Raw genomic sequence first — 144179 nt, 5'->3', positions numbered from 1 at the left:
CTCCCTCTCAGATAGCCAACAGACTGACCCGCATGATGACCATAGGGGAACAGTGAGGGTAAAGTAATCTACTCATGTCCAGAAGAGAATAAAACACTATCTGTCAAAATCTAGTCATGTGAGGGGTTATCACACTACCATTTAAAGTGTAACAAAAGCACTTAAAAGTGATGCATCAAAGGATGCGTGCTTCAAAGAGTGAGGATGGAGTGAATCAACATGAGGCTTTCTGATGACTGGACTTTCCCATCAGCCCTCTGGTCAATAATACATCAGGCTGAATCCTGGCAGTTTGATTAGCCAGCCTTAGAACAAGATCCCTGGGGATTAGAGGTACAGGCTCAACCAAGCGATCACTCAAAGCTGTCACAATAGATTGGGGAGAAAACACTTAGTCAGAGGGCTGTTGCCATGGGAATGGGATTATCACATAGGAGAATAAGGACATTTCATGCAGACAACTTTGGTTTGAGGTTGAAATAGAATTTGACTATACAGTAGTTCATGCTCTTCGTTGACAGCAGATGACTGAGGATAATCATATTGTTACTTTAACATAAGTAAAGGTGTTATAAGCAATAGTATTGATATTGTTCTCTCTTAACTAAACACAAGTTATGTGAGTCTGAGACCCTAGGTACCGCTCCTACAACTGACAGGACAATGAGAGAGAGAGAGAGAGAGAGAGAGAGAGAGAGAGAGAGAGAGAGAGAGAGAGAGAGAGAGAGAGAGAGAGAGAGAGAGAGAGAGAGAGGGAGATTAAAAAAGGTCGCCGTAGGCAGACCTGGCCCTCAAGAGAAGACAGGCTACTCTATGTGCACACTTCCCACAAAATGAGGTGGAAACTGAGCTGCACTTCCTAACCTCCTGCCAAATGTATGACCATATTAGAGACACATAGTTCCCTAAGATTACACAGATCCACAAAGAATTTGAAAAAAAAACCATTTTGATAAACTCCCATATCTATTGGGTGAAATACCACAGTGTGCAATAACAGCATCAAGATTTGAGACCTGTTGACCCAAGAAAATGGCAACCAGTGAAGAACAAACACCATTGTAAGTACAACCCATATAAAGGTTGATTTATTTTACTTTTTTTAACTTTATTTGCACATCGTTAAAACACTGTATATAGACATTATATAACATTTGAAATGTCTATATTCTTTTGGAACTTGTGTGAGTGTAATATTTGCTGTTCACTTTTTATTGTTTATTTCACATTTGTTTATCCATTTCAATTGCTTTGGCAATGTAAACATATGTTTCCCATGCCAATAAAGCCCTTTGAATTGAATTTAGAGAGAGAGAGAGATATGGAGAGGGAGTGGTGGAAGGTTAGGAACAGGGGCGGCCATGCAGTGCTTCTTCCTTCCAGAGAACACAGACAGACAGGGTTTTCTGCCGAGGTCAAAGGTTAGTAAAGATGTGATTTGTGGTTTTGGTAGCTATAAATCCATCAGGGTGTTCTTGTACAGATGTTAATGATACAGTTTTGGGCACCACATATCCCTACTTGAGCAATTCCAATGGACCGTACCAATGATAAGAAGGATGTGGGGTTCTAGAGAACCATATAAAAGAAAACACATAGCTCATCAATGTGGGGACATTTGTATCTTCGTGGGGAACAATGGACATCATGCATTTGCTTTTGATTGTTATGTGGATGTGTGTTTTGACTTGAATTCAAATAAAAAAAATAGGCTACTTTTTAAGAGCATCAAAAGTCCTCCTCTCCCAACATCATTATGAACTTGTGGTGGTAATTCAGTAAAGGCCTTTAAAAAAGTGATTTCGCTCATAAAGAATATAATCACATTGTTTCCGCTTCACTTCTTCACTACAGTGTGCCTCGTCGTAGAGATCTCGAGACATCAGTGACTACAGAGAGGACCATGAGGTAAATTATACAGCGACCCACAGAGACATCTTACTCCACATGCACAGATTCACTGTGCTGTGACATCACATTGCTTCCACCTGAATTCCTGACTTCCTAATGTCTTTGTGAGGTGTGTAGGGCTCTGCCGCCTGCCACTGCCACCCAACATCATTAACACTGCTCGAGCCAATTACCAGGAGTCATGTGGTGCTGGCCGGTTGGTGGGGGCCAGAAGAACGCCTCGTTGGCGACTCCTGCCTAGCCCAACCTGGCCCCTGGCCTGACTAGCAGACACAGCAACCCCTGCTGGCTAAGACCAGGACCGTGTGAGAGAGGGCAACAGGAGAGGAGAGGAGGGGCCAGGGCCGTGTGACAGAGGGCAACAGGAGAGGAGGGGCTAGGGCCGTGTGACAGAGGGCAACAGGAGAGGAGAGGAGGGGCCAGGGCCGTCTGACAGAGGGCAACAGGAGAGGAGAGGAGGGGCCAGGGCCGTGTGACCAGAGGGCAACAGGAGAGGAGAGGAGGGGCCAGGGCTGTGTGACAGAGGGCAACAGGAGAGGAGAGGAGGGGCCAGGGCCGTGTGACAGAGGGCAACAGGAGAGGAGGGGCTAGGGCCGTGTGAAAGAGGGCAACAGGAGAGGAGGGGCCAGGACCGTGTGACAGAGGGCAACAGGAGAGGAGGGGCCAGGGCCGTGTGACAGAGGGCAACAGGAGAGGAGAGGAGGGGCCAGGGCCGTCTGACAGAGGGCAACAGGAGAGGAGAGGAGAGGAGAGGAGAGGAGAGGAGAGGAGAGGAGAGGAGAGGAGAGGAGAGGAGAGGAGAGGAGAGGCCAGGGCCGTGTGACAGAGGGCAACAGGAGAGGAGAGGAGGGACCAGGGCAGTGTGACAGAGGGCAACAGGAGAGGAGAGGAGGGGCCAGGACCGTGTGACAGAGGGCAACAGGAGAGGAGGGGCCAGGGCCGTGTGACAGAGGGCAACAGGAGAGGAGAGGAGGGACCAGGACCGTGTGACAGAGGGCAACAGGAGAGGAGAGGAGGGACCAGGGCAGTGTGATAGAGGGCAACAGAGGAGAGGAGAGGAGAGGAGAGGAGAGGAGAGGAGAGGAGAGGAGAGGAGAGGAGAGGAGAGGAGAGGAGAGGAGAGGAGAGGAGAGGAGAGGAGAGGAGAGGAGAGGGCTAGGCCTATGTGAGAGAGGGCAACAGGAGAGTAGAGGAGTGAGGGAATCAAAGCCATCCCAAGCATGTGAATCATCAACGTCAGCTGTTAAACAATATATTTTTCTGTTGGTAAGAGCGAAAGGGACTTGGCTCTATGTGAACTTTGGAGGATCAGATCAGGTGAATCACTCACTGATTAAAGTGATACATCTGTCCTGTCTTATCCAGGTGTCAGTCTGTTCTCCAACCCACTAGCCAGAGCCTCAATTAGGTCTGATCTCCTTTGGGCACCAGCTGCACAGCCACTCCAGTTACAGGCCAATCGAACTAATCTTATCGAAGGGGTCTAAAAGCACTTAAACCTGTAGGAAATTGAGGGGTAACATGAAACCCCCACCAATGCTTCTTCCTCCCCTGTTTCTGTGGTAAGGATGAATCTCTTAGCATTCTGGAGCGGGGATGTATAAGGTTTTCTTTCCAAATCTTCCAAACTCTCATCCAACCCACAAGGCCAGGGTAATTGCTGAGAAATAATAGGTGGCGCTCAGAGACTAGAAACCTTTTCAGCACCATTACATGCCTTACCCACTCAAAATAGTTTATCGCTAATTACATGCTTTACATTTGTTAGTCGTTGAATGCGTGCAAAAAAAGTTACATCTGTTTCATTGAACGTGTTATTGCACTGTCTCTATGGGAGGTCAAACGATTCAAATGATTCAATGATGATTCATCCACTTGTTATTTACATCTGTGTGGGGACTAACTACGGCATATTACCAGTGACACCATGTGTAATGCAGAAGGACAAGGATTCATTTTATACATCTAAATCCATGAAAACCTGCAGAGACCTGGGAGGGAGAGAGAGAAAACAGGAAAAGCAGGGTCAGTTGGATGATTTCTCTGCCTGCTGGCCAACAGGTCATCTGTGAAGAACACTGAAGTAGAACCGTGGCAGGGATATTTATAGGATGATACACACATAACAAGTCATCCTCACATGAACACACACACACAAACAAACAATTGAATACAGAACTATGTGTGTGTGTGAGTATGTGCAAGGGTGCGTGTATGCAAGGGTGTGTACATCTCTGTGTACGTGAGTTGGTGCGTGTTTGTGTTTGTCTGTGTGTGTGTGTATGCGTGTGTTTGCCTGCACATAAAACAAGTGCATGGATGATAAGACAGAGGGAAATATATCAAAGGGATTGATGGAAGCTTGGCCTGAAGAGGCAGCAGGCATACAACCGCAGATACTCCAGTTACACACCTGCATGCAAGGGAAGAGCTCATCCACAGCATAGCAAATGATCCACACACAAATAAATAGGCCATGCTAAATGACTTGGGAAATAACCCTGCCTCAGACTGTACACTTGTTTTGAGTTAGGAAAGAGAGAGAGAGAGAGAGACACTTTGCTACTTTCAGTTCTTTAAGGGCATGAGAAACATACATGAGTGGTTGTTGACTTTTAATGCCCACAGCAGGTATACGATGTTGATAAGTAAAGTTGTAGGTTAAGTGCTGATAAATAGTTTATCTACTGTTCATGTTAGCGTGCTAGAAAGAATACACTGATTTAATTCACCACCAACCCATAATCACTCTATCCTATACCAATTAAGCATTTTGTAAACTGACAATAATACAGAGAGACAATGATTTACAGAGAAGAGAGAGAGACATCTGTCAACACATAACCTGTCTATGACAGATCAGAGTAGTTATTCTCATTCATGGTCAACACATAACCTGTCTATGACAGATCAGAGTAGTTATTCTCATTCATTGTCAACACATAACCTGTCTATGACAGATCAGAGTAGTTATTCTCATTCATGGTCAACACATAACCTGTCTATGACAGATCAGAGTAGTTATTCTCATTCATTGTCAACACATAACCTGTCTATGACAGATCAGAGTAGTTATTCTCATTCATGGTCAACACATAACCTGTCTATGACAGATCAGAGTAGTTATTCTCATTCATGGTCAACACATAACCTGTCTATGACAGATCAGAGTAGTTATTCTCATTCATGGTCAACACATAACCTGTTTATGACAGATCAGAGTAGTTATTCTCATTCATGGTCAACACATAACCTGTCTATGACAGATCAGAGTAGTTATTCTCATTCATGGTCAACACATAACCTGTCTATGACAGATCAGAGTAGTTATTCTCATTCATGGTCAACACATAACCTGTCTATGACAGATCAGAGTAGTTATTCTCATTCATGGTCAACACATAACCTGTCTATGACAGATCAGAGTAGTTATTATCATTCATGGTCAACACATAACCTGTCTATGACAGATCAGAGTAGTTATTCTCATTCATGGTCAACACATAACCTCGCTCCTTCTTCTCCCACCGCCGGCCACATGGCTTCCTCTCATCACCATATTTGGTAGTGACTGGAAACGTCAACCGGATGCTTCACATTTATGCATCCGGTGAAATATCTGTCTCATTGTTCTATCTGTGGTAGTAGTCTAAAAGTCACACATTAGCCCTGACAAATAAATCATCCCAGACCCAAAGCCCTTTTTGAGGTATGATAGACATCCAGTCTGGAAGATACAGTACATTCATGCAACAACATGAATTATGTCAAGTTCAATATTTAAGACTTGCACATGTGCCGTTGAAAGGAAACCAGGCATTTCCTACTCAGGGACCTTATGTGTGTGAAAATATAAACGCAATATGCAACAGTTTCAAAGATTTTACTGAGTTACAGTTCAGAGAAGGAAAACAGTCATTTGAAATAAATAAATTAGGCCCTAATCTATGGATTTCACATGACTGGGCAGGGGCGCAGCCAGGGTTGGGCCCCATTCCTTAGACGATCCCGCAGATGTAGAAGCCAGATGTGGAAGTCCTGGGCTGGCGTGGTTACACGTGGTCTGCAGGTTGTGAGGCCGGTTGGACATAATGCCAAATTCTCTAAAACGAGGTTGGAGGTGGCTTATGGTAGAGAAATGAACATTCAATATTCTGGCAACAGCTCTGGTGGACATTCCTGCAGTCAGCATGCCAATTGCATGCTCCCTCAAAACTTGAGACATCTGTAGCATTGTGGTGTGTGACAAAACTGTACATTTTAGAGTGGCCTTTTATTGTCCTCAGCACAAGATGCACCTGGGTAATGATGATGCTGTTTAATCAGCTTGTTGATATGCCACATCTGTCAGTTGGATGGATTATCTTGGCAAAGGACAAATGCTCACTAACAGGGATGTAAACAAATTTGTGCACAAAATCTGAGAGAAATAAGCTTTTTGTGCGTATGGAACATTTCTGGGATCTTTTATTTCAGCTCATGATACATGGGACCAATATTTACATGTTGCGTTTATATTTTTGTTCAGTATAGTTCTCTCCTTGAGCTATCCATCAAAATGACTGTAAGGACACAAGGTCATACATCTGTTCATCAGCAAACACACACCAGGACGCACTCACACACACTCACCAAGGCAGTTGTGTCCGTCGTGTGCCAGCCGGAAGCCGTCATAGCATGTGCACCTGTAGTTCCCCGGGATGTTGATGCAGTCATGGACACAGCCACCGTTGTACTCACTCGCACACTCGTCTAAATCTGCAGGGAGGAAGAGACAGAGGGACGGGTTATGAAATGGGTAAAGGGTATGGGTCAGGACTATGGGATGTTAATGATTGACCTGCACCCCACCACCCTTGGTTTCACTCAGCATATAGCCTGAGAGGGTGTTGTTGGTCAAATAAAACAGAGATTGGTATGACAAACTTTGCTACTTGTAAGACATATTTAAGGAGTATTTTATTTCAACAATTGTTTGCATTCAGGTCAGAAATGTTGCATGTATCCCTCATGAAATCTGCATAAGCACAACAAATCCAAGAGCAGAAGACAAAAAAGATGCACATGAGAATAGACTGAATCAGTGAGTGGGTGTGATGGGAGTAAATGGGTATGAAACAAGACCTGATGTGATATACAGTGGGAAGAACAAGTATTTGATAACCTGCAGAATCGGCAGTGTTTCCTACTTACAAAGCATGTAGAGGTCTGTAATTTTTATCATAGGTACACTTCAACTGTGAGAGAATCTAAAACAAAAATCCAGAAAATCACATTATATGATTTTTAAGTAATTAATTTGCATTTTATTGCATGACATAAGTATTTGATACATCAGAAAAGCAGAACTTAATATTTGGTACAGAAACCTTTGTTTGCAATTACAGAGATCATACGTTTCCTGTAGTTCTTGACCAGGTTTGCACACACTGCAGCAGGGATTTTGGCCCACACCTCCATACAGACCTTCTCCAGATCCTTCAGGTTTCGGGGCTGTCGATGGGCAATACGGACTTTCAGCTCACTCCAAAGATTTTCTATTGGGTTCAGGCCTGGAGACTGGCTAGGCCACTCCAGGACCTTGAGATGCTTCTTACGGAGCCACTCCTTAGTTGCCCTGGCTGTGTGTTTCGGGTCGTTGTCATGCTGGAAGACCCAGCCACGACCCATCTTCAATGCTCTTACTGAGGGAAGGAGGTTGTTGGCCAAGATCTCGCGATACATGGCCCCATCCATCCTCCCCTCAATACGGTGCAGTTGTCCTGTCCCCTTTGCAGAAAAGCATCCCCAAAGAATGATGTTTCTACCTCCATGCTTCACGGTTGGGATGGTGTTCTTGGGGTTGTACTCATCCTTCTTCTTCCTCCTCCAAACACGGCGAGTGGAGTTTAGACCAAAAAGCTCTATTTTTGTCTCATCAGACCACATTACCTTCTCCCATTCCTCCTCTGGATCATCCAGATGGTCATTGGCAAACTTCAGACGGGCCTGGACATGCGCTGGCTTGAGCAGGGGGACCTTGCGTGCGCTGCAGGATTTTAATCCATGACGGCGTAGTGTGTTACTAATGGTTTTCTTTGAGACTGTGGTCCCAGGTCCTGCCGTGTAGTTCTGGGCTGATCCCTCACCTTCGTCATGATCATTGATGCCCCAAGAGGTGAGATCTTGCATGGAGCCCCAGACCGAGGTTGATTGACCGTCATCTTGAACTTCTTCCATTTTCTAATAATTGCGCCAACAGTTGTTGCCTTCTCACCAAGCTGCTTGCCTATTGTCCTGTAGCCCATCCCAGCCTTGTGCAGGTCTACAATTTTATCCCTGATGTCCTTACACAGCTCTCTGGTCTTGGCCATTGTGGAGAGGTTGGAGTCTGTTTGATTGAGTGTGTGGACAGGTGTCTTTTATACAGGTAACGAGTTCAAACAGGTGCAGTTAATACAGGTAATGAGTGGAGAATAGGAGGGCTTCTTAAAGAAAAACTAACAGGTCTGTGAGAGCCGGAATTCTTACTGGTTAGTAGGTGATCAAATACTTATGTCATGCAATAAAATGCAGATTAATTACTTAAAAATCATACAATGTGATTTTCTGGATTTTTGTTTTAGATTCCGTCTCTCATAGTTGAAGTGTACCTATGATAAAAATTACAGACCTCTACATGCTTTGTAAGTAGGAAAACCTGCAAAATCGGCAGTGTATCAAATACTTGTTCTCCCCACTGTATGTAACGTACTATAAATATTAGTAAGTCAAATGACTCAACCTTTAGAGGCAGGCAGAGAGGGTACAGTAATTGTGGATGGGGAAAGTGAATTTGTCCATGAAGACAGGGAGATAACAGCTGAGATATGATTTGGTGGTAGGAGAGAGAGGCAAAGAGAGAGAGAGAGAGAGAGAGAGAGACAGAGAGAGTGACAGAGGGAGAGAGAGAGGGAGAGAGAGGGAAAGAGAGAGAGAGAGACAGAGAGAGAGAGAGAGAGAGGGAGAGAGAGAGAGGGAGAGAGAGAGGGAGAGAGAGAGGGAGAGAGAGAGAGAGAGAGAGAGAGAGAGAGAGAGAGAGAGAGAGAGAGAGAGACAGAGAGAGAGAGAGAGAGAGAGAGAGAGAGATTGTTGGCCCTAGACGGGCCAAAAAATCTTGGTGGTTCAGCTCCTCTTTGCAGCTGACTGGTACAGATGCCTCAGTGCTTGATTTGACTTGACAGCAATGGGCTGAGCCTGGACCAGTGCACTCTCCCTCTAACTCCCAGAGCTGCCTGCCACCACAACGCTCTGCTGCTCCATCCCATGATGTCACACAGGAGACACTCACTCTCATCTACCCCGGGCTAAGAGCATCTCATCCCCTCGATGAGTGGAGGCTTCCTCCCTCTTGTTCACAACACTGTCATTTCTTAAGATCTAAATGATTCTATCCACCCAACTCTTCAGTCTGTTACAGACCAATTTGACTCATGAATGCAGCACCATCAAATTCCTATCAAACAGGTGGATTTACTCAACGGGCAATACCAGTGAGATAAAAACGAAATCATGTTCTAGGAGTTAAAAGAAAGAGAGATCAAGAGAGAGAAAGAGAGAGAGAAAGAGAAAGAGAGAGAGAACGAGAAAGAGAAAGAGAGAGGTCTCTGTGATGACTTGAACAGGGGACTTTGCTAAGAGGCACTGAGGCATGATGCAGCTGCTGCTGATGGACTAGACTAGATTGAGTGGATAGAATGGTTCTGAACCAGCCTGTCATGTTTCCTGTTCCCTGCTCTCCCTGACAACCTCCCTGGCATCTTGAGACAGAGGGTGTGCCCTGCCAAGGTGTGTTTGCCAGCCTCATGTCTGCCAGCCTGCCAACAGGAGTCTCAGTGCAGCACGTCACATGAGACCACTCTAAGGACCAAAGTTCCCTCCACACACCATGAGTCAGGCCCCATCAGCAAGTACCATATCTAGAACTAGCACATGAATATGTATTATTCTCCCCTCTCCCTGTTTTGCTTTAATTCTCTCCTCTCTCAGCAGAACTCTAAGAACCTATAGTAGCAGGGTAAAAATACTGTTCCTGTGCTTAACAGTCGGTGAATGCTTACATTTGTTAATGGTATTCTAATGTTGAATACAGAATGCTCAACCTTGGTGTTATTGTATGAGTAAACATGCAGAGTGTGTGTGTGTGTGTGTGTGTGTGTGTGTGTGTGTGTGTGTGTGTGTGTGTGTGTGTGTGTGTGTGTGTGTGTGTGTGTGTGTGTGTGTGTGTGTGTGTGTGTGTGTGTGTGTGTGTGTGTGTGTGTGTGTGTGTGTGTGTGTGTGTGTGTGTGAGAGGGATAAAAGGAGCGTCTGGTGTGTGTAACGTCTGCTTCCAACTCACACCCGCAGACACGTAGATCCCCTGAACGCAGCTCACTTTCCAGCCCACTTTCCAGCTCACACTCTCAAACACCTAGATCCCCTGAACGCAGCTCACTCTCCAGATCCCAATCACCAGAATTCTAATGACCTGTTCACACACCTGTATGTCATTATCACACACTATTTAGTTCAGTTCTTTGCACCCCATCACTGTGAGGTATTGTTTGTTTTGTGACACATCGGAGTGCTGGGTTTCCTTGTGATTTACTCCTCCAATGTATGATAATTTTTGCCTGCCTCACGACGCCTTTTGCCTATTCCCTGCCTGTACTTTAGCCTATTGGATTTCCTGTTATCAACCTATTGCCTGATCTCTCGGACTACATTACTAGCCTTTTCCCTGCCTGTACTGTTGCCTTTTTGGACCCCCTGTGCATGACCTTCTGCCTGACCCTGGACCCAGCTACCTGCCTCCTCCTGTGGTCCTTTGCAATAAACACCTGCTGCGCTCTGCGCTTGAAACCAGCTCTCTGTCTCCCCTTGTGTTCTTTAGTGTGTGAGTGAGTCCGTCATTAAAATCAAATTGTTTCCGCAATCATAACGAGATCTCTGCAGATGTTAACTCCGTTACCGTATGATAAAATATCGCCTTTAGCCTCCAAGACAAAGACTCCTCATCTAGTACCTGATGTGGGATAGAGAGTAGATGATAGACAGACGCATCAGCTAATTGGACTGGATGGACATGGACAGGGTTGGCGGCTTAATCATACAGTACATGCTCTATTCTGAGTTTAAACCTGTCCTCTCCTAGCATTTTAACTACTCTAGTCTTTCAAATTGTTACATACATAAAACAATTCTACAATCTTTCTTTACTCATGACTCGTAAATAACAAAGACATGCGATAGCTTATAAAACATACACTACATTGCCAAAAGTATGTGGACACCCCTTCAAATGAGTGGATTTGGCTATTTCAGCAACACCCGTTGCTGACAGAGCTCAGTAACTTTCAACATGGTACAATCATAGGATGCCACCTTTCGAACAAGTCAGTTCATCAAATGTCTGCCCTGCTAGAGCTCTGTTATTGTGGAGTGGAAAGGGGTCTAGGAGTGGTCTAGGAGCAACAACGGCTCAGCTGCGAAGTGGTAGACCACACAAGCTCACAGAACGGGACCGGCGAGTGCTGAAGCGCGTAGCATGTAAAAATTGTCTGTCCTCGGTTGCAACACTCTACTGAGTTCCAATCTGCGTCTTGAAGCAACGTCAGCACAATAACTGTTCTTCGGGAGCTTCAGGAAATGGGTTTCCATGGCCGAGCAGCTGCACACAAGGCTAAGATCACCATGCGCAATGCCAAGCGTCAGCTGGAGTGGTGTAAAGCTCGCCGCAGTGGAAACATGCTCTCTGGAGTGATGAATCACGCTTCACCATCTGGCATCCGATGTACGAATCTGGGTTTGGCGTATGTCAGGAGAATGCTACCTGCCTGAATGCATAGTGCCAACTGTAAGGTTTGGTGGAGGAGGAATAATGGTCTGGGGCTGTTTTTCATGGTTCAGGCTGGGCCCCTTAGTTCCAGTGAAGGGAAATCTTAACGCTACAGCATACAATGACATTCTAGATGATTCTGTGCTTACAACTTTCTGGCAACAGTTTGGGGAAGGCCCTTTCCTGTTTCAGCATGACAATGCCCCCGTGCACAAGATCCACACAGAAATGGTTTGTTGAGATCGGTGTGGAAGAACTTGACTGGCCTGCACAGAGCCTTGACCTCAACCCCATCGAACACCTTTGGGATGAATTGGAACACCGACTGTCAGGCCTAATCGCTTGGCATGTAGTGTATACTACCAGTAATCCTCTAGTGTGTACAGTTTCAGAATGAACTGAAAAGCAACACAGGGACAGTATATTTAAACAGCTATCCTAATATCTCAATTTCCACACTTCTTCACCCACAAGCACGAGGCCTACACGTCAAATGTTATGATAGCAAAGGCTGTAATTCTAGCTCAGCATATTCAACCCATTGGCCCATGCTTTGCCAGGGTTTAAGGTGTTTGTTTCAGGAACACCATATCAACACCACTACAGTATCGCATCTACTGCCCCACTTGCGCAGCTTTTGAATGCAGTTGAGACCTACACTGGTTAAATTTGTACTTTTTTTTTTTTACCCTTTTGCGGAAACCATCAGGTTTTTCTTTGATTAAAGTGTACTTTGAATTAGGTAATAAAAATGAAGGAGAAATAAAATGACGAGTCAATGCATTCGTTAACAGTAGACCAATAATCACAGTCATCAATACAGAAATGAAAACTAATGATTGGCGAAGAGATTCAATTCAAATGAAAAAATAAAACCAAATCACGATCATACATTTTATTTCAGGCCATACTCCTCCTGTCCTTAGTATAAACCAGGTAAAGTCAATAACAACTCAGTGTGTAGAAACCAGGGCAGGACCAACAGCCTTGTACTTTACTGCACTGCCTTCTACCTTCCATGATTATTAATAGAATTATTAACCCCAGTCAATACAAGAGAGGAAGGCAGCTCATGGCCAACTACACTGATACTGATGGTTTTAATGGGCCTGGAGGAGTCTATACAGATGTGCTGCTATTGAAGAGAGAGAGGCACAGACTGTCAGAAATCAGCTCTCTACTCTGTCCTCACCTTAGATTAGCCTTTCAAATGGGCAGTTTTTTATTTTCCTTTTTACGTTAAATTCAAAAGCAAACCTTATAACCTGAAGGAAAAGAGCAATGACAAACACAGTCAAATAAATTAAAGAATTATAATAGCAATGGGGAAAAAATGACATTGTGATTTGGTTCTGTAGTAATGGTTCTGCAGTAATACTAATAAAAATGGAGGGAAATAACGGTCCAGAGGCTTTGAACGCTCCCTGCTAAAAAACCAGGGGTTGTGTCTGACAGACTAGAGTCACAAGAAGCCCTGGGCTGTGGAAATATCTCTGACCGTTTGGCAGGCAGAGGCCTCTGGCTGCTGTTTCATCCGCTATCTTAATATTCTCTAAAATGTGTAGGAAATGTACTGCTTCATTTAATATTTGACACAAAGGAGCAGTCGGCTGCACCTGTCTTTTTCTCTCTCTCCTTTCCACGTAGCATCTCGATCCTCTCTCTCAGGTCTGAGATTTAAAGCCTATGAGAAATGTAAAGCATTATGTGTGTGTGTGTGTGTGTGTGTGTGTGTGTGTGTGTGTGTGTGTGTGTGTGTGTGTGTGTGTGTGTGTGTGTGTGTGTGTGTGTGTGTGTGTGTGTGTGTGTGTGTGTGTGTGTGTGTGTGTGTGTGTGTGTGCGCATGGGTGCGTCTCTGACACCTTACCTTCACAGTGCTTGCCATCCCCCTTGTAGCCCGACTTGCAGATGCATTTGTATGACTTGAGTGTATTCTGGCAGATGGCATCGGTGCTGCAGTTGTCAATTTGCTCTGCACACTCATCCACATCTGACAGACAGGGAGAGATGGAGGGAACAGTGAGGTCTAAGGACAATAACAACTAACAATGTTTATTACCCCCAGGTGGCTAATGTACAGTAGGGGAGGAGGGTCAATCATCCATCTGACAAGGTATTCACCATATAGGATGTTCACTGTGGATACACAACCTCTGTAAAGTACCTGGTCAGACAGACAGACCACCACGAGAATACAAGCAGTCACACTTGATAAAGACAAAACAACTCAGCTCAATAAACCCTGCTACACTGTGGTATGTTTGACAGCTTAATAGTTCTCGGAAACCATGGTACAAATAAACAGTTAATTCAGGCGTTTTTGAAGAACCGATTGCTTCATAACAACAAATAAGTAGTTGAGTAATTATTATAATGCGTAAATAAACAGTCTATCATTGATTGACCTGTGATGAACCTCTGTTTGACTGGCTGCTGACTTGGACAATCTGTACCTCTGATACATGGGTCAGGAAATGGAGTAAGAAGCCAATGCTTTCATTGGGAGGATAGGATAGATAGCCCTCTGTCATGGTAATGGACCAGAGTTAGAGGGAACAATTAAGTCTATAAATATATAATCAGGCATGTGATCAGGAAATAATATAAACTCAGGACAAATAGGATATTAGTTTGAGATCAATTTAAATACTTTATGAACAGAGGAGGATGTAAAAATCCCAACACTTGATCATATATTCTCATAAAAGATCACGCACATAGATATGGGAAATTATGGGTTTTATTAAAAGAGTTAACTGGGGAGTAAAGTGGGGCGGAGTGGGCTCTATGGTGCCCTCCTCCCTAATCCCACCTGATCCCGGTTAGAGAGCCCAGGTGTTTGGGATTACCCCCCCGTTCGCAGGGTGGAAAAGCTTAACAAAGTTTACACAGCTTCCAATATCGACCCTTATCACAAATCTTCTCTATGCTGGGGCCCCGAGGACTGATCCCAGGGGAACACTGGCTGAAATCTGAGCCCCGTTAGCTTAGCATCTACCCTGGGAGCCATAGACCATCACTTCCATGGGCCTGACCACAGAGGACAATGACATTAGAAAACACATGCTGTTCTCCTCAGGGATAGAAACAGGCTGTCTCTTTTCTCCTCACTGATTATCCTTAAGGATGAATAGGATAACCACCATTTGGAAAGGTTCTGTGATAGTCAAGCAAGCAACATTCCACATAAAAACAGATTCATCTTTTAGTCAGGTTTAAGGATTCTAAGGCTCTATGGTGATTAATATTAATTAACAACAAAAACTAAAGAATCTCACATTTCCACTTTACATTAATGCTCCTATCCGGGTCATCAATTCAACTCTAGATCATTAACTGTCTGGAGAAGGTGCACTTGGTTTTACTGCTAAATAATGCTTTGTTTTTATTAACACATTGTTCTAAAAATATATATTTTTACATCTCAGACAAGATGCAATAGAACACTTTTCACAACAAGATAAACTGTGGTATAATTTATGCGTTCAAAAATCAATCATTTAGGATTTGAGGCAACACACCTTGGAATGAATGAATATGCTGTTTGAAAAGAGTGTCAGTCTATCTGTCAGAATAAATCCTAATTGTGCATGCAGTCAGGCTTTAAAGTGATTCAGATGTAAGACTATTAGTGTAGCACCAAGATGTGAAACTTTTTTTGAAGTATCATGCTTGATTTGCAACTCTGAGCTGTTGACAATATAATATTCTGTATTACATAAACCACGAGTGAACTGTACGTATTTTCTAACAGACATACTAAATCAATAAAAAACTTCAAACAGACTTCATAAACCCATTATAAGGCTAATGTAGATGCTTCAGAAATCATGTATAAGCTAATGCAGTGCAGTTCCATTATGATCTATATGACCTGACTGTTCTCAACTTTCTATTTCTTCTGGTATCACCAATCTTGCAGAGATCAACCTTCTCAATCCGCAAACCTCCTGTATCAGCAGACCCAACCATCACGAGCAACCACTTCACTCAAAACGCACAAGAGTGTGTGGGAAACTAATTTCTAAGCAAAGCCTACACAGACGAATCTGTTGTCTAGATTGGCTGAAGCTAAACTCAACATTTCAACAAGCACTGCCATACTTTATACAGATATTATATTTCCACAAATCTGGACAACATTCAATTACACTGAACCTCCCTCTCCTTAACACTTAAGAACAGAGCAGAGCCAAGCTCAGTGTTTGCTGTGCAAGGCCAAGGCTCTCCAACCTCAACATTTGTTCAATGCTCATAATATTATTCTAAAATTAGATAGCATTGTATAGGAATGAGCTTCCAGTTTGATACACCTCTATAACTGATACATTTCTGACTACCATGGAACAAGCACAACTCTGCTAGTGCTGTGTTCTTGAAGGCGACAGCAATTTGTGTCCCCCTAATTAGCTAAATGAGAGTGAGGGAAGTGGGTAATTATGCCAACACTTTGTGAGCTCATGAGCTGTCAGTTTAGATCAGGGAACAGAGTAATATATATGTTTTTATTCTACATGAGTTCATATCTTGTTTACAGAAACGGTCATTTTTTAAATGGCTCACAAATAACGGCAGTTAGTTAGTCACTCAAACTCCAGGAGTAATTCAATAAAGTGGCACTTTGAGCAAAAATAGAATCTTAGCCATGAAAAAAGAAAAGAACACGTCAGATACATTTACATTTGACATTTTAGTAATTTAGCAGACGTTGTTATCCAAAGTGACTTACAATTAGTACATTCATCTTAAGATAGCCAGATGAGACAACAACACATCACAATCGTATCAAGTACATTTTCCCTCACCAAAGTATTTATCAGCAAAGTCAGTGTTAGTGGGAAAAGAGAAGTGCCTTTTTTTCTTTTTTCAGGGGGGGGGGGGGGGGGGGGTTCAGGTAGGTTTTCAGACTTTTTTGAAAGATGGGCAAGGACTCGGGCAGGTGCAGGTGCTTGGGTTGGGAAGTAGGGTTTGAGCATAGCCTGAAGGTAAAGAGGGGTAGTTCTCCTTGCTGCTCCGTAGGAAAGCACAAGGGTCTTGAAAATGATGCAAACCTCGACTGAAAGTCAGTGGAGTGTGCGGAGGAGCGGGGTGACATGGGAGAACTTTGAAGGTTGAACACCAGGCGGGCTGCGGCCAACAGAGAGTTGCAGTAGCCTAGACGGGAGATTTCAAGTGCCTGGATTAGGACCTGTGCCATTTCCTGTCTGAGTAAAGGTTGTACTCTACGGATGTTTTAGAGCATGAACTTGCAGGATCGAGTCACTGCTTTGATGTTTGCAGAGAACGACAGAGTGTTGTCCAGGGTCCCGCCAAGGTTCTTTGCACTCAGGTAGGGGCACACCGTGGAGTTGTCAACTGTGATGGAGAGGTCTTGGAGCAGGCGGGCCATTCCCAGGAGGAAGAGCAGCTCCGTTTTGTCGAGGTTGAGCTTGAGGTGGTGTGCACACATCCAAGCTGAGATGTCTGCCAGGCACACAGAGATGCGTGTCGCCACCTAGGTGTCAGAAGGGCGGAAGGAGAAAAGTAGTTGAGCGTCATCCGCATAGCAATGATAGGAGAGACCATGTGAGGATATGACAGAGCCGAGTGACTTGGTGTAAAGAGAAAACAGGAGAGGGCCTAGATCCGAGCCCTGGGGGACACCAGTAGTGAGAGCACGCGGTGCAGACACAGATCCTCTCCACGCCACCTGGTAGGAGCAACCTGCCAGGTAGGATGCAATCCAGAAGTGTGCAGAGACGCCCAATCCTGAGAGGGTGCGGAGTAGGGTTGGGTGTTATACCGTATATACCGTATAACAGGATATTTGCAAAAAGCTACAGGATGGTTTTTCAATACCGTTGAAAAATACCATTAAGTAAATACCTGCAGTCAACTTGACCAATACGTTAGGAGATAAAGAACATTGCATTCTTCATTTTACCTGTCACATTATTATGAAGCTTATGGTAGTTCCCAGTCACCTTTCACATGGTGTTTGTTTAAAAACACATAGCGACGAGAGACTGCAGCCTCACTGTTGTGCAGCATGCACCAGATTACCTAATTACAGTATGGAATTCACAACTAAATGTTTGCCAGCTAGATATCTTATAACTATTAAGTTAACAGCCTAAAATGTGCTAAATGCTCTGCAGTTGTGCAATTGGTTTGTTAATTTAGTAGCTAGTTAGCTATCTTCCAAAATCAAGCATTCGCTTGGTAACAGCAGAGAATCCACTCCTGAATCAAGAGCCTAGCTGGCTAATATTTGTTTTGTGTGAGTAGCATTTTTGAGTTACTTGTATACATGTATAGTTTAAGTCAGAAACTGTACAAAATGTTTGCAATAAGCTTGTTAGCATTTAGTTAACATTCTTTATGGGATTTTACATGTACTTGTTAGCATTGCTAACCTTCGGATTAGAGAGTATCGGTGGGGTTTGAAAACAGTGCCCCTTGTGTTCAGTATTACGGAATATCCCGCTATGGCACAAGGTCGGTATGAAGGTATGATAATCTGGATACTGCCCAAACCTAGTAGGGAGGAGGATCTGACGGTTCACAGTGTTGAAGGCAGGGTATAGATCTAGAAGGATGAGAACAGAGGAGAGAGAGTCAGCTTTGGCAGAGCAGAGAGCCTCTGTGACAGAGAAGAGCAGTCTCACTTGAGGAGGGGAGTGACTCTGGTCATCTTGAAGTCAGATGAGAAGCAGCCAGTGGTCAGGGCTGAGTTGATTAGGGATGTGAGGAATGGGAGAAGGTCTCCAGAGATGGTATGGAGAAGTGAGGCGGGGATGGGGTCAAGAGGGTAGGTTGTTGCGAGGCCAGACATGACTAGTTGCAGGATTTCATCTGGAGAGGGGAGAAAGAGGTCAAGGCGTAGGGTAGTTCTGTGTGAGTGGGACCAGTGGACCCTGTAGGCTGAGTGAATGAGGAGTTGGTTGTTAAAATAAAATGCACCCATCTAGGGAATTGGGTGCATTCCCTCCAACATATGCACAACAAAAGCTGAAAGAAGTTATTAGAAATCCAAAAGGCCTTTTTCCCTGTGAAAATAAACATGTCAGAATCAATAGGTCCTACGGTTCAGTCCCGAGGACAACCCTCTGAACACTTCAAAAACAAATTTGCCGAATGCATTCAGTAACGCTGCCCTCCAAATTGACTCATGCTACAGATGAAAAGCTTTGCTTTTTCAGGCCGTCTGTGTATGTAGATTTTTTTCTTTGGTGCTGATGTATCAAAGTTGTGGGGAACAAGTTAAGGCAGCAGATGTTGAAGTCAGTGATTTGAGACAAGGATGAATAAACAAAGTCAAAACAACCAAAGGAAAGAACAAAAAAAATGTAAATTGGGAAATGGTCAGCTGTTTACCCAATTCCCTCATGGAAATGAATGTGTGAATTGTTGTATTGTTGCTGTAGTTTTGTTTTCATGTAGAAATTCAGTTTCAGGTTTAGGAGCCCAGAAATACATACTTTATGTAAGTAAGTTGACCTTTCTGCTCAAAGCTTGAACCTACGGTTGGATCCCTAGGAAGACAAGTAGGCCAATGCACTTTCTCTGAGTAGCATCCCTGTAATGAGGCACATCATTCAAAGTCTAGTCTCTTCCCTTCATAGCTGGGCCGGGGTAGCTGGGTGCTCTTAATACCGCATGAAGTGAAAAAGAGAGCATGTCATGAACTAAGCCCTGGTTTAACAACCAAAATCCAGGAAAGCTGCTGTGTCTCAGGCTTTTCCTATCATCAGCCTGTAAATCAGTCACTGTGACTATGCATGCTCTAGTCTTGAATGAACAACATTTTTCCTAGACTAGAGAGCAGAAGGGGAGATAGCTAATTGATTGAATCAAATTGATTATTGCCTTGGTTTAACAAAGATCTTCAGACAAATGTGGTTCCATCCTCAGCATCATAGTACTCAGACATACAGCAAGTCAAGGAGTTTTTTCTGATATTTCGAGAAGAACAACCATACAACTCTCTGAGTCCGCTGCTGTGCAGCCACGTCCAATACACTCCCCACATGTGAGCCAGAGAGAGCTTCTAGGCCAGGGCTGTGGAGGTGAGACGTTGTCAGAGGTGCTTTCCCCCTCTGATTAATGGGCAGGTCCAGGGATAAGCGGTGTATTTAGCTGGGCCGGTCAGCTAAAAGGAAAGGGGTGTGTGAGTGGGAACAGGGCTGAGGGAAGAGGGGAGAGAGTGTGTGGGAGATTTGCCAAACTCAAGGTGTACAGTTCAAACACAGGGTAATGTTTACTTTGTGTGTTGAGACCCTGACTGTTTGCTCGATCAACCCGGACCGCCCCTGCCCTGTCCTGGGCCAACCCCCTTTCTCCTCCTACCACTGAAATAGACTGAATAATGCTGGGACACCCTATAGGGTAGACCCTTGGCAGAACAGAACGGCATGCTAGGACTAAGGCAAACAGAACAGTGATCCAGCCAGGCCAGTGTTGTTGTGGCTGACCAATGCATAATGCCCAACAGGAATGTCAAGAGTCTGAGACTAAAATGAGTAATCCCAAATCCAGACAGGAATGCAGATCATTTTTTAGTCATAGAGTAATAATAGAAACAATAAACAGGATGGCCAGTCCATCATCACTCTTAAATTGTTTTTTAAGAATACCAATGGCAGTACTGATGGGGCTTGCGACTCAACACCATCTGTACATCAACACACCTTCTGATCTGCACACCTTCTGATCAGCACCGACTAGGGCAGGAGACCGGTGGTCTAAAAAAGGGTTTGATGAAATGCAGACGTCAACATTAGTGCACTTTTTTAATCCTCCCCCGCCCCCACCCAAATCCCCTCCGGCTCATGAAGGGATGCACTGTTTGATGTCCGGCAAAGCTTTTAAAAGCTGTGAATAAAAATATTAACTGCTTCCATTTGGGGCTGTTTCACCCATCCTTCACACACTCTAAATGTTTAGGAATCATGACCACTGACTTGATCATGATCTTCTAAAAACAATGACACCAACTTCAAACCTCTTCCCAGCTGGGTCCACCAACCATGCAGCGAAAGAGTCTACTGTAGATGGATCTTACTGTACGGTAATAAGAAAAAGAGTCTACTGTAGATGGATCTTACTGTACGGTAATAAGAAAAAGAGTCTACTGTAGATGGATCTTACTGTACGGTAATAAGAAAAAGGAACAAAACGGAACACGATGGAATAAAACAAACTGTTAAGAGTGTACTGTAAATAAGAGCTGTAGCAGCACTGTAAATTGATTATCCTGGTCTAATTTGAAACAGCACGGCAGGTGTTCATATCTAGCCAGGAGTAGCTACCATTCTACTGACACTAAATGAGACTGGGTAGGAAGCTCACAGGGTAGAATGTTGACACGTCATTGGGGTCTTACGTTGTGAGATGTTGGGCAGCTCAAGCTCATGTTATACTAGAACAGTATAGCTCTTTGGCTCATAAGGCCTGGGAGTGCATTCATGTGTGGCTTTCTCTACCAGAAAACAAAGAGAAGAACAAAGTTCTCTCTACCGGAGAACAAAGATCACTGGGCACAGACGTCTATTCCATGTTGATTCAACGTAATTTCATTGAAATTAAACAATGTTGATTCAACCAGTGTGTGCCCAGTGGGAATGTCCTTGCTCACCATCTGTTGCTTGGAGACCATCGTGCCCGGAGATGCTTTGAGTGAACATTCTATTTTTACAGCCTTGAATGAACAGCTACCCTACAGCTACCCTACAACTTCAACTCAACCTTTCTGAATGGCGGTCAATGCTCTGTGGCTTTCATGGGCTGCATCCGGTGTTTGGGGTGCCATGCTGTGCTGTGTCCATATAATGAGGATGAATGGCTGTGACGTGTGGCCACACTTGACTCATAGACCCTCCTATACCGTGGAAAAACGTATTACAGTAATGAAGTACGCCACTATATATACCTCACAGTGCTGTTATATACCTTAAACGAAATATCTTATATTGCTGCTATATACAGAGCTTCCGGAAAGTATTCTGACCCCTTCCCTTTTTCCACATTGTGTTACGTTACAGCCTTATTATAAAATCGATTCAATAAATAAAAAATCCCCATCAATCTACACACAATACCCCATAATGAAAAGGCAAAAACAGGTCTTTAGAAATGTTTGCAAATTTATTAAAATTAAACAACAGAAATACCTTATTCACATAAGTAATCAGACCCTTTGCTATGAGACTCAAAATGTATTTCAGGTGCATCCTGTTTCCATTGATCATCCTTGAGATGTTTCTACAACTTGATTGGAGTCCACCTGTGGTAAATTCAATTGATTGGACATGATTTGGAAAGGCACACACCTGTCTATATAAGGTCTCATATTTGACAGTGCATGTCAGAGCAAAAACCAAGCCATGAGATCGAAGGAATGTCCGTAGAACACAGTGGCCTCCATCATTCTTAGATGGAAGAAGTTTGGAACCATCAAGACTGTTCCTAGAGCTGGCCACCCGGCCAAAGTGAGCAATCGTGAGGAGAAGAGCCTTTGTCAGGGAGGTGACCAAGGACCCGATGGTCACTTTGACAGAGCTCTAGAGTTCCTCTGTGGAGATGGGAGAACCTTCCAGAAGGACAACCATCTCTGCGACACTCCACCAATCAGGCCTTTATGGTAGAGTGGCCAGACGGAAGCCACTTCTCAGTAAAAGGCACATGACAGCCCGCTTGGAATCTCAGACCATGAGAAACAAGATTCTCTAGTCTAATGAATCCACTAATTAACTTTTTGGCCTGAATGCCAAGTGTCACGTCTGGAGGAAACCTGGCAACATCCCTACGGTGAAGCATGGTGATGACAGCGTCATGCTGTGAGGATGTTTTTCAGCGGCACGGACTGGGAGACTAGTCAGGATTGAGGGAAAGATGAATGGAGCAAAGTACAGAAAGATGCTTGATGAAAACCTACTCTGGAGCGCTCAGGATCTCAGACTGGGGTTCACCTTCCAACAGGACAACAACCCTAAGCACACAGCCAAGACAATGCAGGAGTGGCTTCGGGACATGTCTCTGAATATCCTTGAGTAGACCAGCCAGAGCCCAGACTTGAACCCGATCTAACATCTCCGGAGAGACCTGAAAATAGCTGTGCACCGATGCTCCCCATCCAACCTGACAGAGCTTGAGAGGATGTACAGAGCAGAATGGGAGAAACTCTCAAAATACAGGTGTGCCAAGCTTGTAACGTCATACCCAAGAAGACTCAAGGCTGCCAAAGGTGCTTCAACAAAGTACTTAGTAAAGGGCCGGAATACTTACGTAAATGCAATATTTCATTATCTTTTTTTACATTTGCAAAAATTTCAACAAAACTGTTTTTGCTTTGTCATTATGGGGGATTGTGTGTAAATTGTGTAGAGTATGGGCCTGAGTTATGCCTGTCAATGCATCAGAAAACCAGTCAGTATCTGGTGTGACCACCATTTGCCTCAGGCAAACATCTTCTTCGCATAGAGTTGATCAGACTGTTGATTGTGGACTGTGGAATGTTGTCCCACTCCTCTTCAATGGCTGTGCAAAGTTACTGGATATTGGCAGGAACTGGAACACGATGTCGTACACATCAATCCAGAGCATTCCAAACATGCTCAATGGGTGACATGTCTGGTGAGTATGCAGGCTATGGAAGAACTGGGATATTTTCAGCTTCCAGGAATTGTGTACAGATCCTTGCGACATGGGGCCGTGCATTATCATGCTGAAACATGAGGTGATGGCGGCGGATGAATGGCATGACAATGGGTCTCAGGATCTCATCATGGTATCTCTGTGCATTCAAATTGCCATTGATAAAATGCAATTGTGTTCATTGTCCGTAGCTTATCTCTGCCCATACCATAAACCCAGCGCCACCATGGGGCACTCTGTTCACAACGTTGACATCAGTAAACCGCTCGCCGCACGACGCCATACAAGTTGTCTGCCATCTGCCCGGTACAGTTGAAATCGTGATTCTTCCGTGAAGAGCATTTTCCCATTGAAGTCGGTTATGACGCTGAACTGCTGTCAGGTCAAGACCCTGGTAAGGACGACAAGCACGCAGAAACGGTTTTTGACAGTTTGTGCAGAAATTCTTCGGTTGTGCAAACCCACAGTTTCATCAGCTGTCCGGGTGGCTGGTCTCAGATGATCGCACAGGTGAAGACGCCAGATGTAGAGGTTCTGGGCTGGCATGGTTACATGTGGTCTGCGGTTGTAAGGCCAGTTGGATGTACTGCCAAATTCTCTAAAACGATGTTGGAGGCGGCTTATGGTAGAGAAATGAACATTCAGTTCTCTGTCAACAGCTCTGGTGGACATTCTTGCAGTCAGCATGCCAATTGCACGCTCCTTCAACTTGAGACATCTGTGGCATTGTGTTGTGTGACAAAACTGCACATTTTAGAGTGGCCTTTCATTGTCCCCAGCACAAGTTGCACCTGTGTAATGATCAAGGTGTTTAATCAGTTTCTTGATATGACACACCTGTCAGGTGGATGGATTATCTTGGCAAAGGATAAATGCTCAACAGGGATATAAACAAATATGTGCACAAGATTTGAGAGAAATAACCTTTTTGTGCGTTTGGAAGATTTCTGGGATCTTTAATTTCAGCTCATAAAACATGGGATCAACATTAGAGAAAGGAAAGGGAAAGGGGGATACCTAGTCAGTTGTACAACTGAATGCCTTCAGCTGAACTGTGTCTGCCACATTTAACCCAATCCCTCTGAATCAGAGAGGTGCGGGGGGCTGCCTTAATCGACATCCATGTCTTTGGCGCCCGGGGAACAGTACATGTTGCATTTATATTTTTGTTCAATATATATACCTTATAGTGCAGTTATATGCCTTACAGTGTTGTTATATACCTTATAGTGCAGTTATATGCCTTACAGTGTTGTTATATACCTTATAGTGCTGTTATATACCTTATAGTGCAGTTATATACCTTATAGTGCTGTTATATACCTTATAGTGCAGTTATGTGCCTTACAGTGTTGTTATATACCTTATAGTGCTGTTATATACCTTATAGTGCTGTTATATACCTTATAGTGCAGTTATATGCCTTACAGTGTTGTTATATACCTTATAGTGCTGTTATATGCCTTATTATAGTCCTTATAGTCCTGTTATATAGCTTATGCTACATCCACTAAAAGTATGTGGACATCCCTTCAAATTAGTGGACATGGCTATTTCAGCCACACCTGTTGCTGACACGTGTATACAATCGAGCCATGCAATCTCCATAGACAAACATTGCCAGTAGAATGGCCCGTACTGAAGAGCTAAGTGACTTTCAACCTTTCCAACCTTAGTTTGTCAAATTTCGGTCAACTGTAAGTGGTTATTGTGAAGTGGAAACTATTAGGAGCAACAACTGCTCAGCCGCACCCATGCACAAAGCGAGGTCCATAGAGAAATAGTTTGATATAGTGTTGTTATATACCTGATCGTGTTGTTATATACCTTATATTGCTGTTATATACCTTACAGTGTTGTTATATACCTTATAGTGCTGTTATATACCTTATACTATATACCTTATATTGCTGTTATATACCTTATGCTATACCTTATTGTGTTGTTATATACCCTATAGTGTTGTTAAACTCCTTAGTGTTGTTATATAAGGCCCGAGGGGGTGAGGTACAGTATATGGCCAAATAGCCCTTACACAGCCTGGAGATTTGTTGGGTCATATATTTCCAATATACCACAGCTAAGGGCTGTTCTTAGGCACGACGCAGCGCGGAGTGCTAGGACACAGCCCTTAGCCATGGTACATTGGCCATATATCCCAAACCCCAGAGGTGCCTTATTGCCATTATCAACTGGTTATCACAAAATTAGAGCAGAAAAAATGTATGTTTTGTCATACCCATGGTATTTATTTATTTATTTCACCTTTATTTAACCAGGTAGGCAAATTGAGAACACGTTCTCATTTACAATTGCGACCTGGCCAAGATAAAGCAAAGCAGTTCGACACATACAACAACACATAGTTACACATGGAGTAGAACAAACATACAGTCAATAATACAGTGAAAAATAAGTCTATATACAATGTGAGCAAGTGAGGTGAGATAGGGGAGGTGAAGGCAAACAAAATATATATAAAAATAAATAAAAATATAAAAAGGCCATGGTGGCGAAGTAAATACAATATAGCAAGTAAAAAAAACACTGGAATGGTTGGTTTGCAGTGGAAGAAAGTGCAAAGTAGAGATAGAAATAATGGGGTGCAAAGGAGCAAAAATAAATAAATGAATACAGTAGGTAAAGAGGTAGTTGTTTGGGCTAAATTATAGATGGGCTGTGTACAGGTGCAGTAATCTATGAGCTGCTCTGACAGCTGGTGCTTAAAGCTAGTGAGGGAGATAAGTGTTTCCAGTTTCAGAGATTTTTGTAGTTCGTTCCAGTCATTGGCAGCAGAGAACTGGAAGGAGAGGCGGCCAAAGGAAGAATTGGTTTTGGGGGTGACCAGAGAGATATACCTGCTGGAGCGCGTGCTACAGGTAGGTGCTGCTATGGTGACCAGCGAGCTGAGATAAGGGGGGACTTTACCTAGCAGGGTCTTGTAGATGACCTGGAGCCAGTGGGTTTGGCGACGAGTATGAAGCGAGGGCCAGCCAACGAGAGTGTACAGGTCGCAGTGGTGGGTAGTGTATGGGGCTTTGGTGACAAAACGGATGGCACTGTGATAGACTGCATCCAATTTATTGAGTAGGGTATTGGAGGCTATTTTGTAAATGACATCACCGAAGTCGAGGATTGGTAGGATGGTCAGTTTTACAAGGGTATGTTTGGCAGCATGAGTGAAGGATGCTTTGTTGCGGAATAGGAAGCCAATTCTAGATTTAACTTTGGATTGGAGATGTTTGATGTGAGTCTGGAAGGAGAGTTTACAGTCTAACCAGACACCTAGGTATTTGTAGTTGTCCACATATTCTAAGTCAAAGCCGTCTAGAGTAGTGATGTTGGACAGGCGGGCAGGTGCAGGCAGCGATCGGTTGAAGAGCATGCATTTAGTTTTACTTGTATTTAAGAGCAATTGGAGGCCACGGAAGGAGAGTTGTATGGCATTGAAGCTCGCCTGGAGGGTTGTTAACACAGTGTCAAAAGAAGGGCCAGAAGTATACAGAATAGTGTCGTCTGCGTAGAGGTGGATCAGAGACTCACCAGCAGCAAGAGCGACATCATTGATGTATACAGAGAAGAGAGTCGGTCCAAGAATTGAACCCTGTGGCACCCCCATAGAGACTGCCAGAGGCCCGGACAACAGACCCTCCGATTTGACACACTGAACTCGATCAGAGAAGTAGTTGGTGAACCAGGCGAGGCAATCATTAGAGAAACCAAGGCTGTCGAGTCTGCCGATGAGGATGTGGTGATTGACAGAGTCAAAAGCCTTGGCCAGGTCAATGAATACGGCTGCACAGTATTGTTTCCTATCGATGGCGGTTAAGATATCGTTTATGACCTTGAGCATGGCTGAGGTGCACCCATGACCAGCTCTGAAACCAGATTGCATAGCGGAGAAGGTATGGTGGGATTCGAAATGGTCGGTAATCTGTTTGTTGACTTGGCTTTCGAAGACCTTAGAAAGGCAGGGTAGGATAGATATGGGTCTGTAGCTGTTTGGGTCAAGAGTGTCCCCCCCTTTGAAGAGGGGGATAACCGCAGCTGCTTTCCAATCTTTGGGAATCTCAGACGACACGAAAGAGAGGTTGAAAAGGCTAGTAATAGGGGTGGCAACAATTTCAGCAGATAGTTTTAGAAAGAAAGGGTCCAGATTATCTAGCCCGGCTGATTTGTAAGGGTCCAGATTTTGCAGCTCTTTCAGAACATCAGCTGACTGTATTTGGGAGAAAGGGAAATGGGGAAGGCTTGGGCGAGTTGCTGTGGGGGGTGCAGTGCTGTTGACCGGGGTAGGGGTAGCCAGGTGGAAAGCATGACCAGCCGTAGAAAAATGCTTATTGAAATTCTCAATTATAGTGGATTTGTCGGTGGTGACAGTGTTTCCTATCTTCAGTGCAGTTGGAAGCTGGGAGGAGGTGTTCTTATTCTCCATAGACTTTACAGTGTCCCAGAACTTTTTTGAGTTTGTGTTGCAGGAAGCAAATTTCTGCTTGAAAAAGCTAGCCTTGGCTTTTCTAACTGCCTGTGTATATTGGTTCCTAGCTTCCCTGAAAAGTTGCATATCACGGGGGCTGTTCGATGCTAATGCAGAACGCCATAGGATGTTTTTCTGTTGGTTAAGGGCAGTCAGGTCAGGAGAGAACCAAGGGCTATATCTGTTCCTGGTTCTAAATTTCTTGAATGGGGCATGCTTATTCAAGATGGTGAGGAAGGCATTTAAAAAAAATATCCAGGGATCCTCTACTGACGGGATAAGATCAATATCCTTCCAAGATACCTCGGCCAGGTCGATTAGAAAGGCCTGCTCGCTGAAGTGTTTCAGGGAGCGTTTGACAGTGATGAGTGGAGGTCGTTTGACCGCTGACCCATTACGGATGCAGGCAATGAGGCAGTGATCGCTGAGATCTTGGTTGAAAACAGCAGAGGTGTATTTGGAGGGCAAGTTGGTTAGGATGATATCTATGAGGGTACCCGTGTTTACGGAATTGGGGTGGTACCTGGTAGGTTCATTGATAATTTGTGTGAGATTGAGGGCATCAAGCTTAGATTGTAGGATGGCTGGGGTGTTAAGCATGTTCCAATTTAGGTCACCTAGCAGCACGAGCTCTGAAGATAGATGGGGGGCAATCAGTTCACATATGGTGTCCAGAGCACAGCTGGGGGCAGAGGGTGGTCTATAGCAGGCGGCAACGGTGAGAGACTTGTTTTTAGAGAGGTGGATTTTTAAAAGTAGAAGTTCAAATTGTTTGGGAACAGACCTGGATAGTAAAACAGAACTCTGCAGGCAATCTTTGCAGTAGATTGCAACACCGCCCCCTTTGGCCGTTCTATCTTGTCTGAAAATGTTGTAATTAGGGATGAAAATGTCAGAATTTTTGGTGGTCTTCCTAAGCCAGGATTCAGACACGGCTAAAACATCGGGGTTGGCAGAGTGTGCTAAAGCAGTGAACAAAACAAACTTAGGGAGGAGGCTTCTAATGTTAACATGCATGAAACCAAGGCTATTACGGTTACAGAAGTCATCAAAAGAGAGCGCCTGGGGAATAGGAGTGGAGCTAGGTACTGCAGGGCCTGGGTTCACCTCCACATCACCAGAGGAACAGAGGAGGAGTAGGATAAGGGTACGGCTAAAAGCTATGAGAATTGGTCGTCTAGAACGTCTAGAACAGAGAGTAAAAGGAAGTTTCTGGGGGCGATAAAATAGCTTCGAGGAATAATGTACAGACAAAGGTATGGCAGGATGTGAATACAGTGGAGGTAAACCTAGGTATTGAGTGATGATGAGAGAGATATTGTCTCTAGAAACATCATTGAAACCAGGTGATGTCATCGCATATGTGGGTGGTGGAACTGAAAGGTTGGATATGGTATAGTGAACAGGGCTAGAGGCTCTACAGTGAAATAAGCCAATAAACACTAACCAGAACAGCAATGGACAAGGCATATTTACATTAAGGAGAGGCATGCTTAATCGAGTGATCATAAGGGTCCAGTGACTAGAGGTTGGTTGGGGTCACGACGATCCAGACAGCTGGCCGGGTAGATGGCTATCGGTAGCAAGATAGCATAGGATGGAAGTCTATTTTTAGACACCTCGTGCGTTTCCGTCGGTAGATTAGTGGGGTTCCGTGTGGTAGAGGGGATCAATCCAATTGGCAAAATAGATATAGTGACCCAAGAAAAATTGTCCGATATACTTATTCAGATAGCAGCCGATAAGACAGCTAACGATTAGCGGGCCCCAGATGAGCATTCAGGTAACGTTGCGACGGAGGTGCCAGTTGGATAACTCCCTCGGGCAGATAATGTCGGCAGTCAGTCGTGAAGGCCCGATGGGGCTCCGCATCTGCAGCAACAACAAAACAAAAAAAACGGGTCCGGATAGGTGACTGTAGCCCAGGAATGGCTGATGGAACTCCTCAGCTGGCTAGCTCCGGAATAATTTAAGTTTGCTCCGGGATCGACGTAAGCCAATAGTCACACGGTTTGCAGCTAGCTAGCTGCGAAATCAAGGTGCAAACGTCCAGAGCCTGCGGCTGAAATCCGGGGACACTGAGAAAAATAGGCCCGGTATGCTCCGGTCCGAGTCGCGTTGCACAAAAGTGCCGATAGATTATCGAGCTAAAGGAATAGCTGAAGACCACAAAACGTGGGCAGCTGAAACACCAACGCTAGCCAGCAAACCGGCTAACTTCTGGGCAGCTTCAGATCAGCTACTGGCTAGCTTCTAGTTAGCTTCTGGGTAGCTTCCGGCTAGCTTCTGGCTAGTTTCGGCCGGCTTCTGGTTAGCCTCTGGCTAGCTTCCACTGTGGATTTTCAGATTTGAGGTAAATAATACTTTTTTTTTGTAATTGGTGAGGCGGGTTGCAGGAAAGCTTTTGTAGTTGAGTTCTTGGATAATAAAATATATAAAGATATGCGAAGAAAGGTGTAAATATATATGTATACAGGACACGACAATACGAGGACAAAAAAGACGTCTGAACTGCTATGCCATCTTGGACCTGCCTGACCTATACGGTCTGATATACCATGGTTTTCAGCCAATCCGCATTCAGGGCTTGAATCACCCAGTTTATAATGTGCCTTAGAGTGCTGTTATATACCCTATAAATACCCTACATTAAACATCTCCAATCCAAAATGATATCTAGAATCGGCTTCCTATTTCACAACAAAGCATCCTTCACTCATGCTGCCAAACATACCCTCGTAAAACTGACCATCCTACCGATCCTTGACTTCGGCGATGCCATTTACAAAATAGCCCCCAACACTCCACTCAGCAAGTTGGATGTAGTCTATCACAGTGACATCCGTGTTGTCACCAAAGCTCCATATACTACCCACCACTGCGACCTGTATGCTCTCGTTGGCTGGCCCTCGCTTCATATTCGTCGCCAAACCCACTGGCTCCAGGTCATCTATCAGTCTTTACTAGGTAAAGCCCCGCCTTTTCTCAGCTCACTGGTCACCATAGCAACCCCCACCCGTAGCAGACGCTCCAGCGGGTATATTTCACTGGTCATCCCCAAAGCCAACACCTCCTTAGGCTGCCTTTCCTTCCAGTTCTCTGCTGCCAATGACTGGAACGAATTACAAAAATCAGTGAAGCTGGAGACTTATATCTCCCTCACTAACTTTAAGCATCAGCTGTCAGAACAGCTTACTGATCATTGCACCTGTACACAGCCCATCTGTAAATAACCCACCCAACCACCTCATCGCCATATTGTTATTTATTTTTTTGCTCCTTTGCACCCCAGTATCTCTACTTGCACATGAATCTTCTTTACATCTATCACTCCAGTGTCTAATTGCTAAATTGTTATTATTTTGCCACTTTGGCCTATTTATTTCCTTACCTCCCTAATCTTACATCATTTGCACACACTGTACATAGATTGTTATATTGTGTTATTGACTGTACATTTGTTTATCCCAGGTGTAACTCTGTGTTGTTTCAGTCGCACTGCTTTGCTTTATCTTGGCCAGGTCGCAGTTGTAAATGACAACTTGTTCTCAACTGGCCTACCTGGTTAAATAAAGATGGAAAAAAAAATATACCTTGCACTATATACCTTAATGTGATGTTATATACCTTATAGTATTGTTATACACCTTATAGTGCTGTTATATACAGTACCAGTCAAATGTTTGGACACACCTACTCATTCAAGGGTTTTTCTTTATTTTTACTATTTTCTACATTGTAGAATAATAGTGAAGACATTAAAACTATGAAAAAACACATATGGAATCATGTACTAACCAAAAATATACTTTAGATTTTAGATTCTTCAAAGTAGCCTCCCTTTGCCTTGATGACAGCTTCGCACACTCTTGGCATTCTCTCAACGAGCTTCACCTAGAACACTTTCCAACAATCTTGAAGGAGTTCCCACATATGCTGAGCACTTGTTGGCTGCTATTCCTTCACTCTGTGGTCCAACTCATCCCAAACCATCTCAATTGGATTGAGGTTGGGTGATTGTGGAGGACAGGTCATCTGATGCAGCACTCCATCACTCTCCTTCTTGGTTAAATAGCCCTAACACAACCTGGAGGTGTGTTGGGTCATTGTCCTGTTGAAAAACAAATGATAGTCCCACTAAGCGCAAACCAGATGGGATGGCATATCGCTGCAGAATGCTGTAATAGACATGCTGGTTAAGTTTGCCTTGAATTCTAAATAAATCACTGAGTGTCTCCAGCAAAGCACCCCACACCATCACACCTCCTCCTCCATGCTTCATGGTGTGAACCACACATGCAAAGATCATCCGCTCACCTACTCTGCGTCTCACAAAGACACGGCGGTTGGAACTAAAAATCTCAAATGTTGACTAATCAGACCTAAGTTCAGATTTCCACCGGTGTAATGTCCATTGCTTGTGTTTCTTGGCCCAAGCAAGTCTCTTCTTATTATTGGTGTTCTTTAGTAGTTGTTTCTTTGCAGCAATTGGACCATGAAGGCCTGATTCACGCAGTCTCTTCTGAACAGTTGATGTTGAGATGTGTCTGTTACTTGAACTCCGTGAAGGATTTATTTGGCCTGCAATTTCTAATGCTGGTAACTCTAATGAACATATCCTCTGCAGCAGAGGTAACCCTGGGTTACCTGTGGCGTTCCTGTGGCGTTGCTCATGAGAGCCAGTTTCATCATATTGTTTGATGCTTTTTGATGCGACTTCATTTGAAGAAACTTACAAAATTCTTGACATTTTTCGTATTGACTGACCTTCATGTCTTAAAGCAATGATGGACTGTTGTTTCTCTTTGCTTATTTGAGCTATTCTTGCCCTAATATGGATTCGTTTTTTTAACCAAATAGGGCTATCTTCTGTATACCACCCCTACCTTGTCACAACACAACTGATTGGCTCAAACGTATTAAGAAGGAAAGACATTCCACAAATTAACTTTTAACAAGGTACACCTGTTAATTGAAATGCATTCTAGGTGACTACCCCATGAAGATAATGTCAAGAGTGTGCAAAGCTGTCATCAAGGCAAAGGGTGGCTACTTTAAAGAATCTCAAATATAAAATATATTTGGATTTGTTTAACCCTTTTTTGGTTACTACATGATTCCAAATGTGTTATTTCAGAGCTTTGATGTCTTCCCTATTATTCTACAATGTAGGAAAAAGTAAAAATTAAGAAAAACCCTTGAATGAGTAGGTGTGTCCAAACTTTTGACTGGTACTGTATGTGTCACGCCCTGATCAGTTTCACTTATATCTTTGTGCTTGTCTCCAACCCCCTCCAGGTGTCGCCCATCTTCCCCATTATCCACTGTGTATTTATACCTGTGTTCTCTGTTTGTTTGTTGCCAGTTTGTTTTGTTCGTACCTGCGTTTTTCCCCTTCCTCCTGTCTTGTCTAAGTTCCTGTCTTCTAGTTTTCTCGGCGTTGACCCTTCTGCCTGTCCTGACCCTGCCTGCCGTCCTGTACCTTTGCCCCTGTAAACATTGTTACTTCGACAGTCTGCATCTGGGTCTTACCTTAAATGTGATAGTATGCCGTGACTGTACTCAATAATCTGATGACTGTTATTTATCTAATCAACTAACCATGTTAAATTGTTACCCTTTTTAAAATTAATCATGTAACAATTAAATTATTAGAATTTGGGGTACTACGAGAACGGTTGTTTAAAGAGTTACCATCTCCCGAATTAAACTCTAAAGGTCTTTACCTATCACATCCATAAACAGTCAATTTATTAATCCTAACCTTGTATCATATCATCATTCTGAACAGTCGTAACCTTGCATCAGCAAAATCCAGAGCCTTACTTATGATTCAATACTACACAAATTGGTTTAATTAATTATTTACTAGCTAACTAAATGGTAACCCAGAATAAACATGTTTCTCTCCTAACCGGGCCTTCTTGGAAAGGGGGTTTGTTGGGCCTTTTCACATCACGCTTGTAAGGCTCTGATTGTCCAAAGGGGTCCCCACCCGTCTTCTACTGTTCTCCTCTACAGTCATCTGGGATCCGGTGACTTGTTGTGTTGTCCTGAACAGAGCTACAGTGTATTCTACTTCCATTTGCTCTGGAAGATGCTTCTTTGAAGATAGTCTAGCCAGCCGTGTCGATGGTTCTCAGTGGGAGAGTAGCATACTACGGTGATTTGAGAAGAGTAGTAGAATGATCCCACTTAAATTTGCTTTTCTTGATACTTTACTTAGGATAGCTAATCAGCTGTACCAGTGATTGTCCGGGAGGTGACTTTATCGTCTCTACCTCGTGTTGAGATTTCAGAGTTCAAACCACTTTAAACGTGAGCTGCAGCTCAACGTCTCTCTGGTCTGATATGATAATTCTTAACCCATCATTTTATACAGTTTGTTAGAAAGGGAGGTTCCGTCAGGCTGACACGCTCTCTGACCTCACTCAGGGGCGTGGTTTGTCACTGTGCAAAGTTATGTAAAACTATTATCTCTTATGGCACAACGCATCGGATGGACACTTCACACTTTTCAAGTTACAGTATTTCCTTCATAACATTTTTTTTTACATCACAAAATAACACATAATATGACATTAGTGTTCAAATGAAGACACATTCCTCTGGTGAACATTGGAGAGGGAGAGAGCTGAATGTTCTGTCCTTGATTACAACAGGGAGTGAACTGTCAACCCCCACCAGTTCCCTTCTCCCCCCTCTGTGGGTGAGAGCAGGTTTGGTTGAAACTATTTACTGCAAAGCTGATCTGACCTACTTGGATCCTCACAGGACAGTCATGACATATACCTTATACTATATAGCTTATATTGCTGTTATATACCTCATAGTGCTGTTATATGCCTGATAAAGCTGTTATATATTTTATAGTGCTGTAATTAAGCATTGAGGCCCGAGGGGGTGTGGTATATGGCCAATATACTTTAATGTTTTATTTTACCTTTATTTAACCAGGTAGGCAAGTTGAGAACAAGTTCTTATTTACAATTGCGATCTGGCCAAGATAAAGCAAAGCAGTTCGACACATACAACAACACAGAGTTACACATGTAGTAAAACAAACATACAGTCAATAATACAGTTGTCACGATCGTCTATGGGTGAGAGAGAGGACCAAGGCGCAGCGTGTGCAAAGTACATTCTCTTTTATTTAGAGAAGGGAAAAAACACGAAAACGAACACTGAATACAAACTAAACAAAACAACAAACGACCGTGAAGCTAACGACGTAAGTGCATAGACAAGCAACAAACGTTCAACATAGACAATTACCCACAAAACCCCAATGCCTATGACTGCCTTAAATATGGCTCTCAATTAGAGACAATGAACCACAGCTGCCTCTAATTGAGAACCAATCTAGGCAGCCATAGACATACAAACACCTAGACAAGACACTGACCCATATACCATACAAAACCCCTAGACAATACAAAAACACATACATTCCCCATGTCACACCCTGACCTAACTAAAATAATAAAGAAAACAAAGAATACTAAGGCCAGGGCGTGACAGTACCCCCCCCCCCCCAAAGGTGCGGACTCCGGCCGCACAACCTGACATTGAAGGGGAGGGTCCGGGGTGGGCCTTATTATGGCGACGGCTCGGGTGCGGGACGTGGCCCCCACTCCACCATTGTCAATACCCGCTTTGGTGGCGCCTCTGGAGCGGCGACCCTTGTAGCAAGTCCCGGACTGAAGACCATCCCAGAGGGCGCCACCGGACGGATGGGTAGCTCCGGACTGAGGGGTAGCTCCGGACTGAGGGGTAGCTCCGGACTGAGGGGTAGCTCCGGACTGAGGGGTAGCTCCGGACTGAGGGACGGCAGCTCCGGACTGAGGGACTGCAGCTCATGGCTGGCTGACGGATCTGGCTGCTCATGGCTGGCTGACGGATCTGGCTGCTCATGGCTGGCTGACGGATCTGGCTGCTCATGGCTGGCTGACGGATCTGGCTGCTCATGGCTGGCTGACGGATCTGGCTGCTCATGGCTGGCTGACGGCTCTGGCTGCTCATGGCTGGCTGACGGATCTGGCTGCTCATGGCTGGCTGACGGCTCTGGCTGATCCTGTCTGGCGGACGGCTCTGGCTGATCCTGTCTGGCGGACGGCTCGGGCTGATCCTGTCTGGCGGACGGCTCGGGCTGATCCTGTCTGGCGGACGGCTCTGGCTGATCCTGTCTGGCGGACGGCTCTGGCTGATCCTGTCTGGCGGACGGCTCTGGCTGATCCTGTCTGGCGGACGGCTCTGGCTGATCTTGTCTGGCGGACGGCTCTGGCTGATCCTGTCTGGCGGACGGCTCTAGCGGCTCGGGACAGACGGGCAGCTCTGACGGCTCGGGACAGACGGGCAGCTCTGACGGTGCTTGGCAGACGGGCAGCTCAGACGGTGCTTGGCAGACGGGCAGCTCAGACGGTGCTTGGCAGACGGGCAGCTCAGACGGTGCTTGGCAGACGGGCAGCTCAGACGGTGCTTGGCAGACGGGCAGCTCAGACGGTGCTTGGCAGACGGGCAGCTCAGACGGTACTTGGCAGACGGGCAGCTCAGACGGTGCTTGGCAGACGGGCAGCTCAGACGGTGCTTGGCAGACGGGCAGCTCAGACGGTGCTTGGCAGACGGGCAGCTCTGACGGTGCTTGGCAGACGGGCAGCTCTGACGGTGCTTGGCAGACGGGCAGCTCTGACGGTGCTTGGCAGACGGGCAGCTCTGACGGTGCTTGGCAGACGGGCAGCTCTGGCCGGCTGAGGCACACTGTATGCCTGGTGCGTGGTGCCGGAACTGGAGGTACCGGGCTAAGGACACGCACCTTCAGGCTAGTGCGGGGAGAAGGAACAGGGCATACTGGACCCTGGAGACGCACATTAGGCCTAGTGCGTGGTGCCGGGCTGGGGACACGCATCTCAGGGCTAGTGCGGGGAGAAGGAACAGGGCATACTGGACCCTGGAGACGCACATTAGGCCTAGTGCGTGGTGCCGGCACTGGTGGTACCGGGCTGGGGACACGCATCTCAGGGCTAGTGCGGGGAGCAGCAACAGGACGCACAGGACTCTGGGGACACACAGGAGGCTTGGTGCGTGGTGTAGGCACTGGTGGTAATGGGCTGGAGACACGCACCATAGGGCTAGTGCGTGGAGGAGGAACAGGGCTCTGGAGACGCACAGGAAGCCTGGTGCGTGGTGTAGGCACTGGTGGTACTGGGCTGGGGCGGGGAGGTGGCGCCGGAAATACCAGACCGTGCAGGCGTACTGGCTCCCTTGAGCACTGAGCCTGTCCAACCTTACCTGGTTGTATGCTCCCCGTCGCCCGACCAGTGCGGGGAGGTGGAATAACCCGCACCGGGCTATGTAGGCGAACCGGGGACACCATGCGTAAGGCTGGTGCCATGTAAGCCGGCCCGAGGAGACGCACTGGAGACCAGACGCGTTGAGCCGGCTTCATGGCACCTGGCTCAATACTCAATCTAGCCCGGCCGATACGAGGAGCTGGTATGTACCGCACCGGGCTATGCACACGTACAGGAGACACCATGCGCTCTACTGCGTAACACGGTGTCTGCCCGTACTCTCGCTCTCCAAGGTAAGTACAGGGAGTAGGCGCAGGTCTCCTACCTGACTTCGCCACACTCCCTTTTAGCCCCCCCCCCCCCCAAGAAATGTTTGGGTTGTACTCGCGGGCTTCCAGCCTTGCTTCCGTGCTGCCTCCTCATATCGCCTCCTCTCGGCTTTAGCTGCCTCCAGCTCTTCACGAGGGAGGCGATATTCTCCCGGTTGTGCCCAAGGTCCCTTTCCATCCAATATCTCCTCCCATGTCCATGAATCCTCTATGCTCTGCTCCCGTTGCTGCTTTACACGCCGCTTGGTCCGATTCTGGTGGGTAATTCTGTCACGATCGTCTATGGGTGAGAGAGAGGACCAAGGCGCAGCGTGTGCAAAGTACATTCTCTTTTATTTAGAGAAGGGAAAAAACACGAAAACGAACACTGAATACAAACTAAACAAAACAACAAACGACCGTGAAGCTAACGACGTAAGTGCATAGACAAGCAACAAACGTTCAACATAGACAATTACCCACAAAACCCCAATGCCTATGACTGCCTTAAATATGGCTCTCAATTAGAGACAATGAACCACAGCTGCCTCTAATTGAGAACCAATCTAGGCAGCCATAGACATACAAACACCTAGACAAGACACTGACCCATATACCATACAAAACCCCTAGACAATACAAAAACACATACATTCCCCATGTCACACCCTGACCTAACTAAAATAATAAAGAAAACAAAGAATACTAAGGCCAGGGCGTGACAACAGTAGAAAAAATAAGTATATACAATGTGAGCAAATGAGGTGAGATAAGGGAGGTAAAGGCAAAAAAAAAGGCCATGGTGGCGAAGTAAATATAATATAGCAAGTAAAACACTGGAATGGTAGATTTGCAGTGGAAGAATGTGCAAAGTAAAGATAGAAATAATGGGGTGCAAAGGAGCAAAATAAATAAATACAGTAGGGGGAGTGGTAGTTGTTTGGGCTAAATTATAGATGGGCTATGTACAGGTGCAGTAATCTGTGAGCTGCTCTGACAGCTGGTGCTTAAAGCTAGTGAGGGAGATAAGTGTTTCCAGTTTCAGAGATTTTTGTAGTTCATTCTAGTCATTGGCAGCAGAGAACTGGAAGGAGAGGCGGCCAAAGGAAGAATTGGTTTTGGGGGTGACCAGAGAGATATACCTGCTGGAGCGCGTGCTACAGGTGGGTGCTGCTATGGTGACCAGCGAGCTGAAATAAGGGGGGACTTTACCTAGCAGGGTCTTGTAGATGACCTGGAGCCAGTGGGTTTGGCGACGAGTATGAAGCGAGGGCCAGCCAACGAGAGCGTACAGGTCGCAGTGGTGGGTAGTATATGGGGCTTTGGTGACAAAACGGATGGCACTGTGATAGACTGCATCCAATTTATTGAGTAGGGTATTGGAGGCTATTTTGTAAATGACATCGCCGAAGTCGAGGATCGGTAGGATGGTCAGTTTTACAAGGGTATGTTTGGCAGCATGAGTGAAGGATGCTTTGTTGCGAAATAGGAAGCCAATTCTAGATTTAACTTTGGATTGGAGATGTTTGATGTGAGTCTGGAAGGAGAGTTTACAGTCTAACCAGCCACCTAGGTATTTGTAGTTGTCCACATATTCTAAGTCAGAACCGTCCAGAGTAGTGATGTTGGACGGGCGGGCAGGTGCAGGCAGCGATCGGTTGAAGAGCATGCATTTAGTTTTACTTGTATTTACGAGCAATTGGAGGCCACGGAAGGAGAGTTGTATGGCATTGAAGCTCGTCTGGAGGGTTGTTAACACAGTGTCCAAAGAAGGGCCAGAAGTATACAGAATGGTGTCGTCTGCGTAGAGGTGGATCAGAGACTCACCAGCAGCAAGAGCGACATCATTGATGTATACAGAGAAGAGAGTCGGTCCAAGAATTGAACCCTGTGGCACCCCCATAGAGACTGCCAGAGGCCCGGACAACAGGCCCTCCGATTTGACACACTGAACTCTATCAGAGAAGTAGTTGGTGAACCAGGTGAGGCAATCATTTGAGAAACCAAGGCTATCGAGTCTGCCGATGAGGATGTGGTGATTGACAGAGTCGAAAGCCTTGGCCAGGTCAATGAATACGGCTGCACAGTATTGTTTCTTATCAATAGCTGTTAGGATATCATTTAGGACCTTGAGCGTGGCTGAGGTGCACCCATGACCAGCTCTGAAACCAGATTGCATAGCGGAGAAGGTGTGGTGGGATTCGAAATGGTCGGTAATCTGTTTGTTGACTTGGCTTTCGAAGACCTTAGAAAGGCAGGGTAGGATAGATATAGGTCTGTAGCAGTTTGGGTCAAGAGTGTCCCCCCCTTTGAAGAGGGGGATGACTGCAGCTGCTTTCCAATCTTTGGGAATCTCAGACGACACGAAAGAGAGGTTGAAGAGGCTAGTAATAGGGGTTGCAACAATTTCAGCAGATAATTTTAGAAAGAAAGGCTCCAGATTGTCTAGCCCGGCTGATTTGTAGGGGTCCAGATTTTGCAGCTCTTTCAGAACATCAGCTGACTGGATTTGGGAGAAGGAGAAATGGGGAAGGCTTGGGCGAGTTGCTGTGGGGGGTGCAGTGCTGTTGACCGGGGTAGGGGTAGCCAGGTGGAAAGCATGGCCAGCCGTAGAAAAATGCTTATTGAAATTCTCAATTATAGTGGATTTATCGGTGGTGACAGTGTTTCCTGTCCTCATTGCAGTGGGCAACTGGGAGGAGGTGTTCTTATTCTCCATGGACTTTACAGTGTCCTAGAACTTTTTTGAGTTTGTGTTGCAGGAAGTAAATTTCTGCAGTCAGGTCTGGAGAGAACCAAGGGCTATATCTGTTCCTGGTTCTAAATTTCTTGAATGGGGCATGCTTATTTAAGATGGTGAGGAAGGCATTTAAAAAAAATAACCAGGCATCCTCTACTGACGGGATGAGATCAATATCCTTCCAGGATACCCCGGCCAGGTCGATTAGAAAGGCCTGCTCGCTGAAGTGTTTCAGGGAGCGTTTGACAGTGATGAGTGGAGGTCGTTTGACCGCTGACCCATTACGGATCAGGCAATGAGGCAGTGATCGCTGAGGGATGTTCTTAGGCACAACGCAACGCGGAGTGCCTGGACACAGCCCTTAGCCGTGGTATATTGGCCATATATCACAAACCCCTGAGGTGCCTTATTGTTATTATAAACTGGTTACCAACGTAATTAGAGCAGTAAAAATAAATGTTTTGTCATACCTGTGGTATACGGTCTGACATACCATATGCTGTCAGCCAATCAGCATTCAGGGCTCGAACCACCCAGTTTATAATATACCTTATAGTGCTGTTATATACATTAAAATGTTGTTATATACCTTATACTACATACCTTATAGTGTTGTTATATACCTTATAATGCTGGTATATACCTTACAGTGTTGTTATATACCTTATAGTGTTGTTATTTACCTTATACTATAGACCTTATAATGCTGCTATATACCTTATAGTGTTGTTATATACCTTATACTATATACCTTATAGTGAGTGCTGTTACAGTATATACCTTATATAGCTGTTATATACCTTATAGTGTTGTTATATACCTTATAGTGCTGTTATATACCTTATACTATATACTGTATATACTGTAACAGCACTCACTATAAGGTATATAGTATAAGATATATATCAGCACTAGAAGGTATATAACAACACTATAACATATATAACTGTAATATAAGGTATATACTGTAACATCACTCACTATACCTTATATTGCTGTTTTATACCTTATAGTGTCGTTATATACCTTATATTGCTGTTATATACCTTATAGTGTCGTTATATGCCTTATATTGCTGTTATATACCTTATAGTGTCGTTATATACCTTATATTGCTGTTATATACCTTATAGTGCTGCTATATACCCAATAGTGTTGTTATATACCTGATAGTATTGGTATTTACCTTATTTTGCTGTTATATACCTTATATCTATACAGCCAGCGCTAACTGACATGACACTCTCCCCTGTGCACACAGCAATTAAATTCATTGGCGGCTGCTTTAGCAAGATATAGTACCAACTATAAAGAAGGCAACATAGCAATTACAGCAGAACTGTTAGTCTGATATTTTCTAGCTGCTTCCTGTCAAACTATGAAGTGTAAAGGGAATGGCTTTCTGTGTGCGAGTCGAGCATGGCAGTTCTTATCTGACATACACTGTGTGCACATGACATAGACTGACCAGGTGAATCCAGGTGAAAGCTATGATCCCTTATTGATGTCACTTGTTAAATCCAATTCAATCAGTGTAGATGAAGGTGAGGAGACAGGTTAAAGAAGGATTTTTAAGACTTAAGATAAATGAGACATGGAGTGTGTATATGTGCCATTCAGAGAGTGAAAGGGCAAGACAAAAGATTTAAGTGCCTTTCAATGGGGTATCAAGAATGGTCTACCACCCAAATGACATCCAGCCAACTTGACACAACAGTGGAAAGCATTGGAGTCAACATTGCACAGCATCCCTGTGGAACACTTTAAACACCTTGTTGTCCATGCCCAACGAATTGAGGCTGTTCTGAGGGCAAATGGGGGTGAAACTCAATATGAGGAAGGTATTCCTAATGTTTTGTACACTCAGTGTATACAGCTCAAGGAGGTAATGCCAGATGAGTGAAATTCTATTAGGGCTGTCCCCGACTAAAAAAGATCTTGGTTGACCGAGAGTCATCCTGTTATTTCGATCAATCGATTGGTCGAAATGTTTAAACTTATTTTTCCACATAGAGGCAGAAACACCCTATGTGTTTGAATAAAATCAACTACATATGCACTGAGCTTGTCTGATGCTTTAAGCACACTGCTTGATCAAATAATTAAGACACACAAATGACTCAAGAAAGAGCCCGATGGTCACACTGTGTTAAAAGAAATGACAGTGAGAGTCTGTGTGACTGGCGCATGTTGTCTTGCTCTCCTCCCTACTGCAGTGAAAAGGCACCACAGCACAGGAAGTGTTTATTGCGCTGTCCGTGATGGAGCTGCAACATTAGTTTCTTACTTGTTTCTGACTGAAAAGTTCTGCTATCAAAATCCCTCATTTGTTTAGGAAAAACATTCCCTATTCCCTCAACCCTGCTCTCTTTACATGACACATGTATGCATCGCATGCACATGACCAATAGGGCCTGACCGATAGCCTATCATAATTACATCAATAATTGGTTATAACAAACTCCGAACACAGTAATGTCGACAGCAAAATGAATGCGGAAGACGTGAAAAAGAAACTTGAAACGGGCGAATGTTTGTTTACTGGTTGCTTGGGAGGGAAAGGGAAGTCAGATCTGTGGAAGACATTTGACATAGTTGTGGAAACTACTGGAGATCCAGATAAAGGAGGGTATAGGAGCAAGCATTGTGTGAGTATTATGTGTGCCAAACAGTTGCTGTTTGATTACAATATTATCATTTGCAACAGTGTAAACAACAGTAAATAAATAAGTCTACCAAAAACTGTTCATAGATATTTATTGTTTTGGCTAATTATTCAAAGCTCCCTTTGATATTTAATTTTAAAACTAAAATGCTTGATTGCATTTCAAAGCATGACTATCTCGTATGCTGTGTGATGGCATTAACGAATGAATGCTTGATTGATTGATACATATTTTTTTTAAATATAGGCCTAAGTTAGTTAGGTTATTAAGACTAAACAGGAGGTGCTCTTAGTCCTACAGCTCGACGGTGGTTATACAAGGATACTATACTCGGCCTACTAATGATAATGACATTAATGATTATTATAATGATGATCATAATAATAATTGTACTAATAACAATAACAAGATCAAGAAAAAGGAGGATATAGGAGCGAGAGCTGTGTGTATATTATGTGTGACAAACAGGTGCTGTTAGATTACAATGTCATTTTTCTGCATGTTTGGAACAGTGAAACAATCCAAATAAATTATAAGTAATACCAGTCTGTTCTATCGAGATTTTTTTTTGCTAAAGCCTTTATTACAGCATAGCAAAGATTCAAAACAGCCGAATCTGTGAAATTACTATATCCGACATTTTGCTTTTGCATGAGGCTTGGTGCTCACAGAATCAATCGGCTATTAAACAAACACTCAAACAGGCAAAAGAAGCAAGATTTCTTATTTCTCTAGATATATATGGATGATTTATAAAGCCAGACACATTTAACACTTGATTATTTATTATAGAGCTAATTAAATTGGGGTTTCTTCTCTCCTCAATTTTCTTAGACAATTAGTCTAAGGCAAGGGCTGTTTCCTCGTCTCTGCTGCTGCTGCCTCCGCCGCTGTCACAACGTCTGGAGTGGTGGGTGCGGAGTCAAACGCAGAGAGCAGAGTATACTGGGGAAACCGGAATTTATTTAAGTTTCCAAAGCTAATGCCCAAAACAACAGGTGAAATAAATCCAAAATTGTCCAACCCAACACAGGGCACAAACGGACAGGAACACTACACGCACAACCTGACTAACAGAAAACAATCCCGCACAAAAACAGGCGGGCCTAACCGGCTTAAATAACTACTGAATCAATAACAAAATAAGAGACAGGTGCAACCAATAAGACAAAACAAACAGAAAAGGAAAAGGGGATCGGTGGCGGCTAGTAGACCGGCGACGGCGACCGCCGAGCGCCGCCTGAACAGACAGGGGAGTCGTGACAGCCGCATTGTTCTCAATCTCAATATGCTGGTTAATTTTGCTGTTATGCACATAGCAACATAGGGAAAGGTGCCAATTCTACTGGGAACTAAGGAATATGTTTCAGAACTGCGGACAGCGGCCATATCCAACGCGGGAGAAAGCACATTTGTTATGAAATAATATCCGATTTATTAGTGTTGCACCATTATTTTTTACATAATATAACCATATACAATTTCAGTATCACATGTCTTAGAGTGATGGACTGTGCCATCCCCGTGGCCTTCGCAATGGATTAGTCCACTGAGACTGGCGCGACCGCTTGACTAAAGAAATCTTGGCCGAACAACAGCCTATAGACCAAGCAATCGACCAGTCGACTAAATGGGGTCAGCCCTAAATTCAATACACTGTTTACAAGTAGAACGCATTCTTCACTATGCTCAAATCGTTCTAATTACATAAAAGTGTCATTAGAGACAAACACTACCGTATATGGAATGATTGTTAATTTTGACGTGTGACTGACATCCATTAGACAACTCTGTTTCACATGAACAGCATTGCAATGTGAGACAGTCCATCTGGCTTCTCCTAATAGAACCATCAACACACTACTAAAGATAAAATAAAAGGGATATAGAGAAGAAAACTGTCAATTTAAGAGTACATGGAAGATATTGGTTGTCGAACGGGGTAGTGCAACGTCTGGGACAGACTTCCAGCTATAGGGTTTATATACAGTATAAAGTGTTAACATCCTGGGATATCTTTCTACAATTATCCTCAATTTGAGAATATCACAGCTTTTCTCATTACTCCTCTCACCGAGGAAGTATCAGTTTCATTAGTGACGCCACCACTGTCGTTTCAGACCTAAAAAGCTTCAGCCAAACTCCATGTACTGCACTAAATAAATTAGCTAGTTTTTTTCATACAAAACATTCCTTGATGTGTTGTGTTTTTCCAATACTAAGCAGAATAAGAGCATTTCCTTTCATATACAGCAGTCCCCAAAGCTGGCGCTAACCTCAAGGAATGTAAACACAAGCAGTCTGTAAACAGGACTCTCTCTGGGCCCCCCTCCAACAAAACTGACTGACTGACCACCACAAACCAGCCTAATGACGTCCCTCACTGACCCCAAAATTCAAAGAGAGGCGCAGCTGCATTATTAGGCCAGGCCAAAGGGGTCTCAGGAGAAAGAGGTGTAAGGAGGAGGAGGAATGTCGGGGACAATGGCAGCAAGGCTCTCCTCTGTTCTCCACTCCACTCCTCTCCACTCGAACCATGTTGAGCCTTAGTAGTGGAGAGAACAGAGACCTAAAGCAGACAATCCCACAGAGCACACACTCACTCAGTGGATCACACCATTGCCAATCAGTGAGTCATGGAACAGAAAAATGGGGGGATTAATGATCTGAGAGCAGCCCCAGCTGTCGGCTCCTAACGGGGGACGGACAGGCCGGCCATCCAGTCGCTTGGAAGCCCTCCTCTCCTTGCTGGAGCCATCAGCACTTTGAAGAGGGGGTTGTAGAGTGGCTCGGGCCCAGGGCTCAGGGCCTGGGTTCAGTGTACCATCAACTATGTTCTATATCCTCCCACTAACCGATGGGGACGCTGTCAGCGCCTCCGCACAGAGAACAAAGGGCACAGAGAGAGAGAGAGAGAGAGAGAGAGAGAGAGAGAGAGAGCGAGAGAGAGAGAGAGAGAGAGAGAGAGAGAGAGAGAGAGAGAGAGAGAGAGAGAGAGAGAGAGAGAGAGAGAGAGAGAGAGAGCAATCAGACGTCCCACCACAGCGCAGAGAACAAGTAATACAGGCCTCATTTGAAGCACACTTATTACATTACAGCCCAATAAATAAATGGGCTTCTAAGAGCTAGGGGTCTCAGTTTGGGAGGGTGTGGAGGAACAGCCTGAGTCTGGCCCCATTGTTTGGATTTGTGTGTCTTCATGTGTGTGTTGAGTGTAATCTTGTCAGTAAATGTTGGTGTTTTCACGTGCTTGTCCATGTATTTATGTAGGAAGGGAGGGAGGGTGAGTGTGTACGTTGGGACAGATTTTCACTGTCCTGTCCATGTAGAAGCTACCTCCTCTGTCAGCATTAAGACCATCCTAATTGAGCATAGGAGCGCTGGAGCACTGGCATTGTGGGGTTGATCTGCTGGGTGCTGATAAACTGGTTTCTCTGCTCCAGGGGAGAAGAAAAGGTGCCATGACAGAGTTATGAGGCGTGTAAAAAACCTGATTGCTTCCCCTGGGCAGTGGGCAGGTTCTGAATGCCCCATGACAACCCAGACCTGATTGCTTCCCCTGGGCAGTGGGCAGGTTCTGAATGCCCCATGACAACCCAGACCTGATTGCTTCCCCTGGGCAGTGGGCAGGTTCTGAATGCCCCATGACAACCCAAACCTGCAGACACAGTCTCACACATCCAGAACAAGGCTCAGATACCAAGGCAGGAGCACTACTTCAGTCAAACCCCCAAACCGACTCCAGAAGGCTTCTCACAAATTAAATCTAAATAACTTATTTCATATAACTTAATACATATTTCTCTTTTGGAGGGAGCCCCAAATCCTGCCGATTAATTTGACCCTGTGTCTGACAACACTGCCTACTGGCAAACCGCTTTCATTGGCTAACCCAAGCAGTGTTTTCTTAACAACCTAGAGTGTAACAAATACCTTAGAGCAAACAGACTTGTTGTCACGTTCCTGACCTATTGTTCCTTTTTCCTTTTATTTATTTAGTTGGTCAGGGCGTGAGTTGGGGTGGGTTGTCTATGTGTGTTTTTCTATTTCTATTGTGTTCGGCCTGGTATGATTCTCAATCAGAGGCAGCTGTAGATCGTTTGTCCCTGATTGAGAATCATACTAAGGCAGCCGGGGTTTCACGTGTGTTTTGTGGGTGGTTGTCTCCTGTGTCCGTATATGTTACCACACGGGACTGTATCGTTTGTTTGTAGTCGTGTACCTGTTCGTGCGTTCTTCGTTATATGTAAGTTCACATGTTTTAGGTCAGTCTACGTTCGTTTGTTGTTTTGTAATTTTCCAAGTGTTTTTCGTGTTCGTCTTTGACTTCTGTTAATAAATCATTATGTCATCATACCTCGCTGCACATTGGTCTTCCGATCCCTCTCTCCTCTCCTCGTCCGAGGAGGAGGAAGAGCTAGAGAGTCGTTACACTTGTGTTTATCCTGAGCTCAACACAATAACAACAAAAATGTTACCCCTTCACCCAGGCCAGATCTATACATTTGCTGTGAACGCTTCTGACATTTTCTCTTTAGTAACCAAGAGTGGAACAGTCACAGAGAAAAAATAGAGATCCCATACATTATTTCCCTAGTTCTGACACTTTAAATATTTCACACACTGTTGGCAAGGAGAAAGTGTATTGGTTTTACATTCCAGCAGCCAGGATGAAAGCGAGAGACTGGCCAGTGGTGGGGCCACAGAACTGGCCTGGGTCATGGCCTGTGCCAGACAGCCCAGCTTTTACACATGGCTGTAAACATGCATGCTAACTGGCTGACTGTGTTGTTCTCTACCATGCTTTGCCTACACTATGCCCCTCTAGAACCTCTGTCAAAGAGAAACTTAGAAACAATAGCATCATAGACAATAAACACCATGGCCGGCCCGCTCATTAGGCAGGATTATGCGGCAAATTAACCAGGGCGGCATTTTCTGAGCTAAACTGACCAAGACGCACCTCCAACAACCACACATAAAACCTCACATAATTCTGCCCAAAAACAATGGCAATTTCTCTCAACCAGTGGCATATGGGCTTTTTAGGGGAGCGTTGATGCCGCCCTGTGATAAGCAATGCCCACGTTGTCAAAGCCAAGGGGGGCAAAATATTTTGATTGTCCATTCCCAGCACGCCTCTCCAGGGTGCTGTTGGAGAGACCCATCGCTGTGGTGTCCACCAAAGTTTAGTCCAAAAATGATCTAACATAAATGATGCAACAGATATAGGATATGGTATAAAGAGTATGTGGCTTTTTCTGCAGCCTATTCTGTAGGAGATAAAATGTTTGACTATTTTTTTTATTTTTTTATTTTTTGCAAATAGATTGGGGCTTCTATCAATTGAAATTTTCTGCATCATTTCCAATCCTCCAAATATATTTTTTTATAAATAAATATTATTTTAAATATACAGTTGAAGTCGGAATACACCTTAGACAAATGCATTTAAACTCAGTTTTCCACAATTCCTGACATTTAATCCAAGTAAAAATTCTCTGCCTTAGGTCAGTTAGGATCACCACTTTATTTTAAGAATGTGAAATGTCAGAATAATAGTAGAGAGAAGGATTTATTTCAGCTTTTATTTCTTTCATCACATTCCCAGTAGGTCAGAAGTTTACATACACTCAATTAGTATTTGGTAGCATTGCCTTTAAATTGTTGAACTTGGGTCAAATGTTTCGGGTAGCCTTCCACAAGCTTTCCACAATAAGTTGGGTGAATTTTGGCCCATTCCTCCTGACAGAGCTGTCAGGAGGACAGTCCGGACTGGCCTTGATTTTTTTGATGGTTTTTTAGTCCAGTCCGGACCAAATCTTAACCAATCATAGATGTCTATGTTTGGATCAGATTTGTTTCGTTCCAGACTAGAGCTGTGGCGGTTATTATCAAAAGACTGCCGGTCTCAAGGTAATTGACCATTAATGAACATAAACACATTTAGCATCTCCAGGCCTCCAAACATACAAACTGCATACAAGCCACTGATGTGTGCCTTTGGAACATATACACTTAAAAAAGTATAATAAATCAATTTAATACACACCATCACAATAAATCCATTATTTAGTTTAGCCAGGTCTGAAGAAACATGATATGACAAAAATGTATTTCAGAAGAATAGAATATGAGTTGTTATCTCGCTCTGCTCCATGCCATAGGCTGTGGTCTTGTTAATTTAGCAGACAAGATATGCTTATAAGTCCCGTGCCCTTATTTTATTTTATCTGATTTTATAGTAAGAAGAACATAATTGAACTTAGCTGAATAAAAAAGAAAGGATATTTTTACCATTCTGGAGCGAGTGCACATATGAAATGGTTATGTTGAGCGTAGAAGTGATAATTTGAAACAGGTAGATTTAAAGTTATTTTGCAACTTTGGTTGTGAATGATACAAAATTTAGAATGTCTTAGAAATAAAAAAAATATATGGGCTGCTTGATGTGACAATAGGCGATTGATGATTTGAAGTAGCAAAAAAAGCTTGGGCTCTGTTCCTCACCTCAGGCTGCACAGCTGTTCTCTCATCAAGGGATCATATTTTCACCCATCATACTATTCTCAATTGAATCTTGTCTTTACTAATACAGTACCAGTCAAGTTTGGACACACCTATTCATTTCAGAGTTTTTCTTTATTTTTACTATTTTCTACATTGTACTCTCTGTTCATCATATATGCATAGTCACTTTAACCATATATACATGCACATACTACCTCAATCAGTCTGACTAACCGGTGTCTGTATGTAGCCTTGCTACTTTTATAGCCTCGCTACTGTTATTTTTCACTGTCTTTTTACTGTTGTTTTTATTTCTTTACTTACCTATTGTTCACCTAATACCTTTTGTGCACTATTGGAGCCTGTAAGTAAGCATTTCACTGTAAGGTTTACACCTGTTGTATTCGGCACACGTGATAAATAAACTTTGATTTGATTTGATTAGACTAATAGTGAAGACATCAAAACTATGAAAAAACACACATAGAATCATATAGTAACCAAAAAAGTGTTAAACAAATCAAAATATATTTTATATTTGAGATTCTTCAAAAGCCTCCCTTTGCATTGAAGACAGCTTTGCACACTCTTGGCATTCTCTCCACCAGCTTCATAATGTAGTCACCTGGAATGCATTTCAATTAACAGTTGTGCCTTGTTAAAAGGTAATTTGTGGAATTTCTTTCCTTCTTAATGCATTTGAGCCAATCATTTGTGTTGTGACAAGGTAGGGGTGGTAAAAGACCAAGTCCATATTATGGCAAAAAACTGCTCAAATAAGCAAAGAGAAATGACAGTCCATCATTACTTCAAGACATGAAGGTCAGTCAATCCGAAGAATATCAAGAACTGTCAGTTTCTTCAAGTGCAGTCGCAAAAACCATCGAGTGCTGTGATGAAACTGGCTCTCATGAGGACAACCACAGGATGGGAAGACCCAGCGTTACCTCTGCTGCAGAGGATACGTTCATCAGAGTAACCAAACATGAGCAATGGACATTAGACCGGTGGAAATCTGAACTTTGGTCTGATTATGTTTGGTTCCAACCGCCTTGCCTTTGTGAGACGCAGAGTAGGTGAATGGATGATCTCTGCATGTGTGGTTCCCAACGTAAAGCATGGAGGAGGAGGTGTGATGGCGTGAGGGTGCTTTGCTAGTGACACTGTTTGTGATTTATTTAGAATTCAAGGCACACTTAACCAGCATGGCTACCACAGCATTCTGTAGCGATACGACATCCCATCTGGTTTGCGCTTAGTGGGAGTACAATTTGTTGTTCAACAGTACAATGACCCAACACACCTCCAGGCTGTGTAAGGGCTATTTGACCAAGAAGGAGAGTGATGGAGTGCTGCATCAGATGACCTGGACTCCAAAATCACCTGACCTCAACCCAATTGAGATGGTTTGGGATGAGATGGACCACAGAGTGAAGGAATAGCAGCCAACAAGTGCTCAGCCTCCCGGGTGGCGCAGTGGTCTAGGGCACTGCATCGCAGTGCTAGCTGCGCCACCAGAGTCTCTGGGTTCGCGCCCAGGCTGGGCTGGGTTCGCGCCCAGGCTCTGTCGCAGCCGGCCGCAACCGGGAGGTCCGTGGGGCGACGCACAATTGGCATAGCGTCGTCCGGGTTAGGGAGGGTTTGGCCGGTAGGGATATCCTTGTCTCAGTATGTAAAAAAATTTAATAAAATGTATGCACTCTACTGTAAGTCGCTCTGGATAAGAGCGTCTGCTAAATGACTAAAATGTAAATGTAATGTGGGAACTCCTTCAAGACTGTTGGAAAAGCATTCCAGGTGAAACTGGTTGAGAGAATGCCAAGAGTGTGCAAAGCTGACATCAAGGCAAAGGGTGGCTACTTTGAAGAATCTAAAATATATTTTGATTTGTTTAACACTTTTTTGGTTACTATATGATTCCATATGTGTTATTTCATTGTTTTTATGTCTTCACTATTATTCACCAATATAGAAAATAGTAAAAAAATAAATAAAAAAAAACTTGAATGAGTAGGTGTGTCCAAACTTTTGACTGGTACTGTATGTGAAAGTTTTGATTTAGAATGACCCATGATCAAATGGGCAGGAACCTGGCAGGGGAAAAACTACATGTCATCTGTATGCACTCCAATAGCAAATGGAGGCTGCACACATTACGCTGGTCCATTTTTGCCAGGTAGGCTACTTCAGTTTTATACAGTAGTGGAGCATGTGCTTAATATGAGCAGCTGAGAAATAAATATAAAAACACTTATTTCACTCCAAGCATCAACCACTGTTTGAGGAGCATACTCTCGCTGCGCGACAGGTGATATTCCACCCAAACTCTGTATGCCATGGGCTCTCAAACCTTGTTACTGCAGCTACCCAGTGCTTCATTTGGGAAACGAAGTGAAATCTGTTCGGGAACATTGACAGTAACATGTTTTCACAACAAAAAAGATTTAACTAAAGTGTTGGCAGCCCCTCTGCGGGCTCGAGAAAGGAATAAAGTAGAGAGAGGAGATGGAAATGCATAGTGTTGATATATTCTGTATAGCTAAAAATGCGTCACCCAATTAATCATGAAAATCTGAAAAAAATCCCTATTACAAAAAATCCCTATTACTAGGCTATTCAAAATTGCCCTGCACAATCTATGAACCAACAGCATGGCCTAGGGCTACACATTCTCTCCAAGACTCATAGATCAACATTTTGTAGCGTAGCATATTGTAACCAGTCCATCCAGTATGCATAATAATACAGTCCACACTCAAAGGCGATTACTCAAATTTGTTTAATTTTTGAGTATAGGCTAGACCAATTATGTACCAACGACATCTTAAATCAGTTTTATGTTTTAATGAGATGCGTAATATGCGGTAGGCTATGTATAACATAACGACACAATCATCATTTTAATTCCGTTTACTTGGTGGGGCTTGGGCTCATAAGCCTATGCGTATGCATAAGCTCTAATACGCATATGGTTGTTTTGAATGAATCATCACCTTAGATTGCACTGTGCATTTTGTTGTGTTAGGCTTTGAAACAACATCCACAATGACCATGTTTTCCACTCAGTTTCAACCTGCTGTTGAACTTCTTACTTCAAATCGATCATCATAGTGAGGTGAGTTTTAAAAGCATGATGATGTTTTGATGATGTGTTTGATTTTCGTTGTATTTGCATTGATGTCAGAGTAGTTAGAGGGACAATAGCAGGCTGAGTACTAGGCCATTAGGACCTGATGGAGGGACAATAGAGCCCTGAGTACCAGGCCATTAGGACCTGATGGAGGGACAATAGAGCCCTGAGTACCAGGCCATTAGGACCTGATGGAGGGACAATAGAGCCCTGAATACCAGGCCATTAGGACCTGATGGAGGGACAATAGAGCCCTGAGTACTAGGCCATTAGGACCTGATGGAGGGACAATAGAGCCCTGAGTACTAGGCCATTAGGACATGATGGAGGGACAATAGAGCCCTGAGTACCAGGCCATTAGGACCTGATGGAGGGACAATAGAGCCCTGAGTACCAGGCCATTAGGACCTGATGGAGGGACAATAGCGGCTGAGTACCAGGCCTATTAGGACGTAATGGAGGGACAATAGAGCCCTGAGTTCCAGGCCATTAGGACCTGATGGAGGGACAATAGAGCCCTGAGTACCAGGCCATTAGAACCTGATGGAGGGACAATAGAGCCCTGAGTACCAGGCCGATTAGGACCTGATGGAGGGACAATAGCAGGCTGAGTACTAGGCCATTAGGACCTGATGGAGGGACAATAGCGGGCTGAGTACCAGGCCTATTAGGACCTAATGGAGGGACAATAGAGCCCTGAGTTCCAGGCCATTAGGACCTGATGGAGGGACAATAGAGCCCTGAGTACCAGGCCATTAGGACCTGATGGAGGAAAAATAGAGCCCTGAGTACCAGGCCATTAGGACCTGATGGAGGGACAATAGAGCCCTGAGTACCAGGCCATTAGGACCTGATGGAGGGACAATAGAGCCCTGAGTACCAGGCCATTAGGACCTGATGGAGGAACAATAGAGCCCTGAGTACCAGGCCATTAGAACCTGATGGAGGGACAATAGAGCCCTGAGTACCAGGCCGATTAGGACCTGATGGAGGGACAATAGAGCCCTGAGTACCAGGCCATTAGGACGTGATGGAGGGTCAATAGAGCCCTGAGTACCAGGCCATTAGGACGTGATGGAAGGACAATAGAGCCCTGAGTACCAGGCCATTAGAACCTGATGGTCGTTAGCAAGTTGGGTACTACCAAAGCATGTCCAGAGTGCATAACAGGAGATTACCTTGACTCAACGGTCTTGTGGAATTTTACTGTGGTCATGACTCATGACTGCCGGTGTGGTGGTAATACGACCGCAACAGCCCTAGTCCAGACAGCCCTAGTCCAGACCGGCACTTACATATTTTGTCTTGCCCATGAATGGCACACATACACAATCCATGTCTCAATTGTCTCAAGGCTTAAAAATCTTTATTTAACCTGTCTTCTCCCCTTCATGTACACGGATTGAAGTGGATTTAACAGGTGACATCAATGAGGGATCATAGCTTTCACCTGGATTCACCTGGTCAGTCTATGTCATGGAAAGAGTAGGTGTTCTTAATGTTTTGTACACTCAGTGTATATCAATATGCAAACTAGACCAGTATCAGATCTATGCTTGTCCTAACGTCATCACCAGATGTCCTTAAAGATCAAAGCCATGTTCACTATTCAGACTGTATATTTGTCTTGGACGGAACTGTTATCAATCGTTTCAACCACTCAACCACTGCAAAGATTATGATCTCCCTCCTTTCACTCAGCTGCTCTGTAACAACATGTCCAGTGGTATTGGAGCACCACTTCTCAGGCAGGTCGTATCCGAATATCCATTCTCAGAGTGGCAAAGCACAGCTAAATTGATTGTCTACTCTACACTCATGAAGATCAATGACCCTGACAGGCTTCCATGACGACCGTGATGGATTGATTAAGAAGAAGAAAAGGACAGCAAAGAGAAAAACATACACAACAGCAGCAAATATCTTGAGAGATGTAAATGTAATTTCATACATCCATTTGAATATGTGACCTGGAGCTATATTGAGTAAATAATAAAGAAAAAGTGTTCTGCGTGTCAAATAGATATGCCAAAACCCCTGAATCCCTAATACCTTGGCACACTGAAAGGGACTTTGACATCAGTACGCTTTAAGGCACATATCCACTCTGTGAGTAGATAACAGTACTGTAATAGGAACAACAAATACCACTGCTGTCTAGACAAATGAATGCTCACAGCCAGCACCTAAGAGTGAATGTGATGGGATGTGTGCCAAAGTGGGAAAGGACTGGCCATGGTCCACGATGATCACAGAGAATAGAATGTTGTCTCCACAATAGTTGCATTCTTCTTCTGTGGTGTTCTTAGGGTGGTCCAAGCCCAGAAAGCTGAGCAGGAAGAAAAGCACCATTTAAACAGATATTTTCATGTGGCTTCATATGTGGTTACCAGGAACCATTACCAAGAGATCACAAGAGATGTCGGTATTTGACTTTCATTAATTGTACAGCTTTGACTTTCACAGGTAAATGCCTGCAATATTTGCTAAGAAAAGCAGTGCAAATCTATTAACATCTTCACCTTCCATGACAGAGAATGTATGAGGACCGGACAGGTTTAATGATTTACAACTAGAGGATAAAAAATTGAGGAATATGAGCTCCATTAAAGAGATCTTGTGCATGCCAGTAACACACACACACAGCCATAACCTATGGCAGACGGTGGAATCAGACATGACTAATTCATTTAGTATAAAGAAAAGAAAAAGAAGACAAAGCAAACAAAAGAGAGGAGGGATAAAAGCAAAAGGGAGGGGGGGAACCTCTGGCCTTCCTTCCATCCCATTCTTTGTGGAAGACACACCACTTCTAGGCCTCCCTCCCTCGCTCCACTTGGGCCTCATTTTGCTGAGTCGCTCCCTCCAGGCCAGGGCTGGTTGGTTCCCACATTGTGGCTCAGGGCTGAGGGCTGCTGCCTCTGGCTCCCTCCCTGGCTGCAGTAGGAGCTCTGCCTTCCAGAGAGACCCTCGGGCCCAGGAGCAAAGGTTACACCAACACAGCCACCGCTCTGCACCGCACCACAGCATGTCAGGACCTCACCAACGGTTGCCTTGGCGCTGTATTAGCTAGCCAGGAACTTCCGACTTGAGGTCAGCTCAAAGGCTCAGTGATTAGCCTTGTCCAAGGCCCTTCACTATTTCCCTTTTTCCTTTCTCTCTCTCCACCTGCACCTCTAACCGGTCTAATTTCCATTCTTCATCCTCCTCTTTTTTTACCTGTTCTTCACCATATCCCCCACAATATTCCTTAGTTCATTTGATGAAGGACAAAGGGGCTTGTCACCAATATCTTTGTTGAATCAATATTGACCTGACAAATTGTACCATTTATTGTTCCAGTATCTGTCTCTCTCTCTTTCTCATCTCTCCTCTCGATCTCATCTGTCTCTCTCTCTTTCTCATCTCTCCTCTCGATCTCATCTGTCTCTCTCTCATCTCTCCTCCCTCCTCTCGATCTCATCTGTCTCTCTCTCTTTCTCATCTCTCTCTCATCTCTCCTCTCGATCTCATCTGTCTCTCTCTCTTTCTCATCTCTCCTCTCGATCTCATCTGTCTCTCTCTTTCTCATCTCTCCTCTCTCCTCTTGATCTCATCTCTCTCCCGCTCTCTCATCTTTCTCCCTCTCTCATCTCTCCTTCTCCATCTCATCTCTCCCTCTTATAGATGTCTAAAGATTAAAAGCCATACAAATATTACTAACTGCACATTATTCATAGACTATCCTCCCACTCTTAAGACTTCTGTTTTCACAGAGTCCATTCTCTGCCAGGCTATGTCACTTAGGCTACAAACAGGTGCATGCCATTACTGAGTGATAACACTGTTCCGGTAACATTCCACATGACAAGCAAGTGTGTAATCGATGTTGTGGGAAATTAAGTTAGAAAAAAGTAGTTATAATTGCAGAATGTAAATATTCGGTTCTCTCACAAGTGGGGGCCGACCACCCAGGATGCTAAATAGTCCCCCCCCCCACACTCCTTGCCTGACGGGCCGAGGGATGTCTTTTTGTGTCTATCTGTGTGTGAAACATAACCAAAGCTGCTGAGGCTTGCACACACACACTGTGCTCTGTCCCTGGCATATATAGATCTGGTTGCTACAGATTGACATGAGTAAGCATATTCTTATTATTCTTATTATTTAAAGAGAGAAACAGACAGAAGAGAGGAAATAGTAAATAGGTAAGAAAACAGCACCCAGGCAGCAACTTATTTCAGCCCTTTTATTGTGTGGATGGATGACTTATAACTGCAAGTAAAATGTTGTCCTATGACCTGCATCGTCCACGCATTTTCATTGACTTTCATTACCCTAATCCTCATAATCATCAACATCTTTAGTCTGAGTGCTCAATGAGGATTTAGAGTTTTTCACCTTAAAGCCTTGAGGCACAATCTGTGTATGAATCAAACAGAGGCGGCAAGACATGAAAGCAACCCGGGTGCAGTACTGTAGCCTAGCTCAGTGGAGGCTTTGACAGAGAGACTAGGGAGAGCCCTGCTGCTCCATGTGAGTGTTACAGAGTATTTTCAAATACTTGGCTTGGTAGTGACAAATACATCTTGATGGTCTCTCTCTTTCATTAACAACTACTCTGTTCTTGAAGTTCTCAACAAACCTGTTCTGATCACACTGTTGTTGTTTGAAGTGTCGCCAGTTTATCTCCATGGTTAGAAAATGGGAGTGTCAGAGGGATTTAAACATTGATTAACGGTTTTGGATCAGACCTATAAAACAGGTTAATTTTCCACTTTTGTGACAGTCTCAGAAAAGTGCAGCAGTAGCTTAAACATCATGGGGAGACAAATATAGTCTGGGCATGCAACAGAATAAATGATTTCCTGATCTCAGGCCACATGCAAGTGCAAAACAATATTTAAACAGAGTGGAATTTCCTAGGTACTTAATACATAAACATATTTTGCATCAGCCTACTAAAAGAGTTTTCAATTTGCTTACCAGTGTGCCTGTTCATTAAATATAATATAATGTTGAATAGGATGAATGAGGCATACTTAGTTTTTAAATTTTTATTGTGAGATGCTGAATTTATTGGTGTGTGTGTGTAATCTTTAAAAATGAACTAATATGTAACTCAATTAGAAATTGGTCAGGCATTAGCTTACAAATTCACAATGCACAGCGGATTGAGGTAATGAAATCTGCACTAAATAATCATAGCTGCTCCCCAGGGTCTGAAAGATACAGCCTGGAGGAATAAAGGGATTTTGATGGGAAAACTTACCTTGAGTGGATTTGCCTCCTGAAGCGCGAGCTGGCTGTTGGACAAAGGCAAGCAGACAGAAACCGACTAATCCAATGCTAGCGCGCATTATAATGTGCAGATGCATGGCTACTTTATACTGTAGTTGGACAGTTATAGTTAAACACCTACTTTACAACGCTTAACACGCACAAACGGACGGTATTTTTTTTATAAGAAAAACGTGTTCCACCTTTAAAAATATATTGTGGTACTATGTCCTTTCCTTTGTGTCTGCTTATTGTGTTTCAAGTGATCGGGTTTTGCGGAATACCCGACAATGTGCAGCAATAGAGAAGCGGTGTTCTGTGATCCTGTTCGACCCAGACCAATTTCAATATAAGGCAGAGGGACGTTTGAGAGAGATGGAGTGAGGCAGAGAGGAGGAAAGGGGTGGAGAGATGAGGATCCGCGCATTGCTCCTGCTCTCGCTCTCCCACATGCGCTCTCTCTCTTTCTCCAACTACTTGCAAGTGTTTATTTTTCTGCAGGAATTTACAATCAGCTGCTGGTTGGAACGAAGTCGGGGGTTGTCATGGAGGAGACTTCCGTGGGCGAAAGGTCAAACTCTGGGTGCAATCTATGGACCGCGCGCCACACCACAACCAACTTGGACACTTTCCCCACAGACAAGGGAAAAGAGCGGTGCGGGGGAAAAAATGAAAACCTGCAACTGACACATACAATGACAAATATAAGGAGTTGTGTTGATAGCACCCGATGCACAATGACCGCGAACAGGTTGTATTCTCTGCGTGTGCTACGCGAGCTCTCGTGTACACTCTATCTCCCATGATTGCTTCTCATACAAAATTATTATTACCTATTTTTGCCACCTCAAAAAAAGTCAGGAGCAAATCGCATTCAAAAAGATCTAGAGAGCAATAAACACCATGACATGATCTGCTATTTAGCAATAGCCTGCAGGAGATTCAGTTTAATTATCACATCTTACTCATATATTTGTTCCGCTGGCTTTACATAAATGAAAAACACAAGTCTGGCATTTTATATAATCTTTTTGTATACATAGGCCTACTCCTTTTTCAAATGAGTTTGTACCCTTTCCACTTTGTCTGCACCATCACTTCAATTTGCCTATTGCTATACCCATGTGTAGGCTACACAAGGCAGACAGAAAAAGTATTACATTTCCCTGGCCACACCTCACAAATAGGTTTTCACATCTTCTAAAACCCAGCAAAGGATATCTCCAAGCAGCCTAAATTTCACATCACCTGCCTGTTAACATCCCTCAAATGATACATTTCCTTTTTATTTACAGCAGGCCAAGCCTATACTGCTTGCCTCCTAGAGGATAAGTGTCCCATTAATGAATATGTCTTTGTGTTGTGCAGCTAGTCTCTACCTCCTTGTCTCTTTTAAAGAATCAATAAAAGCTGAACAAAAGGAAATGCAAACAAGAATCAGCATGTTCCTGTTCTTTCATTGTGGCAGTGCATCATGGGTGCTTTTCAACTTGAAAGAGTTAAAAGAAGACTGGAGATTGGAACATGGAGATTAGATTCAGCACTGCATCAGTATTAGACAGAAGATATGCTTATTATATTTCATTTCCTCTAGGATTTCATCTGCTGTACTGGTGCAATACGCTTTAAGTTTACATTTGTTTTGAGAAAGATAATGCTCAATAATGATGTTCTCTAGCTTCCCTGTTTTATTTCTCTTTAATCAAAAATGCAATTAGGGTCTCGCATTAAAATTGATTTGGAGATTTAAAAAAATCTATTTTCTACAGGCTTAGTAAGATAACGGAAACTTTTGATAGCAAACAATCTGATAAAAGCTTGTCCATAAAGATGGATATCTCTGTGGCTGATAAAATGAAAACATTTTTCAATAGTTCAAAGGTACAGAGGAACATTAAGGTTTCTTTCTTCTTCTTTTTTTTACCCAAGTTTAATCTTTGATTAAGTATTTGTTCTTTGTTTTTGCCTTGCAGGATGGAAGACACTTTCTGGCAATGTCTAATGCTCCATATTAATATTTGGGTGGTAAAATGAAGCCTGATCATATACTATTTTATGGACGTGCATCTAATTTTGAAGAAAAAAATCAACATGGATGGTACTCCTCTGTTGTGAACGTTCATGTCGTGAATCTTAATGGTTTCCCTAGAGTTGTTTTTATAACCAGGAATAATCAGACAAAGTATAAAAATGCCCTTTAAAAGAAATCCCTCCTGGCTTGTAACATACATCATTTGAAAGGATTCATAGTAATGACCATTCAGATCCAAATTGTGAAGTCTGGCAGCCTGGCCTGTGTAATTATAATAACATCTGTCAGAAGAAATATGTAAATATCCATATCCCAAACCCCAAATCTCCAGGTAATTGTGAGCCCCTGTATAACCAAATGAGCTGAGAATCACTGGGGAGCCAGAGAAAGTCAGGCCACAGTGGCAGGGGCCTGAGCCTGGAAGCTGTAAGTGATGCATAGTTTTTCATATGGGTACAGCAGTAACACTTACTTCATTAATGGTAGAGGGGTGTGCATGGGCATCACTCTACACACAAACATACCTATTTTTACTTGAACAGACGCATACGAGAAGCCCAGGTAATGTTTAATTTATGACCCTAGTTGTCATGAAAGGACTTCAGTTACACTGTGAATCCGGAGGAAAAGGAAAGAGTATGCCTGTAGGGTAAAGAAAGAGACTGGGAAAATACAGCTGCAGGCTGCAATACAGGCTTCTCCTATTAGATAAGCACACAGCCCCACTATGTAACCAAATGGCATCATATACTTCAGCAATGGGACTCACTCTACCATACCATTTTACATGTAGTAGTGCTTGCTTAAATGTACAGTAATGCTTGCTTACATTTTCCTACAACACTGACGTTGCAAACGCCATGCTCTAGCAATTGAGCCACACAGGACCAAGATGGTACATTACTCATTCTCCATCTTCTCCCTCCAAGCAACACAGCAGGGTATTTGGGCATTGACCATGCCAGCTCCACAGGGGATCAGATGGGGGGAGGTAAACTTAGAATCGATTGAGGGTTAGATGATTTGGAACCTTTGCATGAGTAGGAATGTCAAAACTGTGCTCCAAGGCTATGGGTGATTATCTCCCACATGTTTTGGTGGTGACCTATTTGAATGAGCTAAATAGGCTGGGTAAGAGCTGCATACTCAGTAGTGGCTTTACTGTACAGACTGCAGAGCATCTCCACGAATCCCCCTATGATCAACTAAGATCCAGCCTGAGGCAGACCTTCCACACAGGTACAGTCAGAGGATGAGACCTGCCAATCTCCAACACAGGTACAGTCAGAGGATGAGACCTGCCAATCTCCAACACAGGTACAGTCAGAGGATGAGACCTGCCAATCTTCAACACAGGTACAGTCAGAGGATGAGACCTGCCAATCTCCAACACAGGTACAGTCAGAGGATGAGACCTGCCAATCTCCAACACAGGTACAGTCAGAGGATGAGACCTGCCAATCTTCAACACAGGTACAGTCAGAGGATGAGACCTGCCAATCTCCAACACAGGTACAGTCAGAGGATGAGACCTGCCAATCTCCAACACAGGTACAGTCAGAGGATGAGACCTGCCAATCTCCAACACAGGTACAGTCAGAGGATGAGACCTGCCAATCTCCAACACAGGTACAGTCAGAGGATGAGACCTGCCAATCTCCCACACAGATACAGTCAGATGACGAACACCTGCCCCAAGAGCGACGAGGGATTATGTGGAAGTACCATGACCTCAGTGTCTAGCTATACGGCACAACGTGTATGCCTTTATCCCAGTCAGCATTTAACAAGGCCTACAGTAGATGAGGGTCATAGATTTCTGCTAGGTTTGTATCTTAACCTAGTAGAAAAGCACGCTCACAGTAGAATGACATGAAACTTTGCTCCTTTTGAAGAAATATGTTATTTGAAAATACATCTCTAAGGCGTTCATTCACTCCTCTCTGTCTGTTCCCTAGAACTTAACCTTGACAAACCGACGAGAGAAAACACAAATGCAGAGATGGTGCAGAGATGCTTTGTTGAGTAAAAGTTTTCATACAAAACATTCAGACTAAGTGGCACAGGTCAAGATCAGTCCTAACATCTTTTTTTACTCTGGAGAAAATAAATTATTCCTCTGAAAGAGATTAAAACAACCACGCCACTCTGAGCTCTCTGGGTCACTCTCCCATACGCCCTGATTAGTTTCACCTGTCCCTGTGATTGTCTCCACCGCCTCCAGTTGTCGCTTATTTTCCCCAGTGTATTTATCCCTGGGTTTCTGTCACGCCCTGACCTTAGTTATCTTTGTTTTCTTTATATTTTGGTTAGGTCAGGGTGTGACATGGGGGATGTATGTGTTTTGTCTTGTCTAGGGGTTTTGTATGTTTATGGGGTGTTTACTAGTCTAGGTGTTTGTATGTCTATCGTTGCCTAGATTGGTTCTCAATTAGAGGCAGCTGTTTATCGTTGTCTCTGATTGGGAACCATATTTAGGCAGCCATATTCCGTTGGGTATTTCGTGGGTTATTGTCTATGTGTAAGTTGCCTGTGTCTGCACTTGTTGATTATATAGCTTCACGTTCATTTTGTTGTTTTTGTAAAGTTTGTTTAAGTGTTCTTTGTTTCGTGTTAAATAAATAGAAGAATGTATTCGTATCACGCTGCGCCTTGGTCCTCCTCTCTTCCTCCAAACGACAAACGTGACAGAATAACCCACCACAACTGGACCAAGCAGCGTGAAAGGAAGGAACAGCGCTTTGTGGAGCAATGGACTTGGGAGGAAATATTAGACGGCAAGGGACCATGGGAACAGCCGGGTGAAAATCGCCGCCCCAAGGCAGAGCTGTAGGCAGCGAAAGCCGAGAGGTGGCATTATGAGGAGCTAGCTCGGCAGCGCGGCTGGAAGCCTGAGAGGCAGCCCCAAAAATGTCTTGGGGGGGGGCACACGGGGAGTGTGGCGAGTTCAGGTAGGAGACATGCGCCAACTTCCCGTGCTTACCGTGAGGAGCCGAAGATGGAACCAGAGCCAGTCGGGGTGGAATTGGAGGTGAGCAAGGGGAGTGAAGCAGAGACTGTGAAGGAATTAATGGGGAAATTGGAGGAGAGTGAAATGATGGAGTTGCTGTGTTGGTGCATGAGGCACGACATCCGCCCGACGGAGCGTGTCCGGGATTTGATGTTACCTGAGTCAGCTCTCCATACTCGTCCTGAGGTGCGTGCTAACCATCTGGTAATGACAGTGCCAGTCCCACGCACCAGGCCTCCTGTGCGCCTCCCTAATCCTGCACCTCCTGTGGCAGCCCCACGTACTAGCTCTCCTGTGGCAGCCCCACGCACCAGCTCTCCTGTGGCAGCCCCTCGCACCAGTCCTCCGGTGCCGGCACCACGAACCAGGCCTCCAGTTCCAGCACCCCGCACTCGCCTTGAGGTCCGTGTCCCCAGCCCAGTACCACCAGTGCCAACACCACGCACCAGGCTTCCTGTGCGTCTCCAGAGCCCTGTACGCCCTGTTTCTCCTCCCCGCACTTGCCCTGAGGTGCGTGTCTCCAGCCCGGTACCACCAGTTCCGGCACCACGCACCAGGCTTATAGTGCGCCTCGGCAGTCCAGTATGCCCTGTTCCTTCTCCCCGCACTCGCCTTGAGGTGCGTGTCCCCAGCCCGGTACCACCAGTTCCGGCACCACGCACCAGGCCTACTGTGCGCCTCCAGGGTCCAGTATGCCCTGTTCCTGCTCCCCGCACTAGCCTTGAGGTGCGTGTTCCCAGCCCGGTACCACCAGTTCCGGCACCACGCACCAGGCCTACTGTGCGCCTCCAGGGTCCAGTATACCCTGTTCCTGCTCCCATCTGTAGAGCACCGCCTGAGCTGCCCGTCTGTCCAGCGCCGCCTGAGCTGCCCGTCTGTCCAGCGCCGCCTGAGCTGCCCGTCTGTCCAGCGCCGCCTGAGCTGCCCGTCTGTCCAGCGCCGCCTGAGCTGCCCGTCTGTTCTGAGCCGCTAGAGCCGTCCGTCAGTCAGGAGCTGCTAGAGCCGTCCGTCAGTCAGGAGCCGCTAGAGCCGTCTGCCAGTCAGGAGCTGCCAGAGCCGCCCGCCAGTCAGGAGCTGCCAGAGCCGCCCGACAGTCAGGAGCTGCCAGAGCCGCCCGACAGTCAGGAGCTGCCAGAGCCGCCCGACAGTCAGGAGCTGCCAGAGCCGCCCGCCAGTCAGGAGCTGCCAGAGCCGCCCGCCAGTCAGGAGCTGCCAGAGCCGCCCGCCAGTCAGGAGCTGCCAGAGCCGCCCGCCAGTCAGGAGCTGCCAGAGCCGCCCGACAGTCAGGAGCTGCAAGAGTCGCCCGCCAGTCAGGAGCTGCCAGAGCCGCCCGACAGTCCGGAGCTGCCCCTCAGTCCGGAGTTACCCCTCAGTCCGGAGTTACCCCTCAGTCCGGAGCTGCCCCTCAGTCCGGAGCTGCCCCTCAGTCCGGAGCTGCCCCTCAGTCCGGAGCTGCCCCTCAGTCCGGAGCTACCCCTCAGTCCTGAGCTGCCCCTCAGTCCGGAGCTGCCCCTCAGTCCGGAGCTGCCCCTCAGTCCGGAGCTGCCTTTCAGTCCGGAGCTGCCTTTCAGTCCGGAGCTGCCTTTCAGTCCTGAGCTACCCCTCAGTCCTGAGCTACTCCTCAGTCCTGAGCTGCCCCTCAGTCCTGAGCTGCCCCTCAGTCCGGAGCTGCCCCTCAGTCCGGAGCTGCCCCTCAGTCCGGAGCTGCCCCTCAGTCCGGAGCTACCCCTCAGTCCTGAGCTGCCCCTCAGTCCGGAGCTGCCCCTCAGTCCGGAGCTGCCCCTCAGTCCGGAGCTGCCTTTCAGTCCGGAGCTGCCTTTCAGTCCGGAGCTGCCTTTCAGTCCTGAGCTACCCCTCAGTCCTGAGCTACTCCTCAGTCCTGAGCTGCCCCTCAGTCCTGAGCTGCCCCTCAGTCCGGAGCTGCCCCTCAGTCCGGAGCTACCCCTCAGTCCGGAGCTGCCTCTCAGTCCGGAGCTGCCTCTCAGTCCGGAGCTGCCCGTCAGTCCGGAGCTGCCTCTCAGTCCGGAGCTGCCCGTCAGTCCGGAGCTGCCCCTCAGTCCGGAGCTGCCCCTCAGTCCAGAGCTGCCCCTCAGTCCGGAGCGGACACTCAGTCCAGAGCTGCCCCTCCGTCCAGTGGCGCCCTCTACGATGGTCTTCAGTCCGGGACTCGCTGCAAGGGTCCCCGCTCCCGAGGCGCCACCAAAGCGGGTAATGACTATGGTGGAGTGGGGTCCACGTCCCGCACCCGAGCCACCGCCGTAAGAAGGCCCACCCGGACCCTCCCCTTCTGTGTCAGGTTTTGCGGCCGGAGTTCGCACCTTTGGGGGGGTGGAGGGGTACTGTCACGCCCTGACCTTAGTTATCTTTGTTTTCTTTATATTTTGGTTAGGTCAGGGTGTGATATGGGGGATGTATGTGTTTTCTTGTCTAGGGATTTTGTATGTTTATGGGGTGTTTACTAGTCTAGGTGTTTGTATGTCTATGGTTGCCTAGATTGGTTCTCAATTAGAGGCAGCTGTTTATTGTTGTCTCTGATTGGGAACCATATTTAGGCAGCCACATTCCGTTGGGTATTTCGTGGGTTATTGTCTATGTGTAAGTTGCCTGTGTCTGCACTTGTTGATTATATAGCTTCACGTTCGTTTTGTTGTTTTTGTAAAGTTTGTTTAAGTGTTCTTCGTTTCGTGTTAAATAAATAGAAGAATGTATTCGTATCACGCTGCGCCTTGGTCCTCCTGTCTTCCTCCATACGACGAACGTGACAGTTTCCTGTCTCTCTGTGCCAGTTCGTCTTGTATGTTTTCCAAGTCAACCAGCGGTTTTCCCGTTCTCCTGCTTTTTGCTATTCTCCTTTTTTATGGTCCTCTGGGTTTTGACCCTTGCCTGTTTCTGGACTCTGTACCTGCCTGTCTGACCTTTCTGCCTGCCTTGACCACGAGCCTGTCTGCCACTCTGTACCTCCTGGACTCTGATCTGATTTTTACCTTTTGCCTGTCCACGACCACTCTTGCCTACTCCTTTTGAATTAATAAACATTGTAAGACTCCAACCATCTGCATCTGGGTCTCGCCTTGTGTCATGATAATAGGATACTATGGTATAAATACTATAGTATTCACTGTAGTATACTGTAGTATTTACAGTTAACTATAGTTTAAATACTGTAGTAAAATAACTGTAGTATGTACTACAGTAATTAATGTGCTGTTTTTGCAGAATGTAGGGAGTTTCAGAGTTTTTCCTAGCCACCGTGCTTCTACACCTGCATTGCTTGCTGTTTGCGGTTTTAGGCTGGGTTTCTGTACAGCACTTTGTGACATGAGCTGATGTAAGAATGGCTTTATAAATACATTTGATTGATAGTATACTGCAGTATTTACTGTAGTGTTTTTGGAGACTGTAGTATACTGCAGTATTTACTGTAGTGTTTTTGGAGACTGTAGTATACTGCTGTATTTACTGTAGTGTTTTTGGAGACTGTAGTATACTGCTGTATTTACTGTAGTGTTTTTGGAGACTGTAGTATACTGCAGTATTTACTGTAGTGTTTTTGGAGACTGTAGTATACTGCAGTATTTACTGTAGTGTTTTTGGAGACTGTAGTATACTGCAGACATTACTGTAGTGTTTTTGCTTCCTCCTTCAGAAAACCTACTGGAGAAATACTAAAACAGAACATTTCCATAACCTGTAGGTAGGATTGGGATCTGAACAGATAGTTCAGCACTTCTGCTCTTTTCTATGACTTGTAGGGAACACAAAATATCTATACTTGGCTTGTAGGTTTCTCACTTAGGGGTGGGACAAATTGCAATATGGGGGAGGGGAACGGGCAGGGTATATGCAAATTATATACTGTAGTATTTACTATAGTTAAAAAAGTGTAGTGTTTTTGCGGACTGTAGTGTTTTTGCTGACTTTACTGTATCCTTCTGGATAATACTGTAGTATTTACTGTAGTTTTCAACAGTATACTACAACATTCTATAGTAAGTACTACACATGATAAAGGGTTACTACAGTGTGTAGTATAGTATTCTACAGTAGCTTATACTACAGTTCATTATAGAATTCTACAGTAAGTACTGAAGTATTCTACAGTATACTGTAGTATTTCATTCGCTGCTCATTTATTGATCTGTGTAATCGCCAAAGAGAAAGCTGTTAAAAGTAATTATTTCCCTCTCGCAGCCTACAGATGGAGAATTCTAATAGCATTATATAAATATAATTCTAATGGTATTATATAAATATAATTCTAATGGTATTATATAAATATAATTATAATGGCATTATATAAATATAATTATAATGGCATTATATAAATATAATTATAATGGTATTATATAAATATAATTATAACGGCATTATATAAATATAATTCTAATGGCATTATATAAACATAATTATAATGGTATTATATAAATATAATTATAACGGCATTACATAAATATAATTCTGATGGTATTATATAAATCTAATTATGTCATTATATAAATATAATTATAATGGTATTATATAATTATAATTGCATTATATAAATATAATCTTGACAGTAACAGGGAACACTCTCTATGAGAGAGCAACGTTGCAGACTGTTTATCCTCCCGTAGCTTTTGTTTTTGGATGACTGTGCTCACATCACCTCATTCCTCGGCAACAATAGAAAATACATAAATAAATCCTCATTAAATCCGCACCATATGCAGCATCATTTTGTTTGAAACACTCTGAAGCAATTTGGTCATGATGAACATCTAACAGGGGGTTATGAAAGAGGATTACGGTAAAGCCCCTCAATTTGTTTTGAAGTCTGTTTGTTCTGCCTGCCTGAAATGATTTCAGATCAATGCTTGTCGGGATATTATGATTACAACAGGCAGTTAAACGCAACAGCTGTTAAGTGAGTGAAGTGGTAAAGCTGTAAGAAGGCCTGTGTAGCTGTGCACATGAAAATAAGGGCAACACCAGCAGTCCTTCATAAAGTGGTCTGTAAACAGTACGTTGTCTTCTATCAGCACATGACGTTACAGCCTCAATCATGACTGTGCATTTACCGCACCCCTCTATAGTCTCACTGTACCAGTCTGCATATACATCTGCTGTGAGAGACTAGTCTGCATAGGTTTACAGGCGACTGCCTACACACCTATTCAGCAGAAACCATCCAGCACAAACCTGGACTGCCCTCTAGTGGCAGCATGGTGCTCACACAAGCTCTGAAGGTTGACCACCTGTTTCTGGCCATGTTCAGTATGAAAACGTACTTTATTAACGTTGCAGACAGAAATACCAATAATAGAGCTGATGGGATTCCTTATTCTACATGTCAGAGATGCATGTGTGTCCTAAATAGCATATTTCGATCATCATGTCACCATCATCAAGGCTGCATCACATTCGGCCGTGATTGGGAATCCCATAGGGCAAAATTAGCCCAGCGTCGTCTGGGTTTGGCCGGGGTAGGCTGCCATTGTATATAAGAATTTGTTCTTAACTGACTTGCCTAGTTAAATAAAGGTTAAATAAAACATAATCATGTCACAGAGAAGCACAAAGCACTCTTATTTCTGCATTTGCTCATCAATGATTCCCTTTAAAGAAGCAATCAGCAGATGAAGCAATAAACTGTATAACATTGTTTCAGTAAAAAGCTGAGGGATGGGGTTGGAGAAATGTAACCACTCTTAAATTAATAGACAGAGCTCTGGATGCAAGGACTAACCATCCATGATATAACATGTGTAGTTTAACCATGTTTTGAGGCTATATAGTGTTTGTTTACATTTACTTTGTTTACAAACATTGGGGTAAAACAAGCTTATATTTTGGGTTCTGATGGGGTACAACAGTTGAAGTATGCTCATAAGGCATTTATAAGTTATATTCTTCAAGAATCAATGGGTACATATCGTTAATTTATAAGTAAAAAAATGTAGCAACAGCAGATTCCCCCTTTATCTGGTCCTCCTGCTCTAGGCCTGAACAGTGAAGGGAGGAAGTGCCTTAGGCTGGGCTCTCATTGGCACAGAGACAGACAGTGCCACTGCGTACTGTCAGTTTGGCACGGACTCACTCATTCATTCCTGAAGCAACATGCACCTCAAAGCTGTCCCACCTCTCAGGGAACGTGAGCCGAATTCCACAGATACAAACTTGAAGCAGCAATTGGAGAAAAAAAAAGTTTTAAATTCACGTGCGTTATCGTTTGATACAATATTTTATACCATGCATTGCAGAAAACAGAAAAAGTTTAACAAACCATACAACTCTATGAACAAGGACAGCTTTGAACAATTCACACAACAAATTTCACAGAAACACATTTACTGGAAGAACTGTACAGATGCAAAGTTTGGATACAGAATTACGGTAAAATCTCCCTCTGTTTTTTATGTGACCACGTTTCCCAAAAACGAAATATTTACTCCGAATTAAGATTCAAAGATGTCTGCAGAAAGAATTGGATGTCAGCTACAGAAATGCATAATTATGGATATGAATATCGTTCTCTTCATGGTAATGTATCCTGAAGGGCGGCAGGTAGCCTAGCGGTTAGAGCATTTGGCCTGTAACCGAAAGGTCGCTGGTTTGAATACCCAAGTTGACAAGGTGTAAAATCTGTCGATGTGCCCTTGAGCAAAGCACTTACCTCTAATTTGCTCCAGGGTCATCCCGATACTATGGCTGACCCTGTAAAACAACCCATTTCATTGCACTTATCTGGTGTATGTGGCAATTAAACATATTTTAAAACACTATAACTAATTGGTAAGTTTACTTTTACTTGTTACTTCTTTTAACTTTTATTATCCTCTCTCCTCATGAGGGAGAGAAATTAGAAAATATATTAAAGATATGTGGGTTTTTAGTAACGGAATTACAAGTCACAAGGCAATGTTTCTTAAACTTTCTTAAACTAAATCATTTCTCCAAAACTAAATATGTGTTTCCATTACTTGGCAGGGGTCTTCAGTTCAATATTAATGTGTTTGATGTATTTCAAATCACTTTTAAGACATTTTCTGGTAGATGTCTAAGACCCCTTTTCCATATATTGTACCAAAATTCAAAAGGCACTCACACATCTGAGCTATCTTTGTTGCAGGTTCATGGTAACAATTGAATAAGATGAGAAAAAATAAGAAGCCCACACACTGCTCATGATAGTATCACTGCTCTTTAATAAGCTTTACATATCAGACTCAAGGCCTTCGTCAGAGCTTTTGTGAGTTTAAAAAAATATATTTGCACCCTTATGTAGACATAGCTCCACCCACATCCGTACCATGCTTCGAATGGCTTTGGAGTCGAGGGAAAATAAGTAAGTGTTACCAAATATAACAATGTGAATTTTATAAATATTCTAATAGTGTACATAAAACGTATTAAACACGTCCGTAAAACCACAATGAGGACATCGAACCACCAAGCAAGTTTTCATAAATCATTGGGTACCACGCAAGAAAAACGTCAGAGTAATTTGAAATGGGGGCATTTATTCATGTGTTAACTAACCTCCAAACGAGCTTCAATGCCATACAACACTCCTTCCATGGCCTCCAACTGCTCTTAAACGCTAGTAAAAACAAATGCATGCTTTCAACCGTTCGCTGCCCGCACCCGCCCGCCCGACTAGCATCACTACCCTGGACGGTTCTAACCTAGAATATGTGGACAACTACAAATATCTAGGTGTCTGGCTAGACTGTAAACTCTCCTTCCAGACTCACATTAAACATCTCCAATCCAAAATCAAATCGGCTTTCTATTTCACAACAAAGCCTCCTTCACTCACACCGCCAAACTTACCCTAGTAAAACTGACTATCCTACCGATCCTCGACTTCAGCGATGTCATCTACAAAATAGCTTCCAATACTCCACTCAGCAAACTGGATGCAGTCTATCACAGCGCCATCCGTTTTGTTACCAAAGCCCCTTATAGCACCCACCACTGCGACCTGTATGCTCTAGTCGGCTGGCCCTCGCTACATATTCGTCGCCAGACCCACTGGCTCCAGGTCATCTATAAGTCTATGCTAGGTAAAGCTCCGCCTTATCTCAGCTCACTGGTCACGATAACAACACCCACCCATAGCACGCGCTCCAGCAGGTATATCTCACTGGTCAGCCCCAAAGCCAACACCTCCTTTGGCCGCCTTTCCTTCCAGTTCTCTGCTGCCAGTGACTGGAACAAATTGCAAAAATCGCTGAAGCTGGAGAATTACAATTCCCTCACTGACTTTAAACATCAGCTATCTGAGCAGCTAACCGATCGCTGCAGCTGTACATAGTCCATCTGTAAATAGCCCACCCAATCTACCTACCTCATTCCCATATTGTTTTTATCACTCCAGTGGTAATCTGCTAAATTGTAATTTAATTGAAATTACTATGGCCTATTTATTGCCTTCCTCCTCACGTCATCTGCACACACTGTAAATAGACTTTCTTTTTTTCCTATTGTGTTATTGACTGTACGCTTGTTTATTCCATGTGTAACTCTGTATTGTTGTTTGTGTCGCACTGCTTTGCTTTATCTTGGCCAGGTCGCAGTTGTAAATGAGAACTTGTTCTCAACTAGCCTACCTGGTTAAATAAAGGTGAAATTAAAATAAATAAAAATGTTCACATTTACAACATAACATACATAGGCATTTCATCATTAAGACCTTTAGGAAAGAATGTCTGGAGGGTGAAAATCCCAAAACATTATATTTTGTTCAGAGTATTATTTATATCACCTCCCCTGCCTGATATCTTAACTTTCTCTATGCCACAAAATCTACAGGTAGAAATGTCACGTTTTTGGTCATTAAAATGTACTGCGATTGGATAATCCCTGTCGTTTCTCCTTATTGAACTTTAATGTTCACTAATTCTCTGCTTGAAAGAACAAGAGGTTTTACCTACATACCACAGCCCACATGGACATTTAATCATGTAGATAACATGTGTAGTAGAACACGTAATAATGTCATTAATTTGGAACCATTTTCCTGTATATGGGTGGCAGATATATTCACACTTCATCATGTTGTTACGCTGTGCGCAACCTCTGCATTTATAGCTACCATTCGGAAGAGGGTGTAAAAGAGCCTGGCTGATTTTATTTTGGCTGTTGGCATGGACTGTTGGCATGGACCAATTTATCGCGTAAATTGCGACTTCTCCTATATGCAATAAGTGGTAAATTCTTAAATTCAGCTGGCAAAGCTGGGTCCGATGATAAAACATGCCAGTGTTTCTTGACAGCATCTCCCACTTTGCGCGAGTTCAAAGTATATGTGGTGGTGAACATTACAGTGTTCTTTAACTCTAATGGCTCTTTATTTGTGGCAGTTCATCTCGTGTTTTCCCCAATGCCAAATCAAGAGTTTCATTGTCACATTGTAGAGAGTAGCCTCTTCTTAGAAAACGGATGTGGATGGAGCTGTCTACATAAGGATGCTAATTATTTTTAAACTCACAAAAGTTCTGACAAAGGCCTTAAGTCTGATACGTAAAGCTTATTAAAGAGCAGTGATACTATCAAGAGCAGTGTGCGGGTTTCTTCTTTTTTTTAACCATATATTTGACCATCAAAGCCTTTGCTTATTCCACATTTTTAAGATGGAAAATGGCTATATATATGTCACAATGTAAACAATAATAATAGACTCTTAGCTTTCATTTCACACCCAATTTGACATGCTCCTATGAACTTTGTACTCATGGGTCCTTTTACATGGAAATGCCCTAAGGTAAAATCAGTGGTGGAAAAAGTACCCAATTGTCATACTTGAGTAAAAGTACAGATACCTTCATAGAAAAAGTAAAAGTGAAAGTCACCCAGTAAAATACTACTTGAGTAAAAGTCTAAAAGTATTTGGTTTTAAATATAATTAAGTATTAAAAGTACATATAATTGCTAAAATATACTTAAGTATCAAAAGTAAAAGTACAAGTATAAATACTTTCAAATTCCTTATATTACGCAAAGCAGACGGCCACATTTTCTTGTTTTTATTTTTTTTAAATGGATAGCCAGGGACACACTCCAACACTCAGACACCATTTACAAACGAAGTATGTGTTTAGTGAGTCCGCCAGATCAGAGGCAGTAGGGATGACTAGGGATGTTCTCTTGAAAAGGTTGTGAATTAGACCATTTCCTGTCCTGCTAAGAATTCTAAATGTAATTAGTACTTTTGAGTGTCAGGGAAAATGTATGAAGTAAAAAAGTACATCATTTGCTTTAGGAATGTAGTGAAGTAAAAGTTGTCAAAAATATAAAAAGTAAAGTACAGATACCCCAAAAAACTACTTAAGTATAACTTTAAAGTATTTTTACTTAAGTACTTTACACCACTAGATAAAATGGATTGAGTTATTATGGTAAAAGTTATTATGGTAAAGTTGTTGAGTTGGTGCCACTCAGGATAATGATCAATTGTAGCTGACTTTCATTTCTTCCGGTCTGTAAAACAAGATTTAAAAAAAATACAATTTTATACAATGCACTCCAGTTATGTATCAGCCAAGGCTACAAAGTGTTATATTGTCAGTGAATAGAACATTCAGAATTACTCACATTTACATGTGGGAAGGGCAGGAGTCCATTTCCCTTCCAGGCCACATGTGACGGTGCCTGGTCCATCCATCACCATGCCCCTATCACAGACAAATATCACAGAGTCACCAAACTTAAGAGACATTCTTGCTCCTCTTGTCAATTGAGCATTTAAATGACAACATACGTTTTCATTCTATTGTTTTTAAAGGGGATGAGCGGTTTGTTCCCTGACATTACTCTCGGGGCCAAGTTCTCAACACCTAAGGGGTGTTCCTAGTTTGCTAAAAAACATTGCAAAATAGTGGAGCTGGAGAAGCTATAGACTTGAAAAGGATTTGGAACCTTGGCACTCTGGAGGTGGATCACTCCAGGTCCCATCTTTGGTACAGTAGATCTCTCTCGCTCCAATCAGTTTCCCTACGCGACATCGATAGCCAATCACAGTGCTGTAAAAGTAAGGTGGTTCCAAATAGCCATTTGTCTCTCCATTTACCACCGTAGGAAGTTCAGCACACTGCACAGCTGAAAGACACACATTTACATGATTTACATGATTACATGACAACAATTTTGAAAATATTATGGTGACAGTATTGGAAGTTCAGGGATGTTATAAACTAAAACAATGATACCTAAAGCAATTGACCTATGACCCAGGTGTGATACTGTGTGGTGCAATAGGGTGATTCGGTTCCACGCCAGCGAGAGCAGAAAATATTTTGGTTATCTCAGACTGTTCTGGAAAATCTCACATAAAAACTTCATTGGGAGGAAGGATGCTTGAAAAGCTTTTTCCATTTGTATCACAAACCATCTTTGAGAAAATCATGATGAAAGTTGACATTTTAGGGCCTTTTTAGAGCTATACATGCCTCCTGTGAGACCCTATGATCCATGAACTGTACATGATACAGACAACATCTTGGTGTTATTATACTCCTTATAGTCTGCTCTAAAATATGGAGTATTTCTACATTCTGAAATACACATTCTCACATTAATTTATTCAACATTTTGCTTATTTGTAGACATATTGTTTGTAACAATACACTCTTCAAACATGTCAAATTTCTAAAATGGTCTCTCTGGTACTTTTAATGACATGACCCATTTTATACATAGAAATTGATATTATAGGTAATTAACCAATCACAGCCCTCCTTTAGGATTGCACATTCAGCAAGTCACCAGCAGAGGGAATTTCCCATTCACTGTGTTGACGGCTCATAAAATGTATAATACCGTCAGAATTAGCAGAGAGCCCACTGGAAATTGTATGTATATACTTGTACAGTATATATTGTTACAAACAATATGTCTTAAAATTAACAAAATCAAAAAGAGTAGTTTTGAGATATTAATATTTTCAATGTTGAATAAATGAATGTGAAAAATTGTGTTTCAGAATAAAGAAATACTCTTGACACCAAGATGTTGTCTGTATCATGTATGGTTCACAGATCATAGGGCCTTACAGGAGGCATGTATAGCTCTAAAAAGGGCCTAAAATGTCCACTTTCATCATGATTTTCTCAAAATTACTTTGTGATACAAATGTAAAAAAACATGTCAAACATTCTTCCTCCCAATGAAGTTGCTATGTTAGAATTGGCAGGACAATCTGAGATATCAAAAATATTTCCCGCTCCCTCTGGTGTGGAATCGCCCAGTAGCCTATCTAAAAAATGTATGTGACAGCCTACCTTCACAGACCGGAACACGCCCATCCCAGCCATCATTCATGCAATTTCTTACATCCCGTCCAACCAGTTGATACCTGGTTAAAAAATGGGTACAAAAAGTGATTTAATCTGGCAATGCATCATTTTATTTGTACACTGTAACAATTATGAGGGTTAGGCAGCCTCGAGAGAAAATAGACTAACAGAATACTTACCCCTCATTACAAACCCCTGTAGCTGTATCCCCAAACTGTACACCGGTATAAATGAAATCACCATAAGAGATCTCTCCAGCAGATCCACATGATTTGCCTTTGGACAAGAAACTTTCACAATTAATTTTGGGGGAAATAACAAAATACACAAACCTTCACTCCCACAGAGTGATATAATATAGACTAGCTATGGATCTGCTGCCACCTAATGGTTAAACAAGATAAGTGCAATCTCCTGAACACGCTGCCTATGAGACAGAGCAGTTGCATTTTGTTGAATGTTCTTTATGTACTATATACTGTGCATATACATTTAATATATTCTGAACATCAATAATACTTCTCCTTATGGGTTCTTACGTTCACATCTCAGAGTTACTGGCGTCCACTTCCCACTGACACAGGTACTATAGTAAGTGCCTCTTGCTCTCCCGTATCCCAAGGCACAACTGTAACGGACCCGTTCACCAGGACCAAAGTCTGTCTGTGTTATATAGCGGTCAGAAAGGTGTGCGTTGGGGAGGTACGGTGGTACTCTACATCTGCCTAAAGGAAAGGGAGATGGACCATTTTGACAATAGATAGAAAGTACATCTAGTATAATACCAATGCATCATAACGTGTTTTATATATTTCAATGATCAAAGAGACAGATCTTGGATGGTGTTATGTTTACCATCAGGCTTGGAGCTTTGAGTTATATCAGAGGCCTGACAGAGTGGGGGCTGGGGCTGCCACTGGCCATCTGGTCCACAGGTAAGCTGCTGGGCTCCAGTCAGGAGGAAACCCTCAGAGCAGGTGAAGGTCACTGAGTCTCCGACCTTGTATACTGAGTCAGCCTCACTCAGCTTCACACCGTTGGCCACAGAAGGATCAGGGCAGAACACTTCTGCTGGAACCACTTGTGGTTTACCTCCTACTAGAATGAGGACATTTCAAATGGTAGTGCCTTTTGTTTAATTCATTATTGCATCAATAATGACATAATTGTTAATGTGGCTCATTTTGGAGATGCCTCCATGGAGACAATGAGCTTATGCTTTGGTAAAAAGCATTGCAGTACAGTAGATAGGACTTTAGCCATGCTGTAGTAGCCTAAAGAAACGTTTGATTATGTGATATTATCCTGCTTTTGAGATGATGGGACAACTACGGACTGAATGTCCAAGGCCAACACGGTCAAGTCTCAACAGGAGTATCTTGATGTGTCGTGCCTACAATCTCTTAGACAAGTACAGGGTCATGCCAGTCTGGTATTTCATACAGCAGGGCTTACTACATTGATTAGGAGGTGTGTTATGTATCCTACTTAGAAAGGGATATATCTTATTGCTGCATATTACTGTAAGATTGGTAATTGAATGTTGCACACCTTCACAAGTGGGAATCTCTCCACTCCAGCCAGACTCTTTACACATTCTGTATTCCATCCCCTTCAGTGTAAACCTGTTCCAATATCACACAGGGGATGAAAACAAATCTCAGGCCTATTTCATTACATTCAACACACTTCCCACTGGGCACGGACCTCAGTTCAATGTCTAGTTCTTATAACATTTGGTTGAGTTTTCAACTAATGTGAATTCAACGTGAAAACAACAAAAAATGTCACTATGTCATTTAGTTTAAAAGTTAGGTGAAAAAAAAAATGAAATGCCCTTCTTGATGACTTTTTGCAAATCCAATCAGTTTTCCACGTTGATTCAATGTCATCACATAGATTTTTGGGGGTTCAAATTATGTGGAAAACACATTGATTGAGTCAGTTTTTGTCCAGTGGGTTACTTACCCCTCATTGCACACTGCATATGCCTTGTCCCTGAACGAAGCCCCTGTGTAATCGTAGTGTCCATTGAACAACTCCCCAGCAGATCCACACATTTTCTCTAAGGAGAGGACACATTAGAAAACAGCAGAGCAGTCAGGGAACAAATCCAGGGTGGATGTGCCAAACTCAACATAAAGACTCATACAGAGAAGTGTTAAGCCGGCGACACTGCAGCCCTCAACGACTGAAGAGAATATACATTCAACTTCCCACATTTTCTCTCTTTGCAACCACCAGAGTAGTGTCAAATGATAGCTCCTTGCCACAACAATCTCATCCCACGCATCACATCAGACTCAGGCAGCGAGACACTTATCATAACCATAATGATATGATGAGATGACATTCATTGAACCAGTGTTATGCACAACAACAATATACTGAGCTAAATGCTTAGCTGTAGCTTATTACTTACTTCCACACTTCATGGATAACCTTGTCCATTTTCCAGCTTCACACATGATAGAGCGACTGCCTTTGTACTGAGTGTAGCCCTCAGCACATCTGTAGAGGACTTTAGCTCCTTCGCTGAATATGTTTTTCTGTCTCAGGTATTTGTCCCTGACTTGCATGTGTGGAAAGGACGGCGGCATACCACATTTCGATGGAACTTCAGCTGTTTACAAACAAATGAGCCACACCAGAGAGGTAAAGCAGAATCAGAATCAATCAAGTTAGCCAACATTGATAAAAAAAAATAATAATAATAACTATTGACTTTCTGGTTCATTAAGAAATAAACTTGAATGTGTTTTTGGTTGTTGAGACAATTACACTATGTCCATTCCAAGCTTATCTTAAAAAAAATAAAAATAAATATTTAAATATATTTAGGCAAGTTAGCTGGTTAACTCATTGATCCTGCTTTGTAGTACTCATCAACAGTGGCAATTTCAATCACTGCATTAATTCTACAATTTACATTGTCATTGTTACAGTGGTCTGTGCAATGTTATGTTTACGAATATAATAATCTTACCTGAGGGATGTATGGCAATTGATAAAAAGAACATGATTTTATACCCCAGATTCATCATTTCATCCACGTTTATTGTGCATTCGGATCTGTAGGCCTACCAGTTGAAATGTGCTTAATAAAATTCTATCTAGAGTAGGCTGTATTTTATAGTTGGAGGGCGGAGTAGACATGTAAGTAGGCTTATATCTATTCAGATGTTTATTTACGTCAGCTGCTTAGGCTTTACTCACGGGGCGTGTTCGTTTTGCATGGCCTGTTGCCCCGGGTGGGCGGAGTTTGCACATTTTAGACCATTCCATTGGTCCTTAAGTGAAATCTCCCCCCAACTGGGTCACCGGGCCATGCAAAACAAACTGGCCATTTAGTAAGCTACACTGTATAGCCTACAACCTGTGCTTTCCCACTGATATTTGTAAATCATGTATGATAAGTGGACTAAGATGCACTCCAAAATAGGAGTGAGTCAAAGTTGATATGTTTTACATATCGAATTTCCTCCTGAAATTCTAGTTGCACACATCTGTCAAGATAAGAGTGGAAAGCTCTACGGCCAATTTAACTTTGGGGACAAATCTAAGGTTCAAATACAAAGGCACAAGATTAAAAAAAGAAAAACTTGACAGAACATGATTTGTTTACACTAGCATTGTCTGCCTCTTTCTTTCTCTTCACTGATTTCCCCTCCACTTCGGATCCTCCAATTTAACCCACATTTCTGCTCTAGCCTGTATTCATGTTGCAGAGCAGGTCCACAGAAAGCAACACTCCCATTTTAGTAAGATTATACAATTCTAACTTCTGCACACAAAATGCAGTGAGGCAAGATCATACCACTGAACTTTTAGTGGGAGCACTAGTTTACCACACCCTCTGTTCTGTACATGCTTTGGACAGACAAAATATGTTTCCTATGATGGTAGTTAAACTGGCAGGGCAAACCAGTTTCCACCCAATCCAGTTCCCACCAAACTTCTTATTATCAAAACATAACTAATATAGGTCTAGCTTGTCAACTTGTTTACTGTTCCCAATTGTATTTGTACAAAACAAAAATATAAACGCAACATGTAAAGGGTTGGTCCCATGTTTCATGAGCTGAAATAAAATATCCCTTACTTCTCTCAAATGTTGTGCAAAAATGTGTTTACATCCCGGTTAGCGAGCTTTTCAACTTTGCCAAAATAATCCATCCACCTGACAGGTGTGGCATATAAAGAAACTGATTAAACAGCATGATCTTTACAAAGGTGCACCTTGTACTGGGAACAATAAAAAGGCCACAATGCCAAAGATGTTTAAAGTTTTGAGGGAGCATGCAACTGGCATGCTGACAGCAGGAATGTCCAACATAGCTGTTGCCAGAGAATTGATTGTTAATTTCTCTACCATAAGCTGCCTCCACAACGTCATTTCTGAGCATTTGGCAGTATGTCCAACTGGCCTCACACCCCAAGACCACGTGGAAGCACGCCAGCCCAGGACCTCCACAGCTGGCTTCTTCACCAGCCACCCAGACAGCTGATGAAACTGTGTGTTTGCACAACTGAAGAATTTCTGCACAAACTGTCAGAAATCGTCTCAGGGAAGCTCATCTGCGAGCTCGTCGTCCTCATCAGTGTCTTGACCTGACTGCAATTCGGCGTCGTGAACAACTTGTGGGCAAATGCTCACCTTCGATGGCCACTGGCACTCTGGAGAAGTGTGCTCTTCAGATTAATCCTGGTTTCAACTGTAAAAGGTAGATGGCATTGTGTTGTGTGGGTGAGCGGTTTTCTGATGTCAATGTTGTGAATAGTGTCCCATGGTGACAGTGAGGTTATGGTATGGGCAGGCATAAGCTACGGACAACGAACACAATGGCATTTTATCTATGGCAATTTGAATGCACAGCGATACCGTGACCAGATCCTGAGGCCCATTGTCGTGCCATTCATCCACTGCCATCACCTCATCTTTCAGCATGATAATGCACAACCCCATGTCGCAAGAACCTGTACACCATTCCTGGAAGCTGAAACTGTCCCAGTTCTTCTATGGCCTGCATACTCACCAGACATGACACCCATTGAGCATGGTTTTGGATGCTCTGGATCAACGTGTACAACTGAATGTTCCAGTTCCCTCCAATATCCAGCAACTTCGCACAGCCATTAGAGGAATGGGACCAAATTCCACAGGCCACAATCAACAGCCTGATCAACTCTATGCGAAGGAGATGTCGAAGCTGCATGAGGCAAATGGTGGTCACACCAGATACTGACTGGTTTTCTGATCTACACCCCTACTTAAAAAAAAAGGTATCTGTGACCAACAGAAATCCATAGATCAGGGCCTAAATAATTAATTTTAATTGACTGATTTCCTTATATGAACTGTAACCCAGTAAAATCTTTGTTGCATGTTGCGTTTATATTTTTGTTCAGTGCATTTGTGTAGACTAGCCATGTTATCAACATTTGATTACTGATGAACCACTCATCCAAAGGACAGGATGTCTATAGGCGGAGTACTGATTTATTTTGGTCCTCAGTCTGTCATTGGTTTATAGCAGGGGTATCAAACTAATTCCATGGAGGGCCTAGTGTCTGCTGACTTTTGTTTTTTCCTTTCAATTAAGACCTAGACAACCAGGTGAGGAGAGATCCTTACTAATTAGTGACCTTAATTCATCACTCAAGTACAAGGGAGGAGCGAAAAACCCACTGACACTCGGCCCTCCGTGGAATGAGTTTGACACATTTATAGAAAGCACCATTTAAATTCCCTACACAACATCAGAAAACCCAACAATTTATTTCTATTCCAACTATAGTTCAGAATTGTCCGAATTTACAAATACAGTAATACAAGTTTATATATGACTCATAACATTTCATTACAATGTCTCCACACCTTAAAGTCTTGTTGGTTTAGGTAAATGGTTGCTTCGAGTGTAGTACAATGCAGTCTTGCGAAAGATGCCCACCGATACACAAACAAGGCTGTGAAAGCGGTAATGCGTGACAAGGACGTTACTGTTTCCAATAACAGAAATGAAAAAAGTAATAGAGTCAAAGTTCTCACCTCATTTGCTCACATTGTATATGGACTTATTTTTCTACTGCATTATTGACTGTATGTTTGTTTAACTCTGTGTTGTTGTAAGTGTCAAACTGCTTCGCTTTATCTAGGCCAGGTCGCAATTGTAAATGAGAACTTGTTCTCAACTAGCCTACCTGGTTAAATAAAGGTGAAATAAATTAAAAAAGGAGGCACCCCTGCTGATTGAACCAAATAAATACTTCCTGTGAGAATAATGTACTGTAATGCTTCAGTAGTTCATGCTATACACAGACACTGAAGTTTCAGATGGTAGTATAACAATGAACCAACCCATTTCCCCTATGACACACCAGTCTGGAAACATTTGAACATTCCCAATCCCCTGCTGCCACCGTCCCTTTACGTCTTTGAGACACTTCTTGTATTAGTCCTCTTTCACAGATACTGTAGGTCAAATATAAGAAGATAGAGTCATCTAGGTTATTATTCCCAAAAGCCACTCCCAGAGTCTTGCCCCATAGCCAGGGTTCTGCCACAGGCTTGCCCTGGCTTTAGAGAGAGACAGGGAGTTGTAGTGGAAACATCTAAACAGGATGACACCTCCCAATGAGCTCAATAAATCTGGCCACATTATGTACCAGAAGTCAAACTGCCATGAGCAAGATGTTCTGACAGAGTACAACATAATTTCTTCAATAATTTACACTTACATCAGATAATTCTAGTGATCTAAAAATATCTTACAGCATCATACCATTATATCATTCAGTATGTTGTAGTCTTACAGGCTACTGACTTCTGCCTACTTATATAATAACATTGTCTTGTAAGAGCCACAAAAGTAATGTTGCTAAACACCGGCACAGAAGCACTTTAGAGCAGCATTGATTTTAACATTATCAATGTGGCAGTAATAAACAAGATACACATGGTTGGACACAATCAGTGAACTGTAAGTATGAAAGTACCCATCTTCGCTTACGCTGTGCTTTTTCAAATGTCAGTATAGCAAATTTAAGAATAAATATTCCAAAATGTTGATGCATGGAATATTAACTGTAACTACAGTAGTACTGTCTAAAAACTATTTCCCCCCTTAAATCATGTTGCCATTTTAGCTGAGGACGTGCAATGGATGCATCGATAATGCAAAGAAATGGGTGTTTCATAACATGGCCATGAATATGTGACAGAATTGCAGTGTGAAATGTGAACTCTATACACACACAGTAATGTAACATGTAAAAGTAACATGTGACTAACTAAAAACATTAACTCTTAAGCCAAAATGTTAAATCCTGTATGGTGGTCTTTCAGCATACTCTCACTGAGGAAACAGGGCTGGTCAAGTATGAGAATGTTCAAAATAGATGATATTCAACTATCCAATTAAAGGGGTACATATACTGAACAAAAATATAAAAAGACAACATGTAAAGTGTTGGTCCCATGTTTCATGAGCTGAAATAAAAGATCCCAGACATGTTCCATACGCACAAAAATACATTTCTCAAATGATTTTCATACTTAATTTATGCACATCTCTGTTAGTGAGCATTTCTCATTTGCCAAGACAATCCATCCACCTGACGGGTGTAGCATATCAAGAAGCTGATTAAACAGCATGATCATTACACAGGTGCACCTTGTGCTGGGGACAACAAAAGACCACTAAAATGTACAATTGTGTCACACAACACAATGCCACATATGTCTCCAGTTGAGGGAGCGTGCAATTGGCATGCTGAATGCAGGAATGCCCACCAGAACTGTTGCCAGAGAATTTAATGTTAATTTCTGAGGACTATTTCTGTCTGTAATAAAGCCCTTTTGTGAGGAAAAGATCATTCTGATTGGCTGGGCCTGGCTCCCAAGTGGGTGGGCTTATGCCCTCCCCAGGCCCCAATGGCTGTGCCCCTGCCCAGTCATGTGAAATTCATAGATTAGGGCCTAATTTATTTATTTAAATTTACTGATTTCCTTATATGAGCTGTAACTCAGTAAAACCATTGAAATTGTTGCATGTTGCGTTTATATTTTTGTTCAGAATATATTATTCATAAGACCTTAAGTAATTGTTTATAAACTACATTGTAGAATTAAAGGATAATAATTTAAGGATAAGACAGTGTTTGTAGTCAGTGCTTTGTTTTTGATACATTTTTCAGTGTGGCAACCCTCTCCATTAGTTATAGTATGAAATTAAATACATTGTAATAGACAAAATCACTGAATGTCTCAAATCTACTGAAACAAATAATCTCAAGGATGTCCTCTATTCAACATTCTAAAGTTCTGTTCACAATAAATTAAACGTTGACTGTTGATAAGTGTGTGTGCGCAAGGTCATGTTTGTCTCAAATCATATCGCTCTTCACCCACACACACCATCTATCTAACAGATGGCAACAGAATTGGAACTGTAGAACAAATTCTGGCCACTACAACTGCCACATTCCATACCTAATTTTCTGCTAAGACGGTGTGCTTGAACTCCTGCTTGACAATCAAATTGGTAAGGCTGGCAGGGTATGAAGCAAGCCTGAGCAGAGCACCTGGGTTCAAATACTATTTGAAATAATTTCAAATAATTTAGCTGTGCTTTATAGCGCTTGCATGTTGCAATGGAACCAGCGGAAAAGTCCCCAAAGTGCAAACACTACCCACCTGGCACTCCAGGCAAGCTAAAGCAAACACTCAAGGTATTTAACAAGATTTCTAAATTGTATTTGAACCCAGATCTGATGGCAGCGAAAATGTGGGGAAGTGGAGACACCCTTCTCGGTCCTCTTCAACTGTGGACAGCATCTTCTGCGTCTCCTGGACTGAAGCAGTTGAGAGACTCCTTTAAGAGGCAGAAGGAGGGGGAAACAGAGTGTTACTTCCATGCAAAGCTGTGCCAAGGCCAGGTGCCATCCTCATAGTTTGTTTTGACTGGCCTCTGCTACACTTGAGCTCAGACAGAGGAGGGTGAGGTCAATCACAAGACACAGCTTACTCTGTTTTTATAAGTAGCTGTTTTTAGAAAATTATCAAATTTAATGAGGCAAATCGGGAAACTAAAATTGCAGAATTTAAAAAAATATATGATTTTAACCCTTAAAGCACCAACAGGGGTAAATGGTGAGGTCCTTCTGAAAATGTTAAGGCTTTGTCAAGCAAGTAGTTAGACAAAAAAAACAACTATTTACCATAATTTACTTGTTAAAAAAAGATGAATGAAAAATATATTTTGTATAGTAGTGGTGTGCGGTTAAACTAAAAATGTGGACTCAATAGTAAACTTTGTGACAAAAGCACCAAATTTAGCACAGAAGTAGATGTATGTATCCTGAAAAGTACAGTCGTGGCCAAAAGTTTTGAGAATGACACAAATATTAATTTCCAAAGTTCGCTGCTTCAGTGTCTTTAGATATTTTTGTCAGATGTTACTATGGAATACTGAAGTATAATTACAAGCCTTTCATAAGTTTCAAAGGCTTTTATTGACAATTACATGAAGTTAATAAAGAGTCAATTTGCAGTGTTGACCCTTCTTTTTCAAGACCTCTGCAATCCGCCCTGGCATGCTGTCAATTAACGTCTGGGCCACATCCTGACTAATGGCAGCCCATTCTTGCATAATCAATGCTTGGAGTTCGTCAGAATTTGTGGGTTGTTTGTTTGTCCACCCGCCTCGAGGATTGACCACAAGTTCTCAATGGGATTAAGGTCTGGGGAGTTTCCTGGCCGTGGACCCAAAATATCGATGTTTTGTTCTCCGAGCCACTTAGTTATCACTTTTGACTTATTGCAAGGTGCTCCATCATGCTGGAAAAGGCATTGTTCGTCAACAAACTGTTCCTGCATGGTTGGAAGAAGTTGCTCTCGGAGGATGTGTTGGTACCATTCTTTATTCATGGCTGTGTTCTTAGGCAAAATTGTGAGTGAGCCCACTCCCTTGGCTGAGAAGCAACACCAACACATGAATGGTCTCAGAATGCTTTACTGTTGGCATGACACAGGACTGATGGTAGCGCTCACCTGGTCTTCTCCAGACAAACTTTTTCCCGGATGCCCCAAACAATCGGAAAGGGGATTCATCAGAGAAAATGACTTTACCCCAGTCCTCAGCAGTCTAATCCCTGTACCTTTTGCAGAATATCAGTCTGTCCTTGATGTTTTTCCTGGAGAGAAGTGGCTTCTTTGCTGTCCTTCTTGACACCAGGCCATCCTCCAAAAGTCTTCGCCTCACTGTGCGTGCAGATGCACTCACACCTGCCTGCTGCCATTCCTGAGCAAGCTCAACTTTAGGAGACGGTCCTGGCGCTTGCTGGACTTTCTTGGGCGCCCTGAAGCCTTCTTCACAACAATTGAACTGCTCTCCTTGAAGTTCTTGATGATCCAATAAATGGTTGATTTAGATGCAATCTTACTGGCAGCAATATCCTTGCCTGTGAAGCCCTTTTTGTGCAAAGCAATGATGACGGCACGTGTTTCCTTGCAGGTAACCATGATTGACAGAGGAAGACCAATGATTCCAAGCACCACCCTCCTTTTGAAGCTTCCAGTCTGTTATTCGAACTCAAATCAGCATGACAGAGTGAACTCCAGCCTTGTCCTCATCAACACTCACACCTGTGTTGATGAGAGAATCACTGACATGTCAGCTGGTCCTTCTGTGGCAGGGCTGAAATGCAGTGGATTTTTTTTGGGGGGGGGGATACAGTTCATTTGCATGGCAAAGGGGGACTTTGCAATTAATTGCAATTAATTTGATCACTCTTCATAACATTCTGGAGTATATGCAAATTGCCATCATACAAACTGAGGCAGCAGACTGTGAAAAATAATATTTGTGTCATTCTCAAAACTTTTGACCACGACTGTACAGTGCCTTCAGAAAGTATTCATACACCTTGACTTAGTCCACATTTTGTGTTACAGCCTGAATTCAAAATTAATTAAATCTATTTTTTTCCCCTCACTCATTTACACACAATACCCCATAATGCCAAATGAAAACATGTTTAGACATTTTTGCAATTTTATAGAAAAAACGAAAGCCATAAATATCTCATTTGCATAAGTATTCACACCCCTGAGTCAATACATGCTAGAATCATCTTTGGCAGTGATTAAAGCTGAGTCTTTCAGGGTAAGTTTAAGAGCTTTCCACACCTAGATTGTGCAACATTTGCCCATTATTCTTTGCAAAATTCTTCAAGGATTGTCAAATTGGTTGTTGATCATTGCTAGACAACCATTTTCAAGTAGATTTAAGTCAAAACTTCAACTAGGCCACTCAGGAACATTCACCATCTTCTAGGTACTGTAATCAACTCCAGTGCAGACTTGGCCTTGTGTTTAGGTTATTGTCCTGCTGAAAGGTGTATTCATCTCCCGGTGTCTGGTGGAAAGCAGACTGAACCAGGTTTTCCTCTAGGACTGCCTGTGCTTAGCTCCATTCTGTTTCTTTTTTACCCTGAAAATCCCAGTCCTTAACAATTACAAGCATACCCATAACATGATGCAGCCACCACTATGCTTGAAAATATGGAGAGTGGTACTCAGTAATGTGTTGTATTATTTTTTTTGCAGTATTACTTTAGTGCCTTGTTACAAACAGGATGCATGTTTTGGAATATATTTAGTCTGTACAGTCTTCCTTTTTTTCACTGTCAATTAGGCCAGCATCTGAGTTAGGAAGGACACCTGTATCTTTGTAATGACTGGGTGTATTGATACAAAATCCAAAGTGTAATAAGTTCACCATGCTCAAAGGGATATTCAGTGTCTGCTTTTTAAAAATGTGTACCCATCTACCAATAGGTGCCCTTCTTTGCGAGGCATTGGAATACCTCCCTGGTCTTTGTGGTTAAACCGGTGTTTGAAATTCAATGTTCGACTGAGGGACCTTAAAGATAATTGTATGTGTGGGGTACAGAGATGAGGTAGTCATTCAAAAACCATGCCAATCACTATTATTGCACACAGAGTCCAAACATATTACGTGACTTGTTAAGCAAATTTCTACTCTTGGAACTTATTTAGGCGTGCCATAACAAAGGGGTTGAATACTTACAGACTCAAGACATTTCAGCTTTTCAATTTTAATTAATTTGTTTAAAAAAATAAAAAAACATAATTGCACTCTGACATTATGGGGATATTGTGTGCTGGCCAGTAACCAAAAAAAATCTAATTTAATCAATTTTAGAGAATGTTGTTTCTGATGGTCTGAGTGTCCTTTAGCCTTTTGGCAAACTCCAAGTGGGCTGTCATGTGCCTTTTACTGAGGAGTGGCTTCTGTCTGGGCCTGATTGGTGGAGTGCTGCAGAGATGGTTGTCCTTCTGGAAGGTTCTCCCATCTCCACAGAGGAACTCTGGTGCCCCGTCAAGAGTCACCATCGGGTTCTTGGTCACCTCCCTGACCAAAGCCCTTCTCACACATGCACATTTGTGGCCTGCTGGAGGTCATTTTGCAGGGCTCTGGCAGTGCTCCTCCTTGCACAAAGGCGGAGGTAGCGGTCCTGCTGCTGGGTTGTTGCCCCCCTACGGCCTCCTCCACGTCTCCTGGTAGCGCCTCCATGGACACTACGCTGACAGACACAGCAAACCTTCTTGCCACAGCTCGCATTGATGTGCCATCCTGGATGAGCTGGACTACCTGAGCCACTTGTGTGGGTTGTAGACTCCGTCTCATGCTACCACTAGAGTGAAAGCACCGCCAGCATTCAAAAGTGACCAAAACATCAGCCAGGAAGGATAGGAACTGAGAAGTGGTCTGTGGTCACCACCTGCAGAATCACTCCTTTTTTTGGGGGTGTCTTGCTAATTGCCTATAATTTCCACCTTTTGTCTATTCCATTTGCACAACAGCATGTGAAATGTATTGTCAATCAGTGTTGCTTCCTAAGTGGACAGTTTGATTTCACAGAAGTGTGATTGACTTGGAGTTACATTGTGTTGTTTAAGTGTTCCCTCTATTTTTTTGTGCAGTGTATATAATAAGGATGTTGTACTGGAGATGTTAAACACTTCTCCAATCATTACTGAGATCTGATATTCTGCACAGCGCAAGACGAGACATAGGCCTATCGTCAACAAATTACATTTCTCAAATATTTTCCAGCAAAATTCGAGCTAAACTTGGAGGACAGTTGCCTAACTACTTACAAAAATGTTGCTTCTGACAAAGTGCTACAAAAGTAAATAGCCGTGTTAGACTGAAATAAGGCAATTTTAACTTGTGAGGCTCTACATGCTCATTTAACATATTTGCTGTATAGCCCCTTTGGAAAATGTAAATGTCCTGTTGAAAATGTGAAGACAAAAACATATTTTATGTTAAATCACATTTTTATTTGGCGTACCCCCAACAGCATTGCCCCCAGTTTGGGAATATCTGATCTAGTAGAATTCACTCGTCTTCTCCTACTCAGGTGTTTTAACAGCTGATAATCAGATAAATTGACATGCTGTACCAAAATGAATGAATGGCAGATGTCAACACAATCGCGCATTAGATGACACATTCAGAGTACTACATTTCACATACTATAAAAACCTTTTGTTTTTTTTGCATACTATTTAGTACGCTAGTATGGGTATTCAGAAACAGCCAGTGTCTTGGAAGATCACAATGATTAATTAGTATTCTACATAACCAAATATAACAGCATAGTATAATGTTACTGTTTTAGGATGGTTAGCTGAATAGACAAAAAAATATATATACACTACTGTTCAAAAGTTTGGGGTCACTTAGAAATGTCCTTGTTTTTCTGTGAAGGGAGTAGTACCCAGCGTTGTACGAGATCTTCAGTTTCTTGGCAATTTCTCGCACGGAATAGCCTTCATTTCTCAGAACAAGAATAGACTGACAAGTTTCAGAAGAAAGTTATTTGTTTCTGGCCATTTTGAGCCTGTAATCCAACCAAAAAAATGCTGATGCTCCAGATACTCAACTAGTCTTAAGGTGGCCAGTTGTATTGCTTCTTGAATCAGCACAACCATTTTCAGCTGTGCTAACATAATTGCAAAAGGGTTTTCTAATGATCAATTAGCCTTTTAAAATGGATTATCTAACACAAAGTGCCATTGGAACACAGGAGTGATGGTTGCTGATAATGGGACTCTGTTGACATTCCATAAAAAATCTGCCGTTTCGAGCGTCATATACAACATTAACAATTTCTAACACTGCATTTATGATCAATTTGATGTTATTTTAATGGACAATTTTGTTTTGCTTTTCTTTCAAAAACAAGGACATTTCTAAGTGACCCCAAACTTTTGAACGGCAGTGTATATTGTGGACAAAATACAAAGGCATTTGCCACTATGCAGAATATGCTTGTATTGAAACTAAATACAGGAAGGATATATCATTTGTTAACTTCTTATGGCTGCAGGGGCAGTATTGAGTAGCTTGGATGAAAGGTGCCCAGAGGTGCCCATAGTAAACTGCCTGCTCCTCAGTCCCAGTTGCTAATACATGCATATTATTATTGGTATTGGATAGAAAACACTCCGAAGTTCCTAAAACTGTTTGAATGATGTCTGTGAGTATAACAGAACTCATATGGCAGGCAAAAACCTGAGAAGAAATCCAAACAGGAAGTGGGAAATCTGAGGTTGGTCGATTTTCAACCCAGCCCCTATTGAATACACAGTGGGATATGGATCTGTTTGCACTTCCTACGGCTTCCACTAGATGTCAGTCTGTAGAACCTTGTCTGATACCGCTACTGTGAAGTGGGGCCGAAGGAGATAGGAATTAGTCAGGTCTACCATGCCATGACCATGCGCGTTCACATGAGAGGGAGCTCTGTTCCATCGCACATCTGAAGTCAATAGTATTCTCCGGTTGGAACGTTATTCAAGATTTATGTTAAAAACATTCTAAAGATTGATTCAATACATCGTTTGACATGTTTCTATTGACTGTTATGGAACTTTTTGACATTGTCTGCTTTTAGTGAACATGCTTCCTGACTTTGGATTTTTTTACCAAACACGCTAACAAAAATAGCTATTTGGACATAAATGATGGACATTACCGAACAAAACGAACATTTCTTGTGGAAGTGGGAGTCCTGGGAGTGCATTCCGACAAAGACCAGCAAAGTGAAGATTTATAATACTATTTATGAGTTTTGTTGACTGCACAATTTGGCGGGTAACTGTATGGCTTCCTTTTGTGGCTGAACGCTGTTCTCAGATTATTGAATATTGTCCTTTTGCCGTAAACCTTTTTGAAATCTGACACAGCGGTTGCATTAAGAACAAGTGTATCTTTAATTCTATGTAAAACATGTATCTTTCATCAAAGTGTATGATGAGTATTTATGTTATTTGACGTGGCTCTCTGCAATTTCTCCGGATATTTTGGAGGCATTTCTGAACATGGCGCCAATGTAAACTGAGGTTTTTGGATATAAATATGAACTTTATCGAACAAAACATATATGTATTGTGTAACATGAAGTCCTATGAGTGTCATCTGATGAAGATCATCAAAGGTTAGTGATTAATTTTATCTCTATTCTGCTTTTTGTGACTGTCTTTGGCTGGAAAAATGGCTGTATTTTTCTGTGATTTTGCGGTGACCTAACAATTGTTTGTGGTGCTTTTGCTGTAAAGCATATTTGAAATCAGACACTTTGGTGGGATTAACAATAAGATTACCTTTAAAAATGGTATAAAATACATGTATGTTTGAGGAATTTTAATGATGAGATTTCTGTTTGAATTTGGCGCCCTGCACTTTCACTGGCTGTTGTCATATCATCCCGTTAACGGGATTGCAGCCATAATTAACACAATCTGCTCTAATTTGCTCACAAAAAAATATTTTAAAATCAAATGATGGGCTTACAGGTGTAGTTTGGACATGAAATCTGTAAAATTCTGCCAACATTTTGTATTCATGTAGTCTACACTTCCCCGCGAATTTCCGCAAAATCCTGCTGTTGGTCACCCTAAATTGTACAATAAATGTGTGATAATAAATAAATAAATATCTGGTTATTTGGGGGAATTTGAATGTTTTACTGCTTGAAAGACAGTGTCTCTTTGCAATCATTACCAATTTGGGGTCAATAATAATAACCTCCGTTGGCGCCCTTAAGCAAAAAACATGTTGGAGCTTTTAGGGTTAAAAGGTAGAGTCAGTGATGCACATAGTAAAGAGCAGAATCGGGCCGACTTCTGCAACAACTAAGACTGCGAAGCGTGAGACAAAATTGTTTTGGTCCTGTAGCTATTGCCTTGCAGCAGCGTGAAGCACACCCGTGCAGATACTCTGAGTGCATTATCGTCTTGCATTGTGCTTACCTGCAGTAACTGATGTTTATCCTACTGCTTGTGGAAAGGCCATATCACTGAGTCTCAGTTGATGGACATAAATAACATCATAAATATATTTAAAAGAGCGAGACATTCATACAGAAAGACAACACTAACTTGGCTTTGTGCCAACTCTGCTCCTTCAGGGTCCTCGAAGGACTGCATGCTGGGTAGAAAGGGGGCCAGGGGCCGTCGAGATTGAGGTAGGTTGCCAGCGCTGTAGAGGCGCGGTCGCTTCACCTGGTCGTGACTGGACAGCGGGGTGAAACTGTTCCTCCGGAGGAATGTGGCAGGAACGACGTCATTACGGACTTTATCCTGGTGAGAGAAGATTAAGGAAAGAGAATCAGAAATTAGAGAAATAAAGTATGTTTCACTGTGTGTGTGTGTGCGCACGCCTTGCTTGCTACACTTCTTGTGAAAACAATCCAGCTGGAACAAACAGAAGATTGAAGGCGCTTTTGCGGTTCTTTTCCCAGACATGTTATTCTCCCTCCATTTAACAGGGCTATTCTCAGGAAAAGGCAGTGTGGTCATTTTTATGAGTGTGACGCCCACACCACCAGGGACATCTGGTTAACACACTGTACTGGGGACAGCACTGAGGTCTGTTCACACCAGAACTACAATACCATCAGAAAATATTCATACCCCTTGACTTATTCCACATTTTGCTGTGTTACAATTCAAAAATGATTAAATATGTTTTTTTCTCACCCATCTACACACAAAACCCCATAATGACAAAGTGAAAACTATTTTAGCAAATTTATTGAAAATAAAATACAGAAATATCACATTTACATAAGTATTCACACCCCTGAGTGAATACTTTGTCGAAGCACCTTTGGCAGTGATTACAGCTGTGAGTCTTTCTGGTTAAGTCTGTAAGAGCTTTCCACACCTGGATTGCGCAACATTTGTCCATTATTCTTTTCAAAATTCTTCAAGCTTTGTCAAATTGGATATTGATCATTGCTTGACCACCATTTTCAGGTCTTGCTATAGATTTAAGTAGATTTACAGAACCAGTCAAAAGTTTGGACACACCTACCCATTCAATTGTTTATATTTTCTACAATGTAGAGTAATAGTGAAGACAACAAAACTAATGAAATAATGTTTATATATATATATATATATATATATATATATATATATATTCTTCAAAGTAGCAACCCTTTATCACAGCTTTGCACACTCTTGGCATTCTCTCAACCAGCTTCACCTGGAATGCTTTCCAGTCTTGAAGGAGTTACCACATATGCTGAGCACTTGTTGCCTGCTTTTCCTTCATTCTGCGGTCCAACTCATCCCAAACCATCTCAATTGGGTTGAGGTCGGGTGACTGTGGAGGCCAGGTCATCTGATGCAGCACTCCCATCACTCTCCTTCTTGGTCAAATAGGCCTTACATAGCCTGGAGGTGTGGTGAGTCATTGTCCTGTTGAAAAACAAATGATAGTGGGACTAAGCGCAAACCAAATGGGATGGTGTGTCGCTGCAGAAAGCAGTGGTAGCCATGCAGGTTAAGTGTGCCTTGAATTCAAAATAAATCACCGATAGTGTCACCAGCAAAGCACCCCCACACCTCCTCCTCCATGCTTCACGGTGGGAACCACACATGCATAGATCATCCATTCACCTACTCTGCGTCACAAAGACACGGCGGTTGGAATCAAATCTAATTTGGACTCATCAGACAAAAGGACAGATTTCCACCTGTCTAATGTCCATTGCTCGTGTTTCTTTACCCCAAGCAAGTCTCTTCTTCTTATTGGTATCCATTAGTAGTGGTTTCTTTGCAGCAATTCGACCATGAAGGCCTGATTCACGCAGTCTCCTATGAACAGTTGATGTTGAGATGTGTCTGTTACTTGAACTCTGAAGCATTTATTTGGGATGCAATCTGAGGCTGGTAACTCATGAACGTATCCTCTTCAGCAGAGGTAACTCTAGGTCTTCCTTTCCTGTGGCGGTCCTCATGAGAGCCAGTTTCATCATAGAGCTAGATGGTTTTTGCAACTGCACTTGAAGAAACTTTGAAAGTTCTTGAAAGTGTTCCAGATTGACTGACCTTCATGTCTTAAAGCAATGATGGACTGTCATTTCTCCTTGCTTATTTGAGCTGTTCTTGCCATAATATGGACTTGGTCTTTTATCAAATAAGGCTATCGTCTGTATACCACCCCTACCTTGTCACAACACAACTGATTGGCTCAAACGCATTAAGAAATTCCACAAATTAACTTTTAACAAGGCACACCTGTTAATTGAAATGCATTCCAGGTTACCACATGATTCCATGAGTTATTTCATTGTTTTGATGTTTTCCCTATTATTCTACAATGTAGAAAATAGTAAAAAATAAAGAAAAACTCTAACTTTGCCACTCAGGAACATTCACCGTCTTCTTGGTAAGCAGCTCCAGTATAGATTTGGCCTTGTGTTTTAGGTCATTGTCCTGCTGCAAGCGGAATTCATCTCCTAGTTTCTGGTGGAACGCACATTAAACCAGGTTTTCCTCTAGGACTTTCTCTGTGCTTAGCTCCATTCAGTTTATTTTTTATCCTGAAAAACTCTCCAGTCCTTAATGATTACAAGCATACCCATAAAATGATGCAGCCACCACTATGCTTGAAAATATGGAGAGTGGTACTCAGTAATGTGTTATTGGATTTGCCTCAAACATAACACGTATTCAGGACAAAAAGTTAATTGCTTTCCCACATCTTGCAGTATTACTTCAGTGCCTCGTTTAAAACAGGATGAATGTTTTGGAATATTTGTATTCTGTACATGCATCCTTCTTTTCACTCTGTCAATTAGGTTAGAATTGGGGAGTAACTACAATGTTGTTCATCCATCATCAGTTTGAGCCATTAAACTCTGTAACTATTTTAAAAAGTTACCGTTAGCCTCATGATGAAATCCCTGAGCGGTTTCCTTCCCCTCCGGCAACTGAGTTAGAAAGGAAGCCTTTAACTTTGATGTGAATCGGTGTATTGCTAAACCATCCAAAGTATAATTAATAACTTCACCATGCGCAAAGGGATATTCAATGTCTACTTTTTATAAATGTTTTCACATCTACCAATAGGTGCCCTTCTTTGTGAGGCAATGGAAAACCTCCCTGGTCTTTGTGGTTGAATCTGTGTTGAAATTCACTTCTCGACTGAGGGACCTTAGAGAATTGTATGTGTGGGGTACAGAGATAAGGTAGTCATTAGAAAATCATGTTAAACCCTATTATTGAGTCTATGCAACTTATTGTGACTTGCTAAGCACATTTTTACTACTGAACTTATTTAGGCTTGCCATAACAAAAAGGGGTAGAATACTTACTCAAGACATTTCATATTTTCTGGTTTAATTAATTTGTAAAAATGTCTAAAAACATAATTCCACTTTCACATTATGGGGTATTGTGTGTAGTCCAGTGACAAAAAACAAACAAATATTTTATCCATTTTAAATTCAGGTTGTAACACAAGAAAATTTGGAAAAAGTCAAGGGATGTGAATAATTTCTGTAGGTACTGTACTGTATAACCAGAACACAGGTTAGATTACATGAAATAGGCCCTTTGTGTGGTTGAGGGTGGAGATGGTGCGCTGGCTTTTTATAAGAACAATTTCACTACAAAATAGAACTCTTCAAACCACACCTCCACAGCTTAGCCAGATGGTAATGACTCGGCTGTTTACTGTCAAACTGACCCTTGAGGGAAAGTCTTCGGATCAGTGTTCAGAACTGGCCACATCCGTTACCGAGAGGGATACAGGAAATAGGAGAGGGATACAGGAAATAAACCTATGAAATTAAGAAGAACGCACAGTAGATTGAACAGCGATATGGCAAGGAGAGCAACTCACTAATGGCCTATCCCGGTGAGTGTTCACAGCCTTCACTTTCAGGTCAAACATGTCCACTTTGCAACCTGGCCGAGAGATGGAGAGAATAACAGTCAATGTTAACCTGAGAGAGGGAGGAGAAATATGTGGATTCTGAGACAGGGTAGTCTTGGATGAGATATCCTACCATAAGCCACAGGGGTGAGCTTTAGAACTGTGTGGAGGGGACACTTCAAGTAGGGCAGGTCATCTGTGTCAACAGAAACAAGAATGCCAATGACTTCACTTAGAACATTACACGTGAGATCTATGCATCATCTCAAGACAACTCAATCTTATGCATTTCAATGACACATGACAGTTAATGATACATATTTATTTTTCAGGGATTATATTTAGATTAGATGATATCATTACTCAATAGATTGCATTACTTCCCTTTCATGACATCTGGGATCAGGCAGTGACAGTCAGAGGTGCCCAATGCCCAGTCACAGTGTGGGCGAGCTGTGGCAGACAGACTTTACTAGCGTTTAAAATGCTCTTTTAGGCACAAACCACTTTTGCTCCTGACTTTGACAGACCTTTAAGGAGGGCCATGTGACATTGTTTAGCCTCAACTTAATTACCTCGACTAACCGGTGCCACCGCACATCGACTCTGTACCAGAACCCTCTGTATATAGCCTCACTATTTGTTACACAAAACATGCCGGGTTTTTTTAACTGCATTGTTGGTTAAGGGCTTGTAAGTTAGCATTTCACTAAGTATTTGGCGCATGTGACAAATATAATTTTATTTGACTTTTATTTCTGTCCTGTTTCATCCAGGATGAACATGTGCAAGTGTTTTTCACTCAAAACAAGCAGATTTAAATTAAGAGGAGTGTGTTTGTATCCTAGCTAAAGTAAATGAGTTTCCTAACACAGCTGTGTCTATCTGCGAATCTCCATGTTTATATAAATAAGATTGTGTGTTTGTACCTGCACTCTTATCCAGGAAGTAAGCGAGCAGGCATCGCATGACAGCCTGGTGGCAGATGACCAGCACGTTGCCTTGTCTCTCCAGTTCCATGATGACCGGCTCTAACCTCTGCACTAGGTCCTGGTAGGACTATGGAGAGGAGAGGGACAAACTGAGCTCAATGACTCAATCTGACTAGGCCAGATAGATCTCTGTAGAGAAGGAAGAATTACCTCTCCCCCTGGGTAGCGGTAGTGGTACTTGTCCTGGTCTCTCAAGGAAAACTCCTCAGGGTAGGTTTTCTCGATTATATCATAGGTCATCTCCTCACACACACCCTGACACAGAAATATGTCATTTTAAAAGACAATCATGATTTAACAATGTAACCACTACCATGTTTTGTCTAGGGGTCATTAGTGCACTGTGGTACTGACTGCATCGATCTCGTTGAGTATCTTCCACTGCTCGTAGGGCACCCCAAGCTCCTCAGCCGTCTGGATGGTCCGTCTCAGCTGGCTGGTCCACACCTTTAGGTCTGACAGACCATGCTCCTCCACAAAACCCTTTAGCGCTCCAGCAAACTGAGGATTAGAATAGGCATAGTAGGTTTAATAGTGTACGTAAGCGGGAGATGTCATATAGTGATTAAGCGATTTAAGAACACCTTCCTAATATTGAGTTACACCCCCTTTTGCCCTCAGAACAGCCTCAATTTGTCAGGGCATGGACTCGACAAGGAGTTCCACAGGGATGCATGTCCATGATGACTCCAATGCTTCCCACAGTTGTGTCAAGTTGGCTGGATGTCCTTTGGGTGGTGGACCATTCTTGATACACACGGGAAACTGAAATCCAGCAGCGTTGCAGTTCTTGTCACAAACCGGTGCGCCTGGCACCTACTACCACACCCCGTTCAAAGCCACTTCAATCTTTTGTCTTGCCCATTTACCCTCAATGGCACACATACGCAATCCATGTCTCAATTGCCTCAAGGCTTAAAAATCCTTATTTAACCTGCCTCCTCCCCTTCATCTACACAGATCAAAGTGGATTTAGCAGGTGACATCAATAAGGAATCATGGCTTTCACCTAGTCAGTCTGTCATGGAAAGAGCAGGTGTTTCTAATGTTTTGTACACTCAGTGTACATATAATACAGAGCAACATAGCAAGAGCAAGCACAATTTGACTCTAAGTACATCAATACAAGTAAAGAGAAGTCAGGGTACCTTTTTCCCTTGAACAGACAGCATTGCGTCGCCCCCGATGCGTCCCTCCACGTTGTGGTCGCTCTCACCGTGCCGACACAGGTAGATAGAGTGAGAGTGCACGTGGATGTTCATGAGGTAGTACACGATCTTGCTCTGGATGTAGTCCTGCACCCTGTTGACCAGGAAGCTCCGGCCCACATTGATGACCTGGATGAAGGACAGGTCCCTAGGGGTCAGAGGTTAGACTGGAGGTCAAGATGTGTGATCTGATAGCATCTTTACCCCATGCAGACTGATCATGAAGATATACTCATCAGTAAAATGAATTCTCAATAGTTGGGAGAAATGAAAGAAATCGAGACATACGAACATTCAATAAAATTATACTGAACATGTTTCATGAGCTGAAATGAAAGATCCCAGACATTTTCCATACCGTACAAAAAGCTTATTTCTCTCAAAATGTGCACACATTTGTTTACATCCCTGTTAGTGAGTATTTCTTCTTTGCCAGGATAATCCACCACCTGACAGGTGTGGCATATCAAGAAGTTGATTAAACAGCATGATCATTGTCTATTGATTGTCTTATTTCACTGTAGAAACTCTAGCCCTGCTCAATATACCTTATCCAACACTTTAGTTCCACCTCCCACACATTCGATGACATCACCTGGTTTAAATGATGTTTCTAGAGACAATATCTCTCTCATCATCACTCAATGCCTAGGTTTACCTCCACTGTATCCACATACTACCATATCTTTGTCTGTACATTATGCCTTGAATCCATTCTATCGCGCCCAGAAACCTGCTCCTTTTACTCTCTGTTCCGGACCTACTAGACGACCAGTTCTTATAGCCTTTAGCCGTACCCTTATCCTACTCCTCCTCTGTTCCTCTGGTGATGTAGAGTTTAATCCAGGCCCTGCAGTGCCTAGCTCCTCTCCTCTTCCCCAGGTGCTCTCATTTGTTGACTTCTGTCACTGTAAAAGCCTTGGTTTCATGCATGTTACCATTAGAAGCCTCCTTCCTAAGTTTGTTTTATTCACTGCTTTAGCACACTCTGCCAACCCAGATGTCCTAGCCGTGTCTGAATCCTGGCTTAGGAAGACCACCAAAAACCCTGAAATTTCTATCCCTAACTACAACATATTCCGACAAGAAAGAACTGCCAAAGGGGGCGGTGTTGCAATCTACTGCAGATATAGACTGCAGAGTTCTGTCATACTATCCAGGTCAGTGCCCAAACAATTCGAGCTTCTACTTTTAAAAATCCACCTTTCCAGAAACAAGTCTCTCACCGTTGCTGCTTGCTATAGACCACCCTCTGCCCCCAGCTTTGCTCTGGACACCATATGTGAACTGATTGCCCCCTATCTATCTTCAGAGTTCGTGCTGCTAGGTGACCTAAAGTGGGACATGCTTAACACCCCGGCCATCCTACAATCTAAGCTTGATGCCCTCAATCTCACACAAATTATCAATGAACCTACCAGGTACAACCCCAAAGCTGTAAACACGGGCACCCTCATAGATATCATCCTAACCAACTTGCCCTCCAAATACACCTCTGCTGTTTTCAACCAAGATCTCAGCGATCACTGCCTCATTGCCTGCATCCGTAATGGGTCTGCGGTCAAACGACCACCCCTCATCACTGTCAAACGCTCCCTAAAACACTTCAGCGAGCAGGCCTTTCTAATCGAACTGGCCCGGGTATCCTGGAAGAATATTGACCTCATCCCGTCAGTAGATATTCTTTAAAAGTACCTTCCTCACCATCTTAAATAAGCATGCCCCATAAAAAAAAAATGAGAACCAGGAACAGATATAGCCCTTGGTTCTCTCCAAACCTGACTGCCCTTGACCAGCACAAAAACATCCTGTGGCGTTCTGCATTAGCATCGAATAGCCCCCGTGATACGCAACTTTTCAGGGAAGTTAGGAACCAATATACACAGGCAGTTAGGAAAGCTAAGGCTAGCTTTTTCAAGCAGAAATTTGCATCCTGTAGCACAAACTCAAAAGTTCTGGGACACTGTAAAGTCCATAGAGAATAAGAACACCTCCTCCCAGCTGCCCAAAGAGCTGCAAAATCTGGACGCCCTACAAATCAGCCGGGCTAGACAATCTGGACCCTTTCTTTCTAAAATGATCTGCTGAAATTGTTGCAACCCCTATTACTAGCCTGTTCAACCTCTCTTTCGTATCGTCTGAGATTCCCAAAGATTGTAAAGCAGCCGCAGTCATCCCTCTCTTCAAAGGGGGAGACACTCTAGACCCAAACTGCTACAGACCTATATATCTATCCTACCCTGCCTTTCTAAAGTCTTCGAAAGCCAAACAGATCACCGACCATTTCGAATCCCACCGTACCTTCTCCACTGTGCAATCTGGTTTGAGCTGGTCATAGGTGCACCTCAGCCACACTCAAGGTCCTAAAAGATATCATAACCGCCATCGATAAGAGACAATACTGTGCAGCCATATTCATCGAGCTGGCCAAGGCTTTCGACTCTGTCAATCACCACATTCTTATCGGCAGACTCAACAGCCTTGGTTTCTCAAATGATTGCCTCGCCTGGTTCACCAACTACTTCTCTGATAGAGTTCAGTGTGTCAAATCGGAGGGCCTGTTGTCCGGACCTCTGGCAGTCTATGGGGGTGCCACAGGGTTCCATTCTCGGGCCGACTCTCTTCTCTGTATACATCAATGATGTTGCTCTTGCTGCTGGTGATTCTCTGATCCACCTCTACGCAGTAGACACCATTCTGTAGACCTCTGGCCCTTCTTTGGACACAGTGTTAACTTCTTATGGCTGCAGGGGCAGTATTGAGTAGCTTGGATGAAAGGTGCCCAAAGTAAACGGCCTGCTCCTCAGTCCCAGTTACTAATATATGCATATTATTATTAATATTGGATAGAAAACACTCTGAAGTTTCTAAAACTGTTTGAATTATTTCTGTAAGTATAACAGAACTCATTTGGCAGACAAAAACCTGAGAAGAGGTCAAAACAGGAAATGAGAACTCAATTTTCAAAACAGTGTCAAATGATACCCCTTCTAGTTATAAATGAGCAAACACTTCCTAGGGCTTCCACTAGATGTCACCGTCTTTAGATTTTAGTTATATGATTCTACTATAAAGGAGGGGCTCATAGGAGCTATTTTACTGAGTGGTCTTCAGAAACTTTCAGTCTCTTTTGGCGCGCTCACGAGAGAGAGTGCTCTCGTTCCAATGCTCTTTCTTCAGACAATGAAATTCTCCGGTTGGATCCTTATTGATGATTAAATGTAAAACACATACTAAATATGGATTGCAAACATCATTTGACCTGTTTCTACGACCTGTAACGGAACTTTTTGAGTTTTTGTCTGGAGGGATTGCTCGTGCGTCATGAAAATGGATTCCTGGGCTGAACATGCTAACAACAAGTGGCTAAATGATGGGCTTTATGGAACTTTTCAGTCATTTATCTCCCCGTACCCGTTTTTATTAAATCACCCAACTTCTTGCAAATTCTTTAAAAAAATAGTCCTGTACAAGGTATTTCCATAGCTGGTAAAGAAATTATTATAAGCCAGCTGGCTGATGATACTACACTTTTTCTGAAAGACGCTAACCAAATTCCCATATCGATCAATGTGATACAATCCTTCTCCAAAGCTTCTGGTCTATACCTTAACATTAATAAATGTGAATTCATAGCTGTCAAAGATTGTGTGACACCTTCATATTATGGTATTCCAATAAAAGAACTTACATATTTAGGCATAACCATTACAAAGGATCAGAAGTCTAGAGGCTTACTAAATTTTAACCCTCTTATTAAAAATACCCAGAAGAAGCTAAATCAATGTCTACAGAGGGACTTATATTTAAAAGGTAGAGTCCTAATAACCAAGGGTGAAGGTATCTCTAGACTAACATATGGTGCTCTATCTTTATATCTTCACAGTAAAATAAGCAAGGAGATAGAAAGTTGAAAAGCATCTGGTCTTCGGAGAAACCGTACCCATTACATTAGGGAAACTGTTGTAATGAACACTTATGAGAATGGTGGACTGAATTTTCTGGACTTTACTACTTTAAATAATACTTTTAAGATCAATTGGATAAAACAATTTCTAAGAAGACCCACTTCTATCTGGAATTTTATTCCTCATCATGTCCTCTCTCCTTTTGGTGGCCTTAACTTCATGTTGTTTTGCAGTTATAATATTGACAATTCCAGTGTAAGTTTCTGCTTTTCATCAGCAGGTTTTCTTGTCATGGTCCTTAAATTTTCTCCACACAGATATTATATATGGAATAATCGGGATATATTGTATAAAAATACTTATTTGTTTTTAGAATATTGGTTCCGAAATAATATCATATTGGTGAGCCAACTGGTAAATGCAGAGGGTCTTTTACTCAGTTATAAGGAATTCTTATCACTTTACAAGGTCCCTGTAACACCTAAAGATTTTGCAATTGTTTTAGACGCCATTCCCTCAGGTGTTGCTCTGTTATTCAGGAACGTGTCAAGACCTGACCCTCAGAGCCTACCTTCTATTGACCCTGTTGACTCATCAGTAGGAAAGATTTGTTTCTCTTTTGGTCCATTCAACAACAGAGCGATACGGACCTTGATTCAGCAGGATGTTGTATCTATATCTTATGTTATGCCTTATTGGAATGGATTTATTGATAATATCAGTTGGTAAAAAGTTTGGATGTTGCCACACACATACCTACTTGTTAACAAAATTAAGGAAGTTTCCTTTAAAATTATTCATTAAAATTATCCTGCCAACCACTATATGAAGAAGTTTAAGGAAAACATCAACTCAAATTGCTCCTTTTGTAATGACCACCCAGCAGTGTTGCATATTTTTTGGCATTGTATTCATGTAAGAAAACTGTGGCAAGACATCAGTAGATTTATAATTGAACACATTTATGAAGATTTTACACTATTGTGGAGAGATGTACTGCTTGGATTCTTTACATACAATAGAAATAAGCTGAAACATTTTTATGTAATTAATTTCATTATTCTTTTGGCCAAATTTCATATACACAAATGTAAATTTACTAACAAAAAAACACATTTTCTTACACTAAAAAATAAATTGAACTGTATTTTAAGACAGTTAAATACTCTAACAAAAAAGCTGTTAGAATTGTAAGTGTAAGTATGTCACTTAAGGTCCTTGTGTAATTGTAATGTGATATTGTACCCCCTAGCTCGATTGTCCATTATATATAATCTATATATACTTGTGTTCCCTTATGTACTTTCTGCATTGATTTGTTGTTAATAAAAAATAAAAATAAAAAGTTAACAAACATTTGCTCATCACATGATTGGTTAGCGGCAGCCGCGTGAAATTTGTAAAAAGTAGAGCAGAGCTACTTTTTCTATCACTCCGCTAGCAGGGTTCGTGCCACTCACCTTCCCATACTCCCCTGCGCATTTCTCTGTGTGCTCCTGTGGAAAATGAAATGGGGGCGAAACTTTATCTGGCGAATTCGGAAGTGGTTGAAACCTTACGTAAGGCCTACGTCATGGAAAACAATATTTGGAGTGGTATGCAATTAGGTTTCAGGTCTTGCCACAGCACTATCACAGCAACTTTGAAGGTTTTGAATTATGCTCAGTGCCCTGGATGAGAAGTTGCATTTTAACATCATTCAACAGAATCTGTAAAATGTGAAGCTTGTTTTGAATTCCTTTAAAAACAAAATGCATGATATTTTCCAATACTAAACACTCTGAAAACCATGTAATTACAACCTTGGAAGGAAATTATATAGAGCAAGTCAAAACGTACAAATATCTGAAAGTTTGGGTGGTTGAGAAGTTCAGCTTCACCACCTATGTAGAAAACCTTGTCAGGAAACTCAAGCTGTGTATTATTACACAAAGCTTGCTTTTCCTTTGTCGCCAGAAAATATTTGATCCATTGTACTTTTATTTCTGTATTGGACTATGGTGATACTATTTATGTGAAAGCCTCAAGCTCTACACTGAAGGCTCTTGACTATCATGAAGCCCTTCGTTTTGTCACCAATCAGAAGCGTCTAACTCACCATTGTGATCTCTACAGCGCTGTCGGGTGGACAAGCATTTCGCTACACCCGCAATAACATCTGCTAAACGCGTGTATGTGACCAATACAATTTGATCACTAGCAACACGTAGTCTCAAACACCGGTACATTCTTATTTATAAGGCCATTTTAGGAAAACTACAATTTTATCTGCCCTCTTTTCTTGTTTGAAATGAAAACATACAAGCTCAGACCTCAATCTTCTTGTTTTATGCGAAGAGTCCCAAAATGTGAACTGAGCCTGGAAAAAAGGTCCTTTCATTAGGCCCCTCCAAGTCAACCTAAAACTCCAGGGCCTGGTGTCCCAGGAAGAGTTCAAATGACAAATAGATGAACTGGTTGTTGAAACATGTCATTTCTAGTTGTCACTAATTTGCTCTGCCTTATGTAAGGAAGAGAGTTGTTTTACTTCTCATGCACGCACACACCACATCCACCCACTGTTTGTCTGCTGTTGTATTTTCTCTGTTGCCAGTGTCTTCTCTCTGTGTTGTCAGTTTTCATTCTATCACAGCCCCTGTCCCCACAGAAGACCTTTTGCCTCTTGCCAGGCATCATTGTAAATAAGAATGTTCTTAATTTACTTGCCTGGTTAAATAAAACATTGAAATTATAATAACATCATATAGTGTCGAAATGAGAATTTTCCGGATCTGCGGGGGCAACAAGATCCTTTCTAATAGCGTGTTAGCAGGTGATTGAGGAAAAGTAGGAAGGTGAGAATGAACAAAAATACAAGCTTGAAAAAAGCGGGAAATATTAATTTGAGGCAGATTATATTTAGCAAAAAATAAATCTTTGAAATATACCAAACCTCTCTCCTGCCACAAAATAAAAAAGTCTGGTCAAGCTTGGATGGTAAAAATGTATGGTTGTTTGTGTATTGTTTCAGAAGGGATCTAAAATAAATACTATGGTGGAATAGCAATAATGACCAATGAACAAGAAACGGTTTCTGTCAGGAGAATCAGAACTGGAAATCAGACCAATGATATGAGTCGTCAATGTGGCCACCAAGCAGGCCATAATAGAATAATAACCATTGTCAACCTTGCGTGTTGTCTCCACCTACTGGACAAACTGGAACTCTTGAAAAAGGTTTTTAAATGCAAATGCATGACTGACAAAATGAATCAATTAACCATTTAAAAAGAGAGAACTCAGCAGAATGTCTTACCTGTCATTTTCATCTGGGTCTAATGGTTGGTATGTGACTTTATAACATTCTATTCTCTTCAGGAAGTCCTCCATCACACTCTCTCTGTGTCTCTCTGGGTAGTCTGGACTGGATACCTTCACATCCTGGGGAGGAGAGAGTGTGGTGCACAAGACTTAAAGTGTGGAAATACCTTGAAGATTATTAGAGAATGTTTTAACGAGAAGTAGTACTCATGTTTTTTAACATGCAAGTTAATTTACCATAACATTAGCAGCAATGACATCAGGGTCGTCGCACAATGACTCCACAAAAAACACCTGCAAAAGAGACCAATCCTTGAAGACCCACTTCAACAAACCATTGACAATAACAATTGAAAATAGTTTCTATACCCAACCCTAGTAACATGCATGACATGAAACAGACCTTGTAAGCATGTTCCTTTGCAAAACTAAGGATTAATTCTCTCCTCTCTCGGGTGGTGTTTGTGGCATCAAAAACCTGAAATACATAAGACAGTAAACACGTAAATAAATCAATCACATGTCACTGATATCTAAAATTAAGCTTGTCTTTCAGTTTTATATCACCATTTTATCTCCAATTACTCAAAACAGAAAGAGCAAAGAGTAGATCCTCACAGCGATCTGGCCCCCCTCAGTCAGATAAGCTTTGACATCCCGCAGAGCTACCAGAGCACACCGCCTGTAGGAACACAGTGACCCACTTCAGTAATCCACATCAATAACAATTTAAATGAAAAATCTGTAACACTTCACTTAAAGCCAATAGATATTATGCACTATGTGGCTATAATGCATTGTAAGAGGACCCAATTACGCCTTAGTAACATTTATGTTCAATCTGTTAAAATGTACAGCATAGAAATACATAAAATATTACAATCCCTATTATAATATATTATAGGGTTCATATAATGCTTATAACAAGTATTATAACTGTTGGTCTAGTAGCCAGCACTAAATACTAAAATGAGAGACTAGGAAAATGACAGGCTGCCAGGTGACTAACTATGCGCACTACTTAAAACGTAATTACATGAATTGTTTATATCTAGTCGGGGCCTTGTAAACCTCCGCAGGTTTTGTAAATACAGAAAACACCTGCCTGGGGCTGTGGAAAACATGGAGGGCATATTCTAGAAAAAAGGGTTACTGCAATACTGTTTAACTCATCAAAACAACCAAATTCTTCTGCCACAGGTCCAAAAACACAGAGGGGAGGAGGAGCACTGACTTCCTGATTTCCATGGCCTCCTCGTTGTCATGTCTGAAGAAGTCATATGATTTGTAGGCTTTTACAGCCTCTCGTCTGTAGACCCCCAGGTTGAACACTGCAACACAAAACAGGACCATCATCATAAGCCTCAGGTGATGAAAGGCACGACATGTTCTTGTAAATCATGGGACATTCTACTGAACAGTGGAAGGAAGACAAACAGGTTCTGCAGCATGCAGTTCAATGACATCCTCCACTATAAATATTTCTACACAAAATAAATCCTTTGTTAGTGGTCTACACAAAGGAATTATTTTACACATCATATAGAGCAGTGGTTCCCAAACTTATTTTTAACAGTGGCACACCTTGATGGGATAAAAAAAATCTTGCGGCACACTTAAAATGTCCCTATTAATGTATTTAGTGGTCATGACCTCCATCTCATCTGACGCACACTGCAAATGATCAATTTCCCGTAAAAAAAATTATATTTATAGATTAATTAGGGTTTCTTTGAAGCATTTTCATAGTTCCTTACTCATGATTCATTTGTGTGTATCCCTTTAAGAGCATTAAAATAGGTCTTTAGGTTTAAACGGTTTGGGATAGAGACAAGCAGTTTTCTGCATTTTAAAGGTGCAACCATGGACATAAAGCTATGCTCGGTTTGTTTCTATGCTAGAGGCTGTGGTAAAATTAAGCCTAGTCCGACTTGCCTGTGCTAATGGTTCTCACAGGCGAAGTAAAATGATACAAATGACTTTGCTCATGATGCGCGCCCCTCAAACTATACAAATGTATAAGCCTGTAACAGCCTGAGCGTACAGGCCTTGAAAGAACGATACAGATGTACTATTTGAGTGACACTGGTGCCCCCAAGTCAAAAATCCATGTTCATTCCACAGGTCACATTTCTAAGTGAGTGTTCGAAACTGGAAAGTTCCTCACGGCACACCGGTTGATAACCACTGGTATAGAGGATTATGATTGGATTGAATACAGTGACATGAAGAATGAGGAAGGTGTCGCTTCAATGCTTATCTTCCGGTTGGAAGGTTCTGGAACAAATTAAATGCAGTATAGTACATACTGTGATGACTTTATACTAACCCTTGGTTGGCACTCCTATCCAGTTGAGGTAGCGGGTTAGCTTCTTGGACATGTAGGTTTTCCCTCTGGCAGGAAGACCAATCATGACAATCACAGTGGGGGAGTTGGTCATATAAGAGGCCCATGCTGTTCACAAAGACACATCACTCACAACCAAACAACTTACTTTGAAATACCAATAGAATGTAGGCCAAGGTATAAACAATGACAATAAGTCCATCTTTAAAAATGAAAGTCAAACAGTTTATCCATTTTCAGTTATTCCTGTTTTTTTGTTTCCCCCTCCCCCCACTCAGATGTTATCACTAGTAGCTGCTTAGCAACTGACTGTCCACAGACACTGTTACATCCTTGCCCAGAAAAGTAAAAATATAGCCTGGTGTTATGAGGGTTATTGTCTCTCTTCTTTAGTATGTTACTGTAGATTCAAGAAAGCCCACCAACACCCATCCTCAGTCCATTGCAAACAAACCCTTGCTATGCTTAACAAGGCCATGCATAACGGTCACATGTTACATTTCTAGAACCAGCAAGGCGGTTTAAAAATCTAGATGTTATCGAGCAGCCAATGAATATGTTTGTGTGAGTATGAAGTATGAGTCTCCAGATTGCGCAGAATGGACTGGAAAGTTAATGCCAGACTTATTTAACTGGGGATGACATTTTGTTATTGCCAAAACACACTCACTGGTGACTGCATACATCACATATAATATACAGGTAACTGCCAAAATAAAGAAAAACACTTGAGTAAACGCGGGATAAAGTGTATTGAAAGCAGGTGCTTCCACACATGCTTAGGGCCATGTATAAAAATGCCCATTTGCCCATTATTTTGGCTACCATGGATAGAAGAGATATTAGTGACTTTGAAAGAGGGTTCCCAAAGGAGCATAGGGGGTTTAAAAGGTGTGTGTTTATGTGTCCCAGTCACCAGATCTCAACCCAATTCAACACTTATGGGAGATTCTGGAGCGACAACTGAGACAGCATTTTCCACCACCATAAATACACCAAATATTGGAATTTCTCACGGAAGAATGGTGTCTCATTTCTCCAATAGAGTTCCAGACACTTGCCGAATCTATGCCAATGCGCATTGATGCGGTGCTGGCGGCTCATGGTGGCCCAACTCACTATTAAGACACTGTTGGGTTTCCTTTATTTTGGCAGTTAAGATATATCTATCGAGCACCTTTCACACGCTATAGAGGCAGGTAGGGAGACAAAAGATGCCTAGTGTCACGTTGCATCACAGGGGAGGGAGGGTAGTGACATACGCTCGCACATGCACCTGCTTTCGCCTTTTGAAAGCCAGCGAGACAAAAAAATAGGACTGATTACTACTTTAAAAAGGGCACTTCGTGTTCATTTCCAAATGTCAAATTTGCACAGCAGCCCAAGACCAATTCAATGCGCTTAATCAACACAATTGCATTATGTCGTAACAAAAAAAGGTCTGAATGGTTATGCATTTAGAGGAAGACAGCTTACAATGAATAACCAAAGATCAGATTGATGCATCTGGCAATGAGTTAACATTTAACCTAATTGGGTTAACACAGGAAAGGGACCAGACTGGAACATGATACTGGAAGACCCAGACACACAGTACTTACAGCATTTCTTCTGTACTTCATTGGCCCTGAGCTCTGTTCTCTTTCCCTCTGTTGCGGTTTCCAGCACTGCAGTGCCTTTCTGCTGGCTGGCAGCCATGATGCTAGTAGAAATTGAACACTGTCACTGTGGGACCACCCATATGTAAAATGTATGCACGGATGTGTCGCTTTGGATAAAAGCGTCTGCTAAATGGCATATATATTATACTTTTGTGCTGTCCAATGACTGGTTCTGTCACGGCTGGGTTGCCTGGCTGAGGACGCTCTGGGACTGGGAGGTCAGGTCACTAGCTGAGTGAGGTCATCATCATCTCTCTGCAGAGGATTTTACAGATAAAGTCAATGTTGAGGGTTTTACTTTTTAAGACAATGGTACACTGGGAGAGTACAGTACACTTCAGTAACGTACAGAGATGACAACACTTGGCTGACAAGGCTTGTAAAAGATCAGTAACGTTTAACATCTCAAACTTCTAGGCTAAATCAAATTACTTGAGAAATCCCTGCATCAGCGTCTAGCTAGCTAGTTGTTTAGTTAATCTTCCCACATTTGTTTGTTTACTTTCAATCATAGCTAGCTAGCTGAGTAGATATCCACTACATGTTCAAAAGTATGTGGACACCCCTTCCAATTAGTGGATTCGGCTATTTCAGCCACACCCCTTGTTGACAGGTGTATGAAATTGAGCACACCTCCATGCAATCTCCATAGACAAACATTGGCAGTATACTGGCCTTACTGAAAAGCTCATCAACTTTCAACATGGCAGCATCATAGGATGCCACATTCCCAACAAGTCAGTTCATCAAATTTCTGCCCTGCTAGAGCTTCCCCGGTCAACTGTAAGTGCTGTTATTGTGAAGTCGAAAAACGTCTAAGAGCAACAACGGCTCAGCCGCGAAGTGGTAGGCCACACAAGCTCACACAACAGGACTGCCGAGTGCAGAATCACGTACCATGTAAAAATTGCCTCTGGAAGCAAAGTCAACACAAGAACTGTTCGCAGGGAGCTTCATGAAATGAGCTTCGTGAAATGGGTTTCCATTGCCGAGCAGCCACACACAAGCCTAAGACCACCATGCGCAATGCCAAGCGTTGGCTGGAGTGGTGTAAAGCTCGCCGCCATTGGACTCTGGAGCAGTGGAAACACGTTCTCTGGAGTGATGAATCACGCTTCACCATCTGTCAGTCCGACAAAATCTGGGTTTGGCAGATGCAAACACTACTTACCCCAATGCATAGTGCCAACTGTAAAGTTTGGTGGAGGAGGAATAAGGGTCTAGGACTGTTTTTCATGGTTTGGGCTAGGCCCCTTAGCTCCAGTGAAGGGAAATCTTAACACTACAGCATACAATGACATTTTAGACGATTCTGTGTTTCTAACTTTGTGGCTACAGTTTGGGGAAAGCCATTTCCTGTTTCAGCATAACAATGCCCCTGTGCACAAAGCGAGGTCCATACAGAAATAGTTTGTCGAGATCGGTGTGGAAGAACTTAACTGGCCTGCAAGGAGCCCTGACCTCAACCCCATCGAAGACCTTCGGGATGAATTGGAACGCCGACTGCAAGCCAGGCCTAAACGTCCAACATCAGTGCCCGACCGCACTAATGCTCTTGTTGCTGAATGAAAGCAAGTCCCTGCAACAATGTTCCAACATCTAGTGGAAAGCCTTCCCAGAAGAGTAGAGGATGTTATAGTAGTATGATTTTTTTATGAGATGTTCGACAAGCAGGTGTCCACATACCTTTGACCATGTAGTGTATTTCACAAGCAGTTTAGCTAGCTAGTTAACGTTAGCTTTAGCACTGTAACAGTAGGCATATAGGCTATGTAGCTAATGTTAGCTAGCTAAGCATGTTGAATCCCGCTTTACATCTGAAGAAAGTGACCGGTTGTTTTTTTTACATGTCCATAGCTATGACACACGCTTGTTTTATACAATAACTTGAGGACTTAGCTTTATTTTCACTGCAACAACATAGCGATTCACCTACGCACGGCAGATAGTATTCAGCAGCACTTACCAAAATGACGATAGATGAGTCCACACAATTGTAGCTATCTGTTTGGTGTGAGACTTTTGATTCAGTACAGTATTTAATCAGTTCGCTCCGAGGTGTTCCTCATCCTCTTTTAATGTTTGGCTCCTCCTCCCGGCGTCCGCAGGAAACGAATCAATATGCGCGCTGACAATGCACACACGAGTAATATGATATTATGATCTGCATTTAGGAATGAGAAACGCTCTGTTTTATGTCACACACACATTTTATTGGTATATCTAAAAAAAGAAAATAGCCTTTCATTTTCTAGTTTGTCAACGGTCAGTTAGGCCTACCATCTTGAAGCCAGTAGGGGGAGCGCTATGATACTATTCACACACTGAAAATGAATAGGACATTTTACTGGTAATTACAATTCTTTATTCTTTCAAAATAACTAGTATACCATAACATATGAACAACCCCGTATCAGTAGAATATGTGCTTGATTTGTAAAATAATGACTAGTAGTTTCTAAATGGCCCTCTGTCTAATTTGTTTATGCATGTTTCACTATTTGCATCTCTCAAAGAGGAGTTGGTCAATGGGGATGGTGTAATCACATGTGACAAGTCTAAGGAGGTATATCTACAGTCAGGTAAGTGAGATTTTCTACTACCATAGAAAAGTTCATCAGGGAATTTATTTAGTGTCCCATCATTACCCTGAAAGTGATGCGTGGCAAAATGTTTTTGATATTATTGATACAATCCAGACTATTAGTTCAAAAAAGTCCAAGCCAGATGGCTGAAGTGTTTTGCATTGTCCAAAGTCACTGTCTCAACAGGGTATATGACATCAGGGGTTGCCCCTTCATATGCCCATTATAGCCCTTTATAACACAAAACATGCTGTATACAAACTGCCTGAATATCCCTGATCAGGCCATTTTCTCTTGAAGTAGTGGGGGAATAAAAAGGTTCCATTCTTCCAGGCTCCTGATTCTGAAGAAAACAATGTCCTAATCTAGGTTCAGATCTAGATTCTATGCTATGCCAGTGCCATGCAGAGACCAGTCTAACACTTCTGACTGTATGGTTGAAGAGGAGAACATGAAATCTGAGACCAATTCACCAACCCTGAATGACATGAGACTGAATACAGACTAGTCTCCATCCCCAGACAGACAGCAAATTGGTACTATGATCTCAGTAGGATCTTTGCATGACTCTTGTTCTGAGCTATGAGGAAGGCCATTAAAAAGAGATATAACCTTAAAACATGAGCTAACATACAGCTAAATATCATTGAAGACAGGCAATTTTATCTGTAATATTAACATCTCAGCTAATATTACATGTAGCAATGAGTATAATAATGTTGGTGACAAGGAGATGTAACAAAGGGATGTTTAATGATTTCTTTGGACAATGAAATGTACACGTCCGTATGATGTATTACAAATAAACAAACAATAATTAACATACTGGTGCCCCTGCATCAGCTGCTTTCCCAGTTCTACTAATTGCCATATTTTACATTATGAGCTAAAAATACAAAACTGACTGTGGATCACACGAGCACTTTGAGGGCAGCCTTGTTGTGGCACAGGTGTTATTTAGGAGGAGAGCCAGCTCTTCAAGGGGACAAGTTGCATTGAGATCCTGAAATTGCAAATATTTTTCAAAATTCCAAATCAATCCCTCGCATAGCTTTGTGCAAAAATGTAATCGCGGCACTTTGCCTTCTGATCAGAGGTTCTTTGCTTCTGACAGACTGGGTGGACTTTCTCCATACCTATCCAATCATTTCAGATCTAACAGGAGTGCCTAGGCTAGAGGGTTGATTTGGAATTCAGCGAATGAGTGGAACATGGCGAATCATGAGAAAAATGACTCATGTTACGAGAAATGCAAAGCTGAAAGCTCATATACACATGTATGCTGTAGTGTGATAGTGTGAATACACCTCTTTTTCAGTGATGTTGACATGTTTCTCTAGGAAGGCATTCAAACTCCACACCATCGCAGTACAATCCTATACAGCACCATCAATTCTCTCCAAATCCAGAAAAAGACCAATATAACCTGTGGCACAGGTCAAAACAGTCTAGTGTGTTTTGGCTGACTGCATGGTCAATTCAAACCAGTCACAGAAAATGTCTCATACAAATTGTTTTTTTAAATTATCCCCACAATGTGCCTCTATCTGTACACAGGAATAAGAGGTCAACCTGCCAGCCAGACACCATAATAAGAGTACATTAATTCAGCTTGAGCATAGTCTGAAACATTTACATTCTTAGACCTTTTCAACTGCACAGATAAGTGATACATAGCAAATGCATTTCTTAGTTTATAATGTATGCTATGTTGTCATTCTTTTGGATCATTATTAATTTGACAGTTGGTGTTAAGGCTTTGACCAATGAAGTAGTGGATATTAATGGTGTATGACGACCAAAGCGCTGTTATGGTTCGTTCGACTGTTGGCTTGTTAAGTGACTGAGGGCTCATCTGGAGAAAACAGCTCATAGCCTAAGCATTAGACAGGAGGACGAAGAATAGTTGAAGCTCCTCATGGAACATTGTAAGACAAGGTAGACTCATCACATATTGTTTGACTTTCACCTATCACTTCAGATCTGAGAACACTGAAAGTTTAGGGGCTAGGGGTTGTTGCTTTTTGACTGGGCATCGGAATCATTTTTACATTGCTAGTTCAAACATCCCATTTTACTTATTGCTTATACGAGTTGTCTCCCAAAACCACTGGCAGAGCTCTGGCCTACGCCACTGAAAATAAACCAGTCTTGGTAATCAGGAAAAGAGGAGAGCTTATAGTTGATTCCACTTTCTGATTCAAATGTACTGGAGGTTGAGTAGGAAACAGGGAATGTTGTAATTAAGTGGTGCACAATACCTCATGGCCCCCTGCAACAAATATGGGTAAAGTAACCAGGTAAACAGGTGGCGTGAAAGGTGCAGTTATCAAGTTATTTTCAATGCATATTACATTCCTACCTTAACGCACATCAACTGGCCCTGGTAATCTCTCTTCTTCCCTCAAAAGGGCATAGAAGACGTAAAACATGAGTCTGCACAGACACCGACAGACAGCATAGTGCGTGTTTATGAGAGAGAGAATGATTGCATCATGTGCGAATATCATCATGACAGTACATGTACTTGGTCTATAGAAAAACTACCTTAGTACTGAACACTGGACCTTGTCTAACAGACAATCTGGTAAAGAACATTTACAAAACTCTTATGGTAACCAGTTTGAGATAGATAGAATGCTACGGTCTTCCTTAGTACACGACAACACCATCGCATATAGATTCCATACAGAGTAAAGCTTATCGTCCACAACCAATGGAGTGGCAGCCTAATACAAAGAGAAAATAGGAAGACTGTGTGGACAGTGAATGAGTACACCTGTGTGCATCCTGAGTGTGTGTGGTAAACAAGAGAGGCTGCCTGGACTAGCCCAGCCCAGCTCGCAGACTCAGAAGAATTGAGGGGGTGAGAAGAGAGTAAACTTCTGGGATACCAAGATTCTTCAGCTGACAAGGAATAAGGATGTCCTTTTATCCAAGATGCACATTTAAGACAGTCTTGATGTATTTCAGGAGGAGATAATAATAATTATAATATTAATAGTAATAACAATAGTATTAAATGTCTGTTGAGGTCTCCATCTCCATGGCAGCCAGGAAGGAAGTGGTTTTGCATTGTTCTGTATTTTTAGCATGCCTGTGCTCTCCTGGGTTCTACTCTGATTGTATGCTGCGCTGCCATTTGGGGACCGGGCTCTGTACCCCTGGGTGTGTCTAGTGCATGTGTGAGGCTGTTCCTTCATGGGGAGCAGTGTGTGTGTGTGTGTTAGCTAGAGTGTGTGAGTGTATATGTGGGTGAGAGAGGCTGTTCCTTCATGGGGGAGCAGAGTGCCGGTGGCGGTCTGTTCTCAGAGGCGTGTCTGGGCCTCGGGGACGTAAATCTCAATGCTGTCTGAGCTTTCCGTGGCAGAGTTCTGTCGTACAGACGCCGCGCGTTTGGCCGCCATCAGGCGTTTTCTGGCCTCCTGCCGCTGCTTGTCCACCACAGAGTCCACGCTCCGGTTCTTCCCAGGGGTCAGCTTGGACGTCTTCTTTGGCACAGAGGGGGGAATAACCTTCCTCTCCACCTGAGGATGAGACAGAGATATTAGGATGAACAGACATGTGGGAATTGTTGGACGCAAACCCATTAAGAATATCTAGGACGTGTTTGTGCGTTAAGTGTGTCTTTTGTTTTATTAAATAGAAAGCTGTTTGGATGATAATAATAGTAATAAGTCATCAGGATCTATCAAGGTGATGTGGTGTGAGTCCAATACCTTCTTCTCTGGCAGCTGCCAGTTGTTGGCCTTGAGTTGCCAGAGCTCGTCAAACTTGACACTGATGTCCTCTACAGAGAGCTGCAGGAGGTCCCAGAACCCTGCCAGATCCTGGGCTGTGGGCCGAGGGTTGGCATTCACATTCTAACAGACAGGATGTGACAGGAAGGACAGTGCTAGTTGGCTTGTCTAGACACACTGACATTACAGAACATTATTCAGTCCTTTCCAGCCATGGCTCACTTTCAGGAAGTGAAACAGTGAAAATACAGATTTAACATCAATATTAGCCATCCGTTACAGAGATGGATGTGTGTTGCCTCATTGCTTCGAAGAAGTATGCCTCCATTTGGTATGTATGTATTTTGACACCAGGGGGAGCTCTAAACCAACTCAACCTGCTGAGACTGAAAAAAGTGCATTGAAATGTGCCAGGCTATGAGGGCGTTTGTAGGGTTAGTACTACTCACCAGGTTCTCATCACAGAGTCCTCTGAACTGCTGGAACTTCTGGGCTATGAGGAGCTGGGCACTGCCCACTGCACTGCGGATCGTCCCCATCACTACACACAGAAAACAACAGCCAGTCAGCCATCACAACAACATGCAGGTTCTCTAAATGGGCACAGAGCGCAATATTTTTTAATGGCAATATAAAATGCCCTTAAAATTGTATGGTTATGTGGCATTTCTGACCTTTGTTCTTAATTACCATTGCCATTACAGTGTAGAATTTACATTGCTGGTGACACACTTCCTCCATAGAATAAATTACTAACCCGTATTCCCCCAAAAGTTATAAAAATGACTTTTTATACACTTATTTCAGTATTAACATTTGCATGAGTAAGATCATACAATCCAGGTCTGCTGAGGAATAACCTGATGTGGGAGTCAATCCTGTTCATTACACATTCAATAACTGCAATGCAGAGGTATATTATCCACCTGCCTGACACAGAGGTATATTATCCACCTGCCTGCCTGGGCCAGATCTTGGAGGATCAAAGAGTTCGTCTGCAGTAGTGCCATTAGACTGAAGGAGTTAATGAGCAGCGTTAGCCGTTAACTATTAGCATTAAATGAGCCTGTCCTGCCTTCTCCAATCTCCACAACAGACAGGAGCTGATATGTACTGTCTATTGTCTTAGGGCTTCAAGGATGAGAACATCATCTCAATACTAATTCCACATGTCATAGAACTGACAAGGTATTCACTGATAGGAGATTGTATCTCTGTCTAATGTATAGAGGTCTCCTGTTTAGAGTGAGTATGATAGACTGTGTCTTACTCTCCAAAAAACCTCTGTATGCCTATCAGAATGAGTATAGTCTATGGTCTTGTATACATTTAGCTGGTTAGTGTGAGTGTGGTGTACTGTGTCTTACCCTCCTCTGAGATGTCCTTGTCTTTGGTCTCCTGCTCCATCTGTTGACACCAGCCCTCCATTCGTGCAGTCTCAGCCTGTAGTAGTTTGAGGAACCAGTTGCCGTCCCGGAGGCAGGTGGGCGTGCCGGGCTGGGGTGCATCTCCCTGGACACTGCCATTGCCGCTCTCCAAGCTGGGGTCTGGAGGGGGCAGGGAGGAGGGGTCCAGGGCCGGGTCCATTCTCTCTGGGAGGGAGGCAGACACTCTGGCCGGGACTGGGGCATATTTGGGAGGATGCCATGCCATCGCGCTGTCCTCACCGTTGGAGGCAGCGGGGGCGGGATCTACCGGCTGGCTGTTGCAGTTGGCTCTGTTGTTTTCTGAGGGATGGGCGTCTTGTTGAGAGTCCTGAGGCTCTGTCTCTGTGTTCTGTCTGGAGGCCATGCTGCTGGCCCGGCTGAGTCTGGACGGACACACACAAATTAGTATTGGTGCAGTTCAGAGATAATTTACTGTGGATGTAATAAGGTTGACCTTGGGGCCTGACGACCACAAATCACTGCCCCAATCTCTGACTACTGTGGTCCAGAGATTATTGGAACACACTTTATGTTAATACATAGACCAAGGACAGTTTGTATTCAGCCATTAGTGCTAGGTCAGACTTCCTCTCCCAACGACAGGCATACAGACAGCCATCATTATGAAGTGGAGTTTGACTGATAGATCAAGGACATGAGTGCTGAAAGCACATTGCTTTTACTGCAGAGGCAAAGAGAAAGGCAGAGACGGCATGATGAGAGGGTGACTGAGTAAGCATGCAGGAAAGAGAGAGAAAGATGAATCGAGAGAGTGAGGGGGAGAGCGAGGACAAGATTACAGCGTTCAGTGATAGGGAGAACAGACGAAGTGGGCAATACAGTCCAAACAATGTGATTAGGGAGAATTACTCTGTACTATGCTGTTTAAATGGCCAGTTCTTCACAGCACTCTGCCTCCTCCACTGTAGCCAAAACAAGAGAAAGGCCACCAATCAGACAGACCGAGAGAGAAAGACAGAGAGACGCTACACTAACACTGTACTGCTGCCAGCGCTAGCTCAGAGTGACTGCTGAGTGACCTTGGTAACTGCCTGGACCAAACAGGCTGGAGCCATGCCAGGGCAGGAGGGGAGGGACTAAGGGATGGAGGGAGGAAATAGGGATTACAGAGGGTGTGGATGGATGGATGAGTAATGGTTGAACACAGCAGGAGATGCACAAACACAAATGTGAAGCAGTTCAATTTAGAGATTGTGAAGTAAATGTAACTGAAAACATCAAGGTCTCCAATGTGAAAATGATAGGGATGTGCATCTTTCCCTTTCAAGATGATTTGATACACATCTAGATACATGGGCTCCGATATGATACACAAACGATACGTTTTAGTTTGAAACGATTCGGTTTGATTAGAGAACGAATCGATGCGTTTCGGTTCGATGCAATACGATCTGTTATATAAATGCATTAATTTTCCATCCAAAATTCAAATGTGCTTCTGATGGAGCTCATGAGCTGGATCTGTCCGAGCTGGATCTGTCTGAGCTGACTTGTGTGTGAGTGTTCGGGCTGTGACGATACCAGTATAGCAATATTCTTTCCATGGCAAAAATGAAAACACGAAGCGGCCCTTACTAGGCGGTCCTTTAAGAACCTGCTGTATGCAAAATATTGTGTGCTAAATCCTCTTCGTGTTTTGTTTCCTTGCCACAACAGTAACGAGTATCGCGATACTGGTAACATCCTGGCCCTAGTGTGTAGTATGTAGGCACCTGATCTGAGCCATAATGGAGACTAAGCATCTACCACCCCACTACTATCAGATTGGGGGGCGCAATGTTGCCCATGTTTTCTCTCTCCCCACGTTGGTTCTGATATCACCAGCACCCACTAATTAACTTATAATTTCTGCAGATTATGTGTTTGAGTTAGTAATAGTGCCTTTGGGCTCCCGAGTGGTGCAGCGGTCTAAGGCACTGCATCTCAGTGCTAGAGGCGTCACTACAGACACCCTGGTTTGAATTCAGGCTGTATCACAACCAGACGTGATTGGGAGTCCCATAGGGCGGTGCACAACTGCCCCAGTGTCGTCCGGGTTTGGCCGGTGTAGGCTGTCAATATAAATAAGAATTTGTTCTTAACTGACTTGCCTGATTAAATAAAAAATAAAAAAATAAAAGTTTAACCTTTTAAAAACATTGAGGTTGGTTTGGTTTCGGTTCAATTTTTTTTTTTTTAAGTAATGGCAATCATTTGAGTTGAATGCTGTAACACAGAATAAAACAATTAATAAAAGTCCCATGATGGTAGTGATGTCCATTACTGCTTATCACTTATTAACCATCATTTATTCATATTACTTTAATACAATATTTCAATTGTTGTGTATATTACATTTGTTTATTTGATGACTATCATTTCATTCCAAGTCATCTCATCTCTACAGATCTGCTGCCTATTCTGTCTGACAAAATAACTATTTTGTAGTTCTTCAAAGTAAATAAGGCATACTTTTATGGACTGCTGAATACCAACTATCAATCACTTAGATCATATATTTTCAGGAAGAGATACCTCATGAAGCAACAGCTGCTCTCTATATCCCCTCATGTTCATTCTTGTCTCTTCCGCAGTAGGCATAAAAGAAAGACCGGACAAGTAGACTACGCAATGGATTATGGTCATTGGAGTTAAAAAAAATAAAATGTAACCTGATCAAAATAAAATCTATCGTAAGCTCCGCTCAGCAGGTATAGCCAGATGATAGTTAGCTAGCTCACTAACAAGCTTGTGTCTGCAGAGTGGCACCAGAATTAAAATAAAAACACGTCTTGCCTTTTTGTAATTAATAAAGCCGATGTGAAACCTGATAACTACAGTATCCTTAGCATTAAAAAAGTTTATAAATTATTCTTCAATTAAAAATCTTCCCAACTTCTGAATCAGGCTTGTAAAGTCAGTAGACTATGCTTCAGAAGGGGGAGGGGCAGGTAACCCACACACACAGAGATTTTCAGCTGTCAGGCAGACACTGGAATACGTTTCTGAGTGAGAGAAGGCTTTGCGCATGGGCACTTCGTTATTTTTTGTGGAACTGGGGGGAAAATGCCCAGTTCCCATGCTTTTAAAATTACAGTTTAGATCACTTTCGTTCGTGCTTCTGTTTATGGAAAAATGTCATTATGTTCTCGTTTTCAGTTCTGTTCCCTGAGTCGGTTCCAACCCCAGGTCTCCAGTAGCTTATTTTAATTCGGGTAAAACAGTGCCTAGATAACAATAACCTAGCAAATTACACAGGTTGTCACAACTAATAAAGCCTAATACTGTATCATACAAGGCATTTTAGCATTTGAACGACGAAGGTGCCACGTAGATGTGCAATATCAGGAAAAGGTAGCCTACATCGCGTCGGTCAGCGGGTGAAACTGGGCACAGTGCGCAGTTTGACTAGACTACTGATATTGCCTGGGGTTGTTCAGCATGCAAAATGACTTGTAGATCAATGACTGTCAACGCAGTTACATGCAGTTTGACACTAACAGAGGACGCATCAGTTGTCACCAGAAATGTGAGGTATTTTCAGAAGGTAGAAAGAACGTAATATGAGCAAAACATTTGTGTGAACCAGCGATTCGTAATGTTTGAAATCGGGTTCTCTGACCGATGCATGCTCAGCATGCTAAATTTGCATTGGTTTGGTGTCTGTGGACTGCTACACTTGCATCTTAAACATTTGAATCGGGACCGATGCGTATAGGTGAATCATTAGAAAATCATCCCTAGAAAATGATAAATGACTATTCCGCAAGTGGCTGTGAACAGCTGATTGAGTGATCAGCTGATTGAGATTATCTTGTGTTGATAAGGATTTGACTTACGGCCTGCCGTTCTCCACCTGCACTCCAATAGACTGGAACTTGGTCGAGGGGGGCGGTTGAACCGCTCTCTGGATTGGCTGAACGCAGTCCACCTATGAGTCAACCATTACAACGAATTAGTCAGTCATTCTAAGCATCCTCCCAACAGATTACAGTGCATCACAGACATTAAAGCTGAACTAACAGTCAATTTAGAAAATTGATTCCTGGGCTCACCTGGATGCCGATAGACGAGAGCTTCCTCTTTGTGGGAACAGGCTCTGGAAGGGTTAGGGACTGGTCTGGAGTGAGGCTGGGGCCTGGGTTTAGAGTGTCATTCTGGGGCTCGACCTGGGTGGCGGTACTTGTGGTGGTGCTGAAGAAGGGAAGTGGGTGGGATTCCCTTGGGGCAGGAACAGGGGCAGTGACGGGGGCTGGGGCCCGGGGTTGAGAGCCCTTGGCCAGGCTGCCTGTACGCAGGCTGCAGAGGCTATCGGAGGAGTTGCTGCGTCCTGATTGGCTGTTGGCCTCACTGCGGCGGTCCTGTTGGTCCAGGTATGTGTCCTGGGCTGACTCTGTGCTACTCTGCACCGTCACAGAGATGTAGGGCTTGGAGGTGGTGCGCGGAGGGACCGGAGGTGGGCCCTTCTTACAGGAGCTGCTTACACACCTAGGGAGTGCTGGGAAAGAGGAAGGAAGTGCCATTAGATGAAACCTGAACCAGGACAAAGCAGGAAGTTCATTAAAGTAATGCCAACCGAACCACCACAACAGCTAAATTGAGTTCTAAAAGAACAGGACAGATCAAAGACAGCCTGCTCTAAAGCAACTTCAAAAATACAATAAAAACATACCCAATTTTCCTAAACATATTTTCCCATGCCTAACACACCTCCATGTTTCCTGTAAACCTGCTGTTTCAGTTCCATTGACGTCAGTCAGTCTGTCCCTGGGGGAGTCCCTTACCTGCCTAGTAGTGCCTACTGCCTAACCTCCCAATCATCTTTCTCAAGGGACTATAAAGTGGGGAAAGTCAGACACATTCTGTGTCCAATGGAAATGCGCTATTCTTCATTATGGAAGTAGCAGCAGGATAGTTTAGGGAACCATTTACTCCTGATAAACTGCACAGATAGATTGATTGTGTTGTTGAATGAAAAGCATGACTTTCTGCCATAGAAACCCTTGGTTTCAAAACTGTACAAAAAAAAAAGTCCAAAATCTGAAAAACGCTTTCAGTGTAAACTTAAGACTAAAACCAGAAAGCATGTATAAAATATATTATATTAGGAAAAATAATAATAAAGTCTTTGAGAACTAACAATCACCAAAACAAAAGCTAGACAGTCAGGGGAATATAAAATTCCCAAGACAATGCATTTACCCGTATTGATTTTGATATTCAGTTTCAGCAAAAGAACACAGCATTAGCCATGACAAAATGCATAGAACTTCAGGAAATTATCTTTAAAACTGCTAAATTCTCTCAGCTCCATGGCAGAATGTAGAATTTCTGGTAATTTGCTCTAGAACTGCAACATTTTCTATCAGCTCATGGCAAAATATGAAAATGTGAATTGCACGGATTTAACTTTAAAACTGCAAAAATGTATCTTGGCTCAATAGAGAAATTCAGAGAATTGCAGGAAAGTTGTGGGGGAGCCTCTAGAATTCTCAAATTCAACTGTGCCGACCGTGCCCATTGCCACGCTCCCTGCCAAACCCACCACCTAAGCCACTTTTTGATCCAGAAAAACCCTGAATAAGCCTAATTTCCCCTGGAGATACCAATAACACACTGACAAACAATTATGACACTCCCCGGGCGGATCTTACTGCAAACATTTCCAAGAGGAGTCAAAGAGGGAATTACCAGCAAGAGAAATAATAGGTCTGACTCAAGAGCAGGGGATTTCACTCTAGCCTAGTGCTTGAGATGGACCTGGCCCCTGTTCTTGTCATCAGTGACTGATTGGAGGGTTACTGAGTGAAACAGAGAGGTAATTACCATAATACAACTCAAAAGAGAACCCATAAACTGGGTCAGGCAGGGCATATGCTGCTGCTAGATATAAAAATGCAAACTAAAGGAGAGGCTGGCCCTTTTGTAAGAAATAAGTTGCCATTTAAACTAGGGCTGGGAATTGCCAGGGTCCCGATAGTTATGTGCCGATACAATACATATTGCGATTCAATATGTATTGTGATTTGATACTGTGATTTTTTACCACGATTTGATGTTCCAAACATATTGCTCACCATGTGTTCACTGAAGAGGGACAAGAGAGCCATGAGAACGAGTTGATTGGTCATGGAAATTAAAATGCTGAAAACAAATTGGCTCCCTATTTAAAAGAAGATGGAGAACAAGCTGTGAAAGAAAAATACTGCCGTTTTGGTCAGGTTAAAAAAACGAGCACAAAAAAATATGCCGACATTGTTAAAACGATCGTCAAAAATAATTTCCCAATATGTAACCGTATCGATCCCCCCCCCCCCCATCACTAATTTAAACAGCTGGCCGTGTGGCTGGGTGGGATCAACAGATCCTGGAAAGAGAGAGGACTGATAGGTCTGCCTGGGAAAATGGGAGAGGAAAGAAAAATTACACTGGTCTCGTCCAGTTACAACATTCACAAAGTCACATGGGCGCCAAGTATACTCCCACACATGACTAAACACACAGTCACAGGCTGAATGAAAAACAAGTTTGTAGCACTATTACCGGAAACTGTAGGGAATAACCTACCAACTTTACTACAAGGACAGGGTTATTACATGGGTGTGTCTTGGTCCATTTCACAGTGGATTCACCAGTATAAAAAGGGCAATGCCTGGCCTATATAGGTTAATGTTAGTGTGACCAAACATCCTTCAAGAGCCTTTGTTTATAGCAACAGGGAAGTGTAGACATGAGATCTGTCATCAACAAATGACAGGCTGCTCCATTTCATTTAACATTCAAATGTCACCAACGCACACAAACAGGCCTGTGGAATCCAGTGGCCAGAGAGAAGCGCTGTCTCACACGTTGCTCTAACAGCAGCAACCGCCTCAGCTCTGGGCCTGGCGCCAGCCGAGGACAAAAGGACACCTCTATTCCCCGAGAACGGGACCCATTCCTCAAATGCCCAGCATAGACACACAAGAGTCCGACGAGTTAATTAATGTGGCGTGTTCGGTGTTGTCACGTTCTTCTTAGTACTACAAGCCTCTTGATCCCCATGTCTACGTGGCTGGTACGCATTCGCTAGTGTACCACACAAACATGTCTACACAGTCCAGACAGCCTACTCCCTCACCAAACAAATGACAGAGAAAAGGCCATAATCTGGCCATAATCCATCAGTAACACCAATGACAGAGGAAGTGCTGTTTTTAAGCACTAACGCTGTAGAACTACCTATTATTCATAATATTGGCAGAAAGGCTCTGTCCAGTCCTGCTGTGATTTGTATTACTGAACCATGCTTGCTCTGCCCTTCACCATGGGCTGACTGCCCAGAGGTGATTATGGGCTAGATTAACTAAGCTGTCTGGAACCTCTGCTCCTGTGGGGCAGTGCCAACCCTACTACCCACCCACTGGTCTCATAGACAGCATCAGATATCCAGGGCTGGCATCAGAAGGGACAAACATCCGAAAACACTGAGCACTTGGATATCTGATAACATGAGTATTGCTAGTGAATGAGTTTGTGAATCACACCTCCACTTTGCATTCAATGCAAAACCAGTCTGGCCTAGGATATGTTAATGCACATGAGGCATGAGTGGATTACAGAACTGGACTTTGATCAGAAACAAAGTCGTTTTACAGTCTATTGTTGATTATAACTGATGGGGAGCAGTCCATGATGTACTGAAGAATGGTGCCAAAGGAGATGGTTACGGGGATCGTAAAACGGCAGCCAACTGTGATATTGTGCATGTTTTTCGCGTTATTTATAAGTTATTTTGTGTTAGTATGTTTCTGCCAGCGTGTTTTATGACCGAAAATAGTTTCTAGATATCAGTACAGCGATTACTCACCCCATACTGGAGGAATACTTTATCTTCAACGAGTCAGGCGGGAAGGAATTACTTCAGACGGCCGACAAGGCCCTCATCCCCGCCATTCGCAGGAGAAAGAGACGGCGGTATCGTTGACGAAGAGCCAGGTGCCTTTTAAGGATCCGTCGCCGAGTGGGTAATCTACCTTTACCATCAGTCCTATTAGCCAACGTGCCAATCAATCGCTAATAAAAAAATTAAATAAACACAAATTACAATCAGCTACAGTGGGGCAAAAAAGTATTTAGTCAGCCACCAATTGTGCAAGTTCTCCCACTTAAAAAGATGAGAGGCCTGTAATTTTCATCATAGGTACACTTCAACTATGACAGACAAAATGAGAAATAAAAATCCAGAAAATCACATTGTAGGATTTGTAATGAATTTATTTGCAAATTATGGTGGAAAATAAGTATTTGGTCAATAACAAAAGTTTCTCAATACTTTGTTATATACCCTTTGTTGGCAATGACAGAGGTCAAACGTTTTCTGTAAGTCTTCACAAGGTTTTCACACACTGTTGCTGGTATTTTGGCCCATTCCTCCATGCAGATCTCCTCTAGAGCAGTGATGTTTTGGGGCTGTTGCTGGGCAACACAGACTTTCAACTCCCTCCAAAGATTTTCTATTGGGTTGAGATCTGGAGACTGGCTAGGCCACTCCAGGACCTTGAAATGCTTCTTACGAAGCCACTCCGTTGCCCGGGCGGTGTGTTTGGGATCATTGTCATGCTGAAAGACCCAGCCACGTTTCATCTTCAATGCCCTTGCTGATGGAAGGAGGTTTTCACTCAAAATCTCACGATACATGGCCCCATTCATTCTTTCCTTTACACGGATCAGTCGTCCTGGTCGCTTTGCAGAAAAACAGCCCCAAAGCATGATGTTTCCATCCCCATGCTTCACAGTAGGTATGGTGTTCTTTGGATGCAACTCAGCATTCTTTGTCCTCCAAACACGACGAGTTGAGTTTTTACAAAAAGTTATATTTTGGTTTCATCTGACATTCTCCCAATCTTCTTCTGGATCATCCAAATGCTCTCTAGCAAACTTCAGACGGGCCTGGACATGTACTGGCTTAAGCAGGGGGACACGTCTGGCACTGCAGGATTTGAGTCCCTGGCGGCGTAGTGTGTTACTGATGGTAGGCTTTGTTACTTTGGTCCCAGCTCTCTGCAGGTCATTCACTAGGTCCCCCCGTGTGGTTCTGGGATTTTTGCTCACCGTTCTTGTGATCATTTTGACCCCACGGGGTGAGATCTTGCGTGGAGCCCCAGATCGAGGGAGATTATCAGTGGTCTTGTATGTCTTCCATTTCCTAATAATTGCTCCCACAGTTGATTTCTTCAAACCAAGCTGCTTACCTATTGCAGATTCAGTCTTCCCAGCCTAGTGCAGGTCTACAATTTTGTTTCTGGTGTCCTTTGACAGCTCTTTGGTCTTGGCCATAGTGGAGTTTGGAGTGTGACTGTTTGAGGTTGTGGACAGGTGTCTTTTATACTGATAACAAGTTCAAACAGGTGCCATTAATACAGGTAACGAGTGGAGGACAGAGGAGCCTCTTAAAGAAGAAGCCACCCGGACAGCTGATGAAATTGAGGAGTATTTGCGTCTTCAATAAGCCCCAAACATATTCTGATTGGCTGGGCACCTGCCCAATCATGCAAAATCCATAGATTGGGGACTAATGAATTGACTGATTTCCTTATATGACCAGTAACTCAGTGAAATTGTTGAATGTTGCGTTTATATTTTTGTTCAGTATAATTGGTCATTTGCTACGTGAGGCTTATTTGGTTGAATAGAAGTTTTGTAATGGTTAGGTTGTTACGAACGCAATAGGTGGACGCACAAGGCTTTTCGGCAAATAAAACCAAAAATGACTTTATCGGAGTTGTGCCCGTTGAGGACTCATGAATATAACCTGTTATAGCATGGACGTTGCCCATGAGGCCTTCCACCATTTTAAAATAGTCAACTGGGTGGGAATTCTTATGAGTTGGGAGCAATCAGCCAATGAAGAAAATGTACTACTTTTAAAAATGGAGATTGCCTCAATGGCACTGCCCATGTTGTCACAGACGCTATAATAGCACAGATACAAAGATGAGTCCTTTATCCATTCCTCTCGATGGCCTGTTGTTCACACGAGTATCTGCTCTCACATTGGCTAAAATGGTCCCACCTGATCTCGCCTCCTCCCACCTGCCTTACATCTGAGGACATGTAAATCCATTGTTAGACCAGTCACTATCTTGTCAATGTAATACACACTCTGTTCGTAACCATAGATTTAAAAAATAATAATAATAAGTTCACTGTTCTCTGCCATCTTGGGACATCAGTCTCTGAGATTGCAGTGGGATTTAACATGGTTTAATTACTGTTGGTCTTATTTTTGTGAAACCCTCATCCTACCAGTTGAGATGTGTGTTAATTAAGCAAACTTACCTCAGTGGGCAGATGAGACATGGTGCTGATTTGGCTGTTTCCCAACCTGGAGGACACAATAAATTCTAAACACTGCAAATAGAAAAAAAGAAACATGCATGTTCTTTCTCTGAACCTGTATGCCGTTGCACCCCACTGAATGGGACCTTGGTCTGATGACTCCAGAGCTGCTTCCTGCATCTCTTCCTGTCTGCACTAAAAGCATCCGCATGCTTCCCAGCCTAAACATTTCAGAAGAGTTTGTGCATATTCGACGACATTGTGCTGTTTTTCTTCTTTTTGGCCTTTGGAAAAGGTTTTTTTCAGCTGTTCGGCCACACAAAAATGTTTCTCCAGGCAAGCCGAAGTCTACGCCCCTTGGTCGGTGATTGGTAAAGAGTAGGGATTCTTCAATAAAGTATTGTCATTCAACAAGAGACGACTCGTTTTTCATTCACTTTTTTCCACTTAGAAATAATGCATCAAATATCTAGCACCCGGACTATTTACATTGTCACCCACCCTTTGTTTTTACAAAGCTGCTACTCGCTGTTTATTATCTATACATACTCACTTTACCCCTACCTACATGTACAAATGACCTCGACTAACCTGTACCCCTGCACATTGACTCGGTACCAGTACCCCTTGTATATAACTTCGTTATTGTTATTTTATTGTGTTACTACTTTTTCTTAACTCTATTTCTTGAACTGCATTGTTGGTTAACTTCTTTGATATAGGGGGCAGCATTTTCACTTTTGGATGAATTGCGTGCCCATAGTGAACTGCCTCTTACTCTGTCCCAGATGCTAATATATGCATATTATTATTACTATTGGATAGAAAACACTCTGGAGTTTCTAAAACTGTTTGAAAGATGTCTGTGAGTATAACAGAACTCATATGGCAGGCAAAAACCTGAGAAAAAATCCAAACAGGAAGTGAACATTCTGAGACTGGTCGATGTTAAAGTCATCGCATATTCAATACCCTGTAATATATGGATATGTTTGCACTTCCTACGCCTTCCACTAGATGTCAACAGTCTGTAGAATGCTGAATGAAGCCTCTAGTGTGATGTGGGGCCGGATGGGAGGTGTTTCAGTCATTGGTCTGGCAGATTGCCAGTTCTTGGTCACACGCTTTCCTCATGATATTGCCATGCGTTCCATTACTTATAGAGACTGAAAAGAATTCTCCGGTTGGAACCTTATTGGCTATAAATGATAACATCCTGAAGATTGATTCACTACTAAGTTTGACCAGTTTATTCGACTTGTAATATAACTTTTTGAAGTTCTCGTCCGACGTTTGCCTGCATCTGCGTGAGCGTTTGGACACGTGTACTACACATGCTAGCAAAAGTAGCTAATTGGACATAAGTAATGGACATTACCGAACAAAACAACGATTTATTGTGGAACTAGGATTCCTGGCAGTGCATTCTGATGAACTTAATCAAAGGGAATATTTATGATGTAATTTCGTATTTCTGTTGACTCCAACATGGCGGAGAAATGTTGTTAAATCTGAGCGCCGTCTCAGATTATTGCATGCTGTGCTTTTTACATAAAGTTTTTAAAAAATCTGACACAGCGGTTGCATTAAGAACAAGTGTATCTTTAATTATGTGTAAAACATGTATCTTTCAAAGTTTATGATGAGTATTTCTGTTATTTGACGTGGCTCTCTGCAATTACTCCGGATATTTTGGAGGCATTTCTGAACATGGCGCCAATGTAAACCGAGATTTGTGGATATAAATATGCACATTATCGAACAAAACATAAATGTATTGTGTAACATGATGTCCAATGAGTGTCATCTGATGAAGATCATCAAAGGTTAGTGATTCATTTTTATCTCTATTTCCGCTTTTGTGACTATCTTTTGCTGGGAAAATGGCAGTTTTTTTCTGTGGCTATGTACTGAGCTAACATAATTGTTTGTTGTGCTTTCCCCGTAAATCCTTTTTGAAATCAGACATGTTGGCTGGATTCACAACATGTGTAGCTTTAATTTGGTGTCTTTCATGTGTGATTTCATGAAATATTGATTTTTATAGTAATATTTGAATTTGGCGCGCTACATTTTTTCTGGATTTTGGCCAAGTGGGACGCTACCGTCCCACCTATCCCAGAGAAGTTAAGAGCTTGTAAGTAAGCAGTAAGATCTACACCGGTTTTATTCGGCGCATGTGACAAATAACATCTGATTTGAGTTTCAAACTGCCACTGGAAGCAACGTCAGCACAATAACTTTGGTCGGGAGCTTCATGAAATGTTTTGTTTCATGGCCGAGCAGCCGCACACAAGCCTAAGATCACCATGCGCAATGCCAAGCGTCAGCTCGAGTGTGAAAACGTGTTCTCTGGAGTGATGAATCACGTTTCACAATCTGGAAGTCAAATCTAATCCAATTTTATTTGTCACATACACGTGTTTAGCAGATGTTATTGTGGGTGTAGCGAAATTGTGTTTCTAACTCCAACAGTGCAGTAGTATCTAACAATACACACAATCTAAAGTAAAGGAATTAAGAATATATATAAATATTTGGACGGGCAACATCAGAGCGGCATAGACTAAGATACAGTATAATAAAATAAGTATATAAATACGGGATGAGTCATGCAAAATATGTAAACATTATTAAAGTGACTAGCGTTCCATTATAAAAGTGGCCAGTGATTGCAAGTCTATGTATATAGGGCAGCAGCCTCTAATGTGCTAGTGAAGGCTGTTTAACAGTCTGATGGCCTTGAGATAGAAGCTGTTTTTCAGTCTCTTGGCCCCAGCTTTGATGCACCTGTACTGACCTCGCCTTCTGGATGATAGTGGGGTGAACAGGCAGTGGCTCGGGTGGTTGTTGTCCTTGATGATATTTTTGGCCTTCCTGTGACATCGGGTGGTGTAGGTGTCCTGGAGGGCAGGTAGTTTGCCCCTGGGGATGCTTTGGGCAGACTGCACCACCCTCTGGAGAGCCCTGCGGTTGCGGGTGGTGCAGTTGCCATACCAGGTGGTGATACAGGATGCTCTCAATTGTGCATCTCTAAAAGTTTGTGAGGGTTTTAGGTGACAAGCCAAATTTCTTCAGCCTCCTGAAGTTGAAGAGGCGCTGTTGTGCCTTCACCACACTTTCTGTGTGGGTGAACCATTTCAGTTTGTCAGTGATGTGTACACCGAGGAACTTGAAGCTTTCCACCTTTTCCACTGTGGTCCTGTTGATGTGGATAGGGGGAAGTCCATGATGAGCTCCTCAGTTTTGTTGAAGTTGGGTGAGAGGTTATTTTCCTGGCACCACACTCCCAGGGCCCTCACCTCCTACCTGTAGGCTGTCTTGACATTGCCTGTTAAATCAGGCCTACTACTGTTGTGTCGTCTGCAAACTTGATGATTGAGTTGGAGGCGTGGGTCAACGGGGAGTACAGGAGGGGGCTGAGCATGCATCCTTGTGGGGCCCCAATGTTGAGGATCAGCAAAGTGGTGATGTTGTTTCCTACCTTCACCACCTGGGGGCAGCCCTTCAGAAAGTCCAGGACCCAGTTGCACAGGGCGGGGTTGGGACCCAGTGCCTCGAGCTTAATGATGAGTTTGGAGGGTACTATGGTGTTGAATGCTGAGCTATGGTCAAGTAACGGCATTCTTACATAGGTATTCCACATGTCCAGATGGGACAGGGCAGTGTGCATTGCGATGGCATCGTCTGTGGATCTATTTGGGCGGTAAGCAAATTGAAGTGGGTCTAGGGAGTCAAGTAAGGTAGAGTTGATATGATCCTTGACTAGTCTCTCAAAGCACTTCACGATAACAGAAGTGAGTGCTACAGGGTGATAGTCATTTAGTTAAGTTACCTTTACTTTCTTGGGTACAGGAACAATGGTGGACATCTTGAAGCATCTGGGGACAACAGACTGGGATAGGGAGAGATTAAATATGTCTGTAAACACTCCAGCCAGCTGGTCTGCGCATGCTCTGAAGACGCGGCTAGGGATGCCGTCTGGGCCAGCAGCCTTGCAGGGGTTAACACGTTTAAAATGACTTACTCACGTTGGCCACGGAGAAGGAGAGCCCACAGTCATTAGCAGCGGGTGGCACTGTGTTTAAGCCTGGGCGAAGGTGTTTAAGCCTGGGCGAAGGTGTTTAAGCCTGTCCGGAAGCAAGACTGTGTCCTCGCGTAGCTTGTTTCCCCTTTGTAGTCCGTGATTGTCTGTAGACCCTGCCACATATGTCATGTCTGAGCAGTTGAATTGGGACTCCACTTTGTCTCTACACTGACGTTTAGCAAGTTTGATTTCCTTAAGGAGGGAATAACTACACTGTTTGTATTCGGCCATATTCCCAGTCACCTTGCCATGGTTAAATGTGGTGGTTCGCAATTTCAGTTTTGTGTGAATGCTGCCATGTATCCACGGTTTCTGGTTAGGGTAGGTTTTAATTGTCATAGTGGGTACAACATTTCCTGATAAACTCAGTCATCGTATCAGTGCATTCGTCTATGTTGTTCTCGGAGGCTCCCCGGAACATATGCCAGTCCGCGTGATCAAAACAATTTTGAAGCGTGGATTACAATTGTTGAGACCAGCGTTGAATAGTCCTTAGCACGGGTACTTCCTGTTTGAGTTTCTTACTATAGGAAGGGAGGAGCAAAATGGAGTCGTGATCAGAGTTACCGAAGGGAGGGCATTGGAGGGCCATGTAGGCATCTCGGAAGTTGGAGTGGCTGTGGTCGAGTGTTTTAGCAGCGCAAGTACTACAGTCAATGTGTTGATAGAACTTCGGTAACGTTTTCCTCAAATTTGCTTTGTTAAAATCCCTAGCTACAATAAATGCGGCCTCAGGATATGTGGTTTCCAGTTTGCATAAAGTCCAGTGAAGTTCTTTGAGGGCTGTCATGGTATCGGTTTGAGGAGGAATATACATGGCTGTAACTACAACCGAAGAGAAATTCTCTTGGGAGGTAATACGGTTGGCATTTGATTGTGGTATTCTAGGTCAGGTGAACAAAATAACTTGAGTTCCTGTACGTTAACACAATCACACCATGAGTAGTTAATCATGAAACATACACACCCGCCCTCCTCCTTCACTGAGAGATATTTATTCCTGTCTGCGCAATGAACTGAGAACCCAACTGGCTGAACGGACTCAGACAGTATATCCCTGAGAGCCATGTGTCTGTGAAACAGAGTATGTTTACAATCCCCTGATGTCTCTCTGGAAGGAAATCGTCGCCCTGAGCTCGTCAACTTTATTATCCAGAGACTGAACATTAGCGAGTAATATACTCAGAAGCGGTGGGTGGTGTGTGTGCCTCCTAAATCAGACAAAGTGCACTCCAAGTACCTCTTTCCTGCAGGCAGTGTTTTGGAACAGCCTCTGGAATCAGTTAAATTTCCCTGGAGGGTACGAGCAAAGGATCCGATTCGGGAAAGTCGTATTCCTGGTCGTAATGCTGGTGAGTTACCACCGCACTGATATCCAAAAGTTCTTCCCGGCTGTATGTAATAACAAAGAAATAACACATAAAAACAAAATACTGCAAAGTTTCCTAAGAGCTAAAAGTACAGCAGCCCTGTCCGTCGGCGTCATTAGGTCTCTGAGGAATCTGGGTTTGGCGGATGCCAGGAGAACACTACCTGCCCCAATGCATAGTGCCAAATGTATAGTTTGGTGAAGGATGTATAATGGTCTGGGGCTGTTTTTCATGGTTCGTGCTAGGCCCCTTAGCTCCAGTGAAGGGAAATCTTAACGCTACAGCATACAATGACATGCTAGATGATTATGTGCTTCCTACTTTGAGAAAACAGTTCAGGGAAGGCCCTTTCCTTTTTCAGCATAACAATGCCCCTGTGCACAAAGCGAGGTTCATACAGAAATGGTTTGTCAAGATCGGTGTGGAAGAACTTGACTGGCCTGCACAGAGTCCTGACCTCAACCCCATCGAACACCTTTGGGGTGAATTGGAACACTGATTGCGAGCCAGGCCTAATCGCCCAACATCAGTGCCCGACCTTACAAATGACCGTGGCTGAATGAAAGCAAGTCCCCACAGCAATGTTCCAACATCTAGTGGAAAGCCTTACCAGAAGAGTAGACTGTTATAGCAGCAAAGGGGGGGGCTAACTTCATAGTAATGCCCATGATTTAGGAGATGAGATGATAGACAAGCAGGAGTACACATACTTTTTTTTCTAAACATCAAATCGCAATACATATAAAATTGCAATACCTATTGTATCAGCACCTAAGTATAGTGATATTGTATTGTGAGGTCCCCATCCATTCCCAGCCCTATCTACAACGTGATGACACTATGTTGCTCCTTGCTGAACCAAGAAAGGTATTGTAGCAAAGGAGACTTCTGCTTCAGCAGCACATGCAGTTAGGAGAAGAGAAAATGTGCACCTTTAAAATTATTATTTGAATGATTCTTTTTCTATTCTAAATGGTACAACGATGCCCATTTGGCCGACCTTATCAGTCATCCAAAATTCCATGACAGTCACAGCCCTACTTTTAATAGGTGCTCCTGCAAGTGTTTAAGTGCTCCTAATCTGCACACGGCAAAGGGTTGGATCAGCCCCAGATTAACAGCATTATAGTGACTGTGTAGCAAGGTGACAGGCTGCTGGAGAACTAGGCTGGTGGTCCAAGACCAGAGGGGATAGACAGGGCTGGTGAGAAACAAAAATGTAGACAGGCTGGACAGGGCTAATGGTGAGTAGTGCTACTCAGAGACAGAGGCAGGCAGACTGGACAGGGCAGCCCAAGAATACACCAACAGGAAGACAGACAAAAAACACACAATACAGCAATGGTTTACAAAGAGAGTGGTTAGAATATAAACACCAATGGTAATTCTAGTTTATGATGAGTGCAACAACAAGCTACAGCCTCTCTCCATGCAAAGACTGGAAACAGCTGTCCACAAACTAAGTAACCAGTCAAATCACTTAACTGGAAAAATACTTTAAAATATCTGCCCGCCCCACAAAAACAGGTTTAGAACAAACTAGTTCTACTCTCTTACAGCACAAGTGTTGGGGGCTGCTTGAAGTGGTCCGTCCAGTCAGTCACAGTGGTGTTACTCCAGGAAGGTATTAAAACGCTAATGACGTCCTGTGGAGTTTCCAGACCACCCTGTGCCCTGTGGGGATTGGTGCCAGCTTGGTGGAAAGCCTAATTAGCTGAGGTAAATACCCGGAATCAGTCCTGTCAGGTGTCAAGAGGAAGGGGCTCGGGTGGGACTGGAGCGGTGTGTTACCAGACTACTACAGCAAGGAAAATCCTTCTACAACAACAGACAGAATGTCACTTTTGCTCAAGAACACACAAACACACTTCCCCTAACCCCTTTTAATCTTGTGTTCAACACATACTGTAGGATTGGGCGACCCTCATTTGTATGGCTGTGTGTGTCGTGACCAGCTACATGAGCGGTATTACATTGTCAAGATTACACAGGTGGAGCTGTTGAGATTGAACTATGACACCATGGATGCAAGAGATCCTCCTTGTGACCCAATTCTTACAGATTGGTCACTTGAATACAACAGGATTCTGCCAAAACAAATACCAAGGACTTGCAGACTCTGAGGGGTTGCATCATTGTACTGTTCTCTATTCATTTCTCTGTAGCACAGTCATTTTACTACTCATCCCTTGAGAATGTCTGTTTGAAAATTGTCATGTAACTATAGTGACTCCACCCACTGACTCACCAATGACCTCATCAATGAGTGTGTGTACAGCCAGCCTGTGTGTATTGCCAGAGCATGTGACTCAATGTCTGTGTATTCATGTGCTGACCATGTGTTATCTGAAGCCTATGAATGATTGGCCATCTGATCCCAGCCCTACAACAACTTTCAAGCTAAACAAAGTCAGGGGTGCTACCATGGTCCCTGGTATACAGAGCACAGATTCAAGCCTCTCATAAAAGGTCCAGCTGTTTAACTGCAAAGCACTTAAATTAGCACATTGTCCGGAAGCTGTTCAATTATTGATTGTATACTCAGAATCCAGACAATAAATGGCCTTTAGAGACAAAATGCTATTTTAAAAAAAAAAAGAGAGACGTGGGATTCCTCTTGAAATAGTGACATCTGACGAAGAGTCATGAAAATGCACCATAACTAGACGTCGACCGATTAATCGGAATGGCCGATTTGAAGTTTTCATAACAAATTAGGTAATCGGCATTTTTGGACACCGATTGTGGCCGATTACATTGCACTCCACGAGGAGACTACCTGTTATGCGAGTGCAGCAAGGAGCCACGGTAAGGTGCTAGCTAGCATTAAACTTATCTTATAAAAAACAACCAATCTTAACATAATCACTAGTTAACTACACATGGTTGATGATATTACTAGTTTATCTAGCTTGTCCTGCGTTGCATATAATCGATGCGGTGCATTAATTTATAATTGAATCACAGCCTACTTCGCCAAACAGGTGATTTAACAACCGCATTCGCGAAAAAAGCACTGTCGTTGCACCACAACGTGTACCTAACCATAAACATCAACACCTTTCTTAAAATCAATACACAAGTATATATTTTTAAACCTGCATATTTAGTTAATATTGCCTGCTAATAGAGGTCACCGATTATGATAATCGGTCGACTTCTAACCATAACAGTTTGTTTTGAATTAGTCTAGTTTACAATACATACTTGATTCATTTCTGGTTGGCTCACAAATCTCCAACTATCCACCTTCTCTTTCACCATAGCAATAAAAACAAACAAATACATGCATTAAAACATTTGGCAAGGAGGTAGATCCGTGGCACGGGTGAGGTCTTACTACTTAGCAACCACACATATCTCTTATGATAAACAAACTGCAGAATAAACAAGATGGTAGGTTAAACAAGCTTTTTAGCTACCTTGACTGGATGATGCAGCCACGGGATCTAACGTTAGCTGGATATTACTAGCTAGATCATATGATCATCAATATCATGGTCACAATTTGGTGAGTTCGAAGCTGGAAAAATGACTGGTGTAAAAATGTCTGACCTGAAACTAGTAATTTAAGTTTACCCGTCTCTCTCCAAACTCACCAAATATGTTAACGTAGCTAGTTGGTAGCTAACATTAACGTTACCTAAATAACGTTCGATGGCTATCTGACAGTTCCTATCTAGTTTTAGCTGCATTTCTAATTTGGTGATTCAACCTGTGGTTGACTGCGCGACTAGCCAACTAACTATCCACTCTGCTTGCAATGATGGGGTGCTGGTAGCTAGCTACAGTAACGTTAGCTCGTTAACAAGGCGGGTGCTGTCAGGTATCGCTAACATTAGCTATCTAACGTAACTCAGGGTTTCCCCTAACTCGGTCCTGAGGGCACCTTTGGGTTTTTGCCCTACCACTACACAGCTGATTAAAATAATCAAAGCTTGGTGATGAGTTGGCTATTTGAATCAGCTGTCTAGCGCTACGGCAAAAAAATAAAAAATAAAATGTGCACCAGCATGAGGTGAGGACCGAGTTTTGGAAACCCTGATCTAGCTAACATTAGCTACACCAAAGACATTATCGGGTGCTGGATTGATTGTGTAACGTTATTCGCTACAAATTGTCACCTGCTAATAACGATAGCTAACTGATTACCACGACAAAAAATGAATACTAGCAGTGGAATGAAGAAAGCGTTTGTACGAGTCGTGGAGATTTAGCTCCCTAACCTAGTGTAACATCGCTAGCTAACGTTACCTTCAGTACGTGGATCCCAGAAGCAGGGCGATTCCTCTCATCCACGTTAGACAGGGAAGTTATTAATTAAGCTAGCGTTCGTCGCTAACGACGATCAATACCAATCGATCCAAATCTCAGTGCAGACACGTGTACATTATGCAATATTTAAGCTTACTTTGATAAAAGCGAGTCAATAAATCCGTATTTTCTATTCATTCATTCGAGGTTGTTTTAATAGACAGAGGCATACGCTACTGTGCTAATTCTAACTGGTCACACAACGTTCCTTGAAGAAAGGAATCAAAAGGGACACACCCTTGAAGTAAGGGATTGGAGTCCACCTTTTGCAGACTGGCACACATTACAACGCCATTGGATGTCGATGGTCATCAATCTCACCATAGACGAACAGGATTGGTTTAAATCTCCAGTCAACAAAGGGCGTCACGTTTCCCCGCCTTTTTGGTCCACGACACGGGTTTCTTAACGGCCATTGGATAATATCTGTGTCTGTTTTTTGTGTCTACGATTTCCCCGGCTTGGTCGTGTAGGTTCCCGCCTCTATATTTACGTTTTGGATGTATTCAGAACAGTTATTGGTCATGGCTAAACGGGATCCAGCTTTTGTCAAATTAACGTCAAAAGTTGAATTGTTCTGCATTTTAGTTAACCCTAAGCATTTTCCTAACCATGTCCCTAACCTGCTATGGTAATTATCCTAACCTGCTGCGTGAAGTATCCTAACCTGCTACAAAAAGTATCATCTGAATCTGATTCAAAGTCTAAATTTAACAAAACCTTCTAGCCGTGACCGCAGTGATTTGCAAGTAAAACGTTCCTCAGCAGATATCAACAGAAATCAGTGCTTGTAAGAAAAGACAAACGCGCAAGAGTGCAAAATTTGTTCGATGAAATGGAACATGTTACTTCGATCTGTCAAATTATACATGTATTTGAATGAACTACAGGTCTAATGTTCAGATTGACACTTTTGAATATTCAAAATGGTCTATTCATAATGGTTCACAGCCTCCAGCAGTGGACAGACCACTATCTGAGACCACCCACATCTGTGAACTGGCTTGATATTTGAGAAGTTTTTTTCTCATACATGGAAAACATCCGCAGCACTGTGTGTGTGTGAGACCCAGGTGTGCAAACTCACCATGATGTATCACCAGACAGCATATCCCCCTGCTCACTGTTGTGTAATGGGTATGGATGAATTAGCTGGCACCAGTCCAGTCTTGCTGCATCACCTCCCTCTACAATGTCTACTTTCACACTGGGCTGGTAGGCCATTCAGTGCCACCAGCCAGAGACCAAATCTGTCTTGCCCTCTGTGTGTGTGTGTGTGTGTGTGTGTGTGTGTGTGTGTGTGTGTGTGTGTGTGTGTGTGTGTGTGTGTGCGCGCGCACGCACGCCACTGAGTTCATACCCCTTACAGTGTAAGAAGTACAGTCCCTCACACCCTTCATATACATTTTCCCTGCTGGATTTGAAAATACATCAATGCATGTGAGAATCTTACATCATAGTCCTTAACTTGGAGATACTAAATGATTCATGAATCGTGCTAAAAAGGATGATAAGGTCCTAAAAAGGATGATAAGGTCCTACAGTAAAGGCATAAAAGCTTTGTTTGTCCAATCCCCAGTGCCCAGCCCACGCCCATACTGAACAGTACAGTATACTCACTGGTGCTGGAGATATGGGTGCAGCCGGTGGTGGTGGGTGGAGGTGAATCAGAGTCCACTGAGGCGGTGTCCTCATCCTGGGAGCAGCCAGCCTGGATGGCCCGCAGGTAGCTGTGGCTGCGGGAGCGGAAGTACGTCGGCGTGGGAAGGTCCAGAGCCTCCACCGCCTGGGACTCCGCCTCGCAGTACAGCGAGCGCCCACAGCCCTGCCCACACACCTGAAAGGACACGTGCAGGTTGACAAGTTGGGGGCGGGGGCGGGGACTTAGGCGACCACTAGATCTCCGCCGCCTGTGAGGCGAAAGCAGTGCCAGTCTCGGGTGACGGGGCATGCTGCTGGAGTAAGGTGGTGGTGTATGGTCAGAGAGTGTGAAGGATACTGTTCGTCTCAGCTCACGAGAGCCCAATCAAAAGGACTGTTTGATTTACCAAAGAAACTCATGCACTGATAATGGACATTTTTACTATCTCTAGAGGAAAATGGGTACAGGAGTTATCATGCACGTTTACGATTCTACTTAATGAAATCAATTGATCAAAAAGTAAATCTGCAGTGACCTTGTTGAATACATCTCATTATTTAAATATTCTGTTTGAGCTTTGTGTCCCCTGATAATCAGTGTACTCACTCTACTGTATCTAATGTGAAATACCACACAGAATGTTTAATCAGTGATGATAAGCCAGCAGCGTCAGATTTCACTTTACTCCTCATGCCAGGAGCTAATACAATCACTGCTACTGAGGCACCAGCAGCCTCCCACTACAAGCTGTTCACTCTCTCCACATCATAGTCGTAGTGGTAATGGTGGTGTCTGGTTTTGCTCAGTTCAGCGGTGCTAATGATCTACAAGACGTTTATTGGTGTAGGACATTTCCAGTCTCTGGCGTTGACAACATGACATGTTCACATAACAGCAGATTCATCAGCAGGAATATATCATAGTACATCTATGTAGCCCAGGGCCAGGGATAGGTTGAACAGGGACAAGGTATTGTAGAGACAGACCAGCTGAGTCAACTTCACCAGTCCGTCCTGGGATAAAGGCTTGTTTCAGTTCAAACAGTGCCAGAGTGGAGAAGGAGGAACAACGATAGCTTATTATACCCCAGTCTTCTATGCCAGGCTGCTGTGATGTTCAAGGTTTTAATGATGTTGGTAGCAGGTGGAGTCTCTGTTTGTTCATCCTGCTTTTCATTGCAGTGTGAGAGGAGGAGGCTGGTGCCAGAGTTGGCACATGGTCATCATTGTGTCCCCCAAGAAAGAAAGGGGATGTAACATGGATGCTCAGTATTCAAAATCCATTCTGAAACTTCATGTAAATCAAATGATGAAACTTCACACCATTCCATGATTTTTACAAATAAGAGCCTATTCCTTGGTTGCTGCTTATCCGTTATTTGATCCGTTTGAATCTTGCAATACTTTTTATCATGGTTTTGGAATGATTATTACCATCTTGAAACCATCTTTCCGGGTCTATAATTTTAGCATGTAAACTGATCATGTCTGTACTCCTTTTTATGCCCAGTGAAAATACTTGAAGGAAAAGGCATCGATGTGTTACAACCTTTCCTATATTTGATTTTATGTGCATTTACCTCCATGTACAACAATGCAGATCCTTTGAAGCCTTTTCTCCTGCTAAGGCAGCCATCATAATCCATCAGATATCAATCCTGATAAAACGTTGCAGTTCATTCAGAAAATACTTGCTTTTGTCCCAAAACAGATTTTACTGTCATCTCCCAAATTCATTTACTGAAATATCATAATAAAAAAAGCTTCCTGTGAGGTAAAGAGGGCAATTCCATTGTTGTCATCTGTCATATTATGCCATTTTAACTCCATGAGCAAAGGTGGCTCCGGATGTTCCATCTGAAAGGAGTCTGCTGGTTTTGATAAAAACAGAATGTCCTCAGGATTAGAAGGAGGCTCATGTCCCAGTCTTAACTTCTGAAAATTACTTTCAAGCATCATTCCTGTTCTTGTCTCTACTGGCTTACTGGATGTTTAACCAATCAGCGTCTCACACATAATCTGAAATGTTCTATCCCTGCCTGCAGTCACAGAAATAGAGGATTCGGCTGTCAACATCCCACTCATTTCTGGTTGTTGTTTCAGGCTTGAGGCTTGTCTTTGCACTGTCTGAGGGCATTCTTTATGAATAATTCATTTAATACAGTAGTACTTTTATTAGTTAATTATGCCTACATGTATCTGTCAAACTGTTATGATGTGTTTGTTGTATGGGGGTACTATTCCTACACACACTGACAGGCCTGTTTGAGACCCTGATAAAGAGTGTAATGAGTGAATAGGGAGAGTGCATTTACAGTACATACCTGACCACTGCTCATCATGGCCCTGCCCAGGGTAGCATAGCCTTGGTGGTAGTCTCTGCGATCGTCCCAATGCCGCATGGCCATCGGGGGCTCACACGGGCTCACCAGGCAGTCCAGGTTGTCCAGGCTCCGATTGGTGGAGAGTTCTCTCAGGGAGGGGAGACAACTACAGGGGTAGAGGGGAGAAATAGTTTGCCCTAAGAACCCCTCAACCATAAGGAAAAGACCTGGATGAAGGGTGGGGAGGATACAGGACATCTTGGTTTGATGAGAACCGCATCCATTTTCAGCGGATGCTTTGAACTTCCCCAAATTTCTTGTGATTTTGTGAGATCAAATACCAGCGAGATGAGAGGATAGCAGAGCAGAGAATAGTTGGGTATCAAAATGACAGCACAGAGGAAACATTGAGTCGTCAGTAAACATCAAAACAAAAGGGAGAGAATTTGAGTTATTTTTTTGCTTTGTGATCATCAATGGAATTTGCTGAGACAGAGAGGTTGTTTCCATTGTTCTGAGTTGCCTGACGAGGAGGCACCTGTTAGTGGGAATGTGTGTGCCGGTGCAGAGGGTGGGGGTGGAAAGGGTTTGTATGGGGGATCAGTGGTTTATGATGAGAGACGTGACAGGAGTGGCTGTAGCTGGGATACTAACACACCACTCAGAGCAATTGGTAATATATGGGGTGTGGGCAGGGGAACAGGACAAAGCACTGGGTTGGTTAGAGAAGTGGCAGCAGAGGTGGGCATGTGTGAGTGGAGGGCCGTGCTGCCTCCCTCCCTAGGACACTGACCTGGCCAAATGCTGCATTGAGCATGCACTCTGTAGTGGAGACCACAGTACCCCATTATCCTCCAGCATGGGTGCATAGCCGCGAGGCCTGCCGGTGCGAGCGGTGGGGAACATGACAAAACATTTCAAATTTTTTACCTCAAATGGAAACGGTTACCTATTGTTGGTAGGTGATTTCCTTTTTCTATAATTGAACAGCCCATAAGAACATGTTACACTGATATAGTTGTATCTACTCCTGAACAGGGGTCTGCTGCAGCCTGCAGTTTTTACCCTGCATACATTGTGTAGTAAATGTTCAACTGCAGTGTCAGGATGCTGCCCTCTGCTGTCCATTTGCGGTGTCCACTTTAATTTCATTCTGTTATATTATATTCACTCTCAGAGCAGAGAGGTTTCCATGCAGGGTGTGTGTAGCTACTCCTCTGTATAAGAATAAGTTCCCCCAGACATCCCATGTTATCTGTTCTGTCATGACATAGATTGCTAAGGAAAATTAACTCCTCTTCAGAAACATACAGTATCTAAACAGTATTAACTACAGTATGATCTACATGCATATTTCCTCTTGTATCTGGCTCTCTCACTTGTGTGGTGGTGGAGGCTGATGCTCGCTCAGGGACTGATGGGTGGCCTTCAGGTAGCTCTGGCGGCGGGCAGCTGTTTTGGGCGAGGGTTTAGGACTTCCCTCTGAGTCCTCGCTGTCCTGGTCCACGTCCCCCATGGCCTTGACGTAGCTGCCGCTACGCATCCTCCGGCAGGGGATCTCAAGGCCCCTGGGTCGGCCCCGGCCCCCCAGCGTAGCACTCCAGTCCCCTAGTGGAACCTACAGACAGTATGGGGCCACACACCATCCCACTGTGACTCACTGAGCCACCACACCTTCATCTCCACTTTATCATCTCCACTTTAAACTAGTTTAAAGACCCAGTGCAGTCAAAAACGTGATTTTTCTGTGTTTTATATATATTTATACACTATGAGGTTGGAATAATACTGTGAAATTCTGAAAATTCTGATAATGCCCTTTTAGTGAAATATCAGCCTGTTTTGGTGGGATGGAGTTTTGGCCAGTAAGGCACTTAATTGTTACCCAGAAATAGTTTGATATTGAGATAAAAATGGCTGCATTGGACCTTTAATGTGACAGACCTTGAATGTGTCATTTCATTTCATTTGAATGTATTGTGTGTGTATTTGTAATGAATTTGAATAATGCGATTATAGACCGTAAATGTCACGAGGCTGCTGAAGTAGTTAAAAGGGATTCAAATGAATGAGGTTTTAAAACAAATCTCCTAATTTCTGAGATTTAGTGGCTGTGGCTGCTGGTGCCTAATGTGAATAATACTCACTGGGCCTCCTACCTGGAGGTACTGACAGGTCAGGTCCTGGTGACACGACTTGGATTTGAGCAACGTCCTGTTGACAGTGGCTGAACCCTTCTGGAGCACCTGCCTGGCCTGGCTGAGGGTCAGTGTGGACCAGGAGCCTCGCTTCACCAGGGTGCTCTCTCTGCCTCCTCCTCCCACCAGCTCCCCACCCCTGGTCCCTGTCATTGCTTGCGGGCAGGCCAGGTACTTGAGGTCGCTGCTGCTCTTGGAGGCCTTGAGTGTGTGAGCAGAGATGGTGTTGTAGCCCTGTGGGAGGTGCCTGGGAGGAGCCTGGCTGTCAGACACTGCCCTGCCTAACGTCATCATGCTAAGTGGGTTACGGTAGCCCACGGCGATAGTGCCAACTTTGGTGGTTGTGTCACTATCCAGGGCATCGTCTGAGCTCCAAAGCCCCAGTGCATTTTGCCTGCTAGGTCGCTGCTTCAGCGTCTCAGTCTTAGCCCTGTCTTTACTCTTACTCCTGCAGGTCTGCCTGGTCCCCTCCTCACCTCCCCCTGTAGTGTTGTTCATGTTGCCCTTGACCACCGAGCCCTCCAGCGACTGGGACTTGTTGAATAGCTTCTGGACAGAGTGCATGATGTGGCGGATCCGTCCGGGACTCTCGCTGCGCTGCTTGGCCACCCTGCCCCGGTGGAACTGTAGGGTACTGAAGCCATCCCTCTGCAGGGGCAGGTGCTTCTCCAGCTGGTCTAGCAGGTTAGATGGCAGCCGGTTCATCTTGGCCGATGCCGCAGAAGAGATGGTAGCTGATCCACTTGTGATCATGGGAGCCCCGCTGAGACCCATGCCCATGCCCATTGACATGGAGGTGGACAGGGTGCCCACCCGGCTGCCACCAGGCCTACCTCCGCCCCCGGCAGGGACCATGCAGCCCTGGGAGTAGTCAGACTGTTCCGGTTGGGAGGTGATGTGGAGGCGGGGGAAGGTGCTGCTGTTGGACATCTGGTTCAGGGGCAGTAGGCACTCCGGATGCAGGGGTTGGGGGTTGGAGGCCTGGTAGTGGTGGAGTTGGTGGGGGTCCAAGGTGCCGTAGTGGTTCATGGTGGGGCTCAGGAGGAAGGGACCATGGGGGTCAGAGGTCAAGGGGTACAGGGGCTTCTGGGGGCCCCCCGATGGCTCACAGGAGTCCGACAGGTGACGGCTGCGATTGGCACCTAACCCTTTCATGGTGGCCACAGTGCAGGTCTGCTGCTGCTCTTAGAACATGTCTCCAGCTGGGGCGCGTCTACAGCCCTGGAGGGCTCATCCTGGAACAGAGGGGAATAGGATATCTATTAGAATATATAGTGTAAGAAAGAGGAAGCGATGGTTACAGTATGAATACGACTCCTAGTACGACTCAGTATGAGTGCGACTCATACATTACACTTTCCCCTCTGCTGTGATGATGCTGGAGTCAAGCAGTAAAGAACAACCTTAAGTGTT

At 43.1% G+C, this 144179-nt stretch overlaps 4 protein-coding genes across 4 annotated transcripts in view; all 4 read right to left on the bottom strand.

Annotated features, from left to right (window-relative positions):
• LOC120059188 (signal peptide, CUB and EGF-like domain-containing protein 3) overlaps positions 1 to 58075 on the bottom strand; it is a 125354-nt gene extending 67279 nt beyond the window's left edge. Inside the window, exons 1-3 of the mRNA XM_039008047.1 lie at positions 57753 to 58075; positions 13614 to 13736; positions 6544 to 6669 (exon numbers count right to left, since the gene is read on the bottom strand). Of these exons, the coding sequence (XP_038863975.1) occupies positions 6544 to 6669; positions 13614 to 13736; positions 57753 to 57858 (355 nt within the window). The 5' untranslated portion in view covers positions 57859 to 58075. The remainder of the gene's footprint in view (positions 1 to 6543; positions 6670 to 13613; positions 13737 to 57752) is intronic.
• Positions 58076 to 73610: 15535 nt separating this feature from the next.
• LOC120058861 (complement receptor type 2-like) lies at positions 73611 to 77773 on the bottom strand. Its single transcript, XM_039007599.1, has 8 exons — positions 77500 to 77773; positions 77046 to 77142; positions 76629 to 76702; positions 75933 to 76175; positions 75617 to 75802; positions 75257 to 75353; positions 75063 to 75136; positions 73611 to 73881 (listed from the first exon to the last, which is right to left on the bottom strand). The coding sequence occupies exons 1-8, from the start codon at positions 77675 to 77677 to the stop codon at positions 73676 to 73678; spliced, it is 1155 nt and encodes a 384-aa protein (XP_038863527.1). The 5' UTR covers positions 77678 to 77773; the 3' UTR covers positions 73611 to 73675.
• Positions 77774 to 82917: 5144 nt separating this feature from the next.
• On the bottom strand, positions 82918 to 110829 carry LOC120059187 (6-phosphofructo-2-kinase/fructose-2,6-bisphosphatase 2-like). Its single transcript, XM_039008046.1, has 17 exons — positions 110727 to 110829; positions 108909 to 109015; positions 108701 to 108801; positions 107082 to 107207; positions 105987 to 106083; positions 105371 to 105434; positions 105156 to 105230; positions 104990 to 105046; positions 104748 to 104872; positions 97485 to 97692; positions 96691 to 96837; positions 96487 to 96591; positions 96274 to 96403; positions 95478 to 95540; positions 95312 to 95376; positions 91555 to 91755; positions 82918 to 83950 (listed from the first exon to the last, which is right to left on the bottom strand). The coding sequence occupies exons 3-17, from the start codon at positions 108795 to 108797 to the stop codon at positions 83897 to 83899; spliced, it is 1614 nt and encodes a 537-aa protein (XP_038863974.1). The 5' UTR covers positions 108798 to 108801; positions 108909 to 109015; positions 110727 to 110829; the 3' UTR covers positions 82918 to 83896.
• Positions 110830 to 112079: 1250 nt separating this feature from the next.
• Positions 112080 to 143921, bottom strand: LOC120059631 (disks large-associated protein 4-like). The gene is made up of 11 exons (XM_039008756.1): positions 142716 to 143921; positions 141948 to 142186; positions 140569 to 140734; positions 138224 to 138440; positions 136837 to 136866; positions 120568 to 121010; positions 120352 to 120443; positions 116453 to 116895; positions 115535 to 115626; positions 115065 to 115208; positions 112080 to 114872 (listed from the first exon to the last, which is right to left on the bottom strand). Exons 1-11 carry the CDS (start codon positions 143919 to 143921, stop codon positions 114654 to 114656), a joined length of 3291 nt encoding a protein of 1096 aa, XP_038864684.1. The 3' UTR covers positions 112080 to 114653.
• Positions 143922 to 144179: the final 258 nt, after the last annotated feature.

The sequence above is a fragment of the Salvelinus namaycush genome, chromosome 14 (genome assembly GCF_016432855.1).
Source record: "Salvelinus namaycush isolate Seneca chromosome 14, SaNama_1.0, whole genome shotgun sequence".
In the NCBI taxonomy this organism is placed as follows: Eukaryota; Metazoa; Chordata; class Actinopteri; order Salmoniformes; family Salmonidae; genus Salvelinus; species Salvelinus namaycush.
Note: the sequence above shows the minus strand (reverse complement) of the source record. Positions and strands in the feature narration are given on the sequence as shown.

Bases quoted from the DNA above. Each gene is read 5' to 3' on its own strand.
- LOC120059631 (XM_039008756.1), bottom strand. From the start codon at position 143,921: ATGAAAGGGTTAGGTGCCAATCGCAGCCGTCACCTGTCGGACTCCTGT. The intron at 140,735-141,947 runs GTGAGAGAGCCA...CTACCCCTGTAG, and splicing joins CAGCCTCCACCACCACACAA to TTGTCTCCCCTCCCTGAGAG. The intron at 138,441-140,568 runs GTATGTACTGTA...GTGTCCTTTCAG, and splicing joins CCATGATGAGCAGTGGTCAG to GTGTGTGGGCAGGGCTGTGG.
- LOC120059187 (XM_039008046.1), bottom strand. From the start codon at position 108,797: ATGGCTGCCAGCCAGCAGAAAGGCACTGCAGTGCTGGAAACCGCAACA. The intron at 95,377-95,477 runs GTAGGATATCTC...TCTCTCGGCCAG, and splicing joins GCTCACCCCTGTGGCTTATG to GTTGCAAAGTGGACATGTTT. The intron at 91,756-95,311 runs GTGAGTTGCTCT...TTCTCTCACCAG, and splicing joins CTCACCGGGATAGGCCATTA to GATAAAGTCCGTAATGACGT.
- LOC120058861 (XM_039007599.1), bottom strand. From the start codon at position 77,677: ATGCCGCCGTCCTTTCCACACATGCAAGTCAGGGACAAATACCTGAGA. The intron at 77,143-77,499 runs GTAAGTAATAAG...TCCTCTCCTTAG, and splicing joins GTTATCCATGAAGTGTGGAA to AGAAAATGTGTGGATCTGCT. The intron at 75,137-75,256 runs GTAAGTATTCTG...TTTTTTAACCAG, and splicing joins ACAGGGGTTTGTAATGAGGG to GTATCAACTGGTTGGACGGG.